Source organism: Notolabrus celidotus, chromosome 21 (genome assembly GCF_009762535.1).
Source record: "Notolabrus celidotus isolate fNotCel1 chromosome 21, fNotCel1.pri, whole genome shotgun sequence".
Classification (NCBI taxonomy): Eukaryota; Metazoa; Chordata; class Actinopteri; order Labriformes; family Labridae; genus Notolabrus; species Notolabrus celidotus.
Window position 1 is genome coordinate 13507928 of NC_048292.1, and position 139075 is coordinate 13647002.

The 139075-nt window shown below is 39.7% G+C and overlaps 8 protein-coding genes and 3 long non-coding RNA genes across 16 annotated transcripts in view; 6 read left to right on the forward strand and 5 right to left on the reverse strand.

Annotated features, from left to right (window-relative positions):
- Nucleotides 1-5277, forward strand: part of ada2b (adenosine deaminase 2b) — a 15469-nt gene extending 10192 nt beyond the window's left edge. For both annotated transcript variants that reach the window (XM_034673171.1, XM_034673172.1), the window contains 2 exons: nt 4101-4303; nt 4723-5277. In XM_034673171.1, the coding sequence (XP_034529062.1) occupies nt 4101-4303; nt 4723-4810 (291 nt within the window). In that variant the 3' untranslated portion in view covers nt 4811-5277. The remainder of the gene's footprint in view (nt 1-4100; nt 4304-4722) is intronic.
- LOC117804797 (probable polypeptide N-acetylgalactosaminyltransferase 8) lies at nt 4885-15230 on the reverse strand. The gene is made up of 11 exons (XM_034673169.1): nt 15020-15230; nt 12478-12724; nt 12146-12312; nt 9716-9899; nt 9421-9618; nt 7724-7838; nt 6767-6952; nt 6540-6677; nt 5579-5674; nt 5337-5504; nt 4885-5253 (listed from the first exon to the last, which is right to left on the reverse strand). The coding sequence occupies exons 1-11, from the start codon at nt 15228-15230 to the stop codon at nt 5119-5121; spliced, it is 1845 nt and encodes a 614-aa protein (XP_034529060.1). The 3' UTR covers nt 4885-5118.
- An 8756-nt stretch (nt 15231-23986) lies between these two features.
- On the reverse strand, nt 23987-30390 carry rad51ap1 (RAD51 associated protein 1). 3 transcript variants are annotated; one of them, XM_034673174.1, is made up of 9 exons: nt 30087-30390; nt 29957-30003; nt 28196-28331; nt 27702-27808; nt 27532-27621; nt 27294-27419; nt 25330-25512; nt 25100-25237; nt 23987-24554 (listed from the first exon to the last, which is right to left on the reverse strand). In XM_034673174.1, exons 1-9 carry the CDS (start codon nt 30101-30103, stop codon nt 24427-24429), a joined length of 972 nt encoding a protein of 323 aa, XP_034529065.1. In that variant the 5' UTR covers nt 30104-30390; the 3' UTR covers nt 23987-24426. The 3 variants fall into 3 exon arrangements, with proteins under 3 accessions (XP_034529065.1, XP_034529064.1, XP_034529066.1); XM_034673173.1 differs by having other exon boundaries at nt 25100-25240; XM_034673175.1 differs by having other exon boundaries at nt 25100-25240; nt 27702-27805; nt 30087-30389.
- Nucleotides 30359-33927, forward strand: LOC117804804. Its single transcript, XR_004629255.1, has 2 exons — nt 30359-30432; nt 32874-33927. It is a non-coding gene; the product is annotated as an uncharacterized LOC117804804 (long non-coding RNA).
- A 10134-nt stretch (nt 33928-44061) lies between these two features.
- LOC117804805 lies at nt 44062-44766 on the forward strand. The gene is made up of 2 exons (XR_004629256.1): nt 44062-44265; nt 44348-44766. It is a non-coding gene; the product is annotated as an uncharacterized LOC117804805 (long non-coding RNA).
- Nucleotides 44767-55050: 10284 nt separating this feature from the next.
- On the forward strand, nt 55051-63029 carry LOC117804802 (fibroblast growth factor 6-like). Its single transcript, XM_034673178.1, has 3 exons — nt 55051-55851; nt 56378-56481; nt 59580-63029. The coding sequence occupies exons 1-3, from the start codon at nt 55509-55511 to the stop codon at nt 59754-59756; spliced, it is 624 nt and encodes a 207-aa protein (XP_034529069.1). The 5' UTR covers nt 55051-55508; the 3' UTR covers nt 59757-63029.
- A 4534-nt stretch (nt 63030-67563) lies between these two features.
- fgf23 (fibroblast growth factor 23) lies at nt 67564-69589 on the forward strand. The gene is made up of 3 exons (XM_034673177.1): nt 67564-67848; nt 67959-68062; nt 68865-69589. The coding sequence occupies exons 1-3, from the start codon at nt 67614-67616 to the stop codon at nt 69324-69326; spliced, it is 801 nt and encodes a 266-aa protein (XP_034529068.1). The 5' UTR covers nt 67564-67613; the 3' UTR covers nt 69327-69589.
- A 1663-nt stretch (nt 69590-71252) lies between these two features.
- On the reverse strand, nt 71253-75817 carry tigarb (TP53 induced glycolysis regulatory phosphatase b). The gene is made up of 6 exons (XM_034673176.1): nt 75707-75817; nt 75380-75417; nt 75053-75174; nt 73253-73330; nt 73046-73156; nt 71253-72621 (listed from the first exon to the last, which is right to left on the reverse strand). Exons 1-6 carry the CDS (start codon nt 75736-75738, stop codon nt 72178-72180), a joined length of 825 nt encoding a protein of 274 aa, XP_034529067.1. The 5' UTR covers nt 75739-75817; the 3' UTR covers nt 71253-72177.
- A 1607-nt stretch (nt 75818-77424) lies between these two features.
- On the reverse strand, nt 77425-98735 carry LOC117805221 (G1/S-specific cyclin-D2-like). Its single transcript, XM_034673894.1, has 5 exons — nt 98325-98735; nt 95146-95361; nt 90761-90920; nt 86227-86375; nt 77425-80356 (listed from the first exon to the last, which is right to left on the reverse strand). The coding sequence occupies exons 1-5, from the start codon at nt 98517-98519 to the stop codon at nt 80192-80194; spliced, it is 885 nt and encodes a 294-aa protein (XP_034529785.1). The 5' UTR covers nt 98520-98735; the 3' UTR covers nt 77425-80191.
- LOC117805222 lies at nt 97915-99012 on the forward strand. The gene is made up of 3 exons (XR_004629373.1): nt 97915-98169; nt 98309-98404; nt 98618-99012. It is a non-coding gene; the product is annotated as an uncharacterized LOC117805222 (long non-coding RNA).
- A 30001-nt stretch (nt 99013-129013) lies between these two features.
- Nucleotides 129014-136754, reverse strand: usp18 (ubiquitin specific peptidase 18). 3 transcript variants are annotated; one of them, XM_034674089.1, is made up of 12 exons: nt 136623-136754; nt 136388-136532; nt 134993-135040; nt 134747-134843; nt 134490-134632; nt 134327-134406; nt 134103-134237; nt 132828-132923; nt 132597-132758; nt 132384-132515; nt 132139-132182; nt 129014-129750 (listed from the first exon to the last, which is right to left on the reverse strand). In XM_034674089.1, exons 3-12 carry the CDS (start codon nt 135033-135035, stop codon nt 129678-129680), a joined length of 1005 nt encoding a protein of 334 aa, XP_034529980.1. In that variant the 5' UTR covers nt 135036-135040; nt 136388-136532; nt 136623-136754; the 3' UTR covers nt 129014-129677. The 3 variants fall into 3 exon arrangements, with proteins under 3 accessions (XP_034529980.1, XP_034529981.1, XP_034529982.1); XM_034674090.1 differs by having other exon boundaries at nt 134974-135040; XM_034674091.1 differs by lacking the exon at nt 134993-135040.
- Between the last annotated feature and the right edge of the window lie 2321 nt (nt 136755-139075).

Below are 139075 nucleotides of genomic sequence, written 5' to 3' on the forward strand. Positions count from 1 at the left end.
GGTTAGGGTTATGGTTAGGGTTAGGGTAAGGGTTGTGATTAGGGTTAGGGTTATGGTTAGGGTTGTGATTAGGGTTAGAGTTAGGGTTGTGATTAGGGTTAGGCTTAGGGTTAGGGTAAGGGTTAGGGTTCGGGTTATGATTAGGAGTTGGGGTTAGGGACCGGGTTAGGGTTAGGGTTAGGGGTGGGGTTAGCGTTAGGCTTAGGGTTAGGGTAAGGGTTAGGGTTATGATTAGGAGTTGGGGTTAGGGACCGGGTTAGGGTTAGGGTTAGGATTGTGATTAGGGTTAGGCTTAGGGTTAGGGTTCGGGTTAGGGGTTAGGGGTTAGGGTTAGGGTAAGGGTTAGGGTTAGGGTTAGGGTTGTGATTAGGGTTATGGTTAGGGCTTGGTTGTGATTAGGGTTATGGTTAGGGTTAGGGTTGGGTTGTGATTAGGGTTAGGGTTATGATTAGGGTTAGGGTTAGGGTTAGGGTTGTGATTAGGGTTAGGGTTAGGGTTCCGATTAGGGTTAGGTTTAGGGTTAGGGTTTTGATTAGGGTTAGGGTTAGGGTTCTGATTAGGGTTAGGGTTGTGATTAGGGTTAGGGTTAGGGTTCTGATTAGGGTTAGGGTTGTGATTAGGGTTAGGGTTGTGATTAGGGTTAGGGTTAGGGTAAGGGTTGGGATTAGGGTTAGGGTTAGGGTTATGGTTAGGGTTAGGGTTAGGGTTAGGGGTTAGGGTTAGGGTTAGGGTTAGGGTTATGGTTAGGGTTAGGGTTGTGATTAGGGTTAGGGTTAGGGTTAGGATTGTGATTAGGGTTAGGCTTAGGGTTATGGTTAGGGTTAGGGTTGTGATTAGGGTTAGGGTTAGGGTTAGGATTGTGATTAGGGTTAGGCTTAGGGTTAGGGTTCGGGTTAGGGGTTAGGGGTTAGGGTTAGGGTAAGGGTTAGGGTTAGGGTTAGGGTTGTGATTAGGGTTATGGTTAGGGCTTGGTTGTGATTAGGGTTATGGTTAGGGTTAGGGTTGGGTTGTGATTAGGGTTAGGGTTATGATTAAGGTTAGGGTTAGGGTTAGGGTTGTGATTAGGGTTAAGGTTAGGGTTCCGATTAGGGTTAGGTTTAGGGTTAGGGTTTTGATTAGGGTTAGGGTTAGGGTTCTGATTAGGGTTAGGGTTGTGATTAGGGTTAGGGTTGTGATTAGGGTTAGGGTTAGGGTAAGGGTTGGGATTAGGGTTAGGGTTAGGGTTATGGTTAGGGTTAGGGTTAGGGTTAGGGGTTAGGGTTAGGGTTAGGGTTAGGGTTATGGTTAGGGTTAGGGTTGTGATTAGGGTTAGGGTTAGGGTTAGGGTTGTGATTGGGGTTAGGCTTAGGGTTAGGGTAAGGGTTAGGGTTAGGGTTCTGATTAGGGTTAGGGTTGTGATTAGGGTTAGGGTTGTGATTAGGGTTAGGGTTAGGATTAGGGTTAGGGTTGTGATTAGGGTTAGGGTTAGAGGGTTAGGGTTAGAGGGTTAGGGTTATGATTAGGGTTAGGGTTTGGGTTAGGGTTGTGATTAGGGTTAGGGTTAGGGTTATGGTTGTGATTAGGGTTAGGGTTAGGGTTGGGTTGTGAGTAGGGTTTAGGGTTAGGGTTAGGGTTGGGATTAGGGTTAGGGTTAGGGTTGGGTTGTGAGTAGGGTTAGGGTTTGGGTTAGGGTTGTGATTAGGGTTAGGGTTAGGGTTGGGTTGTGAGTAGGGTTAGGGTTATGATTAGGGTTAGGGTTAGGGTTGTGATTAGGGTTAGGGTTAGGGTTATGATTAGGGTTAGGGTTGGGTTGTGATTAGGGTTAGGGTTATGGTTAGGGTTAGGGTTAGGGTTAGGGTTGTGATTAGGGTTAGGGTTAGGGTTGTGATTAGGGTTAGGGTTAGGGTTGTGATCAGGGTTAGGGTTAGGGTTGTGATTAGGGTTAGGGTTAGGGTTGTGATTAGGCTTAGGGTTAGGGTTGTGATTAGGGTTAGGGTTAGGGTAAGGGTTGTGATTAGGGTTAGGGTTAGGGTTGTGATTAGGGTTAGGGTTAGGGTTATGATTAGGGTTAGGGTTAGGGTTATGATTAGGGTTAGGGTTAGGGTTAGGGTTGTGATTAGGGTTAGGGTTAGGGTTGTGATTAGGGTTAGGGTTGGGTTGTGATTAGGGTTAGGGTTATGATTAGGGTTAGGGTTAGGGTTGGGTTGTGATTAGCTTTAGGGTTAGGGTTGGGTTGTGATTAGGGTTAGGGTTAGGGTTGTGATTAGGGTTAGGGTTAGGGTTGTGATTAGGGTTAGGGTTAGGGTTGTGATTAGGGTTAGGGTTAGGGTAAGGGTTGTGATTAGGGTTAGGGTTAGGGTTGTGATTAGGGTTAGGGTTAGGGTTGTGATTAGGGTTAGGGTTAGGGTTGTGATTAGGGTTAGGGTTAGGGTTGTGATTAGGGTTAGGGTAAGGGTTGTGATTAGGGTTAGGGTTAGGGTTATGGTTAGGGTTAGGGTTAGGGTTGTTATTAGGGTTAGGGTTAGGGTTAGGGTTGTGATTAGGGTTAGGCTTAGGGTTAGGATAAGGGTTAGGGTTAGGGTTATGATTAGGGTTAGGGTTAGGGTTAGGGTTAGGGTAAGGGTTAGGGTTAGGGTTATGATTAGGGTTAGGGTTAGGCTTAGGGTTATGGTAAGGGTTAGGGTTAGGGTTAGGGTTAGGGTTGTGATTAGGGTTCGGGTTGTGATTAGGGTTAGGGTTAGGGTTGTGATTAGGGTTAGGGTTAGGGTTATGGTTGTGATTAGGTTTAGGGTTAGGGTTATGGTTAGGGTTAGGGTAAGGGTTGTGATTAGGGTTAGGGTTAGGGTTATGGTTAGGGTTAGGGTAAGGGTTAGGGTTAGAGTTAGGGTTAGGGTTAGGGTTGTGATTAGGGTTAGGGTTAGGGCTTGGTTGTGATTAGGGTTAGGGTTAGGGTTATGCTTAGCGTTAGGGTTAGGGTAAGGGTTAGGGTCAGGGTTGTGATTAGGGTATTGATATAGGGTAATTGATAATTGATCGTTATCATTTCCAAAGATCGATCACGGAAAATACTTGAAATTTATATCCCCAGTGCCTATATTTACTAGAATCGGTGTCGGAAATATGCCTGCATGTTACTGCTTCACTCTGGCTCCTAACAGGTGCGCTCGATCTCCGACTTCAGCTCAGCAGGTGTTAGGGCGGGGCTTTCCCCTTTATCAGCTGGGATGTTAGGTCACAGCAGCGACACAGGCCTTTCGTTCTCAGCAGAGGTTTATTTTTAAATCCTCAGTATTTTGGTGGGGCAGTTTGAGAATCGAGAAATGGCCAAACTGTTCACAAAACTGTGCACCCTGATTTGAAAAGAAAATACTGATCTCGGCACCTATATGTCATCTCCTGAGGTGTTGTAGACTGCCTTTGAAATTGCGTTTAAACCGTAATTTTATGTTTAAATACACTTTACTTTGTTGTAGCCCGCTGTGTCTATTTTATGTTTATGTTATTCCTGAGCAAGACAGACAATGCTCCTGCCTGTCGCTGTCCATCAGCGTCAGTGCGGAACCATTCATTAATCAATGCAGTAGAGTGCTGTGTGCTGTCCTCGGTGCAGCTGAAACATTTGAACTCGACAAGCAACCTGTTGCCTTTTATGGGCTCTCTTCGATCAATAAGTGAGAATGTGTTTTTTATTGATAAGTAGGGGAGAAAATATATCAACTGTTTTACAGTTGTGTATTTGACTATCAGAAGGGCCCCTTGAGGATGCTCCGCCCCCTTTGCGCTGAGAGTCTAGCTCCGCCCCTGCATGCAGCAATACTCTGCTGAAATACATGAGGGCAGTGTGGTCTCTCTGATAGCCAGATCGCCTGTTTCCGGCACAAAACCATTGCACCATTGCTTTTCTTAGGAGACCAAAAAAAACATGACACTCTTACCCTCCTGAAGAATTCAGCTTCGTTGCATTCTGTCATTTTAGGTCTGATGAAGTCTGAACTGGATGTACAAAAGCACTTACCAATGCATCCTTGGAAGAAACAGATGTTCAACTGTTAAAGTCTTAATATTCAGACGCTTTCATTATGACTTACCTGGTTGTGATTCCCCCCCTCCCCGACCTGCAGGTGCTGAAGCTGGTATCAGACCTTCGGAACCACCCTGCAGCCGTGCTGATGTCCGAGGGCCACCCTTTAGTGATCAGCTCTGATGACCCGTCCATGTTCGGGACCACAGGCCTCTCCTATGATTTCTACGAAGCCTTCGTTGGCATCGGAGGGTTAAAAGCAAATCTGGGCACTCTGAAGGAGCTTGCTGCAAACTCTATCAGGTTAGAGTTTCATCTGTTATATATTCAGCTTTTTAAAAAAAAAAACATGAGCCTGAAGTTGAGCTCTTCTAAGTGGATGTGATTGTTATGTGCTACATCATAAAAAGGGGTAAAATCACTGTCCTGGTGCTGAAAATAGTTCCTAACAGAGACAAATTGAACTCCCATTTTAATCTCATTTTGAAAGTGCTGCAGCCCTACAATGTAGCTTCTTTCAGGATCCAAAGGTGACAAAATCACCTTTCAAACCATTTTTTTAAAGTGCCAGCAAGTTGATTTTTGACATCTTAAATTACAAATCATAAAAATGTAAAGTAAGCTTTGACAACAGCCAAACAAGTGTACAATTTCCTTTTATATTAACAGCATTAATACAAAATAACAGTTACATGACAATTAAAGTATTCTTCCACCTGCAGGTTCAGCTCCCTGCCAGCTCAACTGAAAGAAACAGGTCTGGCTTTGTGGCAGAAACAATGGGACGCCTTCATCGTTGCTAATTCATGACTAATAATAATCCCCCTTTGGATCCTGTTTGACTTGAATAATGTTTGTAATAGAATCAAAAATAAGCTTACATCTACAGATCATGAGCAGTCTTTATTTCAACTCTTCATTGAACCTTGTGGGGAAAAGGCTGACAAGATGATGACTGAGAATAAGATTGAATCAAACTGAAGGATCCAGCTCCCAACTTCTCTCCTATCCTTGAACTGCCACGTTGTCCAGAACAAAATACTAAACTTGTCTCAAAGTCGAGCAGCCATTCTTGATCTTTGGTTCGTGAGTTGTCTTGTCTTCTCCCTTCCGGTCTCTCAGGTTTCCTTGACTAGATGTTGTATTTTCCAGACCTGACCAGTGCATTGCTGAACAACAAGTCTGTGAAAGCCGTCTTCACCCTTCGCCACTTCAACGCATCTCTTTGTTGCTTTGTTTTGGATTTGTCCACCCTGGGATTAAAAAAAGAAACCACACACATCACTGAAATATCTGAATTCCTCTGAACTGACCTCTCTGGTGTAGACTATAATACCTGTTTAAAATCCCACAGCATGTTGTACTGCTTGTTTAGAGCTGTTTTGCATTCATACAGGCCCGGTTCGAGTCCAGTGTCTGGATCCGCCAGACAGCGGTTGCTGTTGTACTTGTGAGATTTGATAACACCAATGTAGAGTTGTCCATCAGCGCGATAGTAACAGAGCTGCACAAAAGAGCAACATGTGTAACAGAATAATGAACATAATACATCAGTCTATTTATAAACAAAAAACAAACCTGAGGGGAGTAATAGTTGCACGGATACAGAATGGGTGTGTGTCCCGGCACTGGGCCTTGGTCGATACAGCAATCAGGCTTCAATTCATTCTTCATCTGCCAACAGAGATAGAAAGAGATGGTTATTCTTTAAAGTGTCCATTGTAAATACACAAAGACAGTGTTTTAGTAATGGAGAGTGAAGAAGCAAGTCTACCGATAAGCATTCCAACAATGCCTTGACTTCATCCTCTTGATTTTACAGATTATCTTTAGACAAACATAGTGGTCCTGCTGATTTACACATTTCATTCTTGGGCGATTGAGAGCTTCAACAAAGGCTCATTATGATTGTGAAAAAAGTCCCAAATGAAGTCCTCTGAAAGAAGATTGTGACTTTAAGCCGGATGCATCCCTCACAAACGTCTTTAGACGATCATTAAATACTTATCTGATGATGATATCGAATCTTAAAACTCACTCTGTGTTTCAACAGCTGTGCAAACTCCACAAACACCGTTACATTTAGCTGAAGGTCTCCAGTTTACAGGGTTGCTTTTAAAACCGTAACACTGGGAGAGACGCATTCACGGTGGGCTGAGAGAAGACTACTGTTACAAGCTACTAAATCAAGTGAATCACAGCTTCTTCAGCAGATAGAACAAAGTAAAGAAAGAGAAATAAAGTGAATCACACGTGTGTGATGTTATTGTGGACGGCGGGCGGAATAAAAACACTGCGGTTAATCTACCAATCAGACACGTTCAGCATTGCAGGCTCTGCCCCCCAAAACCCCCGGGGCCTTTTGAAAAGTACTACCCCCCCAGCAGCGGCTTTTTGGAGGGGAGATTATCTACCCCATAACTTCTTTTTCGCCCTGGGTCCCTCGGTCGAAATGCACGTAGTTCATGGGTTAAGTCCCTCCGCCTATAGGCACATTCAGATGTTCAGTGAAGTCACCTCTGATATAGCTTCTACTCACCACTCCATAAGCTATCACACCCAGCAAAGGATCCAGCATGGGGTAAACATTATCCAGATACCACTTAAAGGGCTTGCAGTTCAGCTTCTCTCTCAGCTTTTTCCTCTCGGTCACATCCCCAATATCGATCCCGTGATCCTGCATGAACAGGATTTAGATAAGTTAGAGAAACTACAGAGTCTGAACCACTATAAGACTTGTTTATGAAACCAAATGTGCATATTTACCTTCACAGGAATGTTCCAGACAAGGTTAACATTATGTTTGTATTCATCCATCCACACCTCCGCCACCCTCAGTGCATTGCGTTTCACCATTGGACCAAGATCAGGGAGGTAAGGCTTTACTGCCCGTTCGATGTGAGCAACTTTGGAGCAAGGTATAATTTCTATGCTACCGCCACAAAGCCATACCTGCCAAAACATGAAAGATCATTTAAAAAGCATGTTAAAGAGGCATTAGTATAAGAGTGTTCAGTCTCAGCACTTTACTTTGCCATCAGAAAGCGCATTTTTTTGCAACCCCCCCTGCATGCTTATATTACATATTATATTACAGTCAAAGTGGAGGCTAAAAGGGGTCAGAAGTGTCAAATACTAAATGTTTCTTTGCAGTTGTGTGACATATTTCACCCCAATCACTTTCCAATTTACAATTCCAATTTAAAAAAATATTTAACATGAATGTTCACATAAAACAAGTGAATTATTCTCATTGAACTATGATCTGTGAGAATTAAAGAACACCAATGCACTTAATATTGATTTAAATGGTTAGTAATAGAGTTAACAATGTGATTTAAAAAATGTAAATTGGGATTTTTTTGGGTTCTGACACTTTTGAATCATTAAATATGCCCCTGGTCAAGTTGACACAGGAACAGTATTGCTGTCATTAAAAAACTAACAAAACAGGTGGGTTAAATAAAGAATTGTTACCAAGTCTCACTCATGACAAGTAGTTTTCTTGATTTGTGGGCATTAGCTTGAAGTTTACACACCTGCACCACTAGCTAACTTGGGATCTTTCCTGCTCTCCAGTTAGCATAGAAGTGTCTCTGCTTTTTCCTTTCATACATTGAATCAACTTTTCCACTGTAAGCTCTGGTACATAAAGGTAACCATTTGTATGCACAGCATTAACAACAGTTTTAAAATCACTCTGAAACATTCTGAAAATATTACCCTGATGCCCAGCTCCACATTTTCCCCACCATATATTTTCATTCCACCATCAAGGCTTCCGATCTCTCCGAAGAACTTGCGATCAGCAACAACAATCCCCATGATGGAGGGACTCCTGAGGTAAGAATATGAAACTTGAGAATTTGCAAGAAATTAAACAGACATGAAAAATCTGCATAAACAGACATGAAAAATGAATCTCATACATGGTTTCTTTCTCATTTGCTGAGGTTCTGAGAAATAGAGGAAGTCGCTTACAGCAGTGATTTTCAACCACTGTGCCGTGACAGATTGTCAGGTGTGCTGTGGGACATTTTCCAATTTCAGTTCATTAGTCCAAAAAAAAATATGCTATTCATATACTGCTAATAATTATCCATGCAGTGCGTGTGTGCCTGCAGTGTAATGACTAGCGGAGTAATTCAATACTCGTCCATGTACTGAGCTGCGCTACCCGCCCACTGGGTGGCAATAAAGCACACTAATGACCTTGTTAATTTAAGACAATAGAATTAATGATGCGCGTGAGAGGTGCATGTGACAAGAAGTAGGCGTACAACAGCGACGGATAAATATTCAAAAAGGAAAAATGAAAACTCCAAACAGGGCCCTGGACAGAATTCTAACCTGGATGAAGAGCATGATATTGGAGGGGGAAAAGGCAACTTTTATGAGAAAAACTACAACAGGGTCTGTGAGAGCTCTCAAAGCTAACTACTTAGTAGCTGAACTCGTAGCCAAATCAAAAAAGTCATACACTGTGGCAGAGACATTAATACTACCTGCAAAAGTCATTGTCAACGAGATGCTTCACCCTGACACAGGTAAAGAACTAGCCAAAGTCCCTCTCAGATAAATAGATCCATACATTGAGAGACTAAATGTGTCATTTTGTAACACTTTTGGTTGGAGGTGTGACAGACTCCAGATTTTTTTAATGTAAGAAATGTGCCTTTGTAACGGGTATTGTGTTGCATATTCTCCCACTTGCTTTAGTATGTAATGGTTTGATACATGTACTTGTGGCTCTAGAGCGCCCCCTCTCCAAGGTATATATTCGCTGTGCAGCTCTAGTGCTGTGCCAGTGTGTATAGACCTGCTGGAGGTGAGTGTCAGAACGCAGCACTGTGTACATTTATAATTAAGCTAGCAAGCTAGTAGCTAACCTTGTCATTGTTCTTTGTAGTGTGGTGTATGAAACACTGAACGAGCCACTGTGCAACTGACCAGCATTTGTTATGTCCTTCTCTGTTCAGATATAAAGTGTTGGTCTGGATACTCTTTCAAGCCTCCTTTATCCTTTGAATACACAACGCAGAGTTCATTAAACCATCCAGCTGCAGTAAAGTGCAGTTGACCGTGGTCACACCTTGGCTCAAAAAGGGTTGAAAAACACTGGCTTACAGGACATGTTACTTATAGAGTGAAAAAGGAGACAAGCTGCTCGCAATTCATGGTGGAACTACCAAAATCTGTTAATCTTGTGTTAACTTTTTCTTACTGGGAGTAGTGACCAGCTACTTTCCTTGCTAGCAAACCAGCCTACTGTCTCTTCCATTTTCATCAAATAAAATGTGTTTTTTCAACTATCACTAACTCTGTGGAAGAAAATTTAAAAAATCACATTAACCAAACCTTAAAACTCCTTCTTGTCTCTTAGTTCATGTTTGTTATGACTTTTTAAAGCAAGAACTTACTTTCCAGGTTGTGAGTCATCTTTTAAAGCCGACCACTCAGGCCCGAAGTTTTCGTACATGCACCACAGAGCCCAATCAAAGGCTTGTGCATATGTCGTGTATGGACTCAGTGTCAAGTCATCATAACTGACTTTGTCAAACACTGGAGACAGTACGAGAGTGCGATCCTCCTGAATTCGAGCCAGCAATGGCTCTGCCCTGGACAAATAAAAACGAAAAGTCAAGCACAGGTTTATCATCAGCGTAGCACAGCAACCCTCAAAGACAACTTAGACCACCAAACACTTCAACCAACCATTGCACATGGACTTCAATGTGAGCATCCAAGATGGCTATTACATCCCCTACAGCAACCTTCCATCCGGACAGCCTTGCCTGCGTGAGGCCGAGCTGCTCCGAGTGCCGGACTCTCTTCACCAGGCCTGGACGCTCCTTGTGGATGGAGTAGATGTACTGGTCCAGTTTTTCCATCAAATTCTCTGCATGAAACAAATTTGATGAACTCACAGGTTGGTTGCGTTATACCTTGACAATCAGCTAAAATGTCTTTCATCGCTAAATCACTAAATACCCAGCCTCCGAGGGATAGCCCAACCAAGTTGTGAAAATGTCATTGAAATCACATGAAAGTGTTAACATATCACCTCTGAGATTTCTGCCAACTGCTAACTGGAGTAGAATTATTTATGGGGTGTTCCAGGATGACCAAGGATGACCAAGTGGCATCCTCCCGTGTTGGAAAATGAAGCTAACAATCTTTCAATGGGTGACAAGTCGGGACTGAAGGCAGGCCGGTTTAGCATATCTACTTCTGAGCCATGCTGTTGTAATATCCTGAATATGGTTTGGCATTGTCTTGCTGAAATATACAAGGCCCTCCCTGAGAAAGGCATTGTCTGGATGGAAGCATATGTTGACCTGTAATGAATACAATTACAAAATATTTTTCCAACTAGAATAGACTATTATGTTAAAATCTGATCATTCATAATTCTGTAAAATGTGAGTACAGCTCAGCTGAACATCAAACTTCCCTTTGTCTTTATGAGCATCAGACTAACATGTGAATAATGACACTTCTAGATCTTCTAGAATATGAAATTTGACATTCATCAAGGAAGTAGCATACATTAATCCTTTAAAACAAATAATTCCCACTTTAGACAGTTTTATGACAAACTGGTACATAAGAATACTCCAGAACACAAATAACTTGTTTGTCACTCTAAATGCTCTGGGGAAGGACCCTCAAAACCTGTAGGTAAATTAAACGCATAATAATCGTGATAATCGTGAAACCGTGATTATTTCTCTCACAATCATCGTACCACCAAAATCTTTAATCATTGCATCCCTATTGCTAATACATGATTATGCAGCAGTCACCTAGAAATGAAGTATAACCTAATAAAATAACAATAATCTAATTTTATCTGTACATAGCTATATTCTTTAAGTGATGCTTAAGTTGGATTTTCATAATAAAAACGCATGGTTATTATTTAAAATCAAATAAGGCATGATTTTTTTATTTGGCCGGTGAAAAATATTCTTGGCCGGTACATTTTTGGAGGTCACTAGTCAAGGCAGATGAGGTAAAAAGTTAATTTTATGCCCTGCCTGTATGTATTCAGCATGAAAGGCGCCTTCCCAGATATGTAAACTAGCCATACCATGGGCCCTTATGCATCCCCATACCATCAAGGATGCTGGCTTTTGAACTATGTGCTGATTATAAGCTGATTGGTCCCTCTCCTCTTTAGAGTGGAGGATGCGACATCCATGATTTCCACAGTACAGGACAGTTTACCACTTTGCCACTTCCATATTAAATGGCCTCAGGCCCAAAGAAGTTCTGGATCATTTTTGAATATAATTTTCTCCTTGCATGGTACAGCTTTAACCCTCCTGTTATGTTGCGGGTCAAATTGACCCTTTTTAAAGTCTATTTATAGGCAATATATGCCTTCCAAACCAGCTAAATGCAGCACAGAAGAGGTGTAGTGTTAATTTATCAACATCAGTTCATAAAAAAAAAATTCTAAATGTAAAATAAAATAAATAAAAATCTATGTCATGTAAAACTACTGTATTTATATTTAGGACTTTCCAATGTACATTAAAAAAAGTTTTAACATTAATTTTAATGAAAAACGAGTGAGTTATCCTCTTTGAACCATGATCTGTGAGAATTAAAAAACACCAATGGACCAAATCTTGGTATAAATGGTTAGTAATGGAGTTAAAAATTAGACACTTTTGGATAATTGAATATGCCCCGGGTCAAATTGACCCAGGACCAATATTGCTGTTCCAGAGAAGTTAACAGCTTAACGAGGGTTAAGCTGCATTTGTGGATGCAATGACGAACTGTGGTCACAGACAGTGGTTTAGGGAAGTTATTTTAAGCCCATGCAGTGAGTTCCACTACAGAGTCATGTCTGTTTTGAAGGGCCCAAAGATTACAGCCAGGTTTTCGGCCTTGTCCCTTTTGTCCATAAATGTCACCAGATTCTCTGAATTCTCCAAGGAACATTATTCTGAAATTGTTGCTCACACAGTCCCTCACAAAGCAATGAACCTCTTACCATCTTTACGTTTTTTGGGCTTTGGCTGAAAAAAATGTCTGTTTTGGTTGAACTACTCTGAACGACTGCAGCGTTCATCTCTGAAAAATGTACGACAGCTTGGTATTGGATTGCAAGCTAACAACAGGTTGGCCTACCATTACTGCTGTGGTCGTCCACCAGTATGATCTCTGTGAGCAGCTGAGCTGGCGTCCTGTCTATGATGCTGCGGATTGCCCTTTTGATGATGGACAGAGCCTCGTTCAGGTAGATTAAGATAACGCTGATGCTGGGAAGATCCTTGGGATACTTTTTCTCAGCACACCTGTAAATTGGGGAGCACATGGCAGATTTATCTACTTTTACTGAACACACTCAATCCGCAGAAAGAAGTCCAGCAGATTTCAATGTTGGTAACATTATGACTCCACCTATTTGGATGAGCTGTGGTTTATCAGTTGGTCAGCTACAATCAGAAAGTTTAATTCACCTTTTGGGCCTGGTGTCGGGGATCACTCTGTTTAGAGGCAGTCGGTCACTGAGGAACACGTTGTAGCCGTAACTCTGGAACAGCTTCTCTGCCTCCATCTGCTCCTCCTCCGACAGGTCATTGCCCCACTTTGTGAACAGATATGAATTCGGGTACAGTTTCCTCACCACCTTCTTCTCCTCTTTCTTGACCTCTGTGTCCTTCTCTGCCACTTTTTCCTTCTTTTCTATTTTATCCATAAGAGTCACTGTGAACAAGAGAGAGTGGTTGATACTTTTTATTACTCTGCTTTTTCATAAAAGTGTATTACGGATGTAGGAACGAACAGAGGCTTTTCCCTGAAACATAAAAGTTTGCGTAGGCTTGATTTTTTAAAATGGTTCTGAAGATTATCTTGCCATATTTTCCTGTGGTGTGAAGTACGTTAAAAGGGATTTTACTTTCCCCAGATCTGCTCAGAAGACAAACAGGGCCGCACCAGTTTGAAATCATAAATACTAAACATGTTCAATGGTTATAGATTAATAGGGATAGAATGATAGCCAATTAGGAAGCAAGCTGACTGAAGAAGGAAAAAAAGCAAATACAGCCATGGCAAAAATAGTAAACTCTAAGTATAAAGTTAGATGTAGATAAATAAATCAATAAGTGTACACAACATGTCATGTAGAGCATGAATTTTTCTGTAAAAGTGTAAACCAACTTTTTTTTTAGCAGCATGTAGTTCATAACTTCCTCAGACACCTACCCTGCAGCAGTTTCAGGCATGAAAAACTATTGTAACCGGCTGATTTGCAGTTACACCCCAAGGCTAGGGGGAACCAATAGTTTGTGCCCCTGCATTGGGTTTCTGGAGATAAATTTACCTGCATGGGCTCCCCTTGCCCGCTGCAGTTCTTCTGATACCGGGTGCAGGTATGAGCCATGCTAACACACGGTCTGTCTGTTGTATTCGCTAAAGATCTATTTATAAAACTTTCATTAGAGCGGCGTTCACTGTTGCTGCTGCACTGCAAAAACTGAAATCTAAGTAAGATTGAATATCTCAGATAAGGGTGAAATTTGCTTATTTTTTTGCATGATAAGCAGTTTTTATGTTGTGAGTGTTTCACTTGTTTTAAGTGTTTTGGTCCTAAATGATCTCAGTAAGATATTACAGCTTGTTACTGAGATGTTATGATCTATATTGAGTAATACTTGCTTGAAACTAGAATATCAACTGTTACAAAGCTGTTTCATCAACACTCACAAGTATAAAACTGCTTTTTCAAGGTCATAATTTCTTATTTCAAGCATGAAATAAGAAATAAACACTTTGACACAATTGTATCTCTTCACACCATCAAAACAAATGACAGCCAAATGTAATCCACTGTTTTATTTTCAATGAAACAATAGAAAGTATTTAAACATTTAACCTTTCAAACCGTTTCAAACAGAAATAATTACATTCAGATAAGTTCTTCCAAATTACAAGACAGAAAATGATTCTACATAATGAGAAATATATTATTAACTTTTGTCTTTCCATCAAGGAAAGTAAATTAGTTTTTAGTATAACTTTGCTGGTTTCAAGAAATGTAATGCCTAGTGCATGTCATTATGTCAAGATTTCCCCTATTTCCCGCATGTCATTCCCCCACTCTCTCCCTCTCTCCCACTTTCCTGCACTATCCACTGTCCTCTACTCTACAAATAAAAGGTGTTTAAAAAAAGAAAAAGATAATGGCATTAGCATTTACTTAATTTAAGAATATTTTTCAACATATTGAGAAAAGAAGTCTCATATATTTTTATTTCTATTAAGGAAAATGCAAATGTTATTAGTAAAAATACACTAATTTTAAGGTATTTCTGGGTTCATTGAGGTTAGATATCTTTACTTGTTTTTTACTTGTTACTTGTACTGTTGGCAGATCATTTTGCTTAGTTTAAGTAATATACCCCAAACTTTTGTATATTTTTTCTTGTTTTTGAAGGCTGGCTTTTTGCAGTGTGGGAGTCTTTAGAAAAACTGCACTATGGACGACAAGCTCAGAGAGTGATGACGCTGTAAGGTCACGGTCAGCCCAGGTAACCATTTGTTTGTAACTTGTGTCATGTGTTGTATTTCAGTGGTTAATATGTTATATTTTTTATATTTTTCCTTTTCTTGATTTTGCCTTTCCTTTCTTTTAGCACGTTGGGCGAGCCTCGTTAGTTTTAAGTTTCGTTTTTTTTTCTGCCCAGTGAAGTTAATTATGTGAGTTTGCTCAGTGTGCCTCCAGAGTATTTTGATGATTGTTATTCATTCAGGGTTCCCTCTCAGACCTAACTTAGATACACTATGAAATAAAAGTAATCTATCAAGTCTACCATAGTCCCACTTGTTTGTGTAGATCATAATGAGTAAACAATGTTAATTTCAGTCTGTTTCAAAGCCAGCTAAAAACTCCTTACAGTAGCTTTAGATTTAACTTTAAGTTAGATTACTTAATATCACTTAATACTTTTTTGTTGTGTCTGAAAACATTATGTTTATATTCTTAAAACACAAACTCACGCAGCTTCCCAATGTCAGCTTCCATGTTCTCCATCTTCCTGAGTATCCCCTGACCCCTAATGGAGTCATTTTGGTGGTTTATCTGGATTCTCTCTGAGTGGGTATTGATCTCTCTCTTCATGGACCTGACGTATAACAGAGCGAAAATCCCGGCCAAGGTGAGAAATGATCCTTTCATCCAGCCAGCTCTCATCCTGCTGCTTCTATGCATGTCATCACTTCACATTGAGGGAAAGGAGGAAGACATATCCAATCTACCTTTAATTCCAGGTGCTCTCTTTCCTCTTCTCTCTTTCTCCACTCTCCACACCCCTTCTGCAAATGTAGTACACACCCTGATGCTTTATATGTGTCGTCCTATATTCTGTTTGAGGATTACTTTTCAGTTAGTCATAAATGTCTCTGAGATTAAAGGCAAGGCAAGGCAGCTTTATTTGTATAGCGCAATTTAAACACGAGGACAAGCATAAAAGAGCACAATCAAAATGAGAAATATAATAAAACATAGAAAAGAAAAGGATAACTAAGAATATATTAAAAGCACATTTAAAAATTGCATTTAAAGTGAGTTAAAATAAGCTAAAATTGGAAGGCAGTTGCAAATAAAAAAGTATTAATCTTGCATTTAAAAGAGGTGAAAGATGTTTATCTTTAGGTGGAAGAAGAGAAAACCAAAATTACTCTTCAGAAAACACACACACATGCATATCTATCTATAGATAGATAGATAGATATGCTCTATTATAAAGGGAATAAATTCAGGGAATTCCTGACTAATGTACTTCATATTTCAGTAAGGAAAATGTTTGGATTTAGTTCTATAACAGATGTAAAAAAAAAAAAAGCTTGAATATGGTCTTTAGTAAGTTAATAAACTTACAGGGTGACATTGTGCTACATGGCTTCCTTTATAGGGTTTGTTTTTTGGAGCTCATCTACTGCAACTAATGAAAACAGGAACCAAGATCCATAAACTACCCAAGGCCACATTAACTACCTGTCTGTGTTTGCTAGAGGCGACAAAAATGGACAGCGGTAACATGTATGTAAAGCGATTGTATTGTAACTGATAGGTCTCTTGATTAACGCTGTGTTTTACAAGCAGCCTGTCAGTTAAGGTCGGGAGTTAATGCAAATTTTACAGAGGCTTTAGTCCCAGCATGGTAGATGCAGGTTTGACTCTGGGTATTGACCCTTTGCTGTATGACATCCCCAACTCTCTACTCCCCAAATTTCCCCTTTCCCTTTTCAGCTGTCCTATCAATAGAAGGCAAGAGTGCCCAAAAATAACTTAAAATGATAAAGGCTTGTGCACACACAAATGTACTGTACTAATGCACTAGTCGGTACAGAGGCACTTTCTTATATGATAAATGGCCTGTTTTTATAGTCTCTGTTTTTACAAGATCTGAGGAGAACAGCATATCACGTCTGAAGGGATGAATAAAATGAGTCTAGAATCTTATCGTAGTGAAGCAAAATCTTCAATTTTTCCAGCCAAAATGTAGACAGTGGGGAGAGGAGCAAGAGTCAACTAATGAAACTTACATTTTTTTTATACTTAGTGAGTTCAATTTAATTAAATAACAGCTTCTACAAATCTTCAATATTACGATAATTTGTTTGTTTTAGTGATTCAGAGTGATCTTTTAAATTGCAATAATTAAAAAAATCCATGGGCTATTAATTAGCTGTTATAATTTATTTTACAAATCCTATTTATACATTATTAACAGTCTTGAATGTTACAAGTTTATTTAAAAAATAAGAAAAATTATAGTGTTTAGACGTGAACTGAAATGAGAACAATCTGCTGTAGCCGACTGCAAAGGACTTGAAAGTGACTTTAAAATCCCAAAAGTCAACCAAGTAAACCCTATGATGTTGACTCGAAATGAGCATTTATCATTTGTAGCCTAAACGAAATGAGCTTTTATCATTTGTAGCCTAAACGAAATGAGCTTTTATCATTTGTAGCCTAAACGAAATGAGCTTTTATCATTTGTAGTCTAAACGAAATGAGCTTTTATCATTTGTAGCCTAAACGAAATGAGCATTTATCATTTGTAGCCTAAACGAAATGAGCTTTTATCATTTGTAGCCTTAACGAAATGAGCTTTTATCATTTGTAGCCTTAACAAAATGAGCTTTTATCATTTGTAGCCTAAACGAAATGAGCTTTTATCATTTGTAGCCTAAACGAAATGAGCTTTTATCATTTGTAGCCTAAACAAAATGAGCTTTTATCATTTGTAGCCTAAACGAAATGCGCATTTATCATTTGTAGCCTAAACAAAATGTGCTTTTATCATTTGTAGCCTAAACGAAATGAGCTTTTATCATTTGTAGCCTAAACGAAATGAGCATTTATCATTTGTAGCCTAAACGAAATGAGCTTTTATCATTTGTAGCCTTAACGAAATGAGCTTTCATCATTTGTAGCCTTAACGAAATGAGCATTTATCATTTGTAGCCTAAAGGAAATGAGCTTTTATCATTTGTAGCCTAAACGAAATGAGCTTTTATCATTTGTAGCCTTAACAAAATGAGCTTTTATCATTTGTAGCCTAAACGAAATGAGCTTTTATCATTTGTAGCCTAAACGAAATGAGCATTTATCATTTGTAGCCTAAACGAAATGAGCTTTTATCATTTGTAGCCTAAACGAAATGCGCATTTATCATTTGTAGCCTAAACGAAATGAGCTTTTATCATTTGTAGCCTAAACGAAATGCGCATTTATCATTTGTAGCCTAAACGAAATGAGCTTTTATCATTTGTAGCCTAAACGAAATGAGCTTTTATCATTTGTAGCCTCAACAAAATGAGCTTTTATCATTTGTAGCCTAAACAAAATGAGCTTTTATCATTTGTAGCCTAAACGAAATGAGCTTTTATCATTTGTAGCCGAAACGAAATGCGCATTTATCATTTGTAGCCTAAACAAAATGAGCTTTTATCATTTGTAGCCTTAACAAAATGAGCTTTTATCATTTGTAGCCTTAACAAAATGAGCTTTTATCATTTGTAGCCTTAACGAAATGAGCATTTATCATTTGTAGATCATTTGTAGCCTAAACGAAATGAGCATTTATCATTTGTAGCCTAAACGAAATGAGCTTTTATCATTTGTAGCCTAAACGAAATGAGCATTTATCATTTGTAGCCTAAACGAAATGAGCATTTATCATTTGTAGCCTAAACGAAATGAGCTTTTATCATTTGTAGCCTAAAAGAAATGTGCATTTATCATTTGTAGCCTAAACAAAATGTGCTTTTATCATTTGTAGCCTAAACAAAATGAGCTTTTATCATTTGTAGATCATTTGTAGCCTAAACAAAATGTGCTTTTATCATTTGTAGCCTAAACGAAATGAGCATTTATCATTTGTAGCCTAAACGAAATGAGCATTTATCATTTGTAGCCTAAACGAAATGAGCATTTATCATTTGTAGCCTAAACAAAATTAGCTTTTATCATTTGTAGCCTTAACGAAATGAGCATTTATCATTTGTAGATCATTTGTAGCCTAAACAAAATGTGCTTTTATCATTTGTAGCCTAAACGAAATGAGCATTTATCATTTGTAGCCTAAACAAAATGTGCTTTTATCATTTGTAGCCTAAACGAAATGAGCTTTTATCATTTGTAGCCTAAACAAAATGTGCATTTATAATTTGTAGCCTAAACAAAATGTGCTTTTATCATTTGTAGCCTAAACAAAATGAGCTTTTATCATTTGTAGCCTAAACAAAATGTGCTTTTATCATTTGTAGCCTAAACAAAATGAGCTTTTATCATTTGTAGATCATTTGTAGCCTAAACGAAATGAGCTTTTATCATTTGTAGCCTTAACGAAATGAGCATTTATCATTTGTAGATCATTTGTAGCCTAAACAAAATGTGCTTTTATCATTTGTAGCCTAAACGAAATGAGCATTTATCATTTGTAGCCTAAACGAAATGAGCATTTATCATTTGTAGCCTAAACGAAATGAGCATTTATCATTTGTAGCCTAAACGAAATGAGCTTTTATCATTTGTAGCCTAAACTAAATGCGCATTTATCATTTGTAGCCTAAACAAAATGAGCTTTTATCATTTGTATTCTTAACGAAATGAGCATTTATCATTTGTAGCCTAAACAAAATATGCTTTTATGATTTGTAGCCTAAACGAAATGAGCTTTTATCATTTGTAGCCTAAACGAAATGAGCATTTATCATTTGTAGCCTAAACGAAATGAGCATTTATCATTTGTAGCCTAAACGAAATGAGCATTTATCATTTGTAGCCTAAACAAAATTAGCTTTTATCATTTGTAGCCTTAACGAAATGAGCATTTATCATTTGTAGATCATTTGTAGCCTAAACAAAATGTGCTTTTATCATTTGTAGCCTAAACGAAATGAGCAATTATCATTTGTAGCCTAAACAAAATGTGCTTTTATCATTTGTAGCCTAAACGAAATGAGCTTTTATCATTTGTAGCCTAAACAAAATGTGCATTTATAATTTGTAGCCTAAACAAAATGTGCTTTTATCATTTGTAGCCTAAACAAAATGAGCTTTTATCATTTGTAGCCTAAACAAAATGTGCTTTTATCATTTGTAGCCTAAACAAAATGAGCTTTTATCATTTGTAGATCATTTGTAGCCTAAACGAAATGAGCTTTTATCATTTGTAGCCTTAACGAAATGAGCATTTATCATTTGTAGATCATTTGTAGCCTAAACAAAATGTGCTTTTATCATTTGTAGCCTAAACGAAATGAGCATTTATCATTTGTAGCCTAAACGAAATGAGCATTTATCATTTGTAGCCTAAACGAAATGAGCATTTATCATTTGTAGCCTAAACGAAATGAGCTTTTATCATTTGTAGCCTAAACTAAATGCGCATTTATCATTTGTAGCCTAAACAAAATGAGCTTTTATCATTTGTATTCTTAACGAAATGAGCATTTATCATTTGTAGCCTAAACAAAATATGCTTTTATGATTTGTAGCCTAAACGAAATGAGCTTTTATCATTTGTAGCCTAAACGAAATGAGCATTTATCATTTGTAGCCTAAACAAAATGTGCATTTATCATTTGTAGCCTAAACAAAATGTGCTTTTATCATTTGTAGCCTTAACGAAATGAGCATTTATCATTTGTAGATCATTTGTAGCCTAAACGAAATGTGCATTTATCATTTGTAGCCCAAACGGAATGTGCTTTTGATTGCTTGTAGCATATACGGGATAATACAGAGACGTCTGTATTGTAATCTGTTGTGCACGAGCATCACATTTGGAACGGGCAGTAAAAAGTCTGTCAAGGTGAAACCTCCGGAGGGACCTATTGTGGATGTCATGAGAAGGAAATATGGGGATAAAAGTCTAAAATATTTAAATGCCTGGACAGCTGAGTTTGGATTCCCAATAGGGGGATCCCTCAGTTTAAGAAACATATCAATTTTAGAAGAAGAACTGAAGGGAAAAGAACTAGAAATGAGAAGAAAAAAGAAAACTTCTGTTAAGAAGTTTAAAATTATGGAAGGTCAAAAAGAATGTTTACAGATGTGGAAAGTAGAAGCAGAGACACAAAATAGGAAAACAATCCAGGAACAACTACCCTTTTCATGTGAAAAAATTGAAATCAATGAAAACCAATATTCACGCAAGCAAATAACACCGAGCTTGCAGATCTCCTCTTCTTTATTTTCACAGTTGGCGGCTTTGAAGCTGGATCCAGACCTCGAAGGCAACCCATCTTTTCATCCCTCAGTTCCATCATCATACAACTCTACAACACCCAACGAGAGAAGAAAAACAGACTCCACCATGCCAAAGCAAAAAAGCAAACAAAAAAAAAACCCATCAACTTCTGAAGCAGCAGATTCCTGAAGTCTACACCATTCGCCTGATGGAGGTATTCAACACCTACAGTGGCCTTCAACTACCTGATGAGTTAAGCAATACTCAAGAGACACGCCATGTCCATGACCAAATACTCTTGAAGAAAAAGGAAAAACAAGATACAACAAAGAAAGAGCTTCACATGGCAGCAATAACCATGTACAACACAGTCCGAGAACAGAGACAATCAGGTCATGAACATAGAGGGAAAGGACATGGCCGACACAGGAAATTGAATGTATGTTTCCTCTGTGGCCAACGTGGACACTGGAGACGTGATTGTCACAGAAATACACCATCAACCCCAGTGGACAAGTTGGATTGAAAATGGGTGAGGGTTGTTGGAGAGGGATGGACTCCAGCTGACAAGCCAAACCAACTTGTGAGGTCGGAAGAAGGTACTGCACCACACTCACACACACATACTGAGAAGAGTAATACAGTCTGTTGAGGGGTTAGACCAGGGGTGTCCAAACTTTTTTCAAAGAGGGCCACATATGATGTCAGAATACCTCAGGGCCAGTGGCTCCTACTGAGACTTAGGAATCCCAAAAGTTAGATATGAAATATTCATTTAATAACAATCATTTTAAATTTTGTCTCAATAAATCAGTAACTAGGTAGTCCTCAGTTCTCCACAAGCCATGTACACATGAGCAAACGTTATCTTCTTCTGGAGGAAAATGTTTCTCATTAGGGTCCGGCAATGTGGGAAAAGTATTGTATCATTATTTTCCTATGGCAGGATCATGATCTAGATTCCATCACACTTCTTTTTTTATGTGGTTTTTAAGACCTTTCTGACAAGCAGGCAACATTTTATAACAAAATAATTGTTTTCCTGAGTTCTGAACATTTTTGATGCACCAAATTTTGCCTTTTCTGCACAATTTCAGAATTTGATCTTGTCTTGTGTCCTCTTTTGTGTCTTCTGAAGTTTTAGTGTTCATCAAGAACATTTTCACATCATGATAAAAACATTAATTTGAAAACTTGTCAACTTTAAGAGTCCTCATGTTTCTTCTTTATTGAAGCCTTGCAGAATTCCCAGAGCTTTGGCTTTAGACAGGTAGTCCACATGAAGCTTTTTGAGACGTTTCTGGATTGACTTTAGTTTTGTTTGTAGAAAGAAACTGTGATTAATTTCTTTGCTATAAATAACACAATTTAAGATGGAAGCTTGGGGCCATAAATAAATGGACCTGGGGCCGCAATTGGCCCCCGGGCCGTACTTTGGACACCCCTGGGTTAGACAATAGACATACAACTGCTCTAACATATGTTCAGTACACACGTTGATCATTTCATTCTTAGTTGTCTCAGGAGCCTCACATTCTGTGACAACAACTTAAGAAATCACTAAAAAGAAAACTAAAATGTATTGGGGATTATTTTAATTATACTCTGTTGGTTCATCAGGTTAAACAATTAGAGAAAACTTTACTGTCCCACTCAAATGTGGGGATGAGTCAAATACTAGCTTCAAACATGCATTCTTGCTGTCTGTCCCATTAACCTGATGGGCAGAGATTTGATGTGCAAATTAGGCCTTTGTTTGGTATCAACCCCAGAAGGTGTCAAAGTTCACAGACTATCTGACCTGGAGAAAAAAATTTTCATACTCCTTTGTCTACCACACCCCAAACCTGATGTGTGCATATCAATGGATATTGTTATCATCAGATACCTCTTTTGAGCTTGTTGCAGGAGCTAGGAAAGCAGTTTCAACAGCTGCAACAGATTTCATGACACCAGAGGAACTGCATTGTACCTCTCACGTGTCACCAGAACCTGATGAGCCATATGAAAAAGGTTGGTTGAGGGAGACTTTTGACAAACTCACATTACCACACATTTATTGGACACAACACAAATGTGCTGCATCAGTCTCTCTCACACCAGCTCAATGCAACATATACACCACAAATATTTCAGTCCCACACATCACACTTACACAACACCATCAGAGAACTGGGAAGATGTGAGCCCATTTTTGAAAACATGTCGGCGTGCAGTTGATTGGTAAGAAACCTCTGATGGATCTATTTTTTTATTTTTTTATTTTTTTTATTTCTGAATTTCCCAGACACTGCAGTGCTGTTCCAAAAGTTTAAAATCTGTTGTGAACACTCCAAGAAAAATCCTGCTGGTACCTAAAAGCACTTCTAAATCTTTTTCCTTTTTGTTGAAACACAGACAATTCTTAAAATTTGAAATCTTCTTCTCCATCAGGACAAGGTCACAGCTCTTCTAGATGCCATTTTGCTCCCAAACTCAATTGCTGTTTGTAAATGCTTGGCTAATACTAACAACTCAGATTCTGTCTCTCTAGGAAACGCAAAAGCTTATACTGCTGCAAAAGACCTACTCTCCAACCCATTATCCTTGATTCTTTGTTTCACTCCAATCTCTATTCCCAGCTCCCTTACAGCACTACAGTCCTTTGCAACATCCAAAGAAAAGACGTTGTGGAGACGCTGCGGTTTTATTTTATTTTATGTTATTTTGTTTTATTTTTATTTTGTACTTATTTTCTACTTATTGAAACTTCTTTCTTGATTGTACTTATGTCTGGGTTGCTGTAACAACTGAATTTCCCCCCCGGGGGATCAATAAAGTAATATCTTATCTTATCTTAGGTTCCAAAGTACACGTTTTTTATACCTGAGTTATCTTAGTTTATTTTGATTGTATTTTATATTATTAGAATGATTGTTATTTTAAACCTGTCGGTCTTCACTGGTTGTCACTGTGGATGTTATGTATATATATGTATGTTTCTACTTGTCTGTCTCACTGTACAACAGGTTTGCGAGAGGGAGAGGGGGAGGGAGGGATGTTCCTGTTCATGTATGTTTAAGAAAAACAAAAAACACTGTACGAAACTGCACTGTTATTTCTACCTGCTTTTTGAAAAATAAAATTTATGAATTTGAAACCTTTCAATGTGAATGCAAATATACTTATTAACAACTTGTAAAATTCACGATGATCGCTTTATTGGAAGCTCATAGTAATTTTTCACATTAGTGAAAACGTTAAGAAATACAAAAATACAAAATTAAAAAGGCTTTAAATTTTATTTTGTATGTACATAATATACAGTCTGGACTCTCAACAGAAAAAAAAGTGAAAAGTTACAAAATTGTAGAATAAAAAAAAGGGGGGAAAAAATCCTAGTATTGTGATGTGAATTTAGAAGAGAGTCTACCAACACCATAGCTGTGCTGGAAAGCCTGTGTAAATGACTCCACTAACTTAAACCACACAAGTCAACACAGCTAACCATGTGACTGTTGACTTTTTCATTCTGTGTTGACAAATGAAATCTAAAGGTAAACACATTAATTAGTAAGTAGAGAGCTTTGAATAAAACTACATCATGTTTTAATGGGTCATGTCGTGATGGAAAATCACCCTTTTTTTAGAAAACGTGTGATAAAAAGGACAAAACGACCTGGTTTAAAAACAGGTGCACACACAGGCAGGTGGATCCTTCAATCAGTGACTCGTAACACTTGGATGCAGAGGTTTGACGCGAACCATGCGAGACAGTCCCAGACGCAGACCCTGAGCTGGAGATCTCCCCGATGGACTCTGGGATGAGCTGGAACTTTTACCCACTTGACCTACGGGGGGGGGGGGGGGGGGGGGGGGGTGAAGCAACGAACATTTAAGTCAGGGAAACAAACGGGTAATGTCTCTATAGCTGTGTTCACACAGGTACAACATTCTATTTCAGGGTGGGCTGCAAGTGTGAATGATTATTTTATCCTGACTTTCTGCCTGTCTCAAAGTGTAGTTTCCACAAGAAGTTGAGGTAGCTGATGTGAGAATGTTCAGGAAAATTTAACACGAACAAGAAGGAGTGGATGATTAATTTTTTCACGTGATTGGTGTGTGACCTTCACGCACACAATTAAGCTGCTTCATACTTCTTTATGCTCACCAGACTATTCCTGTCTGATCATGCATTGACAGTGTGAATAAACTCAATAGCCAAAAGCCTGTCTTGCTTCCTGAGACCCCCAGCATTTGAGGAGAACACCCACACTGTGGTGGATGTGGATAAGCAACTCCAGCAGACCTCAGATGCAGGCTGTTCTGAATTTCCTGCAAGTCTTCAGGAGTTCTCGAATTAGAAAAGGGTTTAAAAGTGTTATTATTACTGCACCTGGTGGGTTCCACTTGGGTACTCTACCCCCTGCTGGGCTCACAGACACTGCAGGCTTTGATTTGGGAACAACCATTGCTGAGGCAGGTCGCTTTGGTGCAAGTTTAGCCACTGGAGGACTTCTCACCGGAGTGGAAGCTGCTGTGAAACAAAGAAGTTCATGTACCAGCAAACACATGATGTTAAAATCACGTCTCCAAGCTGCATCTGCTTTGGTGAACTTAACATACCTGCTGCTTGTGGTTTGGGCTTTGATGGTTTGGATGGTTGTTTTTCTTTTTTAGTTGCAGGAGGAGGCGGTTTCGTCTTCTCTTTGGTCCCTTTCTGCTTTTTAGCTTTGCTGGACTTCTTGACAGTGAACTCCTCATCCTCACTCTCAGACGGCGCACTGAAATCATCATCACTTTGCGACTCTAAAAATAGCAAACATAGGAAAACATTTAATAAAAGTTGATTACAGAATTCTAAATTAATTAATTAATAAATACATACATGAATAAAATAATATAATAATAATATTAGAAGTGAAAAAACATTAAATAAATTCAAGAAATAAATTAAACATATTTTTAAGGATCAAACACAACAAACAGCAATCAAACAAAGATCATAAAGACAGTAAAATCCTATAAAAAAACATTGCTGCACATGCAGCCAGCCACTTGGGTATTCATATGTACATACACACGGTATCACTATTCATACGCTCTGCAAAATAGATAGAGACAGTTGTGATTAGGGTGGCAAAATTCTGGGAAGTATCAAAGTTGGAAACTTTCCATGGGAATTAACAGGATTTTTTGGGGAATAAACCATGAGTTAACTAAATTGAAGTTTGGCTCTTAATAGGGAACTTAAATATAGTTTGGGAAAATATATTTAAGCATTATCCTGACTAAAACAACCAGATTTCATGCAAGTACAGTTGAATATCTATGCTATTCCTCAATCACATGCACATAGCACACTGCTTACTGCAGGGCTATTGAGACCACGCCCCCTTCATTCACTTTTTATTTGCATGTTGAATGGGACTATTTTGGAGGGAGAGTGGCTCTTTTCATTAAACATTTTGAGAGGGAATTTGTTGGGATTGCTATTTAGTTAATTTTTGAATAGGTTGGGTCGGAGGGATGAGTAACATTTAACCCAACATTCATATTTTTGTTTTTCAATGAAAAAATTGATTGTTCAATAAAATATTAAACACTTGATAAAGTTCTACTTACAAATAAATCTGTTTTAACTGTATTATTTTGGATGGATGTCTGCATATAACAAAACAAATAGTTATGCTTGGATATGATACCTTTCCAATAAATTACCCTCAATTCTCAGTTAATTCCAAGCAGCAAACTCTGGTCTCAAACGATGAAGCCAATGCGGAAGTGATATAAACTGCAATACATCGAAAATCCGCTTGAGGTTGGCTGCAGAAACACCGGAAACCACATTGATATGAATGGGAAAAAGACGACCTTTGCAGCATTAATAAACATTTTTACAGCCTGGTTAAAAAACGTCTTGGCCCTACAACGCTAATCTCTCTATCGACACACACTGTACGGGGGGTGAATTTTTTTCTAACGTGACGGTTAAGAAGATATTAAGATTACGAGTTTTGCCCAAATAAGGACATGACTGACGTGACTCCCAGTCGTGAACACACAGCCATTGGCTAAGAGACTCACACTACGTCACACTCTGCCAAGTTGAGTTCCGCATTACCAATATGGCTGCTGCCGTCGATTTGCTTCAAAACAGCTCTCAGGAACAGATGGGTGACGTCACTGATACTTCGCCATATTTTATACAGTCTATGGTTAATTCCCATAATTTCCAATTTAGAATATTTCCAAAATTCCCCAGCTTCACTTCCCATGGAAATTTAACGGACTGCAACCCTAGTTGTGATAGACTGTAGGTCAGCAGGCAGTTTGTTTCAGAAAAAAGGATTACAAAACCTAAGGGTCCGGTTAGGGCTATAGCCTACTGAGGAGCTAGACCATTGAGCACTTTATGGAGTTACACTAAAACATTTTAAGAGATTCTGTATCGAAAGGGGAACATCGAAGTGTTTTGAGAAGCAGTGTGATATGGTAACTCTTTCTTTGGATGCCATGGTGTTAATATGACTTTATTGACAAAGAAAGAAAAAACAGACCCAGGATCGGCTGAATAAAAGGGTGGCTACCTGGTGACAACGTGGGCTCATATTCGTCCTCTTCATCAGATGCCTTTTTCCTCAGCTCCTCTGTGGTAGCCTTTCTCTGCCTGGAAGGAGGAAGTGTTTGTTTCTCTGACGTGATTTCCTCCAGACCTGAAGGACAAGGATTTTATATTGCATTTGTATCCTCATCTCACAAGATTAAAATGTGTTTCTGAAAAACACAACAAAATAATGTGCACAAGAAAAAGATGAAGGAGTTCACCTAAAGCTGTTAAATCCACACTGCAGTTGGAGAAGTGTAAGAAAGTTGGATCCGTGTTTTCATCTACAGGAACTTGAGCCATGACACCTCCTTAACAGATTTAACAGGATTTAAGTACACAGCTTTTGAATGATGGAAACAAACAAACAAACAAACAAGTCAACAAATACCTGTAGCTGGGGGAGACTGGTTCGTCTGTTCATCTGAGTTGTTGAGCAAGGACAGAGCTATTGCTGCCTCTAGATCTCTATCTTGCACACGCTCATCCAAAGGTCTTCTGGGAGAAAAAAAAACAGATCAGTGTTGATGAGATAATCCCACACCTACAAGAAAAACCAGATTGTTTGTTTTGAGGTTTCAAGTCTGATCATTTATCTAAGATCAGTAACGGATAAACAACCCATAGCACAAATGAAAACACTGTTTTGTTGGAAATCTTCCAATCATGTCATCAGCCTGACTTTACAATACTCTATCATAACTGGCTATGACTGATGTTTATCTATCAGGGCGAGTTGACAAGGGCTTTGATCTCAAACCTCAACCACACCCAGCGACTTTACAATATCCTAACATGTCAGCTGTTTGCTTTTCCTTAGTGATTTAATGAGATCTTCATATGCCCATCCTCTGATCCTCTGTGTCAAACCATCTTCACCATTACCTGATCTTCTGGCTAGTTGACGTTTGGGAGTTGGACCCTTGACTGGAGGACCTGCTCAGTGATCTCTTGTGCTCCTGCTTTGCATCCTCTCTTGCCTTCTTGCTGGGTGGAGCCTTTGCACAGGCAAAATCCTCATCTGATGGAGATCGTTGAAACACAATAAAGAAGTGCTGGTGGTTAGTGATGATCAAGAATATCAATCACGATGACATCAAATGAGATGTAAATACTGGCCTTTTATAAAGATGCTGCAGACTAGTCATGAGCTCACACTGGGCCTGGTATTTTGTGTGTAATTTAAGCGCCCTCTACTGGGCAGATGCGAGTGGTGCACCCCCTTTTGTGTTGATTTGTACAAGTCAACATTAAACATCAAAAACTGATACATATTACAGCCCCTTTGAGCCAGAGAACACATGAACAACAACTCCAAAGTAACTTATAGCACAAGATAGTTATTTTGTTCACATAGGATACACAATTGTGTGCACAAGATAGAAATGATCACATATGCAGGTCTTCAGGAGCTCTGTAACAGACTGTCAGAGTCAATGTCCCACTTCTGTCTTCAATAATTGTATCTGTTAACTTTATTTGATGCATTATATTTTAAGTGGCCTGTATATTCTTGAAGAACAGCTAAAGTACAACATGTATTGTAGCTGCTGGCTGCATGGTCTTGAGTTGATAGTTATTGGGGAGCTTTGTGTAGTCGCCACACTGAAAAAAGCCAGCCTTCAAAAACAAGAAAAAATATACAAAAATTGGGGGTATATTACTTAAACTAAGCAAAATTATCTGCCAACAGAACAAGAAAATTTGGCTTGTCAAGACTGCAAAAAAAGTAAAGATATCTAACCTCAATGAACCCAGAAATACCTTAAAATTAGTGTATTTTTACTAACAACAAGTGCATTTTTCTGGATAGAAAATAAAAAGTAGACTTCTTTCCTCAATATGTTGAAAAATATTCCTAAATTAAGTAAATGCTAGTGCCAATATCTTGACATAATGACATGCACTAGGCATTACATTTCTTGAAACCAGCAAAGTTACTCTAAAAACAAATTTACTTTTCTTGATGGAAAGAAAAAAGTTAAGAACATATATCTCTCATTATTGTAGGATCATTTTCTCCCTCGTAATTTGGAAGAACTTATCTGAATGTATATGAATTACTTCTGTTTGAAATGTTAAACGTTTAAATATTAAGTGACAAGTTTACAGTACTGCCAACTGTACTAATATATAGTAGTACATATTTTTTATTGTGGATTACATTTGGCTGTCATTTGTTTTAATTGTGTGAAGAGATGCAATTGTATCAAAGTTTCTTATTTCATGCTTGAAATAATAAATTATGTCTTTGAAAAAGCAGTTTTATACTTGTGAGTGTTGATGAAACGGCTGTGTAACAGTTGATATTCTAGTTTAAAGCAAGTACTACCCACATAGGTCATAACATCTCAGTAACAAGCTGTAATATCTTACTGAGATCATTTAGGACCAAAACACTCAAAACATAAAAACTGCTTAGTGAGAAAAACTATCTTATCAGGCAAAAAATAAGCAAATTTCACCATTATCTGAGATATACTCAATCTTACTTAGATTTCAGTTTTTGCAGTGCACATTTAACTGTTGCAACGGCAGGGTTAACAATTTAACTTTTGGAGTTCATAAGGATACAGAACTCGTTTAACTCTCCAAAAATGCTTCTATAAGCAGCTTTAACAGATAAAAAGGGTCATAACTTCTCACCTTCATCGAAGTCATTGGCTTCAAGGTAACTCACAGCCTTTGTTTTCCTGCGTGTCAACAGTTAACAGCATGTTAGCATTACAGCAAGCATAGAGAAACCACGAATAGGGTTTTAAAACGGATTACAAACCTCGCAGGTCGGTCCATAGCTTGTGAAATGAAGAGACGAGAACACCTCTTATCCTACCTCAACGGTAGGTACGCTAGCTGTAACGTTGACACCAACGGTACCTAAACTAGCTTACACTTTAGATACCTGCATCATATAGGTCCTGGAATAATGTATTTACTTTAGCCTACCTGATTGATAGACTGTATAAATAGACTTGATCGCATACCTATCAAAATAATGCAAGTATTGTGATAAGCTGCCCCTTTTTTGCACGGTGTGTTTTCATCCAGCCCGCCTGAACCAAGCGGAAGTGACGTCGTGTAGACTCATTTTACATGAAACTGAAGCTGATTCGTCAAAAAAGGTAAACTTAGAAATTATTTCAGGAGCTCCTTTCAAAAATATTAAAAATCCCCAACCATACAAATTTGATTTCTCCAAGACTTGGTCCTAGAGGGGGGATAATTATTTAAGGATAAATTATTTATTTATTTTTTGAGACAATTTGTCGAATCTGCTTTCGTAAAACACACTTTGGCGTTGCGGCAAAGTGAATGGGGTTAATGCTATTTAATAAATGTTAATGTTATTTTATACAGTCTATGGGTTAATGGGATACACCGATTTGATTGTTTTTTTTATATATACCATACACACTACCAGTCAAAAGTTTGGACACACCTTCTCATTCAATGTTTTTATTTATTTTAATTATTTTCAGCATTGTTTAGTTTAGTTCAGTTTAGTTTAGTTTATTTATTATTCATCGTGTCGTGCACCATAAAGGTGCCCAGCCCATGTGGACTTACAAGACACTACAAAAACAAAACAAAATAGCAGCAACAACATCAGAAGAAATGACCAGCAATGACCTAAAGTAATTAAAAAGCATAGAGGTACACTTCATGAAATAATCTGGTTCTGCCATAATATGGATTACAACAGTGGTCAAATAGAGCTATCCATTATGTACTAACCATAGACTGTATAAATAAGCTACTAACCCTACCTCTGAACAACAGGGGGCTACTTTACAGAATGTAAAATATAAAACATATTCTGGTTTGTTTAACTCTTTTATGTTCATTAAATAATTCCATATATGTTCTTTCATAGTTCTGATGTCTTTGGTATTAATCTACAGTGTTTCAAATAATTAAAATAAATACAAACCCTTGAATGAGAAGGTGTTTACAAACTTTTTACTTGTAGTGTACCTATGTAGACTCCTAAATGCAGTTTATTCTTTTCAATGTGGTAAAATAAATGTTGCTGTTTGGATGTTAATGGCAAAAAGGGACAGAAAACAAACAGTAAAGACAGCTTTAATTTATAAAATTGTTACCCAAACTCATCACTTAAAGGTGCAGTGTCTAGAAGTTAGTAGCATTTAGCAGAACAGATTTGGTGGAAATGGGATGTTATTTTTATAAGTATGTTCAAATTAGTGTATAATAACCTATATAAAACTATAGTTGTTTTTTTTCTTCTTAAAATAAGTTTGTATGTCTACATAAGGAGCGGGTCTCCTCATGGAGGCTGCCATCATGAACCGCAATCATGTTTCTACAGTAGCTCAGAACGTGTATTTGTTTTGGAAAGAAATGTTGTTTAGCTTTGTGCCGACTGCTCACAGAGTAAATGGATAAACCAACGACTTGTAATGTTTAATAATGTCTTTTGTCTGACGGCAACACGACACATTGTCTGATAACTAATTACCATTTTCGGGAGAGCTTCTGGTCCTTCACGGCCACTGTCGCTTTGGTGATGTGAAGGGTCAGGAACGGAGGGGTTCAGTCTAGAATCTGACCGCTAGATGTCCTTAAAATTCCCATTTCTACACACTGCACCTTTAACACCGTTGTATAACTGTGGGAGTCCTACCTGGACATGCATTCGGGAATTTTACCATCTCAATTTCTTGACATGTTTATCTAATTTTCTGGAAAAAAAAACAATCCATGGTATAAAAATTATAAATGTTTCATTTCAGTTATTAAGGCCACAACAATTTTTTTCTTGTTATCTCAGAAAAAAAAGCTGGTTTTCCCGGAAGGAACGATTAATTTATTTCCTTTATTAGCGTTAAAGGTATGTAGAGACCAAGCGGGCCGGATGCGACCCTGGAGGTGAAGCTTTCAGCAGTGTGTCTGCCCCCTGCTGCCAACATGATAGAAAATACTAAATGGTACATTTCAGTTTGAGATAACACATTTCTTTCTTTTTCTTTCTTTCTTTCTTTCTTTCTTTCTTTCTTTCTTTCTTTCTTTCTTTCTTTCTTTCTTTCTTTCTTTCTTTCTTTCTTTCTTTCATCAATGGAGCTGTTCTCCAATAAAATGCATTTACTTAAATCAAGTAAAAGGTTTGTCTTAAATCAAGATTATCTGTCTTCTACAAAAAAGATCTCAGCTTGAAAAATGTAAAATAAACCTTGTTTCTTCTAAATTACAACTCAAAACAAGATCATTTCAAGATTGTTTGACTCAACAATATATTTAAGATGCATTGTCTTAAAAAAGGTCCCTCTATCTTACTCAAATCTTACTTGTTATGTAAATGTATCTTAAATTAAGTGGGATAAGACATTTTGACTAAAAATGAGTCAATTTCACTTTCTAAGATTTTGAGTTTTTGCAGTGTAATTGTCGCGATACATGTGCAATTTGTAGGAACTTGAATGAATACAGAATCAATCATTGAATTGTACATACCAATTTACTCTGAAACTTCTGGCAAATATTTCAAACAAGCTGATGAATAATGTGACTACTTTGTTAAGATGTTTCCATTTATTTGTTTCAGGCCATGTGAGTGACATTTATGAGACTGAGTTCAGCACAGCAGTCCAGAAGGTGGCAGCAGGAGGCCGGTGCCGCAGTGACCACAGAGGTAAAAGCCTCCGACCTGCTGATTGACATGAACATGACATGTCCTCAGCAGCACAGTCGCCCACAGTCAGGGCGGAAACAATCACGACTCCCTCTGAAGTGCAGCAAAAAGTGAAATTGCTCAGTTTTTTTCTGCACTTCTAAGGCAGCAGCAGCCATCCAGGGCAGAGGGTTGTCATTTTCCAGCTTGTGAGTGGGTGGCAGTCGGCTGCGGTTTGTCACACAGTGGACCTGGAGGAGACGTTCAGGGGTGTGATGGTCCGTGTCTTTGGACCCAGACAAGGGAGGAAGACATGCAGCCGTGGGGCCAAAGAGCTCTGTGGTCACACATTCCTGAACTCCTCCAGCGCTGCCTACAGCCGTGACCAAAATATCAGATCCAGTCATGCAAACACTGCGGTCACAACATCACGCTTCCAACCACACGTATAGATGTTTATGTTGTGTTCCAGACGACAACTGCTGTGGCAGCACAGGTGACTTGTGAAACACCTTACAAGTCCTGGACTTAATCCCAGGATGACAATCCAGTTTATCTGGCTGTCCTCCATGGATACATCTCTTTTTAACTCAGCACAGGAAGTGATTTAGGTTATGTTTTTTGAGTGAAAATTGAAACGCCTCCACTCCTATGCTTCACTGTATGTTCCCAAACAAATGCACGTGACCACTGACAGACAACAGCATGCATTATATATATATATATATGTTTCACTTCACTAAAAGTAGAAATATCCTCCTAGATTATCACTCTGGTAGTGGTGCTGAATTTAGTCTGGGTTAAACATGTTTAGGAATATGATATTAAATGTTTAAAATAAGAATAATATTACCTGTACACTGTTCTTCAGATTACTCATCCTGGATGCCTACAATGAAAGTATAGAGAGAAACTGAAGTTGCTGTTTGGGTCTGTGTTGTCCTGCTTTTTGAATTTCTCCCTATAAAACACTTTTTGAGAAGCTTAATTTAGTATTTTGATTTCTGTTTACTTCCACCAACTATTGTTTTCATATCCAAATGGTTTATAAGTAAGATATATTACTTTTTGTGTCATGCACATTACAACATAAAAAAAACCAAGACACCACAGCGTATACATTGTCATTGAAGAATTTCCTCCTTTGTGCTCAAGCTTAAAATTTGGTTGAGCACAATTGTTCGTCTTCAGTCCAACCAAAATCATCAAACCTGATTGCTTCAAATACTACCAGAACGATACACTACAGAGGAAGTAATGGAGTCAGTTTAGAGTTGATTTATTTAAAGGAGCAGTATTTTATTTCTACTACAAGGGTCTCTCAGTCAACATAACAAAGTGATGTGATGAAGTTGCATGTTGTCATTGGTGTTATTTTCATTGTATTCCAACTAACATGGCTTTTTGACAGCTTTCTGACATGAATCAGGGGGAAACTTTATTCAAGTACAAGACAACACTTAAACGTTAAATCCTCATTTTATCCACTCATGTTGTGTCGATTGATGGAGGCAAATAGCCCCAAATATGTTGCACTAACAAAATAAGTCTTAGATGTATTATGTTCAACAAAACGAAACAAACTGTTACATTTTATATAAGTACCATATTTCTGGCTCTGAACAATATAGGGAACACTTTGGATGATATTGATATAAAACCAAGCAACAACCTCAAGTCTAAAAATATGAGTCCAATGCGGAAGTGCTAAAAGCTGCAGTTCTTTGAGGATCCGCTTGAGGCTGGCTCCGGAAGTACCGGAAATCACATACACACCAATTCAAAAAAGCCGATCTTTACAGCAGAAATAAACATGTTTACAGTCTGGTACAAAAAACGAGTTTAGACTGGTTAGCTCATTTCTTGATTGGAACACACTGTATGGAGGTGAATTTTTTTCTAACACGGCAATTTCGAAGATATTGAGATTACAAGTCTTCCAATGAGTGACACAGCTGACTTGATTGACAGGCGGGAACACTGTAGCTGTTGGCTAGGAGGCTCAAAGCCCGCCTCTTTACGTCACAATCGCTCGACAACAGCAATATGGCCGTTGCCGCCGGTTGGCCTCAAAACGGCGCTTCAGAAACAGATAGGTGACGTCACGGATACTACGTCCATATTTTATACAGTCTATGGATATTACTGGCAAATAATAAAGCCTTAATTGCTTGTATTGCATAAGTAAAGACATCTCCCGATGCAGCAAAATGTATTCGTTAAGTTTCTTGAAATGAGAATAATGTATTTTTTCCTTCTTTGTAATGTCTTGAAATAAACCTGGTTTTGTGAGGTGAATGAGGCTAGTGTTAAAGGAATAGTGTGGGGCTTTTTTGTAAGTGGGGTTGAATGAGGTATTTGTCAACAGTATGTGTATTAGCTATAGGGGATGATGGTCAGCATGGACAGGCAGGGAAACACAAATGTGTCCCGTCCAAGGATGACGTAAAAACAAATAAGCTTTCTGACTGTTGAGTAAAGCGCTTCAAAATTTCTGAATAGAGCACACACTTATACAGAGAATAGGGCTTTGGTTAGAGTTTGTTGAAATTGGCTAAGTCATGCAGTAGAGTTGACTTTGTGTGCTAGTTTCTCTACAAAGGGGCCAAGCCAACTATGATTTATTTATTTATTTTTATTTTCATTTATTTATTATCTATTTCAAATTTAAGTTACTTTTATTCTACTTTATCTAATTATTTATTTACTTATTTATTTATTTTAATTATAGCATATTATGTTCTTTTAATGGTTTAATATTTTACTGTTTTATTATCTTAGTAATTTATTTTATTTTGGTGATTTTAATTTCCTGTGTTGCATTTTAACATCTTATTTTACCTCAAGTGTTTCCTCATTAAGATATCATGAGAGCGTTTCCTCAGTTCCTTCAGCAACTTATTTTTTAATTAATTTTTAAATTTTTATTGTTTTATTACTATTGTTATATATATTGTGTTTTTAACCTTAGGATTGTGGGGTGGTTGGGGCTGGGGGTGGGATCTTTTTCTTAATTTATTCTATTTTAAGTTGTTTTTATGTACTGCACTTAGTGTTACAATGCCATCGTATGAAAAGCACTTTATAAATAAAGTCTGATTGATTGATTGATGATCCCTGTGGCTAATCCAATTACTCTTTACACAATTAATATTGAAAAGTATCTCATTCAACCCCTCCACAAAAAACAGACCATCCCTTTAAGTTTATCTGAGATTTTTTGACTCAACAACTCAAATACACTTGCTTTTTAGTTTTTACATTTTTTTAATAAGGTCTAGTCTTTGTTTTACATTTTACTTCAGAAAGGTTGAATATTTAACATTTCATTTGTCACTTTTTAAGTGAAACATCAGCTTTTATACATCTGTTGTATACAAAGATATTGAACCAACACATAACTGTCTATCTGTAGCACATGCAAGCAAGTATTTTAGAGTTAGACATCCTGCTGGATTCACCAGCCTAGTCGGCAGTCGTGAGGTCATCATCGGTCTTATTTGAGCTTGTTAGTTGGAAGTGGTCAGGAGGCAGCTTTCCCCCTCAACCACTGATGTGAATGCCATCATTATGCACTGTACTGCCTCTCAGAGTGGTAGTTTGTGTGGGGCGCTCTTAGTCCAGCGCCGTTGACCTTGTATGGTTGTTCCGCAGGCGGACGCTGCAGTGTTGTTATTTACATTCCTCACAGAGCAAAGAAAAAATAGACTGGTCCTTTTATTTTGACATATTTTAGGTAAGATGCCTACAATATTTATATGACTGCTTAAAATATGGTAAAATATGACAAATAGGTGTATTGTTCCACTTTGCTGCTTGTACCTTTTGTGTTATATGAAGTATTTTAAGCTCCTCACAAAGACAGAATACTCTGTCAGAGAGAAGATGCATCGTTGTTCTACAGGGGGCACTAGTTATTTACAAGCCTCAAACTAAATCTGTCTTAATGAGCCTCCTAAGTGTTTCGGATATCCGGCGCTGCAGAGTCACTGTGGTGGTGTTGTTGTAACCTAGAAATGGCCCTGCCTCAGAAGTCTTCAGACATGGACCAGTGGCAACCACAGCACAGCCACAGCAGCCACGGCCTCAGCCAGGGAACCAGAGTGGGCAGACACATCTGTCAATCAGTGGCTTCCGGAGTTTGTTTTCCGAAACCCCGTAATCTGAAGTGTATGCTTTCACTGACTTCTGTTTTTTTATTTTTTTTTCGGAGCACACACGCGGCAGCCGCAGAGCTAATTGCAAGGGAGATGAGAGACCGGAGAGAGACAATCACAATGAGATTTAAGGAAGTGTGGGCTTCTGACGGCCCAAACTTAAATTAACAAGTGATTTTATATAAGACAGTTTTCAATTACTCTATCCATCTTTTGAACCATTATGCTCGAATGTTAAACATCCTTTAGGTGACGGGCGATCATAAGGAGTGCTAGGGGTTTGATTTTAAGTATTTATTGGTATATTTTTAGAGTATGCTCGGCTTGTGACCCCTCGCCACAGGTGATGGCCTTATGCTGCGTTCATGTCAGCTGGGAAGGATTGTTGGGATGGAGAAGATTCCCATGTTAACAACTTAGGAGAGTCCACATTGTCAAGACAGTTGTGTGTTCATGTGAGAACTGAAAGACAATGGATGCCAGTTAATAATCACTTGGTTTAGGCCAAATAACACTTAATGATGGTTTTCTGCTGATGTGTGACATCCTCCCTGGCATTTCTATACAAGTAGTTGGCAACATCAAGTCAGAATTTTTGAAGTTTGAAGTAATAAGTTGTTGTTTGTTGTTGTGGTAACATTCTTATGTTGAGGAACTCAACTGAAGTCTTCTAAAGGTCTTTAAAATGACTCTAATGGACCTGATAAAGTTGCAAAACAAGTTGCAGAGGCGTAAATTGATCCTCAAATGCATCCTCAGATCCAAAAATGTGTACTAAGATCCACAAGTATCCACTAATGTATATACAGATCCACCATATGTCATCCCATCCAGAGATGTGTATGCAGATTCATGCAGCCGAGATGCACAGATGCGTACTCAGATCAACAAATGAGTGAGCTTATTTGCAACTACCGGCTAAAAAGTGTAGTAGTTTTTCCTGCTAGAGCTGAAAACACACACCTCTCAATTGGCTGTCTGTTCTTCTGTGCAAGATGTGTGCAGCAAATTGCAAAGATGTAACAAAATGTAGTGAGGGTTTGTTTGCCATGCGCTCAGGCTCACAGGCTCACTCTATCTCAGTCAGACGAGCTTCCTTAGTCACTTCCTGGAGGGAATTGAGGAGTCATTTCATCAAACTAGCTCCTCCACAGGGAATATTTACGTTATAGTGTAACACCATTTTCTTTAAACGCATGATTATGACTTAATGAGAAGAAGAGCTGCTGAAAAGAGGTGCTGTTAGCCTGTTGATGGTGCTTCGTATCCCAGATTGCTTTGATCTTACAAGGTTTTTTAACTATTTGCGCATTTCCTTATTGTTTTGCAGCAATAATAGCTCCATAGACTACTGTATTCGTTGAAAAAGACTGCACAAGATCTGATTCATTGCCTCAAGCGAAGTCACTTAAGTCTGATGTTTTCGATTGTAAACAACTTGATGAGTGGAGTTAGAAAGGTGTCGACACAGCAGACTTCTGTTGCTCCTTTTTTCTGCAGAAGGGATTGGTGAGATTAAAATTGTTGGTATGACTGATTCTGCTGCACCAACTCTGAATCATTAAAGTGCAACGCTGAATTAGAAGAGTTCTGATGATCTGTTGTGGCTTCATATTTATCCTGATTCCAGTTAAGAAACTGCTTAGCTGTGGCATGCTGTGGAAGTGGAATGAGACATTTACTCTGCTAGAGTGGAGCAAAAGACTTTTACAACTTCCCCGCTGCTGAATCATCAAGACAAGATGTTGCTGCTTATGTTCTCAGGCAATGTTGTTGTCAATACCAGGCTCTGGATCAGGGATCTACAGAATGATTTTGTGTGTTGACAAGGCCTCAGGGATATAAACAGCATCAAAGGGGGCCGGCAATAAATTTTACACTGTGACACCATTCAAAATAGCATCTGTAACACAGCATTGTTTCCTGCGCTCCAGCATGGAACTCGAAGGGCACGCGGGGAGCAGGCTCATTAGCGTGACCTTTTAAGAAGGAGGTCACGGGCAGAAGGACACGAGCACATGAGACCTCGGTGACTCATGAGTCGTCGTGCCTGGAGTGCACTGCGCTCGCAGTTTGCTTCGCTGCTGCCTCATCTGTTGATGGATCAGCTGTATCAGATTCTCCGTTGAGAGAGCCCACTGCTATGTTTGATCACCAATAAGTGTGTGTGTGCACTTGTGACAGAAGGGACTCTGGTTTCCTCACAAGGGGCTTTGCTGCTAAATGAACATGTATTCTGTGTCAGTTTTTAAAAATAGTCACAACCTTCTTAATGTTTGAAGAAGATATGATATCACAGCAGCCACAACATAACTCAATGTAATCTACAGCTCTGTTTGAGTGGTCTTTGTGTAATCAAATGACGCCCTTAGCTTCTTTATTCCATGTGTATACTCCAGGCTCACACTAGCTGCAATGCAGGGATGACACAGATTACTTTACTATGTGCAAATGAGCATCCAGGCAGCGAGATTACATCTTGTGAACACTCATCAAGTCAACCTGAGTCATCTTTGCCCTGTGTGTGCAATGCAGAGGATTCCTATAACAAAAAGAAAAACTACTCTCACACATTTTTTTTCTAAGTAAAGTGACATCAATCACAGTCAAACCATATGCCAGCATCTCAGTGCTGCAATGCAGTGAGTTATCATCCCTCAGACAGGCAGGACTGGATGTCTTAACAACAGTGGGACACCAGAGGGAGATGTCCACATGTGAGAGCGATGAGTGGTATAGGTGCAGCAGGAGCAAGAGCACTTCTACTCAGAGTTGGAGCTAGTAGAAAAGTTTGTCTTGGTTGGAGGGGAAGGTTGGTTTTGAATATCACCCAAAATGAAAACATGTTTGATGAGGCTTTTTTTAGGCAAATGTTTTCAGCTGTTTTGGCTAAAGCACCCAGAGCTGAAGCAGCAAAATGGAGCTGAGTCATCATTAATTGCATAAATAACACCTGTGATCTTAACTACTACAGTAGAACAAAATGCCCAACATGAAAAGAGACTTCCTGCTCTTCTTTGATGGTGTAACAGGGGCGCTGCCAGGAATTTTCGACCCCCCCCCTCCAAATCACTACCACACATGTTCAAATATGTTTTAGGACCCTTTTAACCCTCCTGTTATGTTGCGTGTCAAATTGACCCTTTTTAAAGTCTATTTTAGGCAATAAATGGCTTCCAAACCAGCTAAATGCAGCATAAAAATCTGGGCAGCATGTGACAGAAGAGTTTTGTGTTAATTTATCAACATCAGTTCATAAAAACAAAAAAAAAATAAAAAATTTAAAATAAAATAAACAAAAATCTCTTATAAAACTGTTGTATATATATCTATCTATATAGATAGATATATATAGGGCTTTCCAATGTACATAAAAAAAAGTTTGGACCTGATAGGTCAAATTGACCCAGGAACATTATTGCTGTTCCAGAGAAACGAACATAACAGGAGGGTTAAAGTGTCCTAGATTATCTCTCATATGACACCCATACCAAGTAAAGACAGGTTTTTACTAGGGCGTGTTTATTTGGCGAAACAATCAAGCATCATTACCCTCTGCTAATCAGCACCTGAAATGTTGGTCAAGTGTTGTGTCTAATCTGTAGTTTGGCCACCTGCTACTAACTTGCTGAAGCTCTGTTGAGTGGCTGCTGTCATAATGCTCTACTACCCTTATGTAAACAAGAACAAATGACAGATCACATTTCGTAGTGTCGCGTGGTTTGGCAGTATTTTGATCTACAAAATGGAGATCCAGTTGTATGTAGGCATGTGGACGATGACCTGCAAGGAGGAGAGATGGCAAGTGGTGCTGGCTCTGCTAATGTTAGCCACACATGGCAAACAAATTTGACTCTGTAAAATTAGAAATTATGGCCAATTTGGACAGTTTTTCGGGGTTGTTTTCTTACCTTTGGACTATCTGATTTTAAATCTTCATTTTCAGTGACTTGTATATTTAAATATTTTATATATTTGAATATTTTTATTAAATTTTTCAACACATAAAACACACAATATTAAACATACTGAACACAATACATAATAGCCTTACACACTTGCATACACCTGATTAGCTTGAAATACTCAGAGGGGGAAAGAGAAAGAATAGAAATTCCAATAATGGAGAGGGTGATATTTGGGTTAAACTGAAATCATGCACATATTTGAAATAAATAAGTGGAAGTCAATTGGCAGGGGTTCTTCCTATATATTGCAGAAATGGCTGCCATATCCTTGTAATCTTATTGAGTGAGCCCTTGGTCGTGTATCTTAGTTGCTCCACCCTGAGGTGGCTAAAAATGTCTTCTAGCCAGCGCTTGTGGGAAGGTGGCATGTTTTTTTTCCACCGAAGCAGGATGAGCCACCATGCTAGTAAAGAGAATGCCACCACTGCTGCCTGGTTAGCTGAGATCCTGCAGTCATGTGAAAGTAAATTACTTTTGGAATATCCAAAGTTGTTACCATATCTATCATGCATCTGATAATCAGCATTTGGGTATCAGACAGTCACATGTAAAAGTGGTGAAAATGTTGCTAGGTTGACATCAGGTTGCTACAGAACATAAAAAGTTTAAGATCAGGATAATTGCAAAAATAGATCACATTTTTGACTTGGTTATGTGTTAAAGACATGTCTTCAGGTCTCTGGAAACTGGATAATGGGCCCCATGAATTATATGTTGTTTTCTCAACTTATCTATCGCAAAAAAATCTAGTTATTTGATATGACAATGTTCACAAGTTCAATACCTGTTCTATGAATTCCCTAAACTGTCTTACAAAGACATGACTAATTATGAGGAACTTGCAGATGACTCTAGATAAACCACAACCTGACACAGATTCTTATGGATCATTCTTGGATATCGGTGTTTCATTAGTTGCTCTCCAGGACCGGCAGCATGCCAGAACCTTTGATCAACTCCTTGGGGGTTTAGATTTCATCCAGCAGGGGCCGTGACAAAAATAAATGATCGGATCTTTGTTGTGCTGGCTGAATGACAGCAGCTCAGTCCAGGATGACTCACTCTCTCAGCAGTGTGCCATTCCTGACGCTCTCCTCTTCCCATCAGCCAAATTGCATTGATCCTCCACTCGTTGCCGCCTCTCGCCCACCCTTGCGCTCAGACACTGTGGGACAAGGTGGTCGCATCCTCATGGCCGGCGGCACCCTTCACATCCCGCCAGGGTGAGAACGTGCAAAGCAGTGAGCAAATGTGTTGAGAGAATTCCTCGCATTCTCCTACTCGGTCCTGGTGGCCTGGACCGGTGTTGGGTTCCTGGGAGAGAGGGAAGAGGAGCCAGGGGGGAGTCGGCAGCCGACTCAGCAGCTGACACCTTCTCTGATCTCTATCTCTTCCTGCAGCCATAAACCAAACTGCCTGACTCTTCAGTATGGCAGCCACGTAAACAAAGCTTTCCTCGTGGCCTCGAGGGGGTCTGCCAGGTTCTTGCCTTGAAGGAGATGTTGGTTATCGCAAAGAAAAAAAGTGATTTAAAGTTTGTCACTTCACAAAGTAAAGAGAAAGCATGACAAATCTGATTATGCAGTTGGAAGACTTCCAAGACAATGACTTTACTGCAGCTTAAAGGAAGACTGTGTACTTTAAGCTATACGCCAGAACACTTCAGAATATATCCAATCAATGTTTGTTGTATTATAATGGGTTTATTGGCCAGTTTTATTGCATTATTGGCCTGGAACCTAAGGCAGCAGACCTTTAATCTGATCCTCTGGAGTCAGGTCACAAACAAGATGTGTGCAATGTATTCCACTGCAAAACATACTCTGAGCAGTAGTAGTGCAGTAATCAAAAATAGCCTTGATTTTGTGATAGGTCCCAAGAATCGGGCTGATTAACTAATCATTCATATTTTTTATTATTGTAGGCCCAAACTGTTGATCAAATGTTGTCTAAGCTGTAACAATGCCACCTGCAACTAGCGAGGACTGAAACTCCTGTTAAAGGCCACTGTGTTAATGCTGTAATGCTCGACAACCCGGATGTAAACAAGCACAGATGACCTAAGAATCCCAAAGTGTGGTGTGGTTTGACAGTTTTTATATCTAGAAAATGGGGATCAAGTTATATGTAGATTGTGTTTGGTTGACGTGAACAGAAGACTATTGGTGCTAGCTCTGCTATTGTTAGCCAAACTTGGTAATACAACATCTGACATCTTACCCTTGTTTATCTGTGTTAAGTAAACTTTGCTCATGTTTGACTGTTTTCCGAGTGTTTCTCTAACCCTAGCCTAGTAGCTATTAGTGGTGGGCGTATCGATTCTGTGGTATCGATATATTGTTATTTACACGCTCCTCAATTGAGTATCGATTACTCTAATAAAATTTGATAATTATTAATAAATGCAAAATGAAAGCGCATGTGTCACTTCTGATTCTTTTAGGGTAACTTACTCCAAAGTTTTGTACCGACAAATTCAGAGACGTCATGATCACATTGTCATTTTAACAGCAGGCATGGTGAAGATAAGATAAGATAAGATAAGATAAGATAAGATAAGATAAGATAAGATAAGATAAGATAAGATAAGATAAGATAAGATACCCCTTTATTCATCCCGCAACAGGGAAATTCGTGGAGTTACAGCAGCAAACAAGAAGGTGTACAGTACAAGAATTCCAACAAGAATATATATAGAAAAAACATATCCATCAGAAGAGGCTGTTTTAAGCTTTCCAGTCAGAGAATTTAAATAGAGGATGTTAATTATTTATTATTTATGAGTTTTTCTAAATGTATTTCATTGTTAAAAAAGGCCAGCAAAGGATTTGCATATTCAAGTTTTTAAATTAACAGTATTTGTCATGGGACTTGTCTTTCAAGGGTTGCATTTTATTAAAAAAAATAAATCACTGAAAGTATCGGTATCTGTATCGGGTATCGAATAAATTGCAGAAAAAATAATTGGTATTGTATCGAATCATAAAAGTGTGGTATCGCCCAGCACTAGTATCTATGGTGCCAATGTTCCACATTTTACTCTTAATGATCAGACGGGGACAAGTCATGACTTGTTCTCAACCCCTTAAAGTCTTGGTGATGTCTCAGTTACAGTAACCTCTGATTTTGGTCTCAGCTTTGGTGGTCTCAAAAACACTCCTGACAAGAGCTGACAGCCCTGCTGAGCTCGCACACTTCCGGGTAACACAGCTCACCGTTTAAGGCTCAGAAAACTCTCTGATCACATCTTGTTTAAACAGACGTTTCTTTCCACATCTTTCAGCTCTCATGGGAGGCAAAGTGATTACTGGACTTAAATGAAGATCAATGGACCTGATGGGAGGCTTTCACCATCATCCAGAGTGCATGTACTGTATCTCTACGGCTATTTCTCCTTCTGCTGCAAGTTTTAGTGTCTGTATGCATTGGGTCTTTATACATAGAAATATTAAGTGTTTCCAGGACCTCCAAGTTTGTAGGTCCTGGGAGTAAAATGTACCATTGCATAGTATAACAGTCTTATTAATCACCATTTTATTTGTATTTGGTGACAATAAAGTTTTAAAAAATTAAAAAATGTGACTGTCACCAAAAACAGGTGTGGCTTAGGAACTCGTACGACTTTAAGTTTGTTCTTGGACCACAAGCAGAAAAGAGCTAGAACTAATCATCATGATCTCCAATAAAGTGTCAGCAACCTGAGAGATGTGTCTTTTCTGTTTCCGATGACAGTTTATCTTCATAACAAGAACATAAAACTTGCTGTGTCATTGGATGGGATTTGTAACCACCATTGAAGTCACCTCTGCCTTGCTGTTTTTCCCCTTAGTCACTCTACGCCCAATTTAGCAGCACACACATCTTTCTGTGCAAGGTGCACAAGCTTTACCCTTGAAAAGATATTTTTACTGGGAACACTCCCTTCTGACAGGCCTGCTCTTTGCCAGCTCAAAGCTTGACACGATAATTATACAAGAAGTAGAACACATCTCTTAAAATATTTCAGCTTCTGCATTATGTTCTAGTGACAAGGCACGTCAGTTTGTATCAGGCTCCCGGTGGACTGGCTGATACTCTCTGTGTCACGACTTTACAAGGCAGCAGTGGAAAAGAGCAGAACCCAGTGCAGTTTAGGCTGTTGAATTATTCATGAGCTGGTTCAGCAAAAAAAAATCTGAACTCCGTGTTCCATTCAGGGTGGCACCGTTACTATTTTACAAGCCCCCGCACCTTAGAATAAGATCTGATTGGTTTCCATTGATTGCCACATTACTGCCATCAGCTCAATAATGTAAAGTTTTCTCACTCTCACAGGGGGAAGCAGAACTGTTTAAAGATGCAGTTTGTTTGGGATTTATGTGGACCAGTACATCCATTTCAAGCAGGACATTTTACAGTTAAAATCTCCTGTCGTATAAAATTGGAATTTCTTAACAACTGTTTGATGCATTGCCATTAAATTTTGCATAGGTGTACCCCAGAGGAAGAACCAAACCTATGTTGCTTATCCCTTGAACATTTCTGTAGCGCCACCAGCAGGTCAAAATTTTCATTCATCAAGTGAATAATCTATTAAAATGTCAGGCACCGCTGTTTATACTGGTGGTCTTGGTTCCATGAGGATTAACCATTATAGCTTTGGCAATCCTTTGACTTTTATTCATCTCTACCATGACTTTCTTTGCAAAATCCTTCTCCAACTGTTGGATGAATTTCCCGATTTTTAAAAAATTTTAGATTTATTTATTTATTTATTTATTGCACAGCTAAAAGAACAAACAAAACATTGCTGTTCAATAACACGAGCCAAGATATAACAGGTAAATTCAATAATAAAACTAACCACTAACATGTTATGTGCAGGAGGAGCCAAAAAAACCCTAACAGGCTTGTCAAGTGACCCTCCAAAGAAAACAATCAACACAAAGACAAAGTATAAATGTAGAAACAGAATATCTACATACAGGACCAAAAAAGATTAATAAGAGGGAGTAATATTAAAAACAATGATGAAAAGAAAAGAAGGGAAAGTTAAAAAGAAAAAAAAAAACTCCAGACTATTATTTATAAGTTAGGAGAGTAGGGAGAGTATGTGTTTGTAAAAATGCATTACAAATTTGTATCATTTTGTATTACTTAACTCGCCTAATAGAAAGTGTATGGTTTGTTTCTTGAACGAGTTGAAATTCATAGTGTCCAGAGAATAATCCCAAAGTGAACAAAGTAACTCTCAGGTTTCATTATGCAGCTTTTTTCAGCAATTTTCTGAAAAGTTTCAATGAACATCCATGAAAATTGAGTTCATACATTTATTTCCCTGTAAGGAGATAAGTAACTCCAACAATGTATAAACAAAAAAATATATATTACCAGGAAGCAATCAAAATGTGTTAAATTATTAGGTTTGTGTGAAGAAAACTTTATAAATATAATCACATTTCCTTCAGTCTTAGCTGTGTTATCATGTAAAGCTAGTTGGTTAATAAACAAGCGAAACTGAAAGGATGAAGATGTTGCACCTGCTAAACATTTGCAGGTGATTATTGTTGTTGTAAGCATGTTAGCATGCTAACCAGAGCATTTAGCTCGTTTATAGATTGGATAAAAGGAGTGGATGCTGCCTCTTGGATTCCAATAGAAGTGCCTTTAACTGCAGTCTCTGTGATGGCCTGTAGGGGGTGACTTGGGAAATCGGCCCTACTTCTAAGTTAATTTATTACCACAATAAACATTTTCCTTATGACTTTATGGTTCCTACTTCTACATAAGTGTCTTACAATGATGAAATGTAAATAAACATTTTTTTCACGCTATCGTTTTTCTTTATTGTATTTTCTGTTTTCCTTAATGACAACTATGATGCGTCCACTTTTGATTCCATTATGCACCAAGCGGCAACATCCGGTCTCAAACTATGAAGCCCATACGGAAAGTGTTATAAACTGCAATTCATTGAGAATCCGCTTGAGGCTGGATGCAGAAACATCAAAAACCACATAGACACAGATTCAAAAAAGACGATCTTTCCAGCTTTAATAAACATGTTTACAGCCTGGTTCAAAAAACAGCCTGGCTCTACATAGCTAATTTCTCTATCGGCACACACTGTATGGGGGGTGAATTATTTTCTAACGCAACGGTTCAGAAGATAAGATTACGAGTTTTTGCCCAAATAAGGACATGACTGACTTGACTCCCGGACGGGAACATATAGCTTTTGGCCAGGAGGCTCAAACTCCGCCCCTTTATGTCACACTATGCCTGGTTAAGTTCCGCATTTCCAATATGGCTGCCGCCGTCGATTGGCTTCAAAACAGCGCTCAGGAACAGATGGGTGACGTCACGGATACTACGTCCATTATTTATACAGTCTATGATATGCACAAATGGCCCGTCATATTTTATAACACTAAAGCATTTGCTGGGACACTTTCTTGGTTTCGCTGGTCACAGCTGATGACTGTACACCAATGAGTCTGGTTTTCTTTGAGTTTTCTGCCTGTTAAAAAAGTTTTTCCTTGCCACTGTTGCCACTTGCTTGCTGATTGGTGGATTAAAACTGAGTGGCTCATTGAAATGTGTCAATCATCTTCATAAATGGCACATGTGGAGTTTCAACTGCTGTGATTTTTGAAGCCAGAGCAACACTCTTGGTGTGTCATCTATACATAAACGCTTGGCCTGAGTATTATTGCTTGTCTATGCCAGAGATCCTGATGTCATTCCAGAGAAATCCTCCGTCAATCTCTGGGTCCCCTCAGCTGTTGTTTCCATATTGTCTTTGAAACCCCACTTTAATAAAACAGTAATTGACAGAGCTTTGTGTCCTCCTGTATCCAGTTACTTACACCTCTGTAATATGTTTAAAAGCTGTTTGTATGGCTATTCCTCCTGCTCCATTTTCTGATTGATGTGTGTGCATGTGTGTGTGTGTGTACTAAATAGATTGTATAATTGCAACAAAGACAGCTGACCAGACAATAGTAAACTGCAGATCCTTTACTCCTGCTTGAGTTTCTCATCTTCTACTTTAGCTCTATTATATCCATTTAACTGGAGTCTATATGCAAAATCAATTTACGGTGCTATGCCTATGTGGCCAAGTTTCCATCACAGTGTGTCTCTGTTTTCTTTTTGCCCTTCTGTTAATAAGTTGCAGTTGTCAGTGTTATGTAGTTTATACACTTTGATCTTCTCCTGCTCCTGTTAAGGCTGAAACTTATAGTTGAACAGTCAGTTAGTTGAGTGCAGTTCACACTTTCATATCTCAATCTCTCAAAAAAAAAGTTTGTCCTGTTTAATTTGCTTTGATTTTTTACACGATATTTACAGAACAGCCTGCTTTACAAACCTTAAGGAGCTGAGAAAGTGAGTATGTCAGTGGTAATGAGGGTCTATTGCAACATTTAGTTGAGTTGCATTATGGAAAATGTAGTGCTTTTGTGTTTTTGATCATACTAGATGTCCCTAAATAAAAACTACTATCTCCACAACTCAATGACGTGCTGTGAGGTTCATGGCTGGTGAGGCACAGAGATTAGAGTCAGATTTACAAGTTTATGAGCCAAACAGCTCGGTTTGAAAGGAGTGGGTTATTTTCTGACCTGATGTTTGAAGCAGATCTTTAAGCGCCGACGTTGGTCTTCCTTTATTAATTAGATCCCGTTTCAATTGGCAGTACAGTTTTGAGAAATTGTTAATGTTAGATATAATATCTTCCATGTTTGGCTTTCAATTGGAGCGAAATTTTAGAATGAACGAACTGCAGCTCCGCATTTGATTTTGAAATTGCAGCGCTATGTCTCTGCGTAGAAGAACAGCAGCAACGTGAACCTGTGTGCTCTCTTAGGCCCCCTTCAGTGAGGAAGAGTACTGTCTGCCTCACGTCGTGCTTTTTTATCTGCGCTTTTATGCAATCAGCAAAACTAAATATGTAAAACACAAATATTAAATACACTAGCTTGACTGTGGAAAACTAGAGTGCATATTAAAAGTGTCTGATAACATTATATTGGAGACATGAAGAGAGACAGAAACAGGCACTTGACAATTACAAGCCTCAACCCAGTCAGTGAGGGATTGCGCAATGTGAGGTGAGGCTGCTCGCTGCCGCACTTCGCGTCTCGCCAATGTATTTGAACAGGAAATACGCAAATTCAGCAGTTTTGACTATGAAATCATGGGCGTTATTGAATTCAAAAAGAAAATCAATATAAAGCACAGACCAGAGAACTAAAATTGAAAAGATTTTTATTTAATCATTATTTATTTTTTACTCTTCATGATGCCTCCCCTGACCGCAAGTCCCTGCCACAAATATATTTTGAATGCTTTTTTGTTTCCATTAGTCTCTCGACTTCTTTAGCATGATGGAAGGGCATCACTGAATTTCTTTAGTGCCCCTTTAATTCTATTTTTTTGAAACTGCATAATATTTGGTTGCACTTTCTCATCCGTGACAATATTCTTCTTTTTGTCCTCAATAAATTTAAATTTCTATGGCTTTTTGGCTTCTTATCGTGCAGAGAAGACATAAAATAAGTCACTTTGGAATGTGATTGGCTGTTTTGAAATTTTCAGGCCAGACAAGTAATCAAGAAAATGACAAATTAATCAATAGTGTTGAAAAGTGCAAGAAAAAGCCCTTTTTGTTTTAATTGAATGGTGATCTTGGCTGCTTATTTCTTGTATTCTCAAATTGCATCAGCCAAATGAAAACTGAAATACCATATGCACAGTATATGTATGATATGTAAACTCCAGAGGATTCGTGGTATCATTTGAAGCAACTCTCCCAAAAGTGCATTTGTGTCTTATTTTAGCATTTAAGAAAGGTGTTATTAGCAAACAGCAGCCTCAGCGTCATGCCTGTATAACACTATTAGCTGAATTAATCTCAAGAGCTCAGCACCGTCTCATTAACGGTGCCCACTCTCCATTGATTGAAGTTACGCTCTGTCAATAACACAGTAGTTTTGTCTATTCAGGCCGTTGGTTGCCTTGGAATGCATAGCCATGTGCTTACACAGCAAATCAAGGGGCTGTCTCATTAATTTGCTATTCAGTGTGCTCTAGTCTATCTCCCCGGCTTCACTAAGTCATCCTGGTGTACTCTATTATACCAGTTTTCCATTGGTGACATGACCTAGTGTTATTTACTTGCAAGTTTTGTCTCTGTTGTTCAAATTGACATCTTAAAGCAAATTTGAATTAAAGGGAGGAAGACTCTGTGTGAGGCTGTACTTTGGCTCAGCTGTGCTTTAAGCTGAATGCTAGCATCAGTAAGTGTACTGGCATCCAATGAAAGTAAATCACGGCAATGTTTAGCAGGGAAAGCACTGCATGTTCCAAATTTTGGCCCGATGTGTTGGCTTGCTGACATTTTCCAATCACAAATTGGGGGATTTCATTTATTTTGCATATATTTGATCATGAAACAGAGTCATAAATAAATGAAATATTTGCCCCAAAGATGGGATCACTAAGATTAAAAGGAGTCATCCTCTTGGGATCATGAATATGAAATAAAAAGCGTCAGTCCTTCTTGAGAATGGATGTAGCAACAAACTGCGTTCACAGACAATGGTCTTTAGAAGTGAGGTTCTGAGCTCATGCAGCGACTTCCACTAAAGAGTCACGTCTGTTTTTAGTGTAGTGCTGCCTGAAGGCCGAAGATCATGGCCATCCAGTATTGGTTCTCGGCCTTCTCCCTTTTGTGCAGAGATTTCTCCAGATTATCTGAATCTGGGATCCTATCTCACCCCCTTCCCCCCAACACCTTCATCACTTACTTTAACTCTACCTGTCCCATTGAAAGTTACTAACCATAGACCTTTCTGGAGTCCCTGAGCTCCATTGTCTCGTAGGTTCCTCTGAGCTGCCGTAGACGTCCTCCTGCTGTGGACGTTCTGGACTCCAGCTGATACGGACTTGCTGGACTCCAGCAGCAACAGCTTCTACTACTCATCTCATCACTATCACTGCTCCCTCTGTCTCTTATTCTCCTCTATCCTTCTTTCCAGACCCAACTCGGTCAAGGCATGATGGCTGTCTAACATGAGTCTGGTTCTGCTCGAGGTTTCTGCCTGTTAGAAGGAAGTTTTTCCTCACCACTGTAACTAGCTAAATACTGCAAGGTGCAATGCTCATGGTGGATTAAGGTGGGGTCAGACTAAGTCTTACCCTGTCTTGGTTTTGAGTCTCTGTTCATAATTTGACATAGAGTGGTCTAGACCTCCTATGTTTGTAAAAGCGTCTTGAGATAATGTTTTTTGTGATTAGGCGCTATACAAATAAAGATTGATTGATTTTAATAATATCATGTATTGTAGATGATGAATTCCTCAGATTTGTAATTTGGCACTGAGGAGCATTATTCTGCTCACTCCCTCTCCCACAGAGTGGTGAACCTCGTCCTATCTTTGTTTATTTGGAGATCCTGCCTCTCTGGAATGTCGTTTTTATACCCAGTCATGTTACAAACCTGCTGAAAACCAACATTATTATACAGTCTGAGAGTCTTATTTCAGGTGTTTTATTCGTTTTTTGAGGATTACATAACTTTTTCAGTGTTAACTTATCCCTGTCCTAACTTTTTTTGAAATATGTTGCTGTCATCAAATTTAAATGAGCATATATTTTTCATAAACATGTTCCAGTTTTAACATTTAATGAGTTGTCTTTGCAATAATAAAACTAAATATAAGATTGAACTGATTTGCAAAAAATCTAAATCTGTTTTTATCAACACTTTACACTGTGTCCCAACTGTTTTGGAGGTGGTACTGTAGTAAATCATAAATAGTTTGACAACTAACATTGAAATAGATTTGAACATTCACACCACATGATAACTAGAGAGGTATATTCAAGGGGTGAGTATTGGCAAGAACCTCACGATACTGTCACAATATTGTGACATTTTGCGATATTCAACACAGTAAACTAAGGAAAACATAGGGATGTTGTATATGTAAATCACACAATATTACTCAAAATTGAAAGGACAAATTAAGTCAAAACTATTTGATTGAAAACCACTTTTCCACTTTATTGTTTTTTAAATACCGAAGTCGTATTTTAGTTCCAATTTGGCTAAAATATGAATTTTTATTTTTACAAAAAATCAATATTAAGAGTTGAAATATTGATATTATATCGGAGGTCAAAGTATCACTATATATTGCTGTATCAATATTTTTTCACACCTCTAGTATATTCTATGCAGTAAACGTTTTAGTTTATCTGTCAGGACATGGAAACATACTAAAACTGTATTCTTGATCACTCTTAACATGATGTAACGGTTTCAGTATCTCCTCATAGAAGGTTACATTTTATGTATTGTTTGGTTGTTGGTTTTCTATCATGGTTTGTCTTGTTGTTTATCAGCAACAAGGCCTGTCTGGTTGCTAAGATGGCCCTGGCAGCAGAGAGCACCTTTGGGCCCCTGAGCCTGGTGCTCTGTGACGCGCTGGGAATTCCCCAGAGCCCGTATTGCCTATGCTGGTAGCACCCTGCAGGTCGGGATGCAAACAGGGATGTAAAGGAGGGTGAACTCAGTGCACTTTCTAATAATGACTTTCGAGGAAGAATGAAGCAGAAATATGTAATTTTTTAAAAGTAAAATTATATTTTTGCTGTATTTTAGTCATTTACTGCAGATTTAATTTTCAAATTTACTTCACTACTATTTCTCGACTGGGCCTCAATGCAGCCACCAACTATGATAATATATTTCTGTTAGTCGTGGGGTGTGTTACTTACAATAATAAAGTGCAATCTGACCAGGCAAAATATGTGGTTATGTAAACTTCCTGAACAAACAGCAAAGGAAGTGTCAGACAGGATTGCCACTTGCTCTCCTGTGACTGGCTGTGACTGTTTTTACACCTTCCTTCTAAATAAGGCAGCAGGCTGCCAGGACATATGACCACCGTCCCGATTTGGGTTCTGGACACAGTATCCATCCATCCATCCCATGATTGCTCAACGCCAATGAAATACACACACAGAGAGAGAGAGAGAGATAGAAAGAGAGACACTCAGACACACAGTCCCCTCCTGCAGGTCTCCCATGTGAGGAGGAGCTGCAGGTCCACCACAATTAGCAAGAGGAAGACAGATAAAGTAGGTTAGTTTACTTACACAATAAAAGCACAACTTCTAAAAACCATGAGTCATAGATTTTAGTTGAACTCAGTCTATGTCTTGTTCATACACTTTGTGATAGGAAAAAGATAACATGAAGTAAGAGACAATTAATGAGCAGGTGTTTATTTTAAAACTCTGAAGACCAGCCTGAGACAGACATGTTTTGCCCAAGCGGCAACCGGCAAAAATATGAGTCCAATGCGGAAGTGCTAATAACTGCAGTTCATCGAGGATCCTCTTGAGGCTGGCTCCAGAAGTAGGGGAGAACGGGGTTGGTTGTCCCACTTTTTACTGTTTAGATGATTGCTCATCATCAAAACATCTTTCAATAGTCACTCCTACATTAAATTGAAGCTTAAGGTGTTGGCTTGAAATGTGTATCCCTCTCATTTTCCAACTCATTGTAACAAAGAGGCAATTAATTATCAAAGACACTCTGACACATTGTGACAACCAACCCCATCACGGGGATGGTTGTCACACACTATGGGGTTGGTTGTCACAATGGTATTTCAATGGGAAAAATCTTTTAAAAAAGGCAAGAAGGCAGAACTAAATTTGAAAGTTTAATTGCACTGACAAGTGATAGGCCTACATAACCATCTTTAGGCCAGCCTACATAACAACATAAAGAACAAAACAAATAGGCCTAACAATAATGGCCGACTCAACTGGTTGTTACATGTGACAACCAAACCCAAAGAGAATGTGACGACCAACCCCAACTGGAATTTTTTGCTAGCATCAAGGCTAAAAGCCGTCTAACAACTACTTAGCTAGCTAATAAAAATCTAAACTATAGCTTTCCCCTCACACTTTGTAAGGGTAACACTTGTTTTGTTATAAACCCGTCGTTGAAAAGCCTAGAAGAAAAATACTGAGGAGCTGAATATTTACAATTTGACATGAAAAACACAAAAAGTCCTCTCACCTCAAGTTCAGCTGTCTTACTCCAGAGAGGACTATATTGGTGAGCTCTGATCCTAATTCTGGAAATTTCCATATCCCAATTTGAGAGACAGCGCCCTCTGGTAGTGAGATACAATGAGTGTGCCAACCAACCCGTGTGACAACCAACCCTGTTCTCCCCTACTGGAAACCACATACACACCAATTCAAAAAAGCCGATCTTTACAGCAGAAATAAACATGTTTACAGCCTGGTACAAAAAACGAGTGTAGTCCGGATAGCTAATTTCTCAATTGGCACACACTGTACGGGGGGTGATTTTTTTTTCTAACGCAGCAATTTCGAAGATATTGAGATTACGAGTCTTCCAATGAGAGATGGGTGACGTCACAGATACTACTTCCATATTATATACAGTCTAGGGTTTTGCCACAGTGTCAACAGGCAGAGGTGAAATGTGGCGGATTTCCTTTCTGCGGATTGATTGTCCCTGGTGTCACATTGGTTGTCGAGAATTGAATCAACATTGATATTGGACCAATCAGAATCAAGTATTTTACAAAGCAAGATTATAAGTAAGACTGATGGGTACTTTGTTAAAAAGAAATCATTATGCTGCTATATTCCTTTCTTTCTTTTCCTTTTTTACCTCTGAAAAAAAATGTTGGATAGCATCAAATTTCTAAAATACCCAAATCTACTAGAAGTATGAACACCATGGAAACAAACCGGTAATTTAGTATTTAATTGGGTTTGATAGATTTTGGGAGGTGAGTTGTTGTTGTTTTTATAGGGACTCACTGCATATTTCAGTGACTAAGAGTTGGAGCAATAACACTGATGAGGTTTTTATTTTGAAAAGTACCCCAGGAAGCGCTTCTTGTGATTCTGTCTTACTTGTTTGCCGCTAATGTGAAGGTGCTGCACCCCCCTATCATTCCTATCAGAACTGCTGCTGCTGGGCTCCTGAAACTCTCTCTCTCCTCCAATCTCCTCCTCCTCCTCCTCCTCCCATCTCCTACTTTTGATGGGGGGACGCAGCAGTGAAGTCACAGTGATGTCATTTTAGGATGTGGGAGTCGGGCAAGGTGAGCTGGTTTTGCGGTGAGTGGTCTGTCCCCTCCACGGCCAGCGTTGCCTAAGCAGAGGCGCGGAGCGGCGAAAGATGATCATCGCCACCGGCACCAAATCAAGCTCCGACGCGCTCCGTGCCTCTCCTCCTCCTCCTCCTGCTGCTGCTGCTCACATCTCGGGCTATGGGGCCTTGATCTGCCTTGATCCCCAAATCAGCCTTTACCGCCACCATGCCAAAGGACAAAACATAAGAAGAGTTGCATTTTTAGGGCAGGTAACTTTGACCACGTGCCCCAAAGATAAACTGGATGGCCATTGCGCAAAGGTGCCTATACAGCATGTCCAGCGGGGCCAGGACGCACTGGACGCTGCCGGCAATTCTTGTACTGTGGACTTCTCTCTGGGGGATCGCTTCTTCTTATCCGATTCCGAGCAGGACTAATGCGACTTTATTGGAAAAGAAGTGGGAGACGCTTTTCTCGCGCTCCTATCTGGGTATAGCCGGGGGGAAATCGGAGCTGAACTGGGAGAGTGACTATTTGCAGGGCATCAAACGAGTGCGGCGACTGTACTGCAACGTGGGCATTGGGTTTCACCTGCAGGTGCTTCCGGACGGCAGGATAAGCGGAGCACACAATGAGAACCAATACAGTGAGTTTGCACCCGGACCCAGAGAAAGAGCGTAACCCTATGCGCGCGTGCATGGCTGTGTGAAAGTTAGCGCGGGTCACTTGTCCTGCATGATATTTAATAAGAGGTGTCGGCGTGGTTGAAAGTTTCCGAAAGCAAACGGCAGTGCACAGAGTCCTGCATCCGTGCAGTGCGAAATATCCTCCCAAGCCAAAAACATGACATGAATGCTTGGACCCAGTTTAGACGCTCACTTATTTTTACCCTGCAGCAGGACACACATACACAAACTCTTTCTCACACACACACACACACACACACACACACACACACACACACACACACACACACACACACACACACACACACTCACTACGCAGTAAACCGCACTCATAGGACATTTGAATGCTTAAACTGCACAAAGGTGCATGTTCAGGAGGGAGCAGCATCATCATCCAGTCGCAATGCACCTGCAGGGTTCCACCCATCAGTGCTGCAGAGGCCACCTCTCTGTGTGACACCCTTCCTAACTCTGTGTCTCCTTTAGGTCTCATAGAGATCTCCACCGTGGACCGAGGAGTCATCAGCCTGTTCGGAGTGAGGAGTCAGCTGTTTGTCGCAATGAACAGCAGGGGAAGGTTATACGGAACGGTACGTTTGGTGCGCGCGCACACACACCCTCACACACATCCTGCTCAGTGTAAGATGAGTTCATGGAGCTGCTGCATCCTGTGGGTTTATGAGGACTGTTGTGTTTATTAATACGCTCTGATGATAGGGGGGTTTCGCAGGAGTCCCAATGGAGAATGCTTTAATGTCAAAATGTTCTGCTAAGAGTATTCATATCGTGGTAAAAGCAGCACTACTACAGGGTAAAAGTGCTCCACTACAAGAACAAGTCCTGCAAGTAAGACTCTACTTTAGTACATGAAAATCACAGAATAAATCGTCAGCATCTTAAGTAAAATAACTTCTCACATAGAAGTAGTCCCTGTCCATCTATACACCATGTGAGTAGTGTTAGAGGACTAATCATGGTCTAACATGCTACTTTACTTTAAAATAATTTGGTATTTAAAGCTCCTGTGAGTAGTTTTTGGCTGGTTATGAAACTGACTGAAATTAACACTGATGCTTCTATATGACCCAAAAAAGCAAAAAAGACTATTGGTGTCAAAATTGACAGTGTCTATACTGTTAATTTTTAGTGTATGGAAATGATGGTAGGGGGTAGGTGTCAGAAGAAGCGATAAACAGCAAGCTGTTAAAAACAGCCTCATCTTACGTTTTGTACAGCGCTGATTCTCAATGACTGTTTAAGTAAAGCAGGTTGAGATTTTTTGTCAGAAAAACATCAATGCTAAAAGGGGTGCCAAAATCACAACAGTCTAAAAAATCCTCACTGTAGCTTTCACTTTTATTAATGCATTATGTAATAAAAAAAAAAATCCTTATTTACTATGTGCATTGCCTTTAGACTGCTTGGCAGTACCTGCACCCAAATGGACTTGAAGCACTTTGTTACTCGTACTGATCTTGTTTCCTCTTGTCTAGATCTTTGCTTGTGTTGTTCTTGTTCTCGTATGTACGTCACTTTGGATAAAAGCGTCAGCTAAATAACATTGTAACATTGTAACATTGTAACATTGTTTATGTCAAATATCCAAAGCCATAAAATCCCAGATAATGTGTTTGAGAACAAGTTCAATGTGTTTCAGAAGTACACACTTATATTAGAGTTTAAAGTCAATAATTCAGTAAATATTGAAGTTGAATACCTGAGTCATTCAGATATTTAAAGCCTCAGTGTTGCAGCATTGGAAAGTAAAAATTACAGGCACACCCTGTACGTACTGTTCCTTTAACTAATACTGCAGCACTGTCTCAAGCTCAGTAAAGCAAAATCAGCTGAGTATAATACATGTACAATACTGTGATATCTGCTGGTATTTAGGAAGATTAAGTAATTGCTCTTAAGTGTTTATTAAAATGTAGAATTGCAATGTAAGTATTGCAATTTGATATTTGTCTTTCCTTCATTCTTCATTTCATCACAGAAGGAAAATAAAGTTACATTATGTTTGTACAAATCTACTGAAATGAGCACTACAAAGGAAATAATCCAGTATTTCAAAGCAAAATCGCTGGAATATTTCCTCGAAGAAACATATATACTGCTTTAGTTCCAGTTTGTTTTTTTAAAGCTCCATGGGGATTTTTTTTAACCAGTTATTAAACAGACTGTAATTAATATTAATGTCTCTGTTTGACCAACAAAAGCATACCAGACCATCAGCAACAAGATTGCAGGTTCTATTGTAAAAATTTTAAAGCCTTTGGTGGGGTAGGTGGCAATCTAGTTGATTGAAAGCGCTAAATTATAATTTTTTCACACCGCAGATTATATTTTCTCATAAGAGCTGTGAGAAAATATATAGTACAGTGTAACATTGTTGAGACTGCAGGATAAACACTAAATGTAAGGTATATACATTGACAATTGTGCAGATTTTAATGGGTAAAGTTTTTAAAGCTCCTGTGAGGGAATTTCAATGTGACTCAATTTTGGCGCCCCCTGTGGACAAAACTGATCTTTCAGTCAAATGTATTACTCTGTGCTGATACTTCCCAGTGGGAACTTTAAATAAAGCTGTTTCAGCAGAAGTAAATCACTTTATCTGACATCTTCTCTGCTGCAGTGGTTTTAGTATTAAAATTAACATTGTAGAAATAATCACTCTTGACTCTTTTGCATTTTTTTGGCTGTTGTAGAGCCATCAATATTAATTCAAGTCTGTTTGAAAACCTGCTAAACACTTCTCAGTGGAGCTTTAATTTGTATTTTAATTTGACAGTAAACACAAAAACATTTTTAAAAGTACAAACAATCAATTTTCAATCATACCGTTTCTGTTTAAAGCTCCTGGGAGACATTTTAGTTGCTTATTAAAAAGACTGAAATGTAAAGCAATGTATTTTGAGGAGCTACAAAAACTTAAGGGACAGTCAACAAAAAGGTTAACAGTTTCTATATTGTTATTTTTCAAGGCAGTGACCTTTTGGGTGTGATAGGTGTCAGAGCAGAAGATTGTTAGCATGCTAAAGAGACATTCTTTTTTTTACTTTTTCAGCAAAAATTCACAGTGAGTGATATATTTGACTGTTTTAAGGCAACATGATGAGAAAACACTCCTTTCACATGAACAGTACGAGAAAATCAGCACAGACAAAAAGTTACTAACAGGAGCTTTAAATCATAATGCTTTCTGACTGAAATGTTGATTTTATGGGGACTAATGCAGAAGTTAAGTGTTTTAAGTGTTAAATAAATACATGTTTTGTCAAAGTGTGATTAAAATGATGTGTTTATGAAGTAAAATGTGTCAAACTTTCACAGTTTCTCTCAGTTATAATGTGTTTCTGTTTGCTAATGCTAAACAAACCGTCTCACAGTCCATCCTAGTTTATTTTAATCATTAGGGATTATCTGGGAGTTAAAGCAGGAGGCTGGTATCTGCTTTGGAAAGGGGCATTTCTTTTTGCAACAACATGCCACCTCCTCCAGTTTCCCTCAAAGCATGCTTTGTAGGCCGGCTGGCTGCCAAAGTAAAGGTCACGCAGAAACCATGCATATGTTGTGATGATCATCCTGTGCTGTCATGAGATTTACTCACCCGCTCTCTCTCTCTCTCTCTCTCTCTCTCTCTGTATCTCTCTCTTTTTGGGTTTTTTTTTTTTTCTTTTTTTAGAGATTCTTCGTGGATGAGTGCAAGTTCAAGGAGACTTTGCTGCCCAACAACTACAACGCCTATGAGTCTTTTGTTTACAAGGGCTTCTATATCGCCCTCAGCAAGCATGGCCGCGCAAAGAGAGGCAACAAGGCCACCACCGCCATGACTGTCACACATTTTCTCCCGCGGCTATGAGAGAAACTGGCAATAACTCATTAATTTGCACATGTGGATGTTCTTCCAGGTAACACAGAAATGCAAAGTCATGATACACACACGGACGGACTGCAAGAGACAACACAAATATTTATTCTGTTTATATATCTGTATATTTGGATAGCTATCTTTGTACATGTACCGTGCTGCTTATTGTTTTTATGGACGGGGCGAGCTGAAGCCTTTGCCTGTCTCACTTTACCTTGGTGCTTGCTGTAACCGAACGACGTGTCACTTCCTTTTTTGAGATGAGGGATGAGCTGTATCCTGTGCTTTTAAAGAGTGAAACGAATACTTTTTATTACCTCAAAGAACCACTTTACTAGAATAAGGGATGCATGGACTTTTTGCTGAAATATCTGCTGAGTTAGTCGTTTCTTTCTAACCTTTTGAAAGCGCTTGGTGGCTCCCTGCTTGATATCCGGCAGTGGGGGTAAAAACTTAAATGCACTACCTTTGCTGCACGATTTAAAGGTGCCTTGGTGTTCCCACTTGTGGCCCCCTTAAACTTGCATGTAAGAGACACCCGCTGGAGTCAGAAATAGGGCTGACACTCCGCAGAGGGCCTCAGAGGAGGAGGAGGGGGGGGGGAGGACTATCTCTGGTTTATTTTCTTTTCTGTAATTAGATTGATTAAGTAATATACAATCTGTGGTTGAGACCAGAGAGTGGTCGGCCATAGCAGCTGGCACGAAGCCATAAGTTTGACTACATGGCTAATAAACAGGGTGGGATATTTATCTATCAAAGCATGGAGAGCTTTTTTAAAAAATGTTTTGGACCTGGCTTGCACAAGAAATGAGAGGATAGATCTGCGAGCGCACAGTAGAAACTGCACATTGTCTTGAAAAAGCTCCTACAGTAACGTGGGCTGCTGTTTTTGAAAGCTTAAGCTGCTCTTGAACATGATGTCCATTGAAAAACGATGTAAATAGTCGCAAATGCAAAAGAAGAAGAAATCAGGAGCTTTTTTTACGCTGCTTTGTCGCAGTTGCCTGAAGGAGGCAAAAAGAGTTCAGGTTGCACAGTGAACCATCCATGATCATGATGATGATGATGATGATGATGATGATGATGATGATGGTGCCTACGTGTTTCGGTGCGAATCGTTCCCTTGCCATTTTGTCTCTTTTTGATTTCACTTTGGGTGTTTGGTGGAGTTTGTGCGTCCCCCTGGGGACGATTCTGCAGGCTGCCTGTGTGCTCTGCTGCAGCACTGCAGTGGCAGCGAGGTGTTGGAAGCCTGAGGCAGATTTAAATGCAATTATGGATGAGTCAATGGTGTGCCCTGAAGAACTGAAGGACAGTGCAGATGGTGGACGAGATGCACACTGTGAGAAGCTGCCTCGTTTTGTTTCAAGGATTTAAATAGTGAGAATGAGCGTTGAGAGCATCTTTACAATGGAACAGGTTATTGATCTGTGAATTGGTATGCATGGTGGCAGTGTGCGTACAAAGGTGCACACAAACCCCACTTTGTACACTCAGTGCTGTCACATAGCGTGAAGTTAATATCTTGTTACATATTCCAAGGATGCTCTCCTCGCCTTGCTCTGTTCCTGAGTATTCAGAGTGTGCATCTCTCCACGTAGCTTTTGCTGCTATTTACCTAAAAACCTCAACCTCACCTCCGTCCATTCCTGCCTTCAGAGAGGAAGCAGGACTATTTAAATCCAGGAAAGACGTATGCGAGGGAGCCCGGCCCCGCTGTCTTTGTTGTTCGTCAGACCCCCTGCAGGAATGTGAATCTGCCAGGATGACAAGCAGCCTCCCACATACCTGAGTTTCTCCCCCTCACCAAACCACACATCCCTACTCATCTCTGAACCCCCCCCCTCCCTCACCAGCTGCAGGCAGGGACCTTGGGATTCCGGCTGTAACCCAGGAGCTTCCTCCTCTCCTTTCAGCCGATTTTAGTTCAAGGTCAGAGTCACGGACCGGCCTTGGCCTCGACCCCAGCGGCCGCAGTTGTCAGCTATGCGGGTCGAACTGCTTCCATGAAATCTTAATTTTAAGCTACATTTGAATCAGGACACGCTGCACTTACGCCAAAACAACCCAGCATACAAGTGAACTCATCACTGGTTGCTCCCTGAAAACAATCTCGGAGTTAAGAGCCCCACCTCTTTAACATTCAGCCCCACAACATGCTGTCCCCTCCTCTTTCCAAGCACTGGTGTTGGGATATTTCTGGGGAGGGGACATCTGCAGAGTTAATGCAGTGTGTGAGGAGCACAGTCACGCAGAGCCTCACCTCTGCTGCTGCAGGATGGCACCACGGTCATCCTCTGGAGGCTGCTGCTACTACTACTCCTGGGCACCGCCCGGATCCCCAAAACACTTTTTCACTACATCCTGACACAGTATCACCTGCTGCTCATTTGTCTTCATGCACAGGTCAATTTATAACAGTATTTTTTCATAGTTAAATCTCGTTTGTTTTTTGTTCGGAGGGTTCTTTAAATTATGCCACGATGCAAGTTTTTCAAGAGCTTGGCTCAAACAAAGACTTGTTGCTGCTGTAGATGAGGCTGCATGAAATACCACAGATCTTGGGAATGAATCAACTCTTTTCCGCTGAAGCAGCACACAAACTAACTTCACATTTTCAGCACTTTCAGCTGAGGAAGGTGTGGAAGTGAACTTGGCACATGCACAGCAACAAGCTCTTCACATGCAAACCTCACAGTCAAGATGTCTGACGTCTTTAGCAGCACCTTATTGATGACATCTTGTTCATAAGCTTTCTGTTAAGAAGAGCTGGATCCCCCAAAAGAGCGACGGTCTGTGTCTCAAACAAAAAGCTCACCTTTCAGCTTTGACCAAAAAAAAACTTTATCCAGATTTCTGTCATCTTTTATTTTTCGTTCCACGGCTTTCTCATAGATTAAATTTGAATCCATTCATGATGAGGAATATCTTTTTAACAATGTCTGATGTATTGGCTTGCCTGAGCCCTGATCTTAACCAGGGGAGTGTGCTTCATGTGTGTTTTTTTTTAAACTCCAGCTCTGACAGGGAGTGAAGCTTCGCTCTATTCCTCTCATCTCTGTTCTCATATACCTCACCCTCTGCCTTAGTTTTGGTTTGCTGATGACTGTAAATGAAGACGAAACAAACTTCAGTTCTTTGTTTCTGAAAAACAGACAATGCTAAGTAAGGATATTAAAGTTTTTTCCTTTTATTTTTGTACGTATGTGCTGTGCACAGCAGTCTACTGTATTCCTGAGATAACAATAAAACTTTTTTTTTAATTGGTTGCTTTTCAAGTGTCATTCTTTGTGTATTTAGCCATGCTAAGAGAAGTATTCAAACATTTTACTGAAGTATATATTAGGGATAGACCGATTATCGGCCGGGCCTATTCGGCATTTTGACGCATATCGGCATCAGCCTTTTTTAAAAATCTGACGGCCGATAAGAGATCAATTTAAAACTGAGTTATTTGGCTCAAAATTCACTAAATCACTTGGCAGAAATGACACTGTCTGCAGAAACCGTAGCCTAGCTTGTGTTCAATTTCTCCTGCAGTTTCTCATCACAGGGGACGAGCTGAGCAGCATCCGTTGTGGCCCCTACAATCACTAGTGATTTAAAACTCATTCAACCACACTTCTAAAAAACTTAAATAACCCCATAAAACAAAGATAAGTGAAATATTAACATTTGAGTTATATTGATATTTTGGAAAACTTTATTTACTATAGAAAACTTTAGAGAGCTATCTATTTGTTTAACTTTTCATTGAACTTTATAAGACATGCTGCTGAGCGTAGGAGCTCCCTGCACTTTGTGTTAGAATTTTAAAACAAAGATGTCTGTCATCTAAGATAAAAAATAATCTTTAACATGTTGCAAATCTGAACAGCTGTTTAATAAACATGCTTAAAGGAATTTAAATGAAGTGTTGGAGTTTGTATTATTCAAAATTCCTACACAAATATTTCCCCTTTTACTGCAAATGTATATCGGCTCCAAATATCGGTTATCGGCCTCCTTGACTACTAATAATCGGTATCGGTATCATCCCTGAAAAAAACATATCGGTCTATCTCTAGTATATATACAACCAAAGCATTACTCAAACATTCTCAGTAGGGATGCACGATATGGAGTTTTCAAAGGGCTGATACAGATACGATTACTGGTATATTTTTTTTACATATTTGTACCTGAGGGTTAGAAACTCCTGTGTATGCAATAATGTTGTTTTCACTACATCTTCATCCAACCACTGGGCCGTGGACCTCGGCATACTCACAGGTCTAAACATTTATTATTATTATTTATTTGAAACAGTTTCAAAATTTTATCTTGGCCAAATTTTTACAGAGACCTGTCAGTGATCATAAATCACCAAATATTCCTCTGATTATAATTATAACAACAATAATTCAAAGTTTCAGCTAAAGCAGACACAAAAACAACGTATGATTTCATGTAAATGGGCATTATGGACCATATATTTTAAAAATAATTGTAAAACCTAAGGCAATGACTTTGCATGAAGTTGACTAAAGAGGTGTAAAACAAAATTTGGACAACAAGTGTTATGATTTGCTGCAGTTAAAACATAATAAGTGGTTTCAAAACAATATTCTGACCAAACATTCACAAGAAGGAGACTGTGAAAAATCATGAAGAAATTCTTAGCTGATCATAACTGTTGTCAAAATAATTCAAAAATTATGTTTTTTAAAACCCCAAATCAAGTCATAGCTTCATATAAATAAGCCATGTTGACCATTATAATACACTAAAGGGTTAAAAGTTTGATGAATGAGGTCAAAGGAAGTTGGCGAAAAAGATAGAATACAGAATCTGGTGAAACTTAATACTATAGGTTTTTAAACAGACATTACTACAAAAATTGCGTTGTCCAAACAAGGAAAACACAAGAGTTAACTTTTCTTGTGCCAGAAATACTCCCATTGAGATACAACGTCTCTTGTATCATAGCAGCACAAAAAGTTTCACAAATAGAACAGGACAAAGCACATAGTGACAAGCAACTAATACACTGATTTATAAACTAGCATTGTTAAGCTCTAAAACATGTCCACAAGCTGATCAGGTGATCCTTTATCCTAGTTTTAAAATCCTCCAATCGAATTACAGAATCCAGTTTCAGGCGACCCTGAAGCTCAAACCAAGGAGAAGGAGCAAAGACATTAAAAGCACTTTCACCAAAGACAGAGCGAGTCCAAGGAATGACAAAAAGAAATTGTCCATGGGACCAAATATGACAGCCGCTGACAACTTTAGGAGTCAATAAGGAGCATAAATAAGACGGCAGCTCCTGTAGGACGGCCTTATAAAGAAAGATATAGCAATGCTCCATTCTTCTGTTGTATAAGGAAGACAAGCCTACCTTTTCATGCCACTGATGCTGTTGTCAATCCGACAGTGAATGTGTGGAGATCAAATTAGACAGGGCAGGCAGTGATACGTCTACAAAGCAGCCACAACTCGTGATAGCCATTCGTGATCTACTGTTGAAGTCCATGGTCTTCTGCATCATAAAAAGATGGGCTGGCAAGTGCTGTGACTTCAGTTATTTTATGATTTTCTCCAAATTTCTGCACTCAAATCAGCACTGTAGCGCTCACCATTTTGCTGGTGCTAATGCTAGTTGCGACTACTGCTGCCGTGTATGTCTTTGATACATCTTTTGTTGCAATGACGACTTTTCAGGTGACTTGAAAGACTTTTTTTCACCTCTCAGAATACTTGTGGCATATTTTGCAAATTGTAATCATGTTATCCTCCACCGAAACAGTGAAAACATCCACACTGGTAACGCCATTTTTACTTTTTCATTATCTTGTTGCAGCCACTTGTTCTTCATCTCTGTATACAATGCCAAATGGCATACCAACGCCTAGGAATGTATGGTTAGGTGAAAACAACTTTTGTTGGTTGTTTTTAATTGGATTAAATTGTAAAATCTGAATGACAAATAACAGAATATTCACTTCTTTCTGCCGATACATATTGTGCATCCCTAACCTAATATTCATGTCAAAATCTTGAAGTCAAAATTTGTAAAAAGTATGACTAAAGTGTTGATGATGCTGGAGTTAACTTTCCCTATGAGAGCATTAATGATGGATCAATGCATGCTACTTCTGTGCTGCTACATTTGGAGCTACTTTGAGCTACTAAAGACACCTTTCACTTATTTGGTCTAGTGGTTCTCAACCTGCAGGGGTCAGGTCCCTCAGAGTCATAAGACGGATCTCAAGGGTCATGACATATTCAAGGGGACACAAAAAATAATAATGCGGCACAAAACTGTCAATTTTTTTCCAGGTTTTCTATAGTATTTACTTTTTGTGAAATAATTTGACTATTTGGATAAGAAGCACTTATCTTATTAAAGTGACAAATACATTTAGATTAGAGATCTGACATATTGAAGTTTACTGTGAGGAATTTTTTATTATTACTATTATTGTTATTGTTGTTCTTCTTATAATCATTATCCTAATTACTATTTATACAATTATTTATATTGTTATTATTATTATTATTACTATTTTTCATTTTTTGTGTTAATTATTACAATCTTAATATTATTATTTTCTATGTTTGTATTTACTTATTTTTAATTGTGTACTATCTATTTATTTATTCATTTATCTTTACTTTTGGACTATGGACTAGGTGTTTTCAAAAATCTTGTTTGTTTTTTTTGTCTCTGAGTCTGATGGCTGCATTGTTGTTTTGTGATGTTGGCCGAGTCTAATAAAAACATTTAAAAAAAAAAAAAGAAATCTGACATATTGAACTGATAAAACCTAGAAACATGACGACTGTTCACAACTTATACACTTCTTTTAGTGACGTGTGCTGCTGACCTCTTGGCCAGGTCGCCCTTGTAAATGAGGTCTTGATCTCAATGGGACTCATCTGGTTAAATAAAGTTTAAATAAAAAAAATAAAATAAATCTGAAAGCCAGCTGCTTATAAAGTGACATGCAATAAAACGACAAAAATAAAGTACAAGCTGCTCAAAAGTGTATGCTTTAACAGAAATTGAGTAAATGAAAAAAATGTTCCTCAAAAGTTCCTTAAACTTCTAAGATTGTTTTATATTTGTGTTTGTTTGTTACAAATGAATGAGGAGGAGGATGTTTGGTTTTTCCTTGAAAAATATATTCTACTTTTAAGAGGCCCTTCCTCGAACTGGTCGACAGTTTAATGAGTCCTGTGCTGTAACTACCTCATCCAAAAATAGCTTGGTCTGTTACATGTAGCTCCATTCCCAGAGCTAAACAAGGGCGTGGCTCCCTCTGGTGGTGACATGTTGAAAATGTTGAGTTGGTGCGTAAAAGCTGCAAACGGAACTACCCTCACACAATGAGTAAACATCAAGTTCCTAGTCCATCGTGGTTGAAATGTTATCGTTATATTATATCCTTGTTTTTTAAATATATTTTACACGAGTCTCCATATATGTCTTTGCATTTTGTTTTCTTTTTTTATTGCTCAATGCACAATGTGTCCTCTCAAAACAAAACAAAAACACACTTGTGGACTTTGGACCATTAGGAAATAGTCTCAGAATAATGTTTAAGGTGTATGAGTCAGGACGTGTCACCAAAAATAAGAGTCCTGTCTGACCGAGAGCATCAGGATAAACAGACAGAGGTGGCCCTTCCGCTGCAGCAAACCCGCACATCTGCTTTGGGGGCGAGTTTCTTTTTTTTACTCTAAGGATGTGAGCAGGAGTGGCACTCAGGGGGCTTTAAATAGTCTCCAAACTTTGGGACAACAGAGCATCTGAAAACTTCCAGCAGCTCGCAGCAGACAGCACCAGCTTTTTGCTCCAGGATGGACGTCAACAGGAGACTTGGTTTGAGAGACACCGTGCTGGCGCTCTTCCTCGCTGTGCTCCAGGGAGTTCCTCTCGGGGAAACGGCTCCGAATCCATCACCGCTGGTTGGATCCAACTGGGGCAACCCGAGAAGATACATCCACCTGCAGACATCCACCGACCTCAACAACTTCTACTTGGAGATCAGACCGGATGGCACTGTGCGCAAAACCACCATCAGGAGTTCATATAGTAAGATGCGTTTTCCTCCTTTTCCAAAACAGTCAATAAAATGTTGTAATGTCGCTTTATGGAGTTCTTTCTTCAACATCCTAAAGCTGATTGCCTTTTCTTCCACGAAGGTGTGATTTTGCTGAAAGCTGAAACAAGAGAGCGCATCGCCATCCTCGGAGTCAAAAGTAGCCGTTACCTGTGTATGGATTTGGAGGGCAACCCATTCAGCTCAGTAAGCAAATACTTTTTATCCAGTTTGATTGAGCTTTCTATTCATTCAATTGATAGATTTTGTGTATTGCACCCTTAAAGCGTTTTACGCATTTAAGTCAAGGCGATCTCTCATGTGTTTTCTTTTACGCACTACTTTTTTATATCGGGCTATTAATTAATTTAATTAATTTTCAATTGCCCAGTTCAGATGATTGTAACTTGTTATTAAATTAACCCCTAAAAGTTCAGTTTGTTGTCATTTTGGGGAATGTACGCTTATCTTTTTATCCAATTACGCGCATTTACGCAAAAACTACAGCATCTCTTTTTCATTAACACAAATAAAGAGCCGGTAGGGAGGAAGTAAGCTCAATTTCCCAGAGTAGTTTTACTCTTTGATAGTTAGGCATGTCATTTAAAACAAATATATTTGTATGGCGCACAGGCAGCAAAGGAAAATGGCAGACATTGGAAACATGCGCAAATATACCCAGATTTTTACCGCTTCCATAAGTATAATGTATATTTGCAACTTTTAAATACATATTTCAACTTAATGTATTTCTTTTTTGTACATGTACTAATGGGAAAGTCATATTATGTTGGGAGTCATACTATGCAACAATGAAAAAACTTCCTTCCATTGGGCTGCGGTTATAAAGAGTGCTAGAACCTTTTTTGGAGAGAATAACACTTGTGTTGTAATGCAAATAAAAGTGAAAGAAGGTAAAACAGAAATCAGCTTGCATCCCTTATGAAAATAAAGGAATGTCTCCTCTGTGGTTTCATTTCCTCACTCTCTCTCTCCTTCCTTCTCTCAGCCCACCTGCCTCAGAGACGACTGCCTCTTCAACCACAAACTTCTGGAGAACAACCGGGACGTGTACTACTCCTGCCGAACCGGCATCCTCTTCAACCTGGAGGGCTCCCGGCAGGTGTTCTCAGCTGGCCAGAACCTTCCGCAGACCTCCATCTTCCTCCCCAGAAAGAACACGGTACCACTGGAGCGCCTCCTGCTCAGGGAGAAAAGGAACCAGGTGGTGGATCCCTCCGACCCGCAAAATGCCTTCATCGCTCGCGCAGAGGAGGGCTCGGACTCCCGGGCTGTACCGGAGGACGACACAGACCTGGAGCTGGAGCTGGAGGTGGAAGTGGAGTTCGAGGCCGGGGACGATGGACGCAACGTGTCCAGGGAGACGCCGGTGGCTCCACCCGCCCACGACCCCTGGAACGTGCACTCGTCAAACCCTGCGAGCCCACGGAGCTCCGGAACCATGGGCTGATTATAGATACGACTGATATGGTGTCAGTGAACGAAGTCTGAGTAAATCCAAGTTGTAGCCATCTTTGTAGTTTTATAGTAAATGAGGGGAAAAGGGTATTTTATCAGACTTAATTTTAAAAACTGAAAGGAGAGCATTCAGGTATTTCTTTCTCTTCATTCTGTATGAATGATGTACTTTATTGTCATCGCCCATTCACCAAAAACAGTGTTTGTACATTATATGTAGAAGAATTCTAGACTTGACTTGCCCATTTTTGCACAATTTACAACTCTTCTTGCATTTCCTTCTTTGAGGTCACTGTAGATGTAAGTTAAAGATTAAGTTAAATTCATTTAAATGGGGGCGTAGGGAACACAAAGTCAAGTAAGCATGTGTTATTATTTTTTTTGTCTCTCTTCTTTGAGGTTTTACAGCTGGTCTGAAAAAACCCATTTCAGAGTGACAGGACCAAGACTCTATCCACAAGTGTCGAAACATGCAGTCATGATTTTAAACCAAAATACAAAATTCCATAACTTTTCTAAAGTCTGTGTTGCGTTCACGTGTCTGCATTTGTACAGTCTAATTCATGACTTGAAGGAATATAGCCTAAATATAGGGTAATCAAATCTGGGCTCTTGCAAAGAGATTTTTTTTTACAGGTGCCGGGCACCACCAACAAACAAAAACAGCCAGTCCCTTATAATATTTATTTATTTAATTTCATTCCTTTATTGTTATTTATGGTATTTATAAGGATGCTTTACTCTCAAATGTACATAAAAGAAAACCTTGTTTGTCTTTTGAATGTATGAGCTGGAGGTGGAGATGACGTGTTGCTGGAATTTGGGACAAAATAAATAAATAGGCTTAAGAAAGATGCTGAGTGATGTGTCATTTCTGCAAACTTATATATCAGCCGAAAACTATTTTAATTTGAGTGAAATTTGTGTCTTGAAGAAATGTCTTAACATGAACCTGCTAGGAAAGCTGTTGGCTATTTATGCTCATTAGCGTAATACTTTGAATTTCACGCAGTTATGTCAGCGAACAGGTAAAGGTTGGAACTAAGTCATTTCAATGTAAAAATACACTTTATATTTATACTGTATACACATTTCTATTCAAATTAAATAAGTGTGTTAAATGTTAGTGATGTTAGTGTAAGTGTTAAATTTCACGTTGGGGTTAGCACATCCACACTCATTTCTAAAGTTATTTTTGGGCATTTTTTCCATTATTAGGTAACCTGCTAAGAGACTGAAATGTTGGGGGTTAGGGGGAAGGCATGAAGTGATGGGTCATGGCCAGCGATTGTTGTGATGAGTACTATATCCTACATACATAGCTTAAACCGCTAGGCCAACCGGCACCCCATTCATACATTTTATCGACTTCAATTTCACGGGATATTGAGTTTATTTCTGTTGTTCTCTTGTGATCTTAATTGTTTGTCAGACGATCAAAAACAAAAACATAAAATAAAAAAAAACAAAGCAAACAGAAATAGTCTTAGCTCACTAGTGTGGGCGATAGAAATTATTGTTTTCGGAATATTTTCCCGTCATATCCCGCTTTGTTACCCAAGATAATGAGAAAAACATCAAAATCTCATGAAAACAAGTAAAGGGCCCCCCCCCAAAATTTGGGGCGGGGCATCACAATCCTTTTGAATCCTTTTTTTTTTTTAAGTCTCTGGCTAGTGTCAGAAAAGTTACCTTGGGTTCTTCTCTTATCACAATATTTAGTATGTGTAAGAAAAAATTGCTAATTTTCTGTTTACTGGAAGATCTTCATGTTTTGAGGTATTACCTTTGTGTCATCAGCGTAGATTGATCTCATTTTGTTTGTAATATTGTTGCTTTATTAGCTGTGTGAGAGAAAAAACATCTTTGAGGAACAGTTTCAATGAAGTGGCACAAAAACAGCACTCATGAGACAGAATCAGTATTGTCATGTTATATTGCACAAGTCAAATAAGCAGCACAAAACTGGAGATGACAAATACTCCATGTGTACTTATCAGAAGGTAGAAATGAACTGACGATACAATGACAGAGGCATCCAATCCCTGTCGTACAAGCACTACTTAAAAGCTGTAAAACAATCATCTTCAGACAATATTTGATTGCAGATTGTTCTGCAGCAGAATAGTTACATGACTTTGTGTTATTTTTAGTTTTTTTCCTTGCAGTAGCAGAATTAATAGATATTGTTTTTGAATTGTTGAGGCTGTGACGAGCTTCAAGGCTCAACCATTCAGTCGGGAATAAAACTCTAAAAATAGAGAAAAAAAACTTCAAATGAACACTTACAAGCCTGAAACAAACACACATGAATATGTAGCACCAAACAACAGTACAAAGACAGATGTCTCAAATGTCTTTTTTTATATGTGCAACTCTTTAGTATTATCCGTCATCAATAAATATGTAGGAAAGTCACAAAGATTCAGTGTTATGTTGTATTGCACGAGTATAATGAGCAGAAACAAATACATCAAGATGAAAATGCCTCACTTACTGACAGTGCTCAAAAATAAATTAAATAGTTCTGACTTTGGTATAAGATGATAAAAGAGGCAATAAAATGAACTATTAAAAGTTTTTTATGACACGAGTGCTTACTGATCCACAGTTAGATGGATGAGGAGTGTTTGATAGTACAGTACTGCAAATGTATAGAGTATTTACCCACTTGTGATTGCTGGGATGACATAATTTACCCTGTGCGTCATGTGCGTTGATGTCAGTCAGCTGTTGTAACTTTGAGTTCATTGATTCTCCTTTTCCCTTTAGTGTTCGTGATTGTTCCCATCAAAGAAGTACAACATACTCCAAGTTTTCCGTCACTTTTCTTCTCCTCTACATTATTCTGCAGCTGCGAGGTCATCCAGGTGTTTCTTCCGGTTTGTGAAGACGCAGCGAGCAGCTGAGAGGACAGGGGACCGGGACGACTCAGACTGGCTCAAAGTGAGAACGTAGCGGCTGATTCCCGTGTTGGGACAGGGTGCAAACAGCTGGGACATCTTTACCCCTTGAGGTAGAGAGCTGTTTAAGTCCTCCACGAGGTGCTTGTTGGCTACACGGATGTAGGCGCCATGACTCACGACCAGGACGTGGACCGGCACTCCCTGGAGGCCATCGTCAGCTGAAGCAACGGGAGCATCACCCGATGCAGAAGCAGAGGCAGACGCAGAGGTCCCGTTAGCAGCTTCTGATACTTCTGCGGAAGCGCTCGGTTCTGACGAGCCGTGCTCTTCCAGCATTTTTTTGAAAAGGACTTTGAGGAATTTTTTGAATCGGAGTCTCACCTGGAAGCGGGGTGATATTGAACCAGTTCAATACAGAAAAACACCTGAAATCCAAGCAGGATTTGACTACAATGTTTCCTCTTTTATTCTTTTACATTTTGTATTGTGTATGAAACATTTTTTAGAAACAGTTGAAGCAAAAAATGCCTCAAAATTTTCTTTTGGAAGTTGCTCCAGAGATGAAACTATGCTGAATTTATATTAAATATATTTTATACTAAATATAAGGTGTCTTTCTTTGCATTAAAATGTCTCATCGTTTCATACAAGTCTTTTGGTATGCAGTAAAAAAATTTAATTGTCAGCACTGATTTTTGCAAGTTGACTGCAATACACAAAATGACCACAACATGGCGCTGTTACACAAGCAATACTCTTCTTGACCTTGAGTTTCCAAGCAGTTGGCTCAAACGGACTGACTCACCTGGTCTAAAGTTTCTCCTCCTGGCGGGGTGAAGTCCCGACATGACTGTCCACTAGCGTTTGCCATGTTCTTCATATGATCTTTGGGATGTCCTTCACAAACACCAAAACCCTGCATTAACAAAACAACCACGATTTAGAGTTCACAAAACAAATGATAACATTTTACTTTAAATGTTGAATAATGCATATAGACATCCGATCTTACCCTCTCTCTGAGTAACGGCTCCAAAACCATGTCCATGCCAGAGCAGTGAGTGTTGTTCCTCAGAATGAGCTCAGCCGTCTAACCGGAGGAAATAAACGCTGGAAATTACTGACTCAAAACATTTGTAAGCACAAAAAGAATCTGCCTATGGTCAAGCTAAAAAAGTCATTAATACATCGTCAGCACCAGTGAGTCAAAGACCACAGAGACATGAGAGCTAACAAAAGTATTTCAGAGCTGCATCCTGTTTTTCCATTTTTCTTTTGTCACAATCAAGAAAATAGAACATTTGACTCAGGCAACTTGTTCCGGATGTTAATACAACCCCGATTCAAAAAAAGTTGGGACGCTGTGTAAAATGGTGAAAACAGTCTGCAAATAATTTAGAGCCTTTTTTTTAAGTTATATATTTTTGGCTTTTTTGCCTTTATTTGATAGGACAGCTGAATGTAGGGAGTGGAGAGCGGGGGGAAGACATGCAGGAAATGGTCGACCAGGCGGGAATGGAGCCGGCGACACCTGCGACGAGGACTGTAGCCTCTGTATGTTGGGCGCTTAAACCGATAGGCCATCAGTGCCCCTTTCGAGCCTTTTTAAATTGAAATAGTGATAGCAAAGAAAACACGTCAAATGTAAAAACGAAACATTTCATTTCATGTATTCTCATTTTGAATTTTAAGCAAGCAACATGTACAACAAAAGTCAGGACAAGGACAACAAAACACAGAGAGGGTTGCATAATGCTAAAAAAAAAAAGCACTTGCAGGAACACCTCCCAGCTTACTGGGTTGATTTGGAATAGGTTGCTAACATAACCAGGTGTTAAAAAAAACACACTTCAGAGAGGGTACATCTCTCAGAACTAAAGCTGGGAGGAGGTTCACCACTCTGTGAGAGACTGTGTGAGCACATCGTTCAACAATTTCAGAATAATGTATGAAATTGTAAGGGATTAAGGGGCAGCATTAGTTTGTACATAGAAAATACATAAAGAATATAACATTGTTAAAAGATTCAGAGAACCTGGAATCATTTTAGGCAAAGGGGACAAGGTCGCAAACCAATGGATGGCCATGATCTTCAGGCCTTCAGTTGGCCATGCATTAAAAACAGACATGACTCTGTAGAGGAACTCACTGCATACTGAGAAGTATGCAGGTATGTCATCATGCACAGGTTAACTGAGATGCTGATTGATAATTAAAGAATAAAAAAGTGAGGATTGGATATTTGATAGTTGTGGAATCACTGACGTCACTGATGAAATGTTTAGGCTGGACATGTTGGGGATTTCATTAACCTATAAAATAAGTAAGAAATCATAAATCACTGTGAAAACTTTCATATAATATGCAATATCTTAATCAAAATACCTCTACTCTCTACCTGACTGTATATATTTGTCATTTTTTTATATTATTACTGTATATTGTCTTTTATACATATTTTCTACCAGTTTTAATTTTTTTTGTATTCATAACATGCACCTTCAGGAGCAGCGCTTCTAATTTCATTGTACACCTGACAATGACAAATAAAGGCTATTCTATTCTATCATGATAGACAATTGAAAGTAGCAAGGTAGTTTTCAAGTTTGTAGGCTTAAACTAAAAGTAAGAAGTCAGATTATCCCAAAAAAAATCTGTCTGGGTGGAAGGTTTAAACCCAAAGAATGCTGTTTCTCCTTTTTCCTTTTTCAAAAGCAAACAAAACATCCCTCCAGTGTGTGTTTTATGGACTTATTATAATGTTATGAATGCTGGCATGAAGCCATTAAATATAAATGAATGAAAGTCTGACCTGTACGGCTCTTTTTAGGTTACTGGCGAACACCCTGTTGAAGTGGATGTCTCTGAGGTATTGTCCCACCGCCTCGCCCTGCTCCATGCCTGCCTCTGATAGGACCGTGTCCACACCTTGTCCTTTGGAAACACAGGGTGTCAGCATTTTATGACAGTCTATGGTTAGTGCAAATTAATCAGTGCAAAGGTGATTTTTCCTGTACCATGCAATATGTAAGAATTATAAGCAACACAAAAAACACATATAACACAAAAGATGTTTGTTTTTTTTCATGCCAGAACAGAAAATGTGAAAGACAAGAGAAACAGCTCAAAGACTACCTACCTTGCAGCAGTTTTTCCTTGTTGTACTGTGTTTCGCCACTGTGTGAAAATAGAGCAGTAACAATATATTAGCTTGACCACATCACCCTTTTTCACGGTTAACAAGCTGTTCATACTGTTTTCAAGTATTAATCCAGCTCAGCAGACAGAAGGTTTCAAACTTCAGCCTTGCCCTTGGTAAACTTAAACAGTACAGCTAGAAATGCAGCAGCGTCTACCAATCTAACAGGAAATACGGATTCTTTGTGATAGATTGTAATCATCAGTTCTTTCATGGTCAATTCTGCAAACATATACCGACAAATTCCACATAAAAAGAGTCACTTACTGCCGTACGAGTGTCAAACTGAATGTAAACATCTTCAACCGTGTAGCTCCAACTTTACTTCCTGGTTTGTGCGCAAGTGACAAGCACGCAGTTATGTAACGTAGACACTTACGTCATGACGCAAATGGAATACTGCATTATCATGGTATCTGAATATCTGGATAAAGCGAATATAGACGATTGAATTATCACAACCATAGACTTTGTATGCTTTTAAAATGACAAATAGAAATAAAATCACACCCCAAGCAACCATTAAATATATCACATTAGAAAAGGAGAAATACAGATTTTTAAAAAGTGCTGAATCACGTTTAGTCCTACGTTTGTATGTAGTTTTTTTTTATTTTTTTTTATTTTCATCTTTTTTGTGTTTTTTTGCAAATACTTGAATACAATGATATTATTTTATACACTTTTATTTATTTATGTATATAAAGAAAAATATTATATATTTAAATATATATATCAAATACACATTTTCTGTAAGGGATAATGTATGGATAGCAGGTTGTTATGGGAAAAAGAATCCCGACATTGTGAGACAAGACACCAATGCAAAGCCACTAACTTAAAATACAACCATGTTGTCAAAAACATTGATTAAAATATTATTTTATTGATTTAAAATGATTTATGTATACAGTTTTAAAAAAATAATCCCAGTGATTCCACTTCAGTTAGCGTGCCATGGTGATGGATTCTTATTTGCCTGTTAAATGTGACTGAACTCTTTTCAGTGGATTGTTTTGACATGAATGCATGTGATCAGTTTGACTCTGGTGTTATCTCTCATGTTAGGGAATGTTAATAACCGCTGACAAGGGGTTTTGACCAATCAGAATCAAGCTTCTTACACAACCAGAAGATTAGTAAGAAAGCCAGGTAATACATTGAATTAATACATATATGTGGAACTCTGTTAACTGTCTGTCTATTAAGATTATCACTAGTTCACTAGTATAAAATGCAGCCGCTCTGATTTTAACAGGCACATCAAAATATCAACACATCATTCCTGTCCTCGCCAGCCTGCATTGGCTGCCAGTTTTTTTTATTGTGTCAATTTTAAGATTTTATTGATTACTTTTAAAATTTTAAATGGACATGCCCCAAAACTATTTAAGCAAGCTTTTAACCCCCTATGTGCCTGGGCGGCCCCTCAGGTCTGTGGATGCATCTCTGCTGGTTTGCCAAGATCCCGCCTTCAAACAAAAGGTGACCTTTTCAATCAGAGCTCCAAGTTTATGGAACTCCCTGCCACTGACAATTAAACAGTCCACAACCTGAACTGCTTTTAAATCTTCACTAAAAACACTTTTATATAAGAAGGCATTTCTCCACCCCTAATTCTTGAATTTGCTCTGCATTCAGATATCTTGTTTTGCTTTTATCTTTTTTCTTCCCCCTGTTTGCACCATTTTTTATGCTTTGTAATTCTCTGCTTTTTTGTTGTAAAGCATTTTGTAACCTTGTTAAGAAAAGTGCTATATGATAAAGTTTATTATTATTTTATTATAATACACTCATCTCTTTTTCCCTATGATTATTTTCTGTTGGAAAAGTTCTTGTCCTTTTACATGTTCTCTCATTTTTCATTGGTGTAGTCTCCCTCTTGTGGCAAAAGATAGGTAAGACCCCACATACTGTTAAGAGACATGTATTAAATGGATTATTAGTCTGCGTAGTGTCCGAGGAAGAAAAACAAACAAGTGAAATGATTTTGGCCAATTTTATTGATGAGAAATATTTGAGGTACGCTGTGTGGTTGCACATGGGAATCGTGGGAGAGGAGTTTGGAATAACAACCACACTGAACAATGACAAAACATTCCTGTGGTTTAAAATTCGACCAAATGGGTACCTCAAAAAATAAACATTTCATTTGACTCCAATGAACCGATCAAAACTTGCTGATGAAACTCCCAAGAAGGAAAAAAAACAACATTTTTTTTTTGTCTTTCTGTTACACGTATAACATACAGCACAGGCTGCTTCTTGACTTACCTATATGAAGTACCCTATATTATAGTATAGGCACTCATAAATGCACAGTGGAAGACATTGTTTGATTTCAAGAGAAGAAGCACCTTCTTTCCTCTCATCCAGACAGAAAAAAAAGTGAAACCCGTCCAATAAATTCAGAGTGAAAACAACGTGTGTGATGTGAAGTTTTGATGAGGTAATGCGAGATGAGCGCTCGCTCTATCCATCCAAATTAACCTGAGGTACACGAACATAACAAAGAAGCAGCAAGAGTATGATAGAATATAAAGATACAAATGAAACAATAAAAGAATAAAACATGCTAATCAAACAGATCAATAAACACGAGTACTTCCAGTCCCGCACCAAACTGTGACGTACACATACAACAGAGAAGCAAAAAAAAAAAAAAAAAAGACTTGTTACATATCTGACATTTCATAATATAGCAGCACACAAGTGAATCACAATAAGGCATCTTTGTGTAAGACTAGAAAAGAAAAAGCTTCATAGCAGCAAGAGAATGATGTGTATAATCTAGTTTTGTCACTTTGGAATTATCTCTTTTGTAATTATACACAAACCCTTAAAAGCATAAACATTTTTTTCTGTTTAAAGCATTTTTTTTTTTACGGAGAAACATTTGGCTTTTGGACAACAGAACAGAACATGCACAAATACAATTTAGAAACTACATTTCTTTTCTAAAACGTAATGAGGATTTCTGCACATGGAAGAATTGGTAATATACAGTCACACTTTCCCACCGTGTAAACCCGAAACCTACGAATGTACAACGAAAGAAAAAAAAACTTCAGATCAGAAAGACGCTTACATCAAAAGAGCAAAACAAGGAAGAGTATATGTAGGAGACAATATGTTCTTAACTCTTTAAAGAACTGTTGGAAGGTTTTGGCTATGGATAAAGAAAAAATTCAAGTTCAAGGTTAAATAATCGTATGAACAAAAAAAAGAAAAAAAAACGAAGTCTACAAGCGACTCGGCTTTTCTTAGTTTAAACTATTACACCAATTATCCTACCTCTACTTACCTATCGGGGCGTAGCTTTCAAGACAATGTGCGTTACCCCATGGGAATCCAGCCCGAAAAAAATCAAATAACTTAAAAAAAAGAATTTCAAAATGACCCTAACAACCCCACTGAACTCTACTCAACCACCATCCCCTTACCAATCTTAAGGAGTGTGTTTTTAAAAGTGCATCGATAATGTTCCAAGCCGCCCACTCTCAAATAAAAAAAAAATAATCATGACAAAATGATAACAGGAGAAACCTCATCAGGGATTCCTCCTCCTCCTCCTCCTCCTCCTCCTCTTCCGCCTGTGTGTCACTCAAGTATCTTGCAACTGCAGAAACGTTATATAGCTTAAGTTAACTTCCCTCGCTGTTTCGCTATCAACAAACAATCCAGACTTCCCCCACTTCCACATGCGTTTCTTTTCCTCAAAATGACTCCTGAAAAATCCTCAGAACTGCGCTCATTTCCTCTCAAACTTGCAAAATCATCCTTTTTCCTCTTCTGACACGACGTCAAAACTGCTCAGCTGAGCTCAAACTCCTCTGCGAACCATCCATCAAACCGTTGAATCACTCTTTAACAAGCCAGAGCAAGAACAGAACAACAATAATGTAGCCTATCTGAATGACAATACATGTGCATATGATCCTTTTTTGAACAAACTGTGGATGTAGCAGTGAAATCAAGACGGTCAAAAGTCTCCTCTGTTCATATCTTACAGTAACCTCCGCTCAAGACCTCACAGCCCTTCTCATGCTCGTTCCTCTGTGAGCGGGCCCAGCCCACTCCCGGCCTCTGCTTTTTTTCAGCATAAATAGTTATTAGTGCTACAGGTGCACAGTATGATACATAGAGAGGTCGCAGCTAGCTACAGTAGCACTCCTCTGGTTGGATATCAGCTTGGTTTAAATGCCATGTACTGTGATATCATCTTTTTAAAATCACTGCTGTGAGAAGATCTCGCAAGGAAAAAAAAATGCGTCTGAATCAGAGTTGAGAATAAAACTTGATCGATCGATCTGTGGATTGATAACTGCTCGCTAAAGATGATAAAAGAGTAACATAACTAAATGCTAGCTAAATATACATTAACTTTAATATAATTTTATGCTAGGTTGTATCAAAGGAAATATGTATATTTCACAAAATTATGCTATTTTTTTTTTCAAGTATGAAAATATATTCAGGTTCCCGTTCTGGGAGACCTTAGGCACTATCAAGTTTTTAACGATTTCTTAAATAGCTCGTAGGATTACATGAAAGTACACCCAGCCATGTATGAACGGGGCAACGAAGGAGAAAAAACTAGAAATTTCTTATCATCTAAAAGTTCATCGATTGTCACACCATCACTCATGTCGCGTCCTGGTACTGGCAGACCACGCCCCCCTCCTTTAGCTCCTGTTAGTTCATTGGTTGACTGCCATGAGTGGTGTGTGTGTGTGTGAGAGCCGGGCGGTTTCATAAGTTGATGTCCCGTACGTCTGTGGGGGTGCTTGACTGGTCTTGCTGCTCCCTCGCCTTGTTGCCCGCTCGGATCACCGACTCCTGACGGCACTGCTGGCCCTGCTGCAGGCTGGTGGCCAGCACACGCTCTATTTGCTCCTGGCAAGCTCTCAAACAGTCCTGGAACAAATAGAGGGTCAGATGTTATTACACTCATACGTACTTCAGTTACAGCTCTGCTAGTGGTCAAATGCTCTTCAGACAGGTTAGGGTTTTGAACACAGACCAAACAATCTCACGAGTTCTTAATGCCACAGTCACACCTCCTGCTTCATGAGACAGTTGGATGTTCTAGCGCCTGTTTTAAAACATTAAGAGTTAAACTTAAAGCTCCTGTGAGGAATGTTCAGTTTGTGATTTTGGCACCCCATGTGGACAAAGTGGTACCCTTTATCTCTTTATAAATCTTGTCTGTCATTGTGTAAATAGCTTTTCTGATTAAATAATTTGGGTCTCTTAGGGCTGCAGTAACCGAACATTTTGATTGTTCAATTACTCGATTATGCTGGCGGTTAATCGAGAAATCGAATAAGAAATTTTGCACACTATTTTTTTTGAACGTGGTGCCTTTTATCACGTTGATGACCTTAATTGGGTAAATTGTTTTTCTGATTAATTAATTTTGGTCTCTGCAGTAGCCGAACATTTTAGTAATCGATTATTTGATTTATTCTGGCAATTATTCGATTAATCGAATAAGAAATGTTGCATGCTCAGAAATTTTAATTTTTTTACAGATATATGTTTTTGGTCTTTTTCTCGCCTTTATTGGACAGGACAGATGAAGAGAGACAGGAAATGTGGGAAGTAGAGAGCGGGGGGGAAGACATACAGTAAATGGTCGATCTGCCGGGAGTCGATCCGGCGACCTTTGGGACGAGGACTGTAGCCTCTGTATGTGGGGCGCTTAGACCGCTAGGCCACCAGCGCACCTGCTCAGCAATTTTTCTAAATAATGTGGTGCCATTTATTACTTTGCTCATCTTGTCCTTTATTGTATAAACTGTTTTTCTGATTACTTATTTTTTGCTTTTCTTAAAGCTGCAATAACCAAACATTTTAGTACTCCAGTATTGTACTGATTACTCTGGCGATTAATCGAATAATCGAATAAGAAATGTTGCATTCTCAAATATTTTTTTACAAAGTGGTGCCTTTTAGTACTTTGCTGATCTTGTCCTTTATCATGTAAATAGTTTTTCTGATTACTTAATTTCGGTCTCTATAGGGCTGCAGTGACTGGACATTTTAGTAATCGAGAAGTCCATCGATTATTCTGGCAATTCATCGAGTAATCGAATAAGAAATGTTGCATTCTCAGCTATTTTTTTTTTACAAAGGGGGGCCTTTTAGCGCTTTGCTGATTTTGTCCATTATTGTAAACTGTTTTTCCAGTTTATTTTATTTTATTATTCATTTCCTGTTTACTTAATTAGGGCCGCAGTAACCAAACATTTCGGTACTCAATTATTCGATTATTCTGGCAATTAATCAAGTAATCGAATAAGAAATGTGGTGTGCTCAGCAATTTTTTCATTAAATGTACTTTTCCCATTACTGCTGTAACAATGCAAACTTCCCTTTTGCAGTAATAATAAATGGTTGACTTATCTTGTTACTAAGCCAATTAAGTCTGCTTTAAACAAGGCCTTGATTAAAATAATTACCTCAATGCTTTTTTTAAATCAATATATTCATTGTATTCGAGGAATTGTTTGAGCGCTAGTCTCTTTGGTAGTTCTTGGTATCAATTTCTCTGTCAGAAAAACTCCAAACAGGAGTTTTAAAATACCAAAACAAGAAAGAGAAAGTAAGTTGTCACATGCAAATAACTTGTCTTTAATTATATCTACACAAGATATAGAGAATATATGAGTTTCTGTTTATAAGACATAAACATTTATATTCAAACTTCACAAAACAGCACAAGAAGTAAAATTAAATGAGTCTTTAAAACTGTAACATTACTGATAAATGCAAGAACACCAGAGGCTGTAATATTTGCACCTGTACGTAGACATTAGTGTGCAAAAAAAATCTGAAATTTCATCTCATCTGATGTTCAAGTTGTTCAAGTGCTACAGTCACATGCACTGAATACCAGCAGGGAATTATGTGTGTTGAGGTAGGTGGTCCTGTCTGCATCATGACCAGAACAATGGGTACCAGCACAACACAGAGCGCAGAGCTACACGGTGGGTACAGGACTCCCTCTGACACGAGACCTGTGCGTGTCTGAGGTATGAACTGTACAGGGGCCTAAAAAAGAGCCCTGTGGTCTCTCAGGGAAAAGATTGGCGGCTCTGGATTCTGGACTCCCTTCCTCCAACCCCTCAACCCCCACATACCCCCCTTTGGGTTTACAGCACGGTCAGTCCCATGCGGCGGTCTAGAGGAAATGGCTTTGACCTACTGCACCCTGACCCTCTGAGTTTGGGTGTAAAACAGAATATAGGACATTGGGACCGGATGTTTTTGGACAACTTGTCTTGTGAAATGAGATCCTCTCTCTCTCTCGGTCTGTCTGTCCGTCTGTCTGTCTCTCCGCAGGTCTGTGAGGAAGATGTGGGAGGTCTGCCTCGCTGGGCCGGCTGCAGGACTCTTAAAAGAATGGAGCAAGGCTCGCAAAGAGGCCAACATTCCTTTGAAATGTACGGATAATTGGAACCCGATGGGCTGCAGTCGGAGCGCCTGTTGTGACGGCTGCGTTGCGGGGCCCTTGTTGCCTTGGAGATGTAACCACAAGCTAAAGAGGCATACGTGTTGATTCTGTGGAGCACTGGCTTTGGACTTTTTTGGATCTCCTTGCGTCTGAGCTGGTTCAACAATGACTCAGTTTCACAATGAGAGCACACTCTGGCAGAAATATGACGTATTGTATTTTTCTGTCTGTGTGCAGTGCAGCATGAAATAACTACTTGTCCAATAAATGGCTACTTTGAATGTTTGTGCTGATGGCTGCGTATTGAAATAGGTATTCATACATTTCAGACACACAGTACAAACTATAGCTTTTCATAGAAGAACACTTACGTCAACTTGAAATAATTAAAGCTCAACATGAAGGCATGCAAGTTCTATTGCTTATCAATCAATCTTTATTTATATAGCGCCAAATCCCAATAAATGTTATCTGAAGAAGCTTGACAAACAGAGCAGGTCTACACCGTACTCTATGTTGAATTATTAACAAAGACCAACATCAAGAAAGGATAAGACTCAGTCTTATCTCATTTTAATCCACCATGAGTAGAGCACTTTGAAGTATTTAGCTAGTTACAGCGTCAAGGAAAATTTTCGTTTTAACAGGCAGAAACCTCGAGCAGAACCAGACTCATGTTAGACGGACATCTACCTCAATTTATTATGGCAAAGCCATAGAGGCCTATTTGTTTTCTTTTTAAAACTCTACAGTTCAATTCAGTTCAAATTAGAAATTGCTACTAAATATATGCAATATATGTAGAAACTAGGGATGTCACACTTCTTAATACACGGTCTAATTTGCGCTTGTGACTGCACTATTTTCAGTTTTGTGTCTTACTAGCTTCCTTGAGTTATTCAGCTTCGTACATCCTGCATTTACAACATTTCTGGAATCACCATACATCCACCTCCTCCTAAATCTCCTCTCTATCCCAAGCAGAAAAGGGTAGCGGGACCGGAAACAGGCGATCAGACTAGCATAGAAATAACACTAACTACAAGCGCTTCGGCGGAATATTACAGAGTGATGCAGACACAACGACGCACAAGTATTTGGTGCTCACGACCATGTCCGCTACTACGGCGTAGGCTCAACACAGAAGTATAAACAAAGCTTCACTTTAACAGAGCGAGCTGTGCGGAGAGGCAGTCTTATGAGGGAGCACCGCTGTCTTTCAAATCTGTGGTGTGGAAGACGGTACTCAAACGTGTCCCACACTTAATTTGTGCTCTCTGCCCCTCCTCCATCCATCTCTTCTCTGAGGCATCAAACCCTCCAAAGGAAGACCCTCAGCACTGTCCCTGCCTATAATCGTGTCCGAAAATTGAAAAGTGACACACACGTCTGCACTTATGTTCATATTCAATTATTTTTGTTTGTCTGTCATGAGGAGGGGTGGGAATTGATAAGATTTTATCAATGTCAATGCCATTGTGGATTCTGCTATCATCCAATTCCTTATTAATTCTCCTAACGATTCCTGAGTATTTTTTTGAGGGGAAATTAAGTAGTTCTACACAGTCTTCAGCACCAAAAGGAACCATTAAATTTTTTTCAGAATTATGTCTGCACAAGACTGAACATGAACATATTCAACTTGAACATACTGAACAATAGTTTGACCTCATTCTCTGCCGCGTGAGTCCGGACGTGGACCCTCGGGACTAGATGAAAAGACTTTGAATTTAGAGAGGAAAAACGCTTTTCCTCCGGGGGTCATGCAGAGGTATTTTACCCGCTCTTGGTGCCTCATTTTCGGCCGTTTGAGTCCGGACGTGGCCCCTGGAGCCTGAGGGAAAGCATCACGACTCCAAAAGGGGAGAGGTAGGTGGGGGTTCGCCTCTCCGACAAGAACATGTTCACATGGAACCCTTCTCCACTTTGCCTGACGCAAACCCCAAGCTTCGAGGCTGAGTCGACAATTGCTTCAGCATATTTGAGGTATTTGCATCTAGGAGTTCTGCGTCGCACAGTGTGTGATGTAATACAACGTACCATGACGTGACGTGACGTTGTGCTGGGAAATTAATCGTTAAGAAGAATCGATAACATTTGAGATGTACAATTCCGATGGAATTGATCAATTGGAACCGGTTTTCGATTCCCACCCAAGCGGCAACCTCCGGTCTAAAAATATGAGTCCAATGCGGAAGCGTTATAAGCTGCATTTCATTGAGGATCCACATGAGGCTGGCTTCGGAAGTACCAGAAGTCACATACACATGAATGTGCAAAGAAAGTCGATCTTTACAGCAGAACCAAACATATTTACAGCCTGGTACAAAAGATGTGTAGTCTGGATAGCTCATTTCTTGATCGGCTCTCACTGTGAGGGGGGTGAATTTTTTTTTAATGCAGCAATTTCGAAGACATTGAGATTACTAATCTTCCAATGACAGGCACAGCTGCCTGTGGGAACACTGTAGCTGTTGGCTAGGAGGCTCAAACTCCGCCTCTTTACGTCACAGTGGCTCGACAGAAGCAATATGGCTGCTTCCACCGATTGGTCTCAAAACAGCTCTTCACAAACAGATGGGTGACGTCACGGATACTACGTCCATATTTTATACAGTCTATGTGCCCACCCCTAGTCATGAGCCCCGCGATTGGCTGGAAACCTGTCAGAGGTTCACCCCGCCTCTCAACCAACGACAGCTTGGATAGGCTCCAGCTACCCTGCGCCCCAAATGGGACGAATAATCAATTAATTAACCAATCAATGTTAATCTATATGGTGCCAATTCACAACAAATTTGATCTCGCTTTGCAGCCAAAACAGTGCATCAAAGACTTGTATATATGTACTTATATGAATGCAGTCATTGAAAATATAAAAATGACTCGTCTTGAATAACTTTTTGTTCCCATGTTGGCCTTTGCTCTGGAAAAGACGCTGCTCCACTTCATTACAAACATATTCCTCCACCAGGAGGGGCACGCAGCTAATGTCGGAGCCATGCTAAGAAATTGCATGTGTCCTACCACAAGAATGTGGGCTCTGAGTTTTAAGAAGCCATTCCCTCTGCCGCTGCTCTTTATAGCAGCAGTCTGGCTCCACAGCCAAGAGCCAAAAAGCTCGCTCTGCCTCTCTCTCCATGAAAAAGTAAATCGCTTCAATCTGCCACTACTGAAGTCATCACAGTTGTTTACTAAAGGGCCTTTTATTCTGCTGTCGTGAGATGCTGCAATGAAAATCCTCAAGAACGCATTGTATCGAGGCACTAAAAGGACCGAGTGATTGCTCTTGGCAGGTTCGCGGTTCACTCCCCGCTCTCGTACTCACCACCTCTGTGTTGGTGATCTTGGCCAGCAGGTCCGTCAGGTTATCTCGACTCAGCCTCTGGTCGGCGTGGTCCAGCTGCAGGCCGCAGATGGCGGCTCCCATGCTGCCTGTGGCGATCATGGAAGGAGGATTCATAGCGAGGCGGTCATCTGGTGAGGGGAAGAGGAAAGGGTATTAATGCGCAATTAGTCAAGCAGCAGCTCGAGGCCATTGTGGTGAACGGAAATCACATTTGTAGCCGTTACACTGTAAACCAGGCCAGAGGAAGTATGAGAGGAGAGAACATCTGATTCTCTCCCAGATGTATCCTCCTCAGCTGTCCCCTCACCTTCCCACAGTCTGGATTGCGACAGACGTAGCTGCACCGTGTAACCTGTGTGGTTTCCGACGTAGAAACTTCAGCTCTGATTAGAAAAGCAGAGAAGGAATCCTCCCACTCCCTCAATGAGTTCCAGGAACCAACCCCCCCCAGTACATATCCAAGTCTAAAAAGCTTAAGCGACAACAGGCCTGGATCGAGGAGGCGGAAAAGGGGAGAACACCTCCTCATTGCAGAGATGAAGCTGCTTTTAAACAGCTCATGATGTGACTGTGAATGAAAGCCTCTATCAGACTCAACTGACTTTGTTTTTTTCAATAGGAAATCCCCCGAGCTGTACTCCAAGAGTATCTTGTCTGATCACTAGGATCCTTCCTAAATAGTACTTACTGTTCCCAGCTACAAGCTTCCTCTTAAAACATTTGCATAGAAACTTTTACAGAGCATATGAGATGAATCAGGGGGGATGCAGGGGGCCTGGTTGACTCTGTGTCTATGGCTTGATCCTAAAGGACCTGATAGCAAGAGCCATACTGATACACATGATCATCAAGAAAGCTTGAACAGCTAAATGTGTTCTAGGGATGTTAATAGTTAATCGAGTTATGGATTGTTTGGAAAGTTTCGTACACGCATTTTTTCCTGTTTTTCTATCAAGTACAGATAAACAACGTGTGGTCTTGTACTATATCAGCTGCCCAGGAGGTGTTTTAAATCTAAAGTATGTTTACATGCAAACCAACAGGCTAACAAAGTTGCGCACAGACGGTCTCTGCAAGCTCTTTTGGGGGTAACCATGCACAACAGCTGCGGACATGAAAGTTTTATGGGACCACACTGTTGGATACAAAGCCGGCAGACTGATTGAAGTCAATGCAGAGATTTCCCGGGCGGGCAAAGCTAGCATGCCACAGTATATGTATGTCAGCAACATCAGCGCCATCTGAGCGGGTGTTTTCTGCAGCCGACTGGCCGCCGACTGCCTTCCGACCATGTGGACATGCTTACTTTCCTTAATAAGTAGTCTGATATGTAGCCTCTTTATGTTCTGTAGCTATGCAATACTGTCAGTTAAAGCTGGGGTTGGTAGTCAGATTTAGATACACTTTTTGTTATACTGGTTAAAATTATCTTTCTGTCCTGATGGCAATCAATACCTAATGTGTTCCTAAAAAAGAGCAAATCTCCACCATCTACAGCCAGAGTAAACCTGGGAAACACCAACCAATCCCTGCCACCAGGAGCCAAATTATGAAACCTATCAAATCCCGTCCTGCCTTTCTGCCCGCCTCCTGTGCGTCCCCTGCCTCTGCTTCCCCAGCCTCTATTTACCGCCCCTCTCACTCGACCTCAGGCCTGTTTCATCTGACCCGATGAGGTGCTTTGCTTAGGACTTTAGTCTGGATCAGAGTCTAAAAATATCTCAAATTCATGCTAGTTTTCCGTGACTACCAACCCTAGCTTTAAGTGCATTATGTTGCTTTGGAAAAGATGTACGTATATTCTACGTATAAAATTAAAGGTCCTGTTAGTTAATCAGGACAGTACAACAGCTCCCCAAAAGTGACGCCAAAAACATAAAGAGCCTCATTTAGTGACTGGCTGCAGTTGAGGTCATAAGTCCCGCCTCCTCCATTATAACCGATGGAACATTGGTCAAATTAGAAAACTAAAATACACGTTTAAAATGTTCTGAAACATATTTCCTGTTACGGCAATTAGTTGGTATGAAGCTGAGTCATGTTCAGTGTTTTTTTCCCCCCGAAAAATATAATTTGAATTAGTTATTTGATGTTAAAATGAGTGGATGTGATGTCATGATTGACAGTTCTGTTGTGTCTCCTTTAGCGTTTTTTACATCGTCATTAAACCTTTGGTTACCATGAGACTCCATGATGCTAACTTAGTGCGATAAATGTCTGTTTTTATTTGGGGTGGGGGTGTAATGGGTGTGAGGCGAGCGGCAACCTCCGGTCTCAAACTATGAAGCCCATGCGGAAATGTTATAAACTGCAATACATCGAGAATCCACTTGAGTCTGGCTGCAGAAACACTAGAAACCAATATACACACCAATTCAAAAAAGATGATACTTGCAGCATTAATAAACATGTTTACAGCCTGGTTCAGAAAACGGCTTGGCTCTACGTTGCTAATCTCTCTGCACACACTGTACGGGGGTGAATTTTTTTCTAACATGACGGTTCAGAAGATATTGAGATTACAAGTTTTTGCCCAAATAAGGACATGACTGACTTGACTCCCGGACAGGAACACATAGCTGTTGGCTAGGAGGCTCAAACTCCACCTCTTTACGTCACACTATGGCTGGTTGAGTTCCGCATTTCCAATATGGCTGCCGCCGTCGATTGGATTCAAAACAGCGCTGAGGAACAGATGGGTGACGTCACGGATACTATGTCCATTATTTATAGAGTCTATGGTGTGAAGTAAATTCCACAGCTTCACCAGCAATATTGCTTCTGCGCATGCCTTAGCCTCACCAGCACTAACTAAGCTGTATTTTGGCATCACTTTTTTCTTTACAATGGGTGGAGATGGAGGCACGTTGTCCATATTTATATACAGTCAATCGGTTTGAAATGTTGCAAAGCTCTCTGTTTCTGATGTCAAATTTGAAAGAGTGGCCGTGACAACAATAAGCTTTAACTTCTGTCCTGTTTCCCACACATTTAACAAATATAGTCTCCTTTCTTTCTTTTTTATAACCAGCTTTAAGCTTTTTACAATCCAGACATGATTTTGTGAGAAACTTTCCCCTAAGAGCACAACCCAACCCTCACTTGGTTGTTTCCATCTGTTTGGTTTGGTAAGATTGCACACTATCACAATATACTTTCAAAAGACACAGCTGCATCTTTTTTAGAGTTTTAGTGACTAACTCACCCAAAAATGTAGGACTCCTAAAGTCAGGAGATTCCCCAAACTTGGCCAGTTAGGACAAGAAGATGCTTAGAAGATGTTTTGTGAATGCAGCCCCTGGAGGTTTTTCCACGTATACAATTCACGAGCTTCTTCCGGTCTCAGCACATGAACATGACCAGTGCTTATCTTAAAAAGGGCCGAGGCTTGGCATTTGCAACTGCTGAGTCCAACCCCAGCACATAGCCATATCCCGGTGAAACCAGCCGTGGTGGTGGTGGCCCTAATAGCTCTGATTGAACCCTGGGGGGCCCGCCTGCTTCATTACGCCCATCTTTCTCCTTCATGGAGCAGCTGTCCATAGGAGGAGCTGCTCCATCATAAGAATAACATCTCAAGTCCATATAAAACTCCAAACATTTACATTACTGCACGACCACAGCAGGCCTCGCTTTTTTCTCCCACTGCGGCTGCTTTGTGCTCGGGTAGAAGCAGCTGCTTATGAATAGCAGAGGCGACCACTGAAACACACCCATGTTTGAAAAAGAAAAAGTGTGACACTTAAACTGTGCTAAACAGGGCACGAGAGTCATTGTAGAAGGAGTCTTTAGTCCCTATAACCAGCTCGAGTAAACAAGTGACTGAATAACGCTAAAGTGGCGTCCCTTCATCACGTCGGTTTATAGGAGGTTGCAGATGACAGGGTGGTGCTGCACTTTGTGTATTACGAGGACTGGAACCGGTGTTTCTGTCCAGGATATGAAAATATTAGAGAGATCCCAAGTATAGGCAAAGGAATGCCTTGAAAATGCGCTTCAGGAGAGGCCTGAGGGGACATCTGAGTTTGCGCTCCTCCAGAGTCTCTGGTTTATTTTGGACGTGAGGCCAGGATGGGAGGAGGAAGGAAGATCACTGGATCACTGCCCTGACTTTTTAAAAATCTGGAAGTCTCCCTGTCAACAAACAATACAGGGTGAGGAGTGAGGGAGTTCAGCTGCACCTGAGTCATGTGCTAATGCAGCACTAGATACAGTATGATACAATCACTATCGTTAACGGTGTATGTGGGTTATCTAAACAAAGCGCTGATAGGCGTTTTCCCAGGAACTGAGCGGAGAAATATGGAAATTACCACTTCAAGCAGCTGCGGGGGGAGAAAAAAAAGGGCTCGATACAAGCTGTGGAGAGACGAGAGTGGATAAGCAGAGAGAGGAGAAGAAAGAGGTCACAGATGACTCATGATGGGAGAATGTTTGTGTGTGTGTGTGGGAATATTCCAGTGCGAGGCAGCTTAGAGTGAGCGTGTCAGAGAGGGACACATGGATGAGTTACCTGTGGCACAGAGGGCGATGAATGTCTGCGTGTGTTTTCGCACCATCCCCAGCTTGTCTTTAGGAAGGGGCAGCCTGCGTACGATGTGCTCTATAAAATCATTAGGGATGACCGACGCCATGTTCCACTTCAACTTCCCCAGCACGACCAGTTCCCACTCCTGAAAGAAAAAGAGTAAAAGAGTTAGATCAGAACCCACACAGGGTTAAATGGCTTGCCGCCATGCCTCCATTGACCTTGAAAAAAAGATCACAGCCCGTCCCTTTTCCCAGAGGAAATGGCTCTGCAAGGAGAGCAACATTTCTCCACTTTATCTCCCCTCGCTGTATCTCATTATCTGCATGCCTTTCTCATTCCTCGCATCCCTTTGTATTCATATCGCCAGCATGTGACAAGCTTTGCCCTGCTCAGAAGCTCTGCCAATGAGACAGCAAGCCCCTTTCCTTCCTGTCACAAGCCTCAAACAGCTACAGTGAGCTTGCAAACTTGCAAGGGGCAGCAGCAGCAGCAGCAGCAGTGAGCGGAGTCTTTCATGCAGGCAGCTCGTGTACAAGCGAGGGAGGTGGACGCATTTCATGATTTAATTTCCTGTGTTGTTGAGTCGACTTTTTTTTTCTTTTTAACTAATTCCACTGAGGTTTAATGTTTTCCTGTTCAGCCTGCAGTATTCTGAAGAGCAAGAAAGAGGATGTCACTGCTCTTTAAAGAAGTCGAGCTGCATGTACACGTGAAAACTGGAGCACAGATTCTTGTTTTAAGATGCAGAGAATGTCAAATAACATATGCAGAACCCATAAAAACCTTCGACCAGTCAAAGGTTGATTCGGATAAAATACAGAACTAATAAAATATATCCATGGAGACTCTGTTTGTACCTAATCAGAGTGATCGCCGACACCATTTTCAGGGAAAAGGAGATGGGTTTGAATCCAGGGTTTGAATAACTTGTTTTTAGGTCCGTTTTATTGAAGATGATCACAAGACAATAGGTATGAATACACACAAGTCTTGTCCTACAGTAAACCCCACCTTACTTTGCTCTTAGTCTTAACTTTGTATCAATACATCCTTGTTAGTTATCTCATAATAGAAGCCCAACTGCAGCAAACTATCAGCAGAGATCTGTGACGCCTTTTAAACACTACATTTTTTTATCTTGTCACAACTCCAATAAAGTGATCTATTGTGACTGTGGTCTACAAAAAAATCCAGATCATGATGTCGGATGACTCCATGACCACATCTGACACCTTCAGGCAAATTGCAAAATGTATCATTCCTTCAGAGCTCCTGTGATTTCTTAAGAAGGCCTCTGAAAGATGACATCACTGTGATATGGCCAAGTGAAGATTAATGATGTACGTCCTTAAGTATGCCACAGGTGTACAGATGCAAATATGAAAAGCATGAAGATAATTTTGGGGTGTGTTCAGTACGAATACACAATATAGATCTGCCTGATAAAGGGAATATTGGATTATTTATGAATCCTGTAAAACAATGTTCAATAAATGTCCGTAAAAGGTGGTTTTCAACTGCAGGAACCTTTCCTGGGAACTAGGGACTTTTTAAGGAACTATGTGCTTTTTGACCACGGGAACTAGGGTCTAAATTTAGGCCCTGTCTGGGAGCGTAGTATCATTTATCTTCTTTGTGCCCAGCGGCACTATAAAATCTCGCTTGATCTCTTCAATGGCTTCTTAAACCCGTCTGCTTGATTCACGTCGAGCAATTCAAGTGTCATGAATCCACTTTTTTTAATCAACGCTTGTCTCCTTTCAAGGGTTGGTTCAACAAATCCATAAAGAATGATCAAAAACGAATATCTCCTCCATGCTAAAAGGCTAACTGTTGTGTCGCACAAATGATGACACTGATCTATCCGTCGCCCTGTAATTGCACCATCTCTGTTAGATGGTCATTCGTCTTTTTCTTACCGCCACCCACTTGACTAACGGTGGAGTGCAAAGACTTTAACGTAATCAGCCTGATTTTGGATAATCTTCCCAGGACTTCAGCCTGTGGACGAAAAGCAGACAACAATGAGCCAGAGGGAACTCCTAGTTCCTGGAACTTTGGGTCGAAAACATAGGACTGTATAAATAATGGACAGAGTATCCGTGACGTCACCCATCTGTTCCTGAGCGCTGTTTTGAAGCTAATCGGCGGCGGCGGCAGCCATATTGGTAAAAGCGGAACTCAACCAGGCAGAATGTGACCTAAAGAGGCGGAGTTTGAGCCTCATAGCCAACAGCTATGTGTTCCCGTCCGGAGGCCAAGTCAGTCATGTCCTTATTTGGGCAAAAACTTGTAATCTTAATATCTCCTGAACTGTCGCATTAGAAAAAAAATTCACCTCCCGTACAGTGTGTGCCGATAGAGAAATTAGCTACATAGAGCCAAGCCGTTTTTTGAACCAGACTGTAAACATGTTTATTAATGCTGCAAAGATCGCCTTTTTTGAATTGGTGTCTATGTGGTTTCCGTTGTTTCTGCAGCCAGCCTCAAGTGGATTCTCGATGAATTGCAGTTTATAACACTTCTGCATGGGTGTCATCGTTTGAGACCGGAGGTTGCCGCTTGGTCGAAAAGCACCTCAAAGAGTAAAAATGGCGTCACTGATGTGGATGGTGATCACTTTAAGGGATAAAACAATAGCAGCTTGTAAAACATTTGCCACAGGTATCCTAAGAGAAGGTAAATGAGTGTTCAAGCCCTTTAAGACGCAGAAAAGTCGATACTGCAACAATAATTTATCAGAGAACTACAAGCGCCAAAGTGCTGGTTAGAGAATTGTGGAAAGTTTAGCCAAGACAACCCAAAGCTGAAGTAACCATTGTATCAAGAGTCGCTGCAAAACATATCCCTACCTGCCCTGTATGATGTGATCTCTCGACGCACACTCACAGTCTGATTGGTAACAACGTCAGTGGAGAACACTCCTGCATCTCTTGTTAAAAGTCTAAAAAAATTATCAGCTGCACGAAAAGGCAGCTGATTGGTCGACGGAAAAAGCGTGTCACAGTCACACTCTGATGAATTAATGCTGATGAATACAACTTCTCACTTCCTCTCAGTGTCACTAAAAAAAAGCAAACCTAGTAAACACCAAAACCAAGTCACCTTCAGGGACAGTCCCACTATACTTACTCTAAAAACACATGACCTGCCAGACACACACACACTTTCTTATTTCACCTTTCCAAGCCTGTGTGGAAGATTACTGACTGTGAGATGAGCAGTGTGTGGCGGTTTGGTGTTGCTGTATGCGCTCGCTTCCTGTACACCCCCCCCCCCTTCCACCCTTCCACCCCCATGAGTGTTCATTACAAGGAAGAGCTACGACATCTCTCACTGCCCCTCGCCGACTTCTCCGAGCATCCTGTCAGGATATCCAGGAATCTGGAGTCTTAGCGACAATGTGGAGCATCTGATGAGGACTGACTGTCGTTTCCCTCAGCAGCAGCTGGTGGAGGGGGAACACAGGGGGATGTGTAGAGAGAGCTTGTGGGGCTGTGTGAAGAAGCAGGTCTTACCTCAGACTGCGGAATGGTTTAGAGCTGACGCAGCTGTCTATCAGTTTTAAAACTAGATCATAAAGCTGCACCAAGTGTTTGTTGTCTGACTTAAAGTTTTGTTTTCACTTCCTAATCATGTGCAACAAACAGATCCTCCTTTAAAGTAAAAAGCAAGCCATCACTTAGAAAAGAGAGCGAGTTTATTTGCTTATCTTTGCCTTTTGAGGGGTGAAAAAACAAGTTGTTGGTAGACCGACTTCAGCTTGAAAATATGATGATTCCCCGTCTTAAAATGTTTACATTTGCAGGAAGTTAAATGGTAAAGAAACAAATGTTATCTTTCTTTTTTACCTTAAAAAAAACGTGTCTTAAAACGACCGCTTCAAGTTGTTGAGTTTGCCTCTGACTCATGCTCCTCAGGTTTGTTGAATAAGCTGCATGTAAGCAGGAAAGAATTAAAAGTATTCTTGTAAATGCCACGAGGAGATATACTTGTCTTGTAAACTTCTTCTATAGATGTAAGGAGGAGAGACTGAAGAGTGTTTAAGCTGCTGTTTCTTCCACTAAAAGCCTTTCTATGACTAAATTAAACTGACCGAATCCATGCAGAGCAAGACATCCAGATTCTCTACTGCATATCTGGCACTAGGTGGCATCACTTGCTCCTTCAGTCTACATGCATCCAGAGAGAGGATGTGGCTGTGTTGTGCACACTTACAAGGAAATATGGGATACTTCCTGTGGAACCAATACAGCCATTAACATTATTAGATCATCCCAGAATATGACATAGGGTTTGTGTGCTCACACGAATGAATGAATGAATGAATGAATGAATAGGGAGAGGGTTGAAATCCCAGCTCTTACCAGCAGTTCCCGTGGTGTGATGGAGTTGTCTGTGAACATGCAGAGCTTCTCTGCTGACAGCGGCCTGTGGTCCTTTAACTTTGAAGCCAGGAAAATGCACACGGCCCCCAGGAGCTGGAGATAGTTCTTTCGTGTGACCACCACCGCTAAAAATCGGTCCAAATAGTTAATGGCTAAAGGGAAGACGTCTTCATTACTCTTCTCCTCTTCACACACCTGGAATGACACAGAGAGGTGACAAATTGGTATTGGCATTGGGCAAGAGACTAGACCTGGAACCCCAATAATGTCAGACACTTCACATACTGTACACAATCAACACAAACACCTACCTGCAGTCCGCCGATACAGGTCGATTCTGTTCAAGACCAAGCAAGTTATGACTAGCCGATTTCACCTTAAATCGTCCTGGTGCTTCAATTGGTTTGTTTGTTTGTTTGTTTGTTTGTTACTTATTTGCTTATTTCATTTAAGTGTTTTCTTTTTAAAGCTGCACTCACTTACCTTCTACTCTTCATATTTTAGTCTGTCCGCTTATGTTTTGTCTTTGCACTGATGCTTTTAGTGCACGAATTAAGTTCCTATAGAATTGAATTGATTCTACGGAAGCCCTAAGTTGACATGTATCCATACCATAGACTGTGTAAAATATGGACGTAGTATCCGTGACGTCACCCATCTGTTTCTGAAGCGCTGTTTTGAGGCCAATCGGCGGCGGCGGCAGCCATATTGCTGCTGTCGAGCAATTGTGACGTAAAGAGGCGGGCTTTGAGCCTCCTAGCCAACAGCTACAGTGTTCCCGCCTGTCAATCAAGTCAGCTGTGCCTCTCATTGGAAGACTCGTAATCTCAAAATCTTCAAAATTGCCACGTTAGAAAAAATTCACCCCCGTACAGTGTGTGCTGATCAAGAAATGAGCTATCCAGACTACACTCGTCTTTTGTACCAGACTGTAAACATGTTTTTATTTCTGCTGTAAAGATCGCCTTTTTTGAATTGGTGTCAATGTGGTTTCCGGTACTTCCGGAGCCAGTCTCAAGTGGATCCTCGAAGATCCTCTGGCGCAAATGATACCAAACTAGCAGAGCTAGCACCACCAGCCTTCCGTCCCCCTTGAACATTAACGTCCACATGCCTGTGCTGGTAATGCATGCCAGTTTCACCTGAGCCTACATACAACTTAAACTCCATTTTCTAGATCAAAATACTGCCAAACAACGCCACCTTACGAGATGCTGTCTGTCAACTGTGCTTGTTTACAACTGTGCTTGTTTTTTCTGCTAGTATGGGCAATGACCGTAAATCGTATCCTAAAAGTGCAAAAGCACAAAATATACAAAAAAAAAAAAAGGTTAAAGCTGCTGTTGGTAGGAATGGTGTCAAAAAGTTAACTAATTTTCTACTGGGTTTGGAGAAAAGGTCATAATACCCATCGGTACTCATCGGTAAGTGAAGTAATTTAAGACTATTGTGAAATCTCTGTGTTTTCCAATGCCTATTTATAAAGCAATGTTATTATTCCCCGCGTTCCCATTATGACGGACCAATCATAGCTTATCTCCAATCCTCCGTCCTCATTGGTCGAGTGGCAGCCCCTACTACGTCGCCCTGATTAGCTGGGAAGCCACTACTTCCTCAAAGAACCATAGACTGTATAAAATTTGGACGTAGTATCCGTGACGTCACCCATCTGTTTTTTTGAACCAGGCTGTAAACATGTTTATTAATGCTGCAAAGATCGTCTTTTTTGAATTGGTGTCTATGTGGTTTCCGTTGTTTCTGCAGCCAGCCTCAAGTGGATTCTCGATGAACTGCAGTTTATAACACTTCAGCATTGGCTTCATAGTTTGAGACCGGAGGTTGTCGCTTGCATTGAACACGCACAACGATCTTTTGTGGGCGGGGTTACGGGAACAGAGAGGGAAGGTGGGTAGTGTTGACATTCGAAATCTCTCTCCAAACTGATGTTTATATCACGACTACCAACAGCAGCTTTAATCGAGCCTGTTAGTGTGGGTAACGACAGCATGGCATGTCTGTTTTATCAGAGTGACAAGCCTATTGTTTAGTTGTCACTACACCAAGATATGATCCGTTATCACAATAAAACAAGCTTTGTAATCTTTACACAATGAGATAATTTTATCAGTTAAATTGGGAACACCGGCTTTGTTTTACAAAGATAACATTAAAAAAAAAAATCATTAAATTAAATTAACTTGATATCATAAACAAGAGCAAAGCAAGATAATATTTTAGTTTATGATTATACATAAAACATCTTGAGGACAAGACTTGTACTTGTTATCACGTGAAAACTGAGTTTAATAAATGTATGCATGTTTGTCCACTTTGGGTTTCCGTAGAGGTGATATGCAGAAGTAAACTAACAGTAAAGGAAACTTTTTTCTTTGAAGCAGCAAAACCCCTTAAAGATAAGAGTATTTTAGCCTTACATGTTCCATACTTGCGTTGTCTTTATATGTTAAAGGTTGGAAGAGTATTTCTCCACATGTCTTTAATCAGGCAAAGCAGAGAGAAACAAATTAGTTCAATAGGAAGTAGCTCAGCAAAACCCCCTTTGCCACCAGCAGCAGACTCCTCTTCCTTGTTGGGGCTTGGCGACTAAAAAAAAAACTGTAAAATAATATTCAGAGGATTTAAAATGTGCGCATAATGATTGAAATATCTGCATACAAAGTTCCCGACGGTTCCAAAAGTGAATATTAAGTTGTAAGGATGTTTTTATCCTCAATAATGAACGTGGAGTTTGCATGCATGTTGCCTGAACATAGCAGCGAGCATGAGGCGTTTTAGAAAATTAATTAAAAATATTTCTAAAGAGTTTGTGTCGAGTTTTCGATCATGTAAATTAAGATTAACTTCCCCTCTGTCGGAAGGGTTGGCTATTTTGCATAAATACCAACTCTGTAGGTGTTAACGAATGTAAATATCAAGCTATAGGCTTTTTCTTTGAAGCTGACTTTTCTTCGTGCTGGAATTTCCGACTCTCCCACGCCTTTGGTGAGTCATTCTCATTCAATTGTCAAACAGGTCAACATGCATGACAACTCTCTATGAACTACAGCATGGAGTTTATGAGCCTAAAAATAGGTTTTAAACATGCAAAATAACCATAATTAGCTTAGCTTCATGATTGCAGAAAAATGTCCACAAACCTCGTGCATCCAACCTGCAACCATTCGTCTCATATAAGGCTGAATATCCTTCTGGACCCGCTGGAAATACGAGCACTGAGGTAAAAACCTTTCCTCAATAGTTAATAAACTTTGCAGCACTCTGTCATCATAGAGGATGTTTGGGTCAGGCTTGGCTTTCACAGATATGTCCGACTCCAGGCAATAAAGCTCCATGACTCGGCCCCCCTTCTCCCCCTCCTCTCCTTTTTTTTATTATTCTTATATCTTTGGCTTAATATTATAAATAAATATCATTACAATTGTCTCGACAGCGGACAGGAGGAGGAGAAGTGCCCTGGATGAAGCATGAGGCTGAGACTGCTGGGTTTGCTCCAGTCCTCCTGCTGCCTCTCACAGTGCTGCTGCTTCTTCTTCTACGGTCAGAATAGACGGCGTCAAAAGGAACACAGCGTGGTAGACAACATCCGGCTGCTCCTTTCAAAATAAAAGCCGCTCTGTCACCGACTATACTCACTGAACTGTTTGTTTGACTTCCGGGCTTTTTATTTCACCATAGTATCTGCTGTAATTTCTTAAGAATACGTATGCTAAAATGAAGTGAGATATCAGACTGAAAACTTTACAAATTGTGCTTTTGATTACAAATTTTACATTTTATACAAAGATGTGCTTCTTTGTTTTGCTTAGTCTGCAGCTCAGAACAAAACAAAAATCTTCTGTAATGAATCTTTTAATAAAAGTAGCTTAAGTTTGTCTGTAGGAGAAGGATTCAAGTGTTTATTGTATCTTATTTTGAGTTTTAGGGTGGTTTACTGTTTGTATATTTTTTGTGGTGTTATTTTTTGTTGTTTGTTATCAATCAATCAATCGATCAGACTTTATTTATAAAGCACTTTTCATACAATGACATTGTAACACAAAGTGCTGTACATAAAAACAACTTAATAGAATAAATTAAGAAAAAGATCCCACCCCAGCCCCGACCCCAAACCCACCCCACAATCCTAAGGTTAAGAACACAATATATGCAACAATAGTAATAAAAACAATAAAAATAAAATAATAAATAAATAAAAAAAGAAGTTGCTGAACGAACTGAGGAAACGCTCTCATGATATCTTAATGAGGAAACACTGGAGGTAAAATAAGATGTTAAAACTCAACACAGGAAATTAAAATCACCAAAATAAAATACATTTCTAAGATAATAAAACACTAAAATATGAAACCATTAAAATAACATAAGATGCTCTACTTAAAATAAATAAATAAGTACATCAATAAATAAAGTAGAATAAAAGTGACTAAATTTGAAATAAATAAATAAAACTATTAAGAATAAAAATAAAACTTAGTTATTGTATGGTTTATTGTGGGGTCAGTTAATTAGGTTATTTACGGGTCATGTGTCACAGGGATATTCTGTTCATTTAGGCCACCTGTTTTCCTTTGTTTGGAGGTAGAGAGAGTGGGTGAGCTGGGCCTCTGTATTTTTTGTTATTTTCTTTTGTGCCCTTTATCATGAGTTGATTATCCTTTTTCGTTAATAAAAGGTAAAACTTACTTTTTTGTGCATTAGTGATTTTTGCTTTGAGCTTGTCCAACACTTAACTAGGCCCAACCTCAGCCTCTCAGTGGCTTTTGGCTCTTCGTAGCCACTACATTGACATAAAAGTAAAACCTGTATTTAAAATCCTTATTGATGAAATGCAGCAACAGAAAAACTTTGTAGAACTCTTAAAACCTAAAACCCCCAAACTTAGAAGACTTTTGACATTTGTATATATTATGACTATCTAAGCTGCTAATCTTTTATTATACTCTTCCTACTTTTCATATGTGTTACTATATTTCGTATTCTATTTATTCTGTAATTAAAATACAAAAACAATTCAAGCCCATATAAATTGCTTAGATGTATAATAGCTAAATTTTCAAAATATAGAGATCTTAAATGTATTTAAAAACAAGATTTGATCTTAAAGTAATCCAACTGATTCAGATGTGAAGACTTAACACTTTTGTAATTGAATATATGATATTACACTAATATTTTTGGTCAGGGAAGAAAGAAAAAACACATTAGCCTACACAATTTATTTTTCCAGAATGAGTACAATAAAAATGTTACAAAGCAAAATTATACTTTGGTGTTTGCTTGATGTTACTTTTAATTTTATCTCATTAACGTCAGCTACACTTACGGCCAAACTCCACCAGATCTGTGTCCGGTCCGTCTCCGATCCGTCACGGCACTGGAGTTGATAGGTTTCTATTCTAGTCAGTGTGTAAACTTCCACTGGATCCACTACATTGCGTTCCGGCTGCGCGTCTCTGATCCGGCAGGTTGGAGCCCTCTGGATCTGATACGCAAGACTTCTATTTTTGCCGGATGCCGGAGCACGATGCATAAATCTCAACAGAGCTGATCGAGCGGGACAGGAAGTCAGGCACCAAAACAAAATTAAAACATCCGATTCATTTTCAGATAAAACAATGCGTTATCGACAGATAGTATTTCACTTACTACAACAACAAATCGTCATGATGAGTGGAGCCAGGCCTGGAGTCAAGGAGGTTTTTAGAGTCCGACAACATGGAGGAGGAGAGGAGGAGGCACTGATGCAGTAATTACCATGAGAAAACCTCGGCCACATGACTCTAGCTGTCCGTCGGTCCTGCTCCGTTCTGAAAATGCAACTGGTGGGTGTTGACAAGAAAGCATGGAGTCGGACTGCAGCAGATTGGCCACGGATGTTGTGGAAGTCCCGGGTTAGTGTTTATGACTTTGCAAAGACCTTGCAAAGGATTAGCATGCTAGGATTTCCATCTTAAGCACATCTGCATCCAGACGACACAGCTTCACAGGGATTCTGGCATGGCACCCATGCTAGCAAAATATTAAATAAATGAATACAAATATGAAAGAAAAAGAAAAGCAAATGTATTGTTAATTCAAGTCAGCTTAATAGCATGCTAGCATCAGATTATCTTCTTTAAGATTTAGGCACAGCCCTGTGAGCTTCTGTTTATGAACACAAAGGCAGTATTTTAGATTTTCCTTGTTGTAAGGCTGACAAGACGATAAAGTTTGACTGCCTACAGTCAGAACATTACCTTCCTTTTAAATCAGGGTTTTTAATCAGTTCATAGCCCTGCCACATGAACTGGATCCCTGGAAGTTGGTGTGATGCTGCAGACATCCTTATCCAAAGGGTGTGGACAGCATGTTGATCCCCTTCCAGGGAAAAGTTTTCCGTAAAGGACTTCCTTCGGCATGAGGGCATGCCAAGGGATGAAAGTATGAGGATGAATGAGTAAATCTGCTAAGAATGCTTATGGTGTCTCCAGGATGTTCCAGAGTTGGGTATTTTTTGTCCTAATGCAAGATGTAATCAGAAAAGGTAGGATTACAGACAAAGAGGAAGAGGAAGTCACAAGTTGGTCAACTCCCTGTCGCTTTTGATGTCTGAAGGCCATTTCTGTTCCGTCTAATTTTCTCTGCGTAGCTATAAGTGCCTAATTCTTATCAAAGGCATCAACACATGCATAAAAAAAAGAATGTCATGCATCTAATTTTACTGCATCGGATCATGTGTAGACATATTTTTAGTCGAGCTGAAAAAAAAAAGAGCTGAACTAAGTCACTTCTCACTGAAACGACGCCACAAACTTCCTCCTTTCTAAGCCGCCACCAAAGAGCTGAATGAGATACGGAGTTTCATTGAGAGAAAAAAAAAGAGCACTGTGGCGCTATTATGAGACCAGACTGTGAAGTGAGAGTGGGAACTGTCTCGGAGGGAATGTCAAGGTTAGCAAGATTAGTTCTACTTCAAAGGATGGGGGGTTGTATGTTTGGAGGATTCATCTTAGAATTGAGATTTCATGTCAGAGGGTTATCCCTTTTTCTGTTCACGGAGAGGCTGATAAATCGCCGGGGTTGCTGTGTTTTTTGGTCCAAAGGGGGTCTCACCGCAAGAGGCCAAAGAAGCCGGCCATACCAGACAGTCAAAGAATGACACTTGAGGGAAACAGAGGTGTTAGACAGATAAAGCAGCCTCACCCTGCTGCTGCTGTTAGTGCATGTGTCCTATGATAACACATGTCAGCCGGTATCACACACTGCCGCCTGCACAGAGGTAAAAGAGAGCGCCCAAAGCCCTGGGAAAACGTGGAGGAGCGTGAAATCACCTTGATCCAAAGATTCCTACTGCATACCAGTCCACTGAACCCACCAGAGCACAGGGGCCCGGAGATGGGCAGGCTGCCACAGATGAAGAGAAAGAGACAAAGAGAGAAGAGGTGGAGGGCGATAGTGGAGATCTTTAATCCCGGGGAATCGGTTTGAAGCTTAACATCATCTTATGTATTTCCTGTGCAAGATCAAGTAAGTGGCTCCATGAGGGAGGCCTCTCCTCGGATATAAACAGAGGATTTATTTCAACATGCCAGTATCAGGGCCAAGCTTGATTACAGGTTGCCCATGTGCTCTGAGTCAAGCTGGCTGTTTGGGTTTACTGACAGTAGAGAAGAGGATGCTATGGCTGGAATGCTGTGGTGTGAACAGTGGTGAACACTCCTCCCAGCGCTGAGTGATAGCTGGTGTAGCTCAGGCAGCGGGGGAGATAAAGTGGCTTCTGTGTGTCACATGGTTGCATACTATATGCTTTCACATCAACTGATTACACCCCTTCCCCTGGAAGTGGACTAAACACTCGCTCCATGAAAAGCAGGCAACACACATGTTCACAGGTAGTTGCATGTTTGTGCTCGTTCACATGCTATTTCGGTCAGGCTATCAGCAGCGTGGAGTGCGCCCCTCCGTTGCGATTGTCACACATCAAAGCTGTCCAGTCACCGCCACTCAGCGCAGAGTGGCTGAGGGTCAAAGTGGGAAGAGAAGAAGGTGCTTTCCAAAAGAAGCGCAGCAAAAACATGTGGGGGACCTGTGATACACTGTGGTTTTCACTTCCCAGCATCCCATAATTATATTTTTGGGGATGTGTAAATCCTACTCCCTAACACTTGAGTAACTCCCATCATCAATCCTTAAAATGGGATTGGAGGCCATGTGGTGCAACCAGCTAATTTACACCAAACTACGCAGCTAGATTAGGAAACAAATGCAACAACGTCAAGAGGAGAAGGGTGTTTTCCACACTGTGTCGGAGGAATGTTTTGGCTAAACTGAAAGCAATCATTCAAACCAAAATGCCAACATTGAGGAGACAATGACGGGACAGATAGCAACATCCGGGCCTGGCTTGTAGTTGTCTGGGTAGTGAACACAAGAGGGTTTCTTTTCTGCAGTTAAGGCCCCGGTCACTGCAGCATATCCCCCCCCTCCTCCATTAAGTCTGTATACAAGTCTGACGTCCGGCAGCTTGCATCCCTCACTCCAACCAGAGCCTCAGAGAACATTGCCCTATTCTCCACAGTGCACTCAGGAGTAAAATCAGACAGAGGAGGGGAGAGGAAGAGGGTACACGTAAAACAAAAGAGGTTCTATAAGATGTTAGAACAAGGCATTGAGTTGTCTGGACTTTTAAAATAATACGTTTATTCGTTTTATTGTGGAGAGTAAGATCAATATCGCTCTTTTGTGTGTCTTCAGTAAAGTTTAAGCTAACACCTAGTTAGCCTGGTATAGCATAAAAACTGTGAACGAGGGGAAACAACTAGCCTATTCCCTGTAGTCAGTCTGGGGCTAGCTATTATCCTCTGACATCAACCATTCATCAACAAACTGCAACTAATAAGCAATTTGAAGACAAGAGAAGGTTGAAATTTGACCCATTCTAAAGTTAAAAGGCCATATTAGATAAGATACTAGCAAGCATCGCACACAAGGTAATGTTAGCAATTAGCCATCTTTTAGCTAACATTACTGTTTTATGATGATTAGAGGAGATGTGAAACCCTAGCTAGTCACAATGTAAGCTAGCTAAAAGCAATGTTAGCCATAGATTGGTTGAACACCTACATTAGCCATCATGATGGCACTCTGGGTGGCTACCAGATATAGAGTTGCCGCTCGTACCGTATTTCTCAGAATTGCTCTCTTTTTTCTTTTTTTTAAAAATCTCTCCCAGACACAATTTGTCCCATTTTGGGGGGAAAATGCAAAAACCTCATTTGATTTTCTTTGTTCTGTAGTCTAGAAAGGTCCCCCCATGCTTCTGCAGCTATTTCAAATTGTCTCTGTTTTCTTCCTGTCTATTCGTACGTCACACGCCTGCACCCTAGCGCTCAAAGCGGCTCAAGCAGGGAGGGAAACTTGAGCGAAGAGAGACAGCAAGCAAAATTGACTGGCGTACTCCGCTCTGAGGTCTTCTTTTCACTAACTTTTGGCGTCTCCATTTGAAATGGGAGGAGAGACGACTGACGAGGAAGGAGATGGAGCAAATACATGCAAGCCAATCCTGACTGGGCAACACTGTCAGAGTTTGAATGAGTCCGGCCGACACAGGGAGACAATTCTTCCGCCACATGCGTTTTGTGTCCGGTTGAAAATCTCTGTAAAATATGAAGGGAAAAACGCATTGGAAATCCACGCAAAAACAAAAAAAGCATCAAGCTGTGGGATCAAACAAACAAAAACAGGCAGCCATTGCAACTTTTATGACCAAAAAAGGTTCACCAGAAGAGGACAAGATTGCAGCAGCAGAGTTTACCAGTGCCCTATATCCGAATTTTACGTTCATTTGGTCAGTCTGAACTGATATTAGTGGTCGAGCCCTCCGTCCCAAACAATTGGTCGAGTGTCCCCTTTTCTCACAAATCCAAGGTGGCAACCATAACCTTATAGCTTATCAAACATGATGACTCCAGATCCCCTCATTCTAACATTTTGAAAACCTTGAAAACAGCAGTACAAGATTTTGTTAGCATTTTCGCTTCTGAAGCCTAAATTTGACATGAGAGGAAAACGGCCGCATGTGGCTCTTATCAAACATCATATGCTCTTTGGTCACTCTGTACAAATGTGAAAAAACAAACTAGCTTGCTGCTTCCATTCATTGTAATCAGCTAAGCTAACTGGGGATGCTATGCTAAGTGCCAATCATTATTAACTTACCACATTCACACCCATCTATACTCTGCTTGCTATGCCACTCAGGACGAATCAGTATCTTGCCCAGGGACACTTTGTCATGTGGACTGCAGGAGCTGAGATCGAATCACCAACTTTTAGACACCACTGCTGACCCACAGCTTTAAAGATGTGAGAAATGTCTTACATTTGAAATATTTCAGTTTGAGTGTAGTCACTGTAGATCTAATATCCTCTTTGAAAACCCTTCAAGAACATTTGTTTTTCTTCAAGTGTTGGGTTGGTAGGGACTCTAAGCACAGAGGGGAAGCCTGGATTAAGTCATAAGTGGCAAGCGACATTGGTTGGATGTTAATTGGGTGAGATCACATCCTCTCCATTTCACAGTGAACAAACCTCATGTCTTGAGAAAATCTCTTAGATATCTAGATAAGAAGACTTGCGTCAGTCTAGACTGAAATAACATGCATGCATGTAAAGTAATGTCCATGTTAATGGTACGAGGGCTCGGCATGCATCTGCAAAAGAGAGTTGTGTTCTTCATGTGAGCTTTCAACTAAATTTCTGACTCTTATATAACTCTTCTGTGGGGGCCCCCTTGTTCTGTTCCAGCAGTTGACTCTGAAGTTCCCCCAGCTTTCCTGCTCATTTGCTTCACAACACACAGATGTCTCAGGGCGGCGCAGAGGATGAGGGGGGGACTGGGTTGGGGCCAAGAGGCAGCGGCTGCCTGTCACAAGTGAACAAGTGTGTGTGGTCAGAGATTAGGGAAGGAAGGACACAAACAAAAATTCCTGCAGAGGAGCTCCTGTGGCAGCTGTAGTTTTCTTAGTGTGAAGGATGCTGGACAACTGGAGTGAGCTGATTGGTCGGGTAAGACGAGTGGGTGTGTCCTGGCAGTTGCCTGCTTCCTCTGTGTGATCTTAAATGAGAGGAGTGACAATTCATCAGTGACAGGATGTCCAATAGAAAGACAGATCCCAGGGGGTAGACTGAGGGCCTTGCAGCTGGCCACTAAATGACCTTGGATCAAACAAAAGTTTTCTTTCTCTTTATTTCCTCCTCTAAAACATTCTCTGCAACCATCGAAAAATGGTGCATTAATCAGCAACAGACTGGGCAGTTTCCAGTAACTCATTTTGTGTGAGTTTATTTTAAGCCAACGGGCCTCACTGTTCCACAAATAACATTGCTTTCTTCGTCCATTCACTTCCCTTTGACTCTGCAACATTTCCACTCCTGCACACTTACGTTTCCCTCCTGAGAGAGGGGAGGAAATGGGGGGCCTTGCAATGTGAAGGAAAGCTCTTTGAAAGCGGCTCTAGCGAGGCGATATGCTCCTTATAAACGGCGAGCAGGGAGGGATTCAGACACGGACTGATTGGGCCTCCACTGTCTGGGAGCTGCCTGGTGTTTTCCTGTGTGTAATGCATGCTAACCCTGGGCCCCCTTGACTCCAACAGTGGTATAAAGAGGCCTCTGTATGGCTGAGTCAGCTCCTGCCTTAATTCACCCCATTGCTCTCATTGCTTGATTAAATTCAGCAGGGGGACTCCAAAGGCCTCTATTTCACCTCCCAAAAAAGTCTCATGCAATCCAAAAGAAAGATAGGAAATCAACCTGTTATCAGGATGAGAGTTGTAGCCTGCCACAACAATGATCCTCAGGATAGGGGAACAGGCCATGAGCTGTTGCCAGACCAGATGTAGACTGAGAAGAATTGTCCGTTTAATGGAATGAAATGGGAGTGGAAAATATTGTTTCTGTGAGGTAATGACTTGGTCTTCAAATTGAAACCATTCTTGCATTGTTGGCTGACTAAAGCATTGCAAAACCGACAACATTTATCCAATTAAGCATAGACGACAAAGAGAGAGTGTGTGAATTAAATGTGTGTGTGTTAATCCCCAGTTTCCTCAAATGTTGTGTAATTTGGCGTTCCAGATAACCCAAGCACAAAAAAAAACCCAAGAGAAAAGGAAGCATACCAAGCCTATCTGCAGGAAATACCATGGTATGAACAAGCGTGGTGATGGCGTAGTCAAGGGTGGATGACAACATCATTCTCCTTTATCCCCTGACATTCCGACATGCTTTGATCCAGTTATGGGTGGGGGGTCCAGAAGAGGTCCAGTGGAGCAGAGGGGTTAACCTGCATGGTGGCGCCCAGACCATCAGCTTGAATCTGTATCCAGCAGGGCGTTCCTGTCTCTGGCCATGCCAAGGGATTTCACATACCAGGCAATATTGCTGAAATCATCTCATCTCTCAAACTAGTGTAAGGATATGAGAAACGACAGAGTTATTGCCTTATACTTGATTATAAGATTACAGCATCCACATATAAATTACAAAGCAGAGGGAACACATACAGTTTTTAAAAAAGGCTTATTCAATCTCCTGATGATCGTTAGTTGAGAAGATACACTTTAACTCAAACTTAAAAATACCAAATTAGTTCAATTTCTACAGAAATCAAGTGGAAGAATTTCAAGGTTTAGTTTTATGGGGCACCATTTGACACCATTTCTGAAGTAGAAGCAGCAACGTGCAATTTCTTATAAGTTCATCAGCAAGTTGTTCACTTTTTATTACTACACCCATTCCTAAGAAGGTGTGACACGGTGTAAAATGCATACACTGTATAAAATATGGACGTAGTATCCGTGACGTCGGGCTTTGAGCCTCCTAGCCAACAGCTACAGTGTTCCCGCAGTCAGCTGTGCCTCTCATTGGAAGACTCGTAATCTCAATATCTTCGAAATTGCTGCGTTAGAAAAAAAATTCACCCCCCACAGTGTGTGCCGATCGAGAAATGAGCTATCCAGACCACACTCGTCTTTTGTACCAGACTGTGAACATGTTTATTTCTGCTGTAAAGATCAGCTTTTTTCAATTGGTGTGTATGTGGTTTCCGGTACTTCTGGAGCCAGCCTCAAGTGGCTCCTCGACGAACTGCAGTTTTTAACACTTCCGCATTGGACCCGTATTTTCAGACCGGAGGTTGCCGCTTAGTAAAATGTTGATAAATTTACCACATTTTAAAAATGTTGGAACATGGACAAAGAAACAGTGAAAAAGTTTTGTAATGGTAAAAAAAAAATAAAAAGGACCTAGCATAAAATTCCAAATAATTTGGAGATATAATAATGTACTCTATATAATATCATTCAATCCCTGTACAAAAAGGAAAAAGAAAAAAAAGGAACAAGACTGAAAGCCAATACTGTTTGTTCATGATCATGACAGACATGACCTGGTAGTGGAAGTCACAGCATAGACTCAGAATCACTTCAAAAAATCATTGTCTATGGACACAGGTTGTTGCGGTATCCCCAAAATCAGGTTCAAACGCTACCATGCAAAGAGGACACCAAAATATTAACGTGACCCAGAAACGTTGGTGAATTGTCTCACCATGAGCCCATTTGGACCCTGTGGTCCGATGAATAACAATTGACATTCTATTTGGAAAGCATGGATGCGGTATCCACCACGGTATGCGGGTGCATAAGTGCTCATGGCATGGGTAGTTTACACATCTGGGAAGGCTCCTTTAATGCTGCACAATATATACAGATTTTGGTGCAATATATGCTGCGATCAAGACAATGCCTTTTTACAGGGAAGACCTGACATATTTCAGCAAGACCACTTTGTGCGCGTTTTACAACAGCACAGCTCTGTAGTAGAAGAGTCCAGGTGCTAAACTGACCTGCCTGCAGTCTATGGCTGCACAATTAATCAAATTTTAAGGGTGATTACGATTTTGGCCGCCACGATTAAATTAGCCTTATCGTCTGCGATATTTATATTTTATGACAAAATGGGAGGGCTCATAAAAACATATTCACGAGCAGATAATATTTCACATGCGCAGATATGAAGTCCTCAAGAGGAAATTCAACAACCGAGAGGTATTTAGGCAGCTGCGAGCTCGCATAAAAGCATAGGGACAGAGGTGGGGAACGACATTGCTTGTGATCAACAATTCGCGCAAGCCATAATCGTGCAGCCTTACTGCAGTCCTGACTTTTCACCCATTGAAAACATTTTGTGCATCATAAATGGAGAATTAAACAAAGCAGACCCTAAATTGTTGAACAGTTAAAATCCAACATCAGGAAAGAATGGGACGATACCCAACTTTCAAAACACCAGAAATTAGTCTCCTCCCAAAAAAGAAGAGGTGATGCAACACAGTCGTAAACATTCCCATGTCACTACTTTTTAAAAATGAGTATATATTTATTTTTCAACTTCATTTTAAAATTCAGTCATGGGTGGAGTATCAATTTTCATAAAATGTCTGACCATTTCTTTAATAAATCCAATTTTCATCCTGTAATTTGTCATGCTGAATTAGCCTGGTCAGCATTTTCCCATGTCTGTTCCCCTTCACACTTTACTTTGGGTGCAGCCCTTTTTCAGTTCAGAGAACTGGAAATCCTGTTGAGCAGGCTGAGCTTTAGTTTAAACACAGAAAGAGAGCAATTCAACTTCCTCCCCAGACAAAACCAGTTGAAATCAAAACCATGAGATTAGTCTTAATCAAATAACAAGCCTGCAGAGCCAGATACCAGGGCTTTGTTACCGAGCTACGAGCCCCCCAAGCTATGAGAGGTGGATCAGACTGATCATGACACAACATGCCATAGACACACATAATCATTTCACACTTCTGGTAACATGATATTTGATCCAACTTAAAACATTCCCACAAGGACTGCCATGTTTAGTAGTCTATCAGGATTGTTAATAATAGTCACCGCCCAGGAGGAAACTTTTTCCTCTTTGCCTGGAGTCAACACAGAGAAACTCATCAATTCTTCCCACCAAAAGTCTGGGAGGAACAAGACTTAGTCTAGCAGTTGTTCAAATGTCAGCCGTGGGCCGGCCCACGCTGGGAAAAGAGAAGGTTCACAGTGCTGCTCCGGCCTGAAGCAGCGATAGACTAGTTGATCCTTGGTGACTGCTTCCCAGGACCGAGGCCTCGTCCCTGGAGAGTTCTGCCAAAGTTCCGGCTGTGTCACTCTGCATCCTCAGCATTGTCCATAAAGGGAACTGATCTCACCTTAGTGACCTCTATACTGTTTGGATGCATAAGTGTAAATGTTGGCTGCATTTCATTACTCCTTTTATGAGGTACACATTCTACCTTTCTTGTCTTTAAGCCTGTCCTGTGACATAGCTGCTACATGTTCAGGCCAGTTTGAACTGAGGCCAGTAAACTCTTTGCAATGCTAACGTTAAGGCTGTAGGGGTGGCAATGTTTGTGCTCGTGGGTTACATTTTTAAGCCTGATTTCGACAATTTGAAAATTTTCAAAATCTACTTGATGTATCAGCCAAAGTTTTGTTCAAACATTCACAGTGATCGTCTTCTATGGTGCATTATCATGACATTTGGTAACAGATTCAATGTCAAAAAGTCAAAGTCTTCTTTATTGTCAAAAACTGCAAAATGCACAAGACATACAGAGGATTTGATATCACGTTTCTCTCTCAGACCCTAGCAATGACAACAACAGATAAACATAGGAAATAGCTAGAAAAAGATAAGCTAAAATTAAAAAGAGTAAGCTAACAAAAATAATAAAATACAGTGCAAAAACTTTGCTATAGTGCAATTTAAAATCAAAGTGAGTGTGTGCTTTTCAGTCCTGAAAAGCCATAGTCCTCAGAGGATAAACTTGATTAGCTTTGGCATCCTGACTTTTCATGTAGTACCCAAATCAGGTAAAACTGTAGTTTGTGTTCTACCTAAGGTCAGAACAACTTGGGGATTGATTGCCATGAAATTTAGTAAACAGGTTCACGGCCCCCAGAGGATCATTTTTGGTGTTATGTCTTTTTATGTAGTTTCAAAACCCAGTACAAAATTCGGTGCATGTCTTGAATTTTGTTCAGTGGCTGATACCTGGCACAATGAATGACATTTACATAATATTTAACCATACTTTGCTGTTTTTATTATTTTTATTATTATTTAAATAATTATTATTTTAACAATTGTTTTAGCATTTATTTATCTATTTATTTCTTTTGTTCATCTGATCTTATTCACTCTACCTTATTTTTAACTTTTCTTTCCACTCTTACTTATTTTATTAATTTTACTGTGTTGATTTTATTCTATTTTTAAGTATTTTATTTATAATCATGTCTTTTATCATTTTACCATTGCTGTTGTTTTCTGTCTCTGGTATCTGTGAAGCACTGAAGCACTTTGGGCTGCATGTTTTTATGTATGAAAGGTGCTTTATAAATAAAGTTGAGTTGAGTTGAGTTTTTAGTGTGTAGCGTTTTAGCACTCGAATAAAAAGATAAAAAACAAGAAAAAAGTCAGCTTATTTCCAACATGTTACGTTTTTTATCATAATTATATTAGCATTTAGCTCATAGCATAACTGTGCCAAACTATAGCTCAAGAAACACGTTTTAAATCAGTTAATCAAGAACATCATGTATCCTGCATAAACAGCCATTATACAGGGAAATTGTACAATGTGCAATTATTCCACTCTCATGGAAATTTCCCCTTACAACCTGGGACCTGGGACGTCTTTGTTTCTGGACCTTATGTAATCATTGATAACAGGAAGTAATGGGGCATATGTTATGGTTGGAGCCATGGCCAGAGCTCAAGCCCTTGGTCATGATTCCCACTGTCACTGAGGAAATGAAAGCATAGGGAAGCTCTCTTTATGGACAAACCAAGGAGACAAAAATACTTAGTATAGGAGAAGCAAGAGTTTCTATCAAACAACAAAAAAAACTGATGACTGGGCAAAGAAGGAATGAGAAATAGTCTCATAGAATGATCTCTAAAAAAAAGTGCAGACACACAATGCAACTCTGGATTCATTCTCTTGACCCGGTAAAAAAGCAAACATTCTTGAGGAATGTGTGAAATGTGCAGCGTGGGAGGAGAAGTTTGACACATGTGTCTGTTTGCTCGACATGAAAAGTTGCCAGGGCTTTCAAGGTGCGGCTCCACCTTTGCAGTCGCTGCTGTCAAATTGACATGTGTTCTCAGATGTGGAGGGGACTGAATGTGTGTGCATTCTGTAAGGTTTATCAAGTTAATTGTTTAGCTAATACAAATACTTTGATAGTGAGTCTTATTCCCACATCACTTTTAAGATCATTTATTCTGTTCTACAAAGACTCCCCATGCTAAGTACACATTACATCAGAATCTAATGTCATGACGTCTGACTTAATGATATAAAATGATTAGTTCAGTGTAATGTGTAACTCCAGCCTCAGTATGTTCATGAGCATGAAGTCAGACCAACATGGCTGCTCAAATCAAATGTACTTTTTGAATCAGATGTAATGCTAATGCTAACCCTAACATTGCTAGCTATCTTAATAGATACTCTCAGTTAGAACCTAATATCATATTAAAATAACATATGAGCAATGAAATTAGGGGGGATCCATGAATTATAAACTTTCTTTCTTTCAAAGAACTAAAAATAAATGCTTCCTCAGGTTTCTGGGTTATTTCCATAGACTGTACAAAATATAGACGTAGTATCCGTGACGTCACCCATCTGTTCCTGAGCGCTGTTTTGAAGCCAATCGATGGCGCAATGTGGAAATGCGGAACTCAACCAGGCAGAGTGTGATGTAAAGAGGCGGAGTTTGAGCCTCCTAGCCAACAGCTATGTGTTCCTGTCCGGGAGTCAAGTCAGTCATGTCCTTATTTGGGCAAAAACTCGTAATCTTAATATCTTCTGAACCGTCGAGTTAGAAAAAAATTCACCCCCCGTATAATGTGTGCCGATAGAGAAATTAGCTTCATAGAGCCAAGCCGTTTTTTGAACCAGGCTGTAAACATGTTTATTAATGCTGCAAAGATCGTCTTTTTTGAATTGGTATCTATGTGGTTTCTGGTGTTTCTGCAGCCAGCCTCAAGCGGATTCCCGATGGATTGCAGTTTATAACACTTCGGCATGGGCTTCATAGTTTGAGACTGGAGGTTGCCGCTTGGTTATTTCATGTCAACACGACAAAATATGCTCCATAAATTATGCTAACATTCAAAGTTGGTGGTCACACTGAAGGTAATCATCATGTTAGGTTTCTTTGTCCAGTTTTACTTGACCTATTGTCCCCCAAACTCATGGATGCGTGTGAAAAGCATTGGAAAACAAAACTGCTTGGATTGCAATTTAAGCTAGCCAAAATGTAGCTAGCGAAAACAAAGCCCACATTTTCTCTTTGTCTAGTTGTTAAATTACAAATGTTGATACTCTTACATCATTGCAATTTAGTTTGTTGAATTAAACAGAGCTATAGCTGAATTGAATCACAAAGATGAAATAAAGTAGCACTACTTAGTTTTGCTAAATAGCGTAGCAGAACGTTAACGAGTAGCAGCTACTATTGCTTCTTTCTGTGATTTGATGGTTTTGTGAAACATTAAGTGTCTAATTGTATAATGTTATCAGGCCCCTCTCCTTTGGAATCATCCACCAGCCAGGGTCCGGGAGGCTGACACCTCTCTACTTTTAAGATTAGGCTTAAAATTTTCCTTTTTGATGAAGCTTATAGTTAGAGCTGGCTCAGGCTTGGACCAGCTCTCAGTAATGCTGCTATAGGCTTAGACTGCCGGGGGAACTGGTGCACTGACACACTGGGATCCTATCTCACCCCCTTCCCCCCAACCCCCTCATCACTTACTTAAGCTCTACCTGTCCCATTGAAAGTTACTAACCATAGACCTTTCTGGAGTCCCTGAGCTCCATTGTCTCGTAGTTTCCCCTGAGCTGCTGTAGGCATCCTCCTGCTGTGGATGTTCTGGATGCCAGCTGATACAGACGTGCTGGACTCCAGCGGCAACAGCTTCTACTACTCGTCTCATCACTATCACCTCTCTCTCTCTTATTCTCCTCTATCCCTCTTTCAAGACTCAACTCGGTTGAGGCATGATGGCTGTCTAACATGAGTCTGGTTCTTCCTGAGGTTTCTGCCTGTTAAAATGAAGTTTTTCCTCGCCACTGTAACTAGCTAAATACTGCAAGGTGCAATGCTCATGATGGATTAAGGTGGGGTCGGACTGAGTCTTATCCTGTCTTGGTTTTGAGTCTCTGTTCATAATTTGACATAGAGTGGTCTAGACCTGCTATGTTTGTGGAAGTGTCTTGAGATAATGTTTGATATGATTTGGCGCTATACAAATAAAGATTGATTGATTGATTGATTGATTGATTGATTGATTGATTGATTGATTGATTGATTGATTGATTGATTGATTGATTGATAACCTATGCCACTTAGTTTGTAACAATGTTTAAAAAACACAGAGTGAAAGTTGTGCAACTTATACTTCCAAGTTTTGCTAATGTCAAAATGATTTTCTGCACTGCTTCTGCGGTTACCGATACCTGCTTATTTGCTGACATTTCTGGAATTAACACCTGAGTTGATAATAAGAAGTCATCCTGACAGGTTCAAGCTCAACATAGCTGTGAGAAAGAATGACACAGGAATTTTCAAGGTAGACGGGCAAAATATGAAGTGAGGTAGCAGCTGAAGGGTTGCAGACTGTTGCGGTTCAACAGAGAGGAAGAACAAAGATATCAAGGGCAAACAACAGCTGGGTCTGCTTCCTCCATAGAGTAGCGTTTGATGGATGGGGAACATGATATAGACTCCTCCACTGTGCAGCCACAAAACAGCTAACATGACATTTGATATTTTTCTGCACAAGTCCAGTCTGGACTAATCGTCTTGACATGACACCAGGAAGCGTTCAAATCTAAAAAATGCAGGGGACACGTGTCATTTTCATCTAACGTTGTGAAATGTGCTTCTTTCTCATCTAACAGATAAGAAATACAAATATATGACATTCAGCTGGTTGTTAGAGAGCATGCACAAGAGGGAGAAAGTGATAACACATTCCCGTATGCTATAATCATTTCCTCCCTCCGGCACAGTTTCTGCCTCGACAGCTTGCTCACCAGCTGAGAGGCAGAGAGGATGTACTGGGAAATGTGCATCAGCACAGCACCAACGAAAAATGAAAGAAGGGCTGCATGTGACCTCTTTTTATTTAACATTTAAATCAAACTTAAAGCAGCACTTTGGGTATGTTTAACACAACCATCTGTCCATTGAAAGAAAGCTGTCTATCCTCAGCTGACTTGTTAGAGGAAGTAAAAATGCTAGGTCATTATTGTCATAATGAGTGGTTTTTCACTGACGAAACCTTTGCTATTTCATGAATGCTTCAACACACACTTCTCTTAATGGCTGAACATCTTAGAAATGAAACTCTTTGGCATTTTAAAGATGATTATCCATGCTCTAAACACGTGGGTCTCTCTTTTAGTAGAATAGTTTTTACTTTGATTCTCTGTGTTGCTTCATTCATACTTTCTTTTGAAGCTAATGTATGAGAAAACTATATGTAGAGTAAAAGTCGAAATACTTTTTGTTCAAATCCTAATCTTGTTTAGAAAAAGAAACGGGCTTTTTTACTGTGCATTACCATTACCCATCACCACATGGCATCTACAGAAAAGTTAGCGATTACCTGGTGAGCTGGAGAATATAGCTAAAAAACAAAAGCTGGTACAAAAATAACCACGATGGGGGCGCTGGTGGCCTGGCGGTCTAAGCGCCCCACATATAGAGGCTACAGTCCTCGTCGCAGGGGTCGCCGGTTCGATTCCCGGCCGGTCGACCATTTCCTGCATGTCTTCCCCCACTCTCTACTCCCCACATTTCCTGTCTCTCTCCACCTGTCCTATAAAATAAAGGCAAAAAGGCCAAAAATATAACTTAAAAAAAAAAAAATAACCACGATGGCTGTTGCTTATCTGGAATTGCCTGAATCCGCTTTTGCCTCAGTAAATTAAAAAAAAGGTTATATATCATGTCACATACTGGCAATCCTAATGAGTAGTAATGCCTAACAAGTATGTTTTTTGTTGAGGGGGAGGTTAAAAAAAAATTGGATAATGGAACTAGCTTAGCCCGGCAGTTACAGCAATGTTATATAACTGTTCCAAGTTCTGCTCTGATTCTGCTTTATTTCAATGTCAAGAGGTATTAATAATGTCCATTTGAAATTGAAAAATCAACTCTATGTAAGAATTTTCACGCTAATTCTTATTTCCAGGCTGGTGGAGACCAAAAACAGAGCTACAAGTGCAGAGAAAGGGACTTGTCTTTACCAGGTTGGCAAAAATATTCAAAGTCAATAACACTGTTGGTAATGAATGTGCTAATAGACAACTTTTTCTTTTTTTTTTTCACCCAGATGTGTTAAATACTTGGTCCTGATTGGTTAAAACCCAATACAATAATGATTGATTGTCAAAGCAAAGAGACATCAGAGAAAACCTGATCACACACGCCGTATTGAGCCAATACGAGGCAAGGACTACGGCAGATTTTAACTTTTGCCTGTTGACTCTGTGGCTTCACACTTGCTCACCTCGTTAGGATTCTAATTTGCATAACCCCCTGTTCACTATACATTATTCCTTGCCTTGCCGTCCTTGCCTTACCAAAGTCAAATTGGTTTGAACCTTATTGCGTGACGTCACCCATCTGTTTCTGAAGTGCTTTATTAAGGCCAATCGTCGACGGCAGCCATATTGCTGCTGTCGAGCGATTGAGCCTCCTAGCCAACAGCTACAGTGTTCCCGCAGGCAGCTGTGCCTCTCATTGGAAGACTCGTAATCTCAATTTCTTAGAAATGTAAAGATCGGCTTTTATGAATTGGTGTGTATGTGGTTTCCCGTGCTTCCGGGGCCAGCCTCAAGCGGCAGTTTTTAGCACTTCCGCATTGGACTCATATTTTTAGACCAGAGGTTGCCGCTTGGTTGCTCCATATGACCAAAAAATCCAACCCCTGTTTCACTTGTGACTGTAAACACGACTTGATTTTCTATTAATGCTAATCAAAAGAAGATTCAAAGGTACAGTGTTTAGGAATGGGAATATTTAAGGATATCTAGCAGTCAGATTCTAGATTAAAATTCTCCCCTGCTCAGGCAAAAGGGCTCATTAATAAGTTAACACAATTATTTTTTTACTAAGGTGATTATAAAATAGTGAAAATATACTTATTAATTTTATAATCCCTTTCCACCAGGTCTGTTTTGGCAAATGCTGCTAAATACTACACACTGCACCTTTAAGAACCCACACCACAACCCACTATCATCACCGAACTAAAGCTAAACGTATTTTACCAACAACACCCACAGTGAATGATTACAGTGCATAACTTCACAGTTCAGTGCAGTACCTGAGACAGCAGTCTGAGTAAAAACATTCAAAGACTTGTTTCAGTGAGAGCTGTTTTTCTGCTCAGTCAGTCATTTTTTGCCCACAGATGCTGAGTTGCTTCTTGGCTGCAACAGGAACTTGGATGTTCTCACCACCTACAAGCTTACTGTGACCTTTCTGTTCACAACTGACACCCATTTATCTGTCAGTGATGTGGGTAAACAACAATGGGCAACAGACAGGCGGACGGGCACGTGCCAACACGCCGAGCACTGCACCCTCTTTTGACATAGCAGGAACGCATGTTTTCCCACACAGGCTTTAGACATCGAACATGTTCTCACAACTGTTCTTTTAGATGATAACAGAGAGGTTTATGTAATCCTCTGCCTATGTAATCACAAGATCAGTGCAACTCAGTTTTGTTCTACAACCACGACATAGCAGGAAACATGGTGGTATGACTGAGCAGCGTCTATAAAAGATAAAGCCTGTGCTTTATTGGAACAGAGGTATCCAACAGTCCATGCGCTGTGTGTGAGACTGGCCACAGGGTAGAACCAGGTCTCATTCACACATCCACTGCAACCAATTAGGTTTTACTCATGCTGCCACATCAAACAGCCACTTTAAAAGTAATGGGATTAGCTGTTTTTGCATGTTATTGTCCTGCTGATGAGATTCTCTTCAACAAGACGCACATCTGAACCTGCAGAGATTCAATGTTATTTCCAGATGTTTCATCCTCTGGCCATTTTTCACATGTGCAAAGGATTTTAGAATAATGCCTTGTGGAGCTTTACATCATCTAACATCAGTAATGCATCCGCATTGTGAGGCATGTGAACTTCTTCGGAGCTGAGAAATTGCGCACTTATTTTAATATCACAAACAATCACTGGCTGTGGCTCCTCTGCAGCTCAGAGGTGCAGCCGTTCAGTCTCTCTGTAATGGAACTTTGTGTGGGCTGGGAGCTCTCTGACGTCGGTTCTCACAAAACTTCCAGATGAAAACGCTTTTGCAGTGTCATATCATGGAGAATAGGAGCAGTTATCCAGACGACTACAGCAGCGGATTGTGCAGCAGATCAAACAGACTTGCCTGGGGCGCGTTAATATCAGATTTCATTTCGAGTTGAGGCCCTTCATTCATTTCTGACATTTACAGTTGGACCGTTGCACCCCTCTTCGAGGCCTCTTGGCTCTCAGTCTGCACTGAGGCCCCACCAGCCACTCTGGAAAAACCCGGTGCATCTGACTTGCATTGCCTGGCTCCACTTGTGTGTTCTGTTTGGCCCGTGCCGCTGGAGGAGGAGAGCGAGCCAATTACCAGCCGCTGCTCCGAGACCAATATGATGTCATCCTCCCCGCTCTGCTGTAACAGGCTGCAGATGAGAGGGGCCGGGCCTCTCAGCAGCCTTATTCACTTAGCAAAAAGCAGGAAAGCATTAAAAATAGCATCAAATAACCCTGGACATTAACATTTTCCTCATCTTGACAAACTTACTATGAATTACAGTAGTTACTAATGCATCGCAGCCTGATAGTGACGCAAACCAATCGATATCAAAGATTATGTCTCACTGTTTATCTCATGTTTAAATAAGACTGATAACAGCACAAGAAGCTGTGGGGTTTTCATTGTGGGGTGTCAGAGACCACATTTATTTGAAAAATTACCTGCTGGTGTGTTAAAGCTTGACATGCCCTTTCCCTAAAAGCGACACTCCCTAATTCTTTGAGAAGCCACAACCAGCCGACTGCATCCCTGCAATCAAAGGAGTAAGATTTAACAATACCTAGACACCGTGAAAAACAGAGATTCAGACTCAAAACACGCTCACTAAACTCTGGAGTCTACTTAAGTGCTATCCCAGAACGCTTTGCATTTCCTGGGAAGTCTTGTAGCCACATCACAGAATCTGGAGGGGCATGTGGGCTGCATCAGATCTCCTCTCATTTCCCTGCATACCCAACGCCCCCACAACCACACAGCATACAGTACACGCTCTGGAAGATGATATTTAACACGAGCTGATAGCCCACCACAGCTCAAACTGTAAACAAATGGCAGGTTTAACTGTTTAGGTGTGCTCGTCTGAGATTTTATCTTCATGAGAAAGAGAATCAAGTTGAACGAAATCTTTGAGGAACGCGACGTATCAAGAATTGTCAGCATTCAGTCAGATGCAGATAGACGTTGTTTACAGGTAGCTTAAATCAACCTGCAAGTTATGTGTGAAATGTGGAGATAGCAGAACAACTCACTGATGCTGTTTGTGCTGAAAATACTCAGAACATCTTCCTGTTTGACAGCAGATCTTTGATTTTTAGTTTCATCTGCAAGTTGTTGTGCTTTGTGGTTACATATTTAGCAAGATGCCAACTGCTGAGGTTAGCCCTGTTTTCTGCAGTGTATACATCCAGAAATGTTCTGTAAGCTAGGCTGTGTGGGTGATGTGAGAATGAAAGAGAAGGGAGAGTTTTATTTCCAAATTCAATTTTGGGTTATATATTCAACAGGTTACAGGAATGCTACAGCTCTGTGAAGCTGCAGCTAAAACTCGCTTGCTAACATGCTCACTGTGAGGATGCTTACACAATGTTCAGTATCTTTAGCCTGGCCTACTAGACCCTGTAAGATTTTCTTAGCCTTAACAGATGTTGGAAATGATCAAGACCTCACATGTGATGCTAAATAGAGTTCAATGATACGAGCAACACATGAGACAACAGGGTAATAGTCAAGCTAAATGTTAGGGCAGTAGCTTCTGTTCAACTCCTCTCCTTGTCAGTTGGGTTGTAGTATGGTTATGATGTAAAACACTTGAGTTTTTGCCAGAAATCAAGCAGATCTTTACAGCAGAATTAAACCTGTTTACAGCCTGGTGCAAAAGACAAGTGTAGTCTGGATAGCTCATTTCTTGATCGGCACAAACTGTACGGGGGATGAATTTTCGGCGGCAGTTTCGAAGATATTGAGATTACGAGTCTTCCAATGAGAGACACAGCTGACTTGATTGACAGGCGGGAACACTGTAGCTGTTGGCTGGGAGGCTCAAAGCCCGCCTCTTTACATCACAATCCCTCGACAGCAGCAACATGGCTGCCGCCGCCGATTGGCCTCAAAACAGAGCTTCAGAAACAGATGGGCGACGTCACGGATACTATGTCCATATTTTATACAGTCTATGGTGGCAATCCACAGACTGTTTCTCACCACATAACAGGACATCTGATGGTAAACATTAACCATGTTTAATATTATCTTACATCGATGCTGCCATGATCTTCTTCTGAGCTAAAACAGGGAAGGTGAAACCCCTTTAACATACCTCACACAAGGAAAATCTGTCAGGATAATATTTAGATCCATCAAAAAATGGGGACTTTGTCTACTTTTGTCAGAACAGGGGACCAAAAACCAGCCTGATTATCTTAATTCTGCATGTTAGCATGCTAACAGTTACAAACTACAACCAACAACTACTGTAGTTCAAAGTGAAAGTAAAAAATCATTACCAGTTGACCAGATGAAATGAACCGTAAATTTAGCCTCACTCGCCGTCTCTGTCTTTGCTGAGCAAGCATTAACAAGAATACTTCCTGGTATTTGTTGGGAAGAGAGAAGAAACTGATGGTAAATTCCTCCCTAAATCTTTACAAGCCGAGGTTCAGATTCGACTCAGGGGAGGTTTGGTGAACCGGGGTCAGGAACTTCACCTCAGCATGAGGCAGTAAAGGAATGGACTCAGTCTATTGGCGTAATAATTCAAGATTGATGATTGGTGAGATTAGGGTTAAAATATGTTCGCTAGTAAACAGCCAGTTAGCTTGGATTAGTGGGGGCACAGTTAGGTTAACCCTCTCTGTGAAATGTTAACCATATCACCACTTGTGAAACTAATAAAGAGTGAATCACACCTTATTTAACTTTTACAAGAACAACTGTGTAAAAATAATTTACTGTGTTACAGTGGTGATGTTCTGTTTCTGTGGTGGTGTGCTGTGCCAAACATCTACATAAGCTACCTGTTAAGAACCAGGAAATAGTCTGACCCATGAACATCATGCTAACAGTGAATTGCCACTTTTGAAATTCATCCATTATCCATCCATTATCTTGACCGCTTATCCCATCAGGGGTCACGGGGGGCTGGAGCCTATCCCAGCTGGCTTCGGGCGGAAGGCAGGGTACACCCTGGACAGGTCGCCAACCGATCACAGGGCCAACACAGAGAGACAGACAACCATTCACGCACACACTCACACCTACGGGCAATTGAGAGCGACCAATTAACCTGGTGAGCATGTTTTTGGACTGTGGGAGGAAGCCAGAGTACCAGGAGAGAACCCACGCATGCACGGGGAGAACATGCAAACTCCACAAAGAAAGGCACCTGCCCGGCCGGGGATTTGAACCAGGAACCTTCTATCTGTGAGGCAACGGCGCTGCCCACTGCACCACCGTGCAGCCCACTTTTGAAATTCATTTTAAAAAAAAAAAATTAAACCAACAAGATTATTGTTGTTAAGTTATTAGTGCACCTTGGAGTTCCTGGTAGGTTGATTCAATTTTTGCTGGACGTTTCTTGCTAGCTGTTTCCGCTTTTTTGTGCATTAGGCTAAGCTAACTTGGTGTTAACTGCAGCTTAGCTAACACAGTAATTGGATATTGGTATCAAGTTTCTTATTAAACTCCAACACAGCAAAAAAGTTTGGGGACTACTGCTTCATTGCATGTCTTCTCCAGTTTATATAGTTACTGAATGAAGGTAATTAATGCCAGATAAGATGCAGAGGAGAGAGTTTGCAGGGATAAGGATGTCCACCCAGACTTCCGATTGCAGTCTACCCCATACTGTCTGCGAATGGATGACTTGACCGTGCCTAAACATGATACAAGTGGGATATACTGTTTTCCTTCTACATGACTCCTCTATGTAAGAAGACCTCCGCCTTATCAATGCGTCTTTACGTCTGTGCCGCAGAGACTGTGTAAGCTATGCCCCGCTTCACATTCCTCTGCCATCCAACCTCTGTCCAGCTTGGACTTTCCCACAGAACCCTAAACCCTGTGAATGAGAGTAGGCCTTTGTTTCAGGCATTTTTCATCCTGATCCCAGCAACTTCCCCATGGTGGAATGCAACAGGAATGCCAGCGCCAGCTACCTGGCATTAGAGAGTCTTTGTGCGGAAATAGGAGAGGCAGAAGGAGAGAGCAGGTCAAAGAGGTTTGACAATGGATAGCTCACTTCTCAAGGTGCCCAGCCCAATTTTTTTTTGCAGAGCGAGTGAACAGCAGACCGCGGGTCAGATCTCTTAAACATTGCAAGGTGCACCCAAGGAGAAGTGAAAAAACGACATTGTTTGCATGTAGGCCAGTTTCGCCGTGTGTCCTCCCCCTGTCAGGTTTTTCTTCTACTGTACAAATCATTAACTGGAGCGCTGATGTAGCAACTGATTGGCATGCATACACAAGCACAGCCGAAATGCATGTCTGCAGCAGTTAACAGGTTGTTGTGGGCTTATCACCGGCTGAGAGCTGGAACGTTGAGGCAGCAGTTAGCCTCAAGGTGCAATTCCATTCATTCCTGTATAGTGAGAGACAAGAGAAGGAGCATTTTAATTTAAGGGGTGCCATGTGAAGAAGAGGATTTATTATGATATGATCAGATCATTTTTTTGATGATTTTTTTTCTCCAGACAAGTCGCAGCAGGAGTTAATTCTTGCTTAATTGGAGTGAGTTGTGATTCTGCGGAAAGCATATCACGTCAATAATAAAAACACATCAAGAACTTGTGGGATGAGAATGAGGGCCACCGCTTTGGAGGTGCACAAACATGGTGGTGTGCATGTCAGAGCAGGAGCTCGCACAGACCGTGAGACAAGACGGTTACCCGGGCCCTTCAGTAAAGTAATTTCACCTGTAACCTGAGCAGCATCTGAGGCGACGGCTGATCTTCTGTAGATCCTGCGACTGATGATAAGGAGCAGAGATAAGGTGCTAACTGAAGGGTAACGACAGCTATGAAGACAAGGGTGGGGCATCAGGTCATATAACCTTGCATGTCATGACTGCAATTACCACGGGGCCTCCGCTCACCTCCTGTGAGAACTAACATCTGTAACAAGCCGCCGACTCCTCTCAGTTGGAAGTCTGCTTGTACATATAAATACCTCTGAGAAATATGCATCATTAACCACTAAATAGTAGTCCTACTGGCTGTAAGGGGTCAACCAAAATGAAAGTGAATCAACCTCAACCTCAGCCCAGACCGAATTTGAACCACGCTTTTTTATTTTCTGTACACTTTTAGTGCTGCGACTGCTCGGCATCCCTTTTTCCTAGAAAATCCAGCAGATGTTGTATTTATTATGATCCGACTGCCAAGAATCTCAGGGAGGACGAGAGGCAAAGTCTGTGTTGACCAGACGCCCCTTTTCTCCCACCACTAGAGAGGAAATTTTATGAACTCACAGGGGAAAGATAAGGCCTCTTCCTCGACATGATCGCTCATACTACAAATTCCAGCGCCATCCCAATGCTGTTTTCACAAGCCGCTATAGCTAGGAAACACTTCTTTGATGCAACCTGAACATGAGGCCATTTTTTTTAAAATTAGGACATGAGTGTCTTAGGGTCACACGTCAAAGATAAAAGACAAAGCCTCCATGGTGGATGTAATTAGGTTTCTTCTTCTGGATTGAGGTCATTTGAAATATGCAGGACTTTCCTGTCAGGGTGAAATATGTGGATGCGTTTTCAGCTCCTCTATCTGATTCAGGGGAAAATCAAAGTCATGCAATAGACATTTGGCTACACTTTCTTGTATTTACAAATCAGCTTTCACCATGGACACCAGGCCCTGAAGTTGCACAGAACCATTTCCCATTCGAAACGTCACACGAAACCAAAGCGTAGCTCTCTCTCTCTGTATGAGAGTCGACATGCCACCTCCTCTGCTCCAAGATATCCTGAGATTTCCTGTTATAAAAGGACGCGAGTGGATGGGAGGCAGTCAGGATGGGGCTTGTTAAGGGTCTCAGTTTTGACATCGCAAGGCAAACATCCTCCCCGTTTACAGCCATCTCATAGGGGCAGACCACAGACCATTCACAAGAACACACACACAAAAAAGAGGAACCGTGTAGAGACATAGGACAAGGAAACGGTTCCTTTTGAAGGAGTTAAAAATAAAACCGGAACATGAAAGCTGCAAATTTTGAATGACACAGCTTCAACTCTTCCCTACAAAGACAAACATTTGACATGTGTTGAACAAGAAGCTTTATGTCATAGAATGTATATGAAAACAGATTGTTTATACCTCAAACCTAGCTTAAAAAACAGCTTCACTGCAGCTAATGTTGCGCAGCTAGGCTACAAAAATACAGTATGGAGTTGCTTTTTCTTTTTTTTTAAGTTATATTTTTGGGTCATTTTTGCCTTTATTACAGCTGAATAGAGACAGGAAATATGGGGAGTAGAGAGTGGGGGAGGACATGCAGTAAATGGATAAGGCTGGAATCAAACCAGCAACCTCTGCAACAAGGGCTCTGTATATGGGGCACGCGCTTAGACCGCTACGCCATCGACGCCCCGGACGTGCTAGTTTTTTTGTATCCTAAGGTAACTTTTGGTGTGATTTGGTGCTAAAGCAGTCTGATTGATTGATATAGGTTGATTGATAGAGCTTCACATCATCCATCAAACTCTTGTTCTGCTCTTGAGAGCAACCAACAGGCTAGTAAAACATTTTACTGCGTTACAGTGGTGATGTTCTGGCCTGTTTCTTTGCTAGTGTGATGCTGCCAAACATCCACATAAGCTACCTGTTAAGAGCCAGGAAATAGTCTGACCCATGAACATCATGCTAACAGTAAATTGCCGCTTTTGAAATTCGTTTTTTTAATAAATTAAACCAACAAGACTTAACCTTTATTGTTGTTAAGTTATTAGTGAACCTTGGAGTTGCTGGTAGGTGGATTTAATTTTGGCTAAACATTTTTGGCTAGCAGTTTCCTCCTGTTTTATCAAGCGGCAACCTAAAATATGAGTCCAATGTGAAAGTGCTAAAAAACTGCAGTTCATCGAGGATCCGCTTGAGGCTGGCTCCGGAAGTACTGGAAACCACATACACACCAATTCAAAAAAGCTGATCTTTACAGCAGAAATAAAAACATGATTACAGTCTGGTACAAAAGACGAGTGTAGTCTGGATAGCTCATTCCTTGATCGGCACACACTGTGGGGGGGGGTTCTAACGCAGCAATCTTCCAATGAGAGGCACAGCTGACTTGATTGACAGGCGGGAACACTGTAGCTGTTGACTAGGAGGCTCAAAGCCCGCCTCTTTACATCACACTCGCTCGACAGCAGCAATATGGCTGCCGCCGACGATTGGCCTCAAAACAGCGCTTCAGATGGTTGACATCACGGATATTACGTCCTTATTTTATACAGTCTATGTGTTTTATGCGTTAGGCTAAGCTAACTTGATGCTAACTACAGCTTAGCTAACACTGTAATTGGATATTGGTATCAAGTTTCTTATTAAACTCCAACACAGCAAAAAAGTTTGGGAAAAAGTCTGATTGATTGATATAGGTTGATTGATAGAGCTTCACATCATCCATCAAACTCTTGTTCTGCTCTTGAGAGAAACCAACAGGCCAGAAATTCAAATTCAAGCTCATCAACCTTTGAATCTTTTATATTATTCGCCTGTCTTCACTGCACTCTGCCTTTTTTTTTTTTTTTACAACTGCCCAAAGGAAAGTAACTTAATAACTCCGACAAGTGATATGATGTGAAATTATTGGTGATCACCATCGAACAGACAGAGAGCTGGAATACTTTGTGGCTGGCTGTTGCTTCAGAAAACATTTCAGTCAGACGCAGGCATTTATCTAAGCCTGCGAAATCCTCCACACAAAAAAGGAAAATTTAAGAGTGGTTCTCAAATAGCCAAATTCCATTTTCTCCTTAACGCATCACAGTGGTGTGCTCACCTAGTAACTGGTAAACACACATCAACAATGACTACGAGGCATTAATGAACCTCCATTTATTCTCCAAAGAAAACAGTGCAAGTGTTGCCACACTGCAGAGCAATATCATGCTTCTGCTATTGCCTACGTGCCTATCATGACTTTGTTCCTGCCGTATAGCGTCCTCAGTCGTCTACTTTTACTGATTTATTGTGTCAATCACTCGCTGTTAGAGGAATGATACACCAAAACAATACAGCAGAAGGTGTTCTTGGGTGACTGGCCGACACCTGACTGAGATAAAGAGCTGAATAGCCCAGATTATGATCTGCCATAAAGAGACTGAGTAACCACATCTATGGTCCAGAGCTCAACCTCAAACAATAGAGACAAAGACCTGAAGCATGTGCAGCACATGCTGGAAAAGACACTACTGTCCAGGTTATATTCATGCAGTCTCATGAGGGTCCTACCTTTGTCAAACTGTTATTGTCTGTGGTGCGTTCTAAGTCAGGTGCTTGTCTCACGTCTACTTCACACATGTTGGTACAACATGTATTATTGATTAAAGCCCCCACAAAGGGAAGAATCAGCTCTTTGGAAATAGAGAATAATTGTGAATAATAATCTCTTTTAACAATTAGGGCAAAAAATCAGGTTTTTGGGGACACGCTTACCAAATGTGCTCTTATATGAACGCAGACTTACATGAGGTGGTATAAAATAGATAGCAGCATGCACAGTACTGAGGTACTAGAATATAACTTGAAAATGAAAATGCCACACTGCTGCAACTTTATACTTCTATCTTTTTGTTCATATGGCATTAACCAGGCCTCCCTCGCTCGCTTACAGGTAGTCCAAAACGCGGCTGCTCGCCTTTTAACAGGAACCCGCAAGCATGAGCACATCAGCCTCGTTCTCGCATCCCTCCACTGGCTCCCTGTCCATTTTAGAATTTATTTTAATATTTTAATGTTTGTTTTTAAGTCACTACATGGTCTGGCACCTCAGTACATCTCTGACCTCATAAACATCTACGCCCCCCTCCAGAGCACTGAGGTCTGCTGATCAGATGCGTCTCGTCGTGCCAAAAAGACGACAATAGACGAGGGGGGGGGCCGAGCTTTTTCAGTGGTAGCTCCTAAACTGTGGAATGAGCTACCCACCCAAGTCAAAATGGCCCCCATCCTGGATACTTTTAAATCATGACTTAAATCAAGTGACAAAACTCATTCTTACTCCCTGGCATTTAATACAGCATGAGAGCTTGTGTTGGTCTCTGTTTGTCTTTTAATGTACTGTATTTTAAATTGTACTATTATTTATTTCTACTGTTTGTATTTGTTGTGCAGCACTTTGGTAACCTTGTTGTTTTTAAAATGTGCTATATAAATCAAATGGATTGGATCTTTTTGTTACTTCAAATAAACTCCCACATTTATCAGCCTTAAAATGTTGCTTATCTGCCCGCCAAAGTGTTCTCAGGTCAATGTACAGGAGTGTCACCAGCAAAATACCTATCAGTATCGAAAGTAAAAGCAATCAACGTGCCCATTGTTTCATTGTTTCATCTAAATCTATACATTTTTTAACATTATTGCAGCATTCCAAGTTTCAGTGTAGCTCCAGGCTTCTGTAGTTGAATGATCTAAGCTCTTCTTCCACAAGTACAGATAATATGCAAAAAGCAAACAAGTTACAAGTTATTTCTCTAGTGCAGATTTTAATGCTTGCAGCCGTGTGCTGGGGTAGGTGTCAGATGAAGCGATTTAATGCACAGAGAGGAAAACAGCTTTTTTTTTTAAATGAATTTATTCCTATGCAAATGTTTACAGCAGGATGAGATTTGTCAGAAAACTCAAGCTGCACATGTACAGAACAAGATCAGTAAATACAAGGTTTCACTTCGTCCACAGGGGGGCGCCAAAAACAACACAGAAAAAGTTTCTTACAGGAGCTTTAACAAAAAATATGTACTGATCGCATTTCATGTCACGTAGGCATGGTTAATACTTCCTATGTGAACTGTCTTTGTTATGAGGAATAATTCCAGTCACAGTCGTACTTAAATGTCAAGTCAGAAATTATGACTTTTATATGCCTGGCCATACCGGTGACTCAAATCTATACACATTGTGCACATCCAGTCGTGGTTTTTGGTGTTGAACGTAGGAAGACGACACCCCCCCTATACATAGGGCTGCTTCATGCAACATGGCAGTGAGATGACTAAGCATGAGGCCTGATGCCTGTAGCACTGTGCAGACATGTTCCATTCTGTCAGCACTCTGCGGCACATAGGCTCCATTTCACACGGTCTCCTGACTCTTGGCCAAGCGAGTGGGAACTTTAGAGGCTCTTCTGACAGCCAATAGCAAGCATTTACGCATTCCGGCTGCAACATCTAACTTCACTTTATTATTGTATATTCGGAAAGAAGTGCAGATGACTTTCTGTAACTTTAGTGCAAACATTTTGACCTTGCATTTGCGGCTTTTGCTGCATCAGAAAGAGTGGGAAAAAACTGTTTGTAACCCCTGATGAGGTCTTAAGTCTTGCAGGTTGTTACGTTATGCTGAAGCAACCCTTTATGTGTTTTTTGGCAGCACTAATGTGGAAAAAACATGAATTCATTGTTCTTTATTGGTGACTCATGCAGCAAAAAGTAGTGTCAGGAAAATGAGCACTGAGTCCAATAACAGGTATTTCCCTTCAAACAGTGAATATCTCAGCAAAGCATTCTCCCAAAACAGCCCCCCAGTATGATGGAGTGCTCAGCGTGTGTGGTCTCAGGAGTGGAAAACTCATCACTGTTTTGAATCTTCAACTCCATCTACTGGTGTTTAGCAGAAACTGCAGCACTTATTATCTACTGAATCACCTTTTTGAGGTCAGGAATTTGTTAAATGTAAGATAATTCAAGGTGTGGAATTACATTTTTAAATTACAATAAGTCAAATCAATAATCAATAATAATAGTCATTAATCCTATGATTATTGCATATTCCCATGTTCACCCTGTATTGCACCATACCCCATGTGAATTCATCTGCATCCACCCACTCAGCCGGAGAGATCAGGTTGTGGTCCACCGGCTTCTGAACCTCTTCTGTACATTAACATGTACGCTGTGGATCTGCAAAATAACAACATTCAACATTTGAACAGGAAAAGTACGAATCTTGAATCTTCAAAAGCAAAACAACCAGCATAAAATAAGACTTCCCTATTTAGTGTTGCTAGAGGTAGCATGTAAGCTCTGAAGCTCATCGATGGCGGTCGCCATATCGGACATTCGGACTCAACCTAGCTTTTGGTCGACCAAGCAAGAGGCAAAGAGGTGGGCCTCTAGCCTGGCTGACAGCTACTGTGTGCCCGCATGTCAATCAAGTCAGCCCCACCCCAACTATGGCTAATAATGCTAAAGTTGTTACCACAATATCTTCAAAAATAATGAATCATAAAGAGATTCATCCTCTGTATAGTGTGAACGCATAGAGAAATGGGCTCTACAAACCAGAACAGAATGTTAACAGCTGTAAAATATTTCGTCTGCATTTTAACCATAGACTGTATAAATAATGGACGTAGTATCCGTGACGTCACCCATCTGTTCCTGAGCGCTGTTTTTGAGCCAATTGACGGCAGCAGCCATGTTGGAAATGCAGAACTCAACCAGGCATAGTGTGACGTAAAGGGACGGGGTTTGAGCCTCCTAGCCAACAGCTATGTGTTCCCGTCCGGGAGTCAAGTCAGTCATGTCCTTATTTGGGCAAAAACTCGTAATCTTAATATCTTCTGAACCGTCACGTTAGAAAAAAATTCACCCCCGCACAGTGTGTGCCGATAGAGAAATTAATGACCTAGGGCCAAACCGTTTTTTGAACCAGGCTGTAAACATGTTTATTAATGCTGCAAAGATCGTCTTTTTTTAATTGGTGTCTATGTGGTTTCTGGTGTTTCTGCAGCCAGCCTCAAGCAGATTCTCGATGAATTGCAGTTTATAACACTTCCGCATGGGCTTCATAGTTTGAGACCGGAGGTTGCCGCTTGATTCTATCACAAAGGCCAGCGTATTGTTTTGGTTACTGGATTACCAGAATATGAGCCTGTTTTCAAGAGAAAACCTGCTTCTTTTATCCAGAGATATAAATAAGTCCAGATCTTTAGAAAACTAAATGGAGTTAGTGGATTGAATCAAATATATGGATCCATGTGCAAAACAAAGTAATACATTCAACAGTTAAGGGAAAGTGATAAGGGAGAAACATAAAAAGAAATTCCAGTACAGTAAACAGGTATAAAGAGTGAAAACATAACTACCAGGTGTTCAAAAAGCTGCTGAAAGACAACACAACATACCAAGCAGGATGGATTTCCTCTATTCAAGAGTTCAAACGTTTGGAAGCCTTCATAGCAAAACCACCTTTAGTCTTTAATAATCACTCTAGAAAAACAAGAAGGCTTTCTTTAAAGATCTAAAGCCATTTACGCAAGTAGGAGGATAAAAGCTGCATGCTGTCAGCAGGAGTTAAGCATTACAGGCTGTCAGTGTTATTAATAAATACTGTAACTTAACTAAGCATCATTAGCAGGAAAATAAGACTCACATGGTTTTTACTCCTTTAGCTGGGGGCATGGTTGATTAAATCTATAATATTTAAAGTGAGAGATGATTATATAAACGGGACTAAACACAGAAAGTTGATTAGAAAGATAAGAGTCTGCTAAGCTCTTTGTATTAAACTAAAAAAGATTTTTTAAATTTAGATTTGAGGAAGTTACTTATTTCCTTTCGTGCTAAAAGTCAATGAGACAATTGTTGGAGTGATCATGAATCTTTTCTTCATTTAAAGCCATGTAAGTCAACCAATTTCTGAAGAATACATCATTTTTCAGTCGGTTAATCTTCTCCGACTGCCATAATTGATAAGACAAACAAACATGTGATCAGTGAGTTGGTAAATAAGAGATGAACTAATGGAATATGTAATTTTTGTCATCATATTGTCCTTGTTAAATTATAAATAAGTGTCTTATTTTGAGAACAAATGAGAAACAGTAGTTGTGAAATAAGAGGTGAACCAGAAAAGAACCCTGAGGTACCCCACAATCAATTAAAGCTCCTGTGAGGAGTTTTTTGCTGATTATGAAAAAGACTCAAATTAATACTGATTTCTCTATATGACCTACAAAGGCAAAAAAGACCATCAAGATACCATTAAGATCTTCTATAAAGTCATTCTAAAGCTTGAAACTGCTGGTGCGGGGCAGGTGTCGGACAAGAGATTCATTGCAATCAGCCTTTGTAAAATTTCCACAGCAACGTTTATAAATGAGTTACATTTAGATGTTAAAATAAAGCCAGATTTGATTTTTAGCATGCAGTAGTATCAATCTTGTCATCGCTTGCAAAGAAATGTAACTTTTCCTTTGAGAGAATACCATACCCTGACAAACGCGAACTATTCCTCCAAACAGTTAACAAACAAAAACTGACAGAAATTTTGAGAGAGTAATTTACCTGTTATATCCACCATATGTAGCCATTACTTCTTCCCAGGAGGCCTGCGTGTTGGAATGCAAATCAGAGACTTTATCAGACAGAAAAAATTACTTCAAAAGTAAAATGTGTAATTTTCCTTCCCCTTATGGTTTTAGGGAGCGAATTGAAGGTATAATGACATATAAAAAATAAGTTCCTCAACAGGGTCAAGCTGGGAATAAAAATACATCTTTGAAAGCCGGATTTTGTATGAATTGAAGTACCTGTTGTACATGGCTGTCATTTGCATAGTGCCAGCGCTGGTTCGCTCTATGACGAACAAAAGCAGTGTAGTGTCCGTACATTGCACCACCAGAGTGCACCAACACTGCATACAAAGTGTACGTGCAGTCATTCTGGGGGAAAAAAATTTAATAAATTTGCAGAAGACTCCAGATTAAATGTGACAACATTAGTTCAAAGTGAAATATTATTACCTGAGTGAAATCCGAAGAGAACGCCTCCTTTACGATCTCTGTGAAGTCAAAGGTTTCTGGAAATGTAACCTTGCAATCAATTTTTCGGGCGTAACCGCTGTTATTCCGAAATCTTTTCAGATGCACACGCAAGATAGGAGGAAGGGAGAGCAGTTTGACACCCTGAGGAAGGAAAATATGTCTCACTATTAAGGTACAAACTCTTAAAGGAACATACAGAACAAGCCTCACCTGTTTGGATGGGGTCTTTGAACCACATTGTTTACAGTAGCAGCAATTTCTGCCCTTTAGCTCCTGATGCTCGAAGAAAGACGTCATGCAGCTTTCCTGAAAAGGTACAAGTTGGCATCACTTTGAGTTTGGATTGAGGAGTCATCTTTTTTCTGGTTTCCTAACAAAAGTATGTACTATGTAACTGCAGCTAGTTAGCTAATCAAGGTAACGGCTAGCCTGGCCCTTTCCAAAAGTGACAAAATCAATTCATAAGTAGCTTTAAAGCTCAGTATTTTGTATTCTTTAGCTTGTTTGCCTAATCTATCCAAGTATCAAAGTCTAAAAAAGTAAACTGGCTATCTTATAGTATTCAATTTGGTACAATTTCTTAGCAGATGAATTTAGCCACAGAGAAATAGTCTAGTTCATAATCTCCCGCTAAAAACAGAGCATTAAGACTTGAAAAAGGCCCTGAAAACATGTAAAAATCACTAATCAGCACTCCTAAAGCTCAAAATAATGTGATTTCTGTTTGTTGTTATTTTTGCATTGCAACTTATCATTCCCACAAACTTCAAACTTTTTTTCAAATGTGCCAATACAATATGTTTAATTTTCATTGATGAGCCTTAGAAGTGTCTGTTGGTGAACTTTTTACCCTTTGATATAGTCCGGCTAAATGTTCACCTTTGTTTCAATGTTTTATTTTCAAGCTATGCTAATTAGCTGCTAGTTCTAACTCCACGTTCGTTCCACCAACTAACACATAGGTGTGCCGATTTTCTTAGGGTCTGTTTCCACTTGCACCGTCAGCTTTTGTTATTGTTTGACCCCACAGCACTCTCAGTTGACAATAGTTCAACTTTGAAACACCACTGCACTCGTCAATGTTACTTTTCAATCACTGCCCATTGAGTCCTGCCACTCAAGAAGTGGCAGGACTTTTGATATCAACTTTGTCAACAACTACGGCGGAGGTCTGTACAGAGGAAAGAGTATCTACATGCTTTTACAGGGGAATTACTTCTATGGTTAAAGCTGCTGCTAATGCTACAAAATGTTTTCTTTCAATTGGTTTTTAATTTTCTTTGTAGAATTATACAAAGCATTTTATAACCGAGTTAAAAGTAGTCAGCACTGGTGAGAAGGGCTTTGAAACAGAGTTTGTGGCTTGTACATTAAAAAAAAAAGCAGTAAGTGGACACAGGCCCTTATTTATAAGAAAAGGCCTGTTTTAGATATTATAGAACTGTCCTGAAGAAAATGAAGATGTGTCCTAAAAAGTCAACGCACCAGAGAATTGTCATCTTCCTTTATGTGCAGTGGCAAGCTGAGCATGAAGCTGGTCTGGGTCTGGTTGAAGGAGCACTCTAAACACTCCAGCTGTGTCTGCACAGAAATCTTGTACAGTTCCTGGATTTCAAGAGCCTGACAGAAAAAAAAACACACGCAGGTAATTATAAATGAAACACCTGCAGATAAAAAAAAAAACACTATAAATATAGTGTAACACCAACCAGGGCTGTGTCGCCAATCTGCTGCTGCATCAAGTTCAGGATGGACAGGAACACCTCATCTGCATCATGCTGCACATTAACTGCAAAACAGGATAGTTGAGTTGTGAGATAAACAATTTCAATAAAGAACCTTTCTTTGATTTGTAAATATTTTCATGCTTACGTCGGATGTAGTTTCTGTCCAGGCAGTAGAGAAAGCCATGATGGGACACCGAATGAGGGTCGTCGCTCCTCATGGCAGAGAGGACTGTCTTCAGCTGCAGAGGGAGGGAATGCTTGTCCGCGGTCCGACCAGATGGTTTCCACCTTGTGCAATTCATTAATTGTCAGGTTTGTAATTTGCATAAATGCCTGATCACTATACGCAATCCTTTACTCATAAGGCAACGTCATAATGAAAACACTGCAGAGTTTTCTTACTTGTCAAGGATATCCGTGAGTTCCCTGGTAGCAGAGAAGGTCTGCAGTAAAGTGTTCACACAGCAGGAAAGATGGTGGTTTCTGAGGCCTTTCATGGCTGTGAAACAACAACAGACACATTTGAATAACCGTGTGAAGCCTGAATGTTCTCAGGTGTACCAACAAGGGCATACCTAGAGGCCCAGAATTCAATGGGCATATCTTTAAAAAAAAAAAAAGGAAATAACTTAGAAATCCAGATGCTACCTGGGCTGGTACAATCATCCATTTTGCTGTGCGGAACACCCATCTCACCTGTATATTTTATTAAAAGCAACAAATCAATCATCCTAAAGACAACACAGAAAGACATATGTGTTCGGTTTATTGGTTTAAGGTGCAGCGTATAGCAGATGTTTATTTTAAACAGATCTGAGGTCAGTGTTTTGTTTTTTTATGTCATTGCTGCACACGTGACGGATTTATTGGTTGTGAAGAGAAAAATAATTGTGTGGAATGAAGTTACTGTGGAAAACTGCCGGTTTAAACTTCACAAACTGCATTGAAAACGGTGGTAGACCATAGAGATATGTGGATACTTTATTAACAAGGATTTAAATACATTTTAAAATGTTGTATGCGTCTGCTATTTGTGACATCTTTCAAATCTCTACTTAAAACCCATTTTTACAGACTAGCTTTTATGTGACTTTATCTTTCTGACTGCTTTTACTTCTATTTTATTATTAATTATATTTTTTATCCAACTAATTCACTGTCTTAAATGTTTTAGATTATTTTATTTGATTGTTTTAATCTATTATTATTATTTTTCTTTTATTATTTTAATGTTCCTAGTTCATCCTTTGCACTTTTTCTAATTTTCCCGATGTGATGCCGTCCTTTTACTCTGAAAACCTCTTTTATTGCCCTTTGAATGCTTTTATTTACTTCTCCATTTTAATTTATTTTAATTTATTTAGGGATTTTTCTGTTTACCCTGAAAAACCTCTCAACAATGATTTACTGGTCCGTTGTCACACCAATCCATACTTAAAGGGAGTGGTGTGACAATGGTTAAAGGGAAAACAATTGACGTGTTTTCCCTTTAACCTCCTGCATTGCATTTTGTTTTGCATTGATCACATTTTCTCCTCCCTGTCTGTCAATTTGTTTACTCTGCTATAGAACTACGCTTTTTTTGTCAAAGCACTTTGTAAACATTTGTTTTTAAAGGTGCTATATAAATAAAGTAATTATCATTATTACTATTGTCTATTGTAACTCTGTAACTGTGCCGCTGCCTATCTTGGCCAGGACTCTCTTGGAAATGAGATTCTTAATCTCAATGAGCATTTCCTGGTTAAATAAAGCTTATAATAATAATAATAATAATAATAATGATAATAATAATAATAATGATAATAATGATAATGATAATAATAATAATAATAATAAAAATAATAATAATAATAATGATAATGATACTTCCTTTTGTTGATCTGAAAAACTTAGTTACAAGAATTGAACCCTCATAGTCCAAATTAAGTATTCACGATGAAAAAGTTGAATTAGTCAAGTAAAAAACAAATACCTGAGTAAATGTAGACTCATTGTTGGTCATATTTCAAAACAAACATCGTCTTAAAGGGGTCTACTCACTTCAGAAGACGCCTCTCACGTCGAGCCTCGAGAACAGCTGGAGGACACCTGAGGATTTCAGTGAGGGGTCGACTTCTCGCGGTATTTCACTTCCTCACGCGCTACAAACAAACCTCAGGACCCCCAAACTTCACAGACACCGGTCCTGTTTATCAGCAAGTAGTCAGCAAAAGACACAAGGTCAAATATTTCGCTAAAGATTTAAATATGTTCGAGTCAAAACAGCTCTCCTCACCTCTGTAAACATCTCCACAGTGACAGCTTCATGTTCACTTTCGTTTTACACTCAAAGCCTCGCAGCGTCACCAATCATTCAGAGAATCGAAACTTAAACGTTGCTAGGCGCAGAGAGGACGTAACCTCGACGTCAGATGTTATGACAGGAAATGCTACCATCTGTCAGCAGGTTTAAAACTTGGCTATTTAAATATTTTATTTATATTTGTTTTTATTATTTTATCATTTTCAGAACAAAACAACAAAATTCAAGTCTCACTGTGTTTACAAAGCAGATTTTCAGACAAAGATATGTACCATTATTATTTTTATTATTTTTATTATTTTAATCATTATTATCTAAACCATTGTTTTAACATTTATTTATTATTATCTTATTTATTTCTTGTGTTCATCTGATCTTGTTAACTCTACCTTTTTTTGTAACTTTTCTTTCCGCTTATTTTATTAATTTTACTGTATTGATTTTCTTTTCTTTTTTAAGTATTTATTTTTTAATTGTGCATTTTATAATTTTACCATTGCTGTTGTTTTCTGACTGTCTGTTACTCTGTGAAGCACTTTAGGCTACATGTTTTTATGTATGAAAGGTTCTATATATTAATAAAGTTGAGTTGAGTTGAGTTGAGTTGAGTTGAGTTGAGTTGAGTTGAGTACCGTCCAGAAAAAATATATATTTTAATAGTTATACTAATAATAATGCTTATAATAGTAATAATGCTACCAACAAGAACAATACAAATAATATCCATATATAATAACATCACCACCATCAATTTAAAAAAGATCAACAATAACAATAATAATATTAACAGCAATAATAACAGACCTTTGACTCAAGAAGATGTGACCCATGTAAAAAAAATAAAAAATAAATAAGATTAGCAAAAAAAACAACCACAAGTATTAGCACATAATGAGCCGTCCTCCAACTCCCATCTATGAAGAATGCTGAAAAGTGATGTAGTGCTAGGCACCGTTTTCTTCCACTCTGAAGGGTACTGGCCTTTCAACAGTGTATTTTTGAGATCTAAAGGCAAATAATCCAGGACAGGATTCCTATTCTAAGGAACTATTCAAGTTTTCAAAAATCATTCAGCCTACTAATTATTTATTTTCTTTTTTGTAGGAGTCTATGATTTTATGATATTTCATCGTGTCACAAAGACTACTGTCCTTCATAGGAAATGTTTTAAGATTACAGTCTTTTACAGTCTAAATATAATTTTAGATAAAACATCAGGTATGAAAAAAACAATACAGCATTTTACTTTTACAATTGCTTGTCAAGGAAGGAAATAAAAATGATTACCTTCTCTGATAGAGATTACAAAGACAGTGAAACAAATATAAAGAAATCTGTCTGAAAACTACTTAAGGACACATGACCGTAATGACACATTTAACCACTAGATGTCAGTGTTTGACAGTCGATCTCAAAACAGGTTTATTTGACAGTCATGAGGATCAATAATGCTTCAATGTATATTATTATAAAAGGTACAATTCAACACACTTAGGCTATGGGCTTCAGGACAATGTTTATATTTTATGGTATTTAGCTGTATGATACTGGGCTATAGGATGTAATAGCAAGGCTTTTTCTTGGCAGACTGATAATTGTAAGAAAAATTAAAAAGGCCTTTGTTTTACAAATGGTTTAACAAATGGCTGAATTGGGTGCAGCTACTATGTTTGTAAGTGTTCAATGTATTTTCTATTGTGTCATTGTTGTCCATATTGTTATCCATCAGTTATTTTTACCACTCGAAGATGGAGGCATTTCTTGATCTGATATTATTTTTTGGTAACATGACAGAAGAGTGTTCACTTTCTTGTGTTTTTTTTCAGCAAGATGTGCAATGACAACGGGGGAATGTTAGGCATTTATAATAATAAATATGACTCTATGTTGCTGAGGCTATTGTGATTTTTGCCCTCAATGCAGGCTGTGACACAAAATGATGGTCTATTATCAATCAATCAGACTTTATTTATAAAGCGCTTTTCATACAATGACATTGTAACACAAAGTGCTGAACATAAAAACAACTTCAAAATAGAATAAATTAAGAAAAAGATCCCACCCCCAGCCCCGACTAAGTAGCTTGTTCAGTGACAGACTTCTTCACCCGCGGTGTCTCACGGAGAGATACAGCAGGTCTTTTCTTCTTGCAGTGGTCAGACTCTATAATCAATATGTATATATATATATATATGTATGTGTGTGTGTGTGTGTGTGTGTGTGTGTGTGTGTGTGTGATTTTAAGATATGCTTATCTTTTACCTCTTTAATTTTAATTTTAATTGCTTTTTAATAATTGTTAATGTATAGGCTCTTGTTTGCTTTATATATTTCTTTTGCCCTATGTCTACTCTGTTACTGTAACACTTGAATTTCCCTGTTGTGGGACGAGTAAAGGAATCCCTTATCTTATCTTATCTAACCCC

Bases quoted from the DNA above. Each gene is read 5' to 3' on its own strand.
- usp18 (XM_034674089.1), bottom strand. From the start codon at position 135,035: ATGGGTGTTCCGCACAGCAAAATGGATGATTGTACCAGCCCAG. The intron at 132,924-134,102 runs GTGCGTTGACTT...GTACCTTTTCAG, and splicing joins AGGAAGATGACAATTCTCTG to GAAAGCTGCATGACGTCTTT. The intron at 132,183-132,383 runs GTACTTCAATTC...TCCAACACGCAG, and splicing joins ATGACAGCCATGTACAACAG to GCCTCCTGGGAAGAAGTAAT.
- rad51ap1 (XM_034673173.1), bottom strand. The intron at 28,332-29,956 runs GTGAGAAGTTAT...GATCTCCATCAG, and splicing joins AGCCAATGACTTCGATGAAG to ATGAGGATTTTGCCTGTGCA. The intron at 25,513-27,293 runs GTAGCCACCCTT...TGCTATTTTTAG, and splicing joins TGAGCCCACGTTGTCACCAG to AGTCGCAAAGTGATGATGAT.
- fgf23 (XM_034673177.1), top strand. From the start codon at position 67,614: ATGGACGTCAACAGGAGACTTGGTTTGAGAGACACCGTGCTGGCGCTC. The intron at 67,849-67,958 runs GTAAGATGCGTT...TCTTCCACGAAG, and splicing joins CACCATCAGGAGTTCATATA to GTGTGATTTTGCTGAAAGCT. The intron at 68,063-68,864 runs GTAAGCAAATAC...TCCTTCTCTCAG, and splicing joins AGGGCAACCCATTCAGCTCA to CCCACCTGCCTCAGAGACGA.
- LOC117805221 (XM_034673894.1), bottom strand. From the start codon at position 98,519: ATGGAGCTTTATTGCCTGGAGTCGGACATATCTGTGAAAGCCAAGCCT. The intron at 86,376-90,760 runs GTAACTCATCCA...TCCCCTCACCAG, and splicing joins CATCGCCCTCTGTGCCACAG to ATGACCGCCTCGCTATGAAT. The intron at 80,357-86,226 runs GTGAGTACGAGA...TATTTGTTCCAG, and splicing joins AGATCACCAACACAGAGGTG to GACTGTTTGAGAGCTTGCCA.
- LOC117804802 (XM_034673178.1), top strand. From the start codon at position 55,509: ATGGCCATTGCGCAAAGGTGCCTATACAGCATGTCCAGCGGGGCCAGG. The intron at 55,852-56,377 runs GTGAGTTTGCAC...TGTCTCCTTTAG, and splicing joins ACACAATGAGAACCAATACA to GTCTCATAGAGATCTCCACC. The intron at 56,482-59,579 runs GTACGTTTGGTG...TTCTTTTTTTAG, and splicing joins GGGGAAGGTTATACGGAACG to AGATTCTTCGTGGATGAGTG.
- tigarb (XM_034673176.1), bottom strand. From the start codon at position 75,738: ATGTTTACATTCAGTTTGACACTCGTACGGCA. The intron at 75,175-75,379 runs GTAGGTAGTCTT...GTGTTTCCAAAG, and splicing joins CAAGGAAAAACTGCTGCAAG to GACAAGGTGTGGACACGGTC. The intron at 73,157-73,252 runs GTAAGATCGGAT...TTGTTAATGCAG, and splicing joins AGCCGTTACTCAGAGAGAGG to GGTTTTGGTGTTTGTGAAGG.
- LOC117804797 (XM_034673169.1), bottom strand. From the start codon at position 15,230: ATGCATAGAAGCAGCAGGATGAGAGCTGGCTGGATGAAAGGATCATTT. The intron at 9,900-12,145 runs GTAGGCCAACCT...TGTTTCATGCAG, and splicing joins GGACGACCACAGCAGTAATG to AGAATTTGATGGAAAAACTG. The intron at 5,675-6,539 runs GTGAGTAGAAGC...CTCTGTTGGCAG, and splicing joins GTGTGATAGCTTATGGAGTG to ATGAAGAATGAATTGAAGCC.